The sequence below is a fragment of the Musca vetustissima genome, unplaced genomic scaffold, assembly GCF_032173495.1.
Source record: "Musca vetustissima isolate MV318-11 ecotype Yass unplaced genomic scaffold, APGP_CSIRO_Mvet_v1 utg327, whole genome shotgun sequence".
NCBI classification, from domain to species: Eukaryota; Metazoa; Arthropoda; class Insecta; order Diptera; family Muscidae; genus Musca; species Musca vetustissima.
In genome coordinates, this window is record NW_026882053.1 from 228,852 (window position 1) to 373,030 (window position 144,179).

The window sequence follows — 144,179 nt, forward strand, 5'->3', positions numbered from 1 at the left end:
CTTAATCCGGATTAAGCCATAATCCTGGGTCTATGACCCTTACTCCGGATTAAGTGTCCTTTAATCCTTATTAAGTGTCCCTTAATCCGGATTAAGCCGTGGTCAAGTACCCTTAAATCGGATTAAGCCTTAATCCTGGGTCAAGGAACCTTAATCCGGATTAAGTGGCCCTTAATCCTGGGTCAAGGGCCCTTAATCCGGATTAAGGCTTAATCCTGCGTCAAGGACCCTAAACCGGATTAAGGGACACTTAATCCGGATTAAGGAACACTTAACCCGGATTAAGGTTCTTTGACCCTGGATTAAGCCTTAATCCGGATTAAGGGCCCTTGATCCAGGATTAAGGGCCACTTAATCCGGATTAAGGTTCCTTGACCCAGGATTAAGGTTTAATCCGATTTAAGGGTACTTGACCCCGGCTTAATCCGGATTAAGAGACACTTAACCCGGATTAAGGTTCCTTGACCCAGGATTAAGGCTTAAGGTTAAGGTTCCTTGACCCAGGATTAAGCCTTAATCCGGATTAAGGGCCCTTGACCCAGGATTAAGGGCCACTTAATCCGGATTAAGGTTCCTTGACCCAGGATTAAGGTTTAATCCGATTTAAGGGTACTTGACCCCGGCTTAATCCGGATTAAGGATTAATCGGATTGGTACTATTTGCATTAAGTTCAGCGTAAAAATATTGAATTCTTAAAAATAGAATTAGGAATACTATTGGAGTACAGGATTGAGGTACTTATGTGTACTAAAATGGCCATCATTTAACCCGAATTAAAGGTCATTGACCCCGAAATAAGCGTAGACAAAGGGGAAGAGCTAGAATTCTAAAATTCCGGATTAAGAGACACTTAACTCGGACTAAGGTTCCTTGACCCAGGATTAAGGCTTAATCCGATTTAAGGGTCCTTAACCCCGGCTTAATCCGGATTAAGGGATACTTAATCCGGATTAACCCTTAATCCTGAGTCAAGGACCCATAATCCAGGGTCAAGGACCCTTAATCCGGATTAAATGTCCCTTAATCCGGATTAAGTGGCCCTTAATCCATGTGGTTCAATTAAGCGTGGAAATCAATTAACCGTAGGGTCAATTAACCGAAAAATACTGTAGTACCAAATTTAGTACTTTTCATACACATAACTTTCCATCAGTGAACCACACCCAAAATTTCAAAATTCTAGCTCTTCCGGAGTAAGGGTCATAGACCCAGGATTAAGGCTTAATCCGGATTAAGGGTCCTTGACCCAGGATTAAGGGACACATAATCCGGATTAAGGGCCACTTAATGTCTCTTAATCCGGATTAATTGGCCCTTAATCCGGATTATGTGTCTCTTAATCCGGATTAAGCCTTAATCCGCGGTGAAGGACCCTTAACCCGGATTAAGTGACCCTTAATCCGGATTAAGCCTTAATCCGGATTAAATGTCCCTTAATCCTGGGTCAAGGACCCTTAATCCTTATTAAGCCTTAATCCTGGATTAAGGTTACCTAATCCTGGATTAAGGTAAGGGTCATAGACCCAGGATTAAGGCTTAATAAGGATTAAGGGTCCTTGACCCAGGATTAAGGGACATTTAATCCGGATTAGGGGCCACTTAATCCGGATTAAGTGTCCTTCACCGCGAATTAAGGCTTAATCCGGATTAAGCCTTAATCCGGATTAAGCCTTAATCCGGATTAAGAGACACATAATCCGGATTAAGGGCCAATTAATCCGGATTAAGAGACATTAAGCGGCCCTTAATCCGGATTATGTGTCCCTTAATCCTGGGTCAAGGACCCTTAATCCGGATTAAGCCTTAATCCTGGGTCTATGACCCTTACTCCGGAAGAGCTAGAATTTTGAAATTTTGGGTGTGGTTCACTGATGGAAAGTTATGTGTATGAAAAGTACTAAATTTGGTACTACAGTATTTTTCGGTTAATTGACCCTACGGTTAATTGATTTCCACGCTTAATTGAACCACATGGATTAAGGGCCACTTAATCCGGATTAAGGGACATTTAATCCGGATTAAGGGTCCTTGACCCTGGATTATGGGTCCTTGACTCAGGATTAAGGGTTAATCCGGATAAGTATCCCTTAATCCAGATTAAGCCGGGGTTAAGGACCCTTAAATCGGATTAAGCCTTAATCCGGATTAAGCCTTAATCCTGGGTCAAGGAACCTTAGTCCGAGTTAAGTGTCTCTTAATCCGGAATTTTAGAATTCTAGCTCTTCCCCTTTGTCTACGCCTATTTCGGTTCAATGACCTTTAATTCGGGTTAAATGATGGCCATTTTAGTACACATAAGTACCTCAATCCTGTACTCCAATAGTATTCCTAATTCTATTTTTAAGAATTCAATCTTTTTACGCTGAACTTAATGCAAATAGTACCAATCCGATTAATCCTTAATCCGGATTAAGTGTCCCTTAATCCGGATTAAGCCGGGGTGAAGTGGCCCTTAATCCGGATTAAGCCTTAATACTGGGTCATGGACCCTAAACCGGATTAAGGGAGACTTAATTCGGATTAAGGAACACTTAATCCGGATTAAGGGCACTTGACCCCGGCTTAATCCGGATTAAGAGACACTTAACCCGGATTAAGGTTCCTTGACCCAGGATTAAGGCTTTTAACCCGAATTAAAGGTCATTGACCCCGAAATAAGCGTAGACGAAGGGGAAGAGCTAGAATTCTAAAATTCCGGATTAAAGGACACTTAATCCGGAGTAAGGTCATAGACCCAGGATTAAGGCTTAATCCTGATTAATGGTCCTTGACCCAGGATTAAGGAACATTAAATCCGGATTAAGGCTTAAGGCTCCGGATTAAGGGCCACTTAATCCGGATTAAGGGCCACTTAATCCAGATTAAGGGTTACTTAATTCGGATTAAGCCGGGGTCAAGTGGCCCTTAATCCGGATTAAGCCTTAATCTTGGGTCAAGGAACCTTAATTCGGGTTAAGTGTCTCTTAATCCGGATTAAGCCGGGGTCAAGTACCCTTAATCCGGATTAAGTGTTCCTTAATCCGGTTTACGGTCCTTTAACCAGGATTAATGCTTAATCCGGATTAAGGGCCCTTGACCCAGGATTAAGGATTAATCCGGATTAAGTGTCTCTTAATTCGGCAAATAGTACCAATCCGATTAATCCTTAATCCGGATTAAGGGCCACTTAAGCCGGGGTCAAGTACCCTTAAATCGGATTAAGTCTTAATTCGGATTAAGAGACACATAATCCGGATTAAGGGCCAATTAATCCGGATTAAGGGCTACTTAATGTCCGGATTAATTGGCCCTTAATCCGGATTAAGTGGCTTAATAGTTCCAATCCGATTAATCCTTAATCCGGATTAAGTGTCCCTTAATCCGGATTAAGCCGGGGTCAAGTGCCCTTAATCCGGATTAAGCCTTAATCCTGGGTCAAGGGCCCTAAATCCGGATTAAGGGTCCTTCACCGCGGATTAAGACTTAATCTGGATTAAGAGACACATAATCCGGATTAAGGGCCAATTAATCCGGATTAAGGGCTACTTAATGTCCGGATTAATTGGCCCTTAATCCGGATTAAGTGGCTTAATAGTACCAATCCGATTAATCCTTAATCCGGATTAAGTGTCCCTTAATCCGGATTAAGCCGGGGTCAAGTGCCCTTAATCCGGATTAAGCCTTAATCCTGGGTCAAGGGCCCTTAATCCGGATTAAGCCTTAATCCTGGGCAAAGGACGCTAAACCGGATTAAGGGACACTTAATCCGGATTAAGGGTACTTGACCCCGGCTTAATCCGGATTAAGAGACACTTAACCCGGATTAAGGTTCCTTGACCCAGGATTAAGGCTTAATCCGATTTAAGGGTCCTTGACCCCGGCTTAATCCGGATTAAGGGACACTTAATCCGGATTAATCCTTAATCCTGGGTCAAGGACCCATAATCCAGGGTCAAGGACCCTTAATCCGGATTAAGTGGCCCTTAATCCATGTGGTTCAATTAAGCGTGGAAATCAATTAACCGTAGGGTCAATTAACCGAAAAATATTGTAGTACCATATTTAGTACTTTTCATACACATAAGTACGAATTTCTAAAATGGAGCATCTACATCCTTCTAACTTTCCATCAGGATTAAGTGTCCCTTAATCCGGATTAAGCTGGGTCAAGGGCCCTTAATCCGGATTAAGCCTTAATCCTGGGTCAAGGACCCTTAATCCGGATTAAGCCTTAATCCTGGGTCAAGGACCCTAAACCGGATTAAGGGACACTTAATCCGTATTAAGGGTAATTGACCCGGGCTTAATCCGGATTAAGAGACACTTAACCCGGATTAAGGTTTAATCCGGGTTAAGGGTCATTTAATCTCGTATTAAGACTTACTCCAAATTTAGGGTCATTGACTCCGGATTAAAGGCCATCATTTAACCTGAATTAAAGGTCTTTGACCCCGAATTAAGGGTAGACAAAGGGGAAGAGCTAGAATTTTGAAATTTTGGGTGTGGTTCACTGATGGAAAGTTAGAAGGATGTAGATGCTCCATTTTAGAAATTGGTACTTATGTGTATGAAAAGTACTAAATTTGGTATACAGTATTTTTCGGTTAATTGACCCTACTTGATTGATTTCCACGCTTAATTGAACCACATGATGGGGCAAAAAATATTTCATAGGAAAATACATGTAAATTTTCTCGTATAATTAAACCCTGTTAATTGATTCAAATTAATTGATTGATTGGTTCAAAATTCATGTCATCAAAAATAAAGTTCCTTTTACTTTTCACCGGTTAATTGCACAATAATAATTGAAAAATAATCTGCCATTTTTTTACATACATATTTGACATAATTTGTGAAAAAGACTAGGTGGCATCTTTACTAATTCAAAACATATGTTTATTGCTAAGGAAAAACCTCGAGAAAGCGTAATTTGTATTTGACATTGGCTTTTTTTAAATCATTAGCAGTGTTGGGGCCACTCACCCAGCTCACTAAGGCTGACCACCACGGATATCGAGTCCCTGGTCAACCTGATTTGCCTGCACCTTCTGGGTCAATTTTCAATACCCTCGCTCGTACCTGCTTTTGTTAATGCCTTTTGAGGCAACCAATGCTCCACAATAATACACTTTAATATTGATTGAAACTCCAAAGGAGACAAGTTTATTAATTACTGCAATCAGATAATTTTAAGTATACAAAAAACTTTAACTTCTGCTCTTCTTGCACTTTAATTATGGTGTCGCTCAGTTTTAACAATGCAGATGGTTTTGCGACCGTGCTCAACCATTTGCCAAATACCGGTTTTGATCTTACAAAATACTGGACAAAAATGGAAGAGAGAGCAAGAATGGGAGAAAGAGCAAGAATTAGAAAAATATTAAACTAAGCCGGCATACTCAAGTTTATCGCCGCTATTGATGAGGAGTGGACGACGGCTATGCAAGTGCTACCCACTTATCGTTTTCTTGCATAGACATCCTCCTCCCCTTGGGACTATAATAATAAATAATAAAAATATATTTAATTAATAAAGGGAAAACAGATGAAACTAAAAATATACATTTTGAATTCAGGATTTTATAAATATTAGACTTATTAAATATGTGAGGTCCAGCCTTGTTTTTGGGGGATACTATTGACCACGAGCTAACGATGAGTCACAAATAAATGTTGGTTCAGAAGTTGTTTAGTGGAACTTCTCCAAAGAATGTCCATCCAAAAATAGTTTTTTGGGCATAGGGTAAATTTGGCCTGGACACTGGAAGCGCCATATATATGCCTTCAGAAGCATCTTTCCCCAAAACTATACTTATATCTCCAGGCCGATATAATTTTGGATCAGCGACATCTTTTTTCGGATATAGGCCCCTGAGGCAACGTAGATCGAGAGGAAGACTGGGCGAAGTATATGGTCCTTTCTTCGACCTCTTTATTTTGGCAGTGTATGTCAGTACTTGGTTCTGCATAGAAGTCAACATCACAAAGACGGAAGTCCCGAAGTAAGGTTTATATACGGGGAGTGGAGCACCGAAATGGATTCGACTTGTGGCTTGTAGTGGGTTCATCTCCACTCTGACCTTTATCGGTTCTTCTATTAGGCCTGGTATTTGTATCCAGACTTGTGCCGTCATCCTCATCCAATAATTATCTTCGCCTAGAGAATGTAGAGCAGTGTGGTGGGGCATTTTTTATTTTCTGCAACCTTCAATCAAAGGGCAATCCTCGACTTGGTGTGACATGCCCAAACAATTGACACAATACTGCCTGATCGAGACAAAAATGGCTTTCTCGTTGGGTGGCATCTGGAGAAAAGTGCGACAGTGCCTCAAACAATGGCGAGTGTAAAGAAATTACAACAATTTAGATGATCATGCACTGAGACATACGCTCGGGTCATGTAATGAGACAATATTGGCTGGACTGTATTTAGACGTCTATTCGGAACGGGGAAGAACCAATTTATGGATAGGACGGGAAATTACCCCATTTTGAGTCTTTAGACTTACGACACGGTCATCCTGACCTCGGCGTAGTTATATAACCCGACCAAGCCGCCACTCATACTGACTCATTGAGTCACAATTAATCACCACCAGATCATTAATTTGCATTAAGAGAAAGAAGCGGGCTGCCAGATTCTAATTTTCGTCTTCTCAAGAGGCAATTATATTCCACGGGAAAGTAGATTCTCTGAGACAAAGGCATCAAACGATACCGAGCGAAGCTAAGTTCCTCTGCCGAGAGAGTTATGCTCTCAAAGTGAGCCAGTTTCTTTGTTTCAGAATGAGTCTTACGAATAAAACGAATACTAATTTCCTCAATTCCATTCGTATTCGAGACAAAATTTGTCCATACAAGGAGAGTAAGTGGTTCCAACGGATCATCCCATCCAATTTCCTCGAGCCATAATTGCTGCATAAAATTTTTTGCTGTCACAACGATTGGAGAAAGCCATCCCATAGGGTCAACAATTTTCGCTATAATTGACAAAACTTGCCTCTTTGTGTAAGTACTTCTCTCCTCCAACTTTTCGACTACAAAGTAAAAGCTGTCTGAGGAGGCGTTCCAGCGAATACCCAAAGTCTTCGCTGAACTTTTGTCGCCAAATTCAAGAAATTCCTTGTTCAACAGATGACTACGGTCTATACCATTTAAAATGTCTTTAGAGTTAGACGTCCATTTCCGCAGGTCAAATCCTGCGGATTCGAGTATTCCAACCAGCTCTTTTCTTGCGGTCAAACTTTCAGAGACTGTGTGACATCCAACTAGCGCGTCATCTACATACATATTGTTTCGCAATATGTTTGCGCCAACAGGAAAACGATGTTCCTCATCATCCGCCAATCTCAAAAGCGTTCTAAGAGCCAAATAAAGGGCGCAGTGGACGCCAAATGTCACAGTTTTCAACTGACAATCAACAACTTCATTTTCTGGTGAAGACCTAAACAATATGCGCTGATATTTATAATGATTAGGATTTATCCGAATTTGGCGATACATTTTGGATATATCACAATTAAAAACATATCTGTAGAAGCGCCAATTCAGCACCAACGAGACAATGTCCTTTTGAAGAGTAGGGCCCACATATAGTGCATCATTTAAACTGTTTCCACCAACTGATGGACAGGAAGCATTAAGTAATACTCTTAACTTCGTAGTGGCGCTATCAGGCTTAAAAACACCATGATGTGGCAAATAATAACAGTCCTGATATTTTGTGAATCCTTCAACTTCTTCCATGTGACCCAGAGACAAATATTCTAATATAACAACATCATAGTCCGATTTTCGAATTGGATCTCGCATAAGAGACTTCTCGTTGCGTAAGAATTGAGTAAGAGCTATATATCGACTCGAATTGGATGAAAATGAAAAGAGCAAATCAGATCGAAAAGGCAAGTCAACGGTGTACCTTCCATCAGGACCCCTGTTTGTTGTGGATACGAATATTTCTTCACATTTTTTATCATCGAAAGATACAACTGGTATCTTGGGCACTTCCTCAATTTCCCAGAATTTTGCCAACTGGTCTTGTACTGACACTCTAGTGCAATGGGAAACTCTCAGTGTATCTGAGTGAGCTATATTTGTTGTTGGTCCTGTCAAGATCCACACAAAAACTGTTTCTTGGGCTAAAAGAGAGCCAAGCACATTCTTTCTAACTCCATTGAGTAAAATTACAGGATAAATGTTCCCACCGAGTAATATATCTATTGGCCCGTTTTGATAAAATGTAGGATCAGCAAAATCTAGATCAGGGAGTTTATCAACACAAATTTTATCGATAGGCTGTGTGGGAATATCTCCAGTTATTTCTGGTACAATAAAGGCTTCGATATTCAAAGAGAACGAAGTATATTTTATTGATCCAATTGTCAACACAGCTAATTTTGTACATTTCGTCAAAGGTTCACCACCTAAGCCAGAAATATCCGCAGAGACAGAACTGGTTGGTAACTTTAGTGCTTTCTGTATCCTTGTTGAAATGAAGGTATCATCCGAGCAAGGATCTATTAAAGCTCGAATGTTATATTTACCCCCATTTTTACACACATTTACCCATGCCATTGCAAGCATCGTCTTACTAGAGACAGTAGTATGTCCGAGGGTTTGAGACAACTGTTGGATCATCAAGAGGTCGTTGATTATTTGATGTCGAGGCATGTGAATAATTTGAAGAATCCTGTGCATCATTCCCATTATTTTGAGCCAATTTGTCTTTATGAAGCAAAATGTTATGCATTGATCCACATATGGAACAGCTTACGATTTACAATCAACCGATTTATGGCCACGAACCAAACAATTTATGCATCGGTTTTCCCGTTTAACTACATTTAATCTATTTCTAAATTCCATACTTAGAATTTTTGGACAAGATTTCAACTGATGCATTCCCTTACACAAGTTGCATTTACTAGCATTCACTTTAGTGTGATGAACTTTGAAATGTTTAGATTTATCAAATTGATTGTATCTATTGCGAGCATTTTGATTTGATTGCGCTCCATTTGAGCCAGTTATGTCTGAAACGCTTTCCAAGGCCTGATATCTCTCCGTGAGAAATTTATTTAAGTCCTCCCATCGAGGCATTTCCCTTTTACTAACCAAAGACTGCTCCCAAAGAGACAAAGTAAGTTTAGGCATTTTCGTGGAACATTGATATACAAAGCTGGGGTCCCAGGATTTGACATCTATCTTGTACAATTCCAGATCGGAAATACAATTTGTGACATCTCGCTGTAATTTCTTTAGGCCACTAGAAGACTCTTGGCCACAATGAGCCAAATTAAATAAATTCCTAAGTTGAGTATTTATTAATATTCTTTTATTTTCATACTGGTTTTTTGTCCCATGCAATCGTGAAACCTTCAGCAGTCAAAGGAATGTTACGATTTATTTCCCTTGCTTCCCCACTCGTTTTTTGAAAAAGATGGTAGAGCTTCTCTACAGAGCTAAGTTTTTTATTATTTATGTATATGGCTGTGAATAAATTACGAAAACTTGGCCATAATACATAATCTCCCTGAAACACTTCAGTGTCGCACGGAGGAACCACTATTGAAGAAGTAGTTTTTTAGTTTGGTGCGATCGGAATAACCTTTGTTTTTTCCATCCATTCCCCCAGGATATTGATGCATCGTATATAACTCTGATGAGCAAGGTTTTTTTCGTCTTCAGTACTTCTTTATTCTTTTTATTGCATTCGGGATCGTTTGTGCAGCTTTTGTGGGCTTCCTTCCACTCTGTCCATAAATGTTGAATCTCAGCCTTTTCAGCTTCAATTGCTGACTCATTATAGTTGGGGCCATCCGATTCTTGAAGATTTTCTTCAAAGGAAGTAACTTCCTCGCATTGAATCAAAAATTCTTCCAAATTTTCAATTTTTCTAAAATGGCCCTAGGTTATATTGACCGTGGGTATAAACGTCAAAGAGACAAAATATGTTTGTAGCACTTCCAAATATTTGACCAAGAGTCAATTGGGAAAAAAAAAGTACTTGAGGAAGTATTTAATATCAAATTGTATTAATCTGAGTAAGTTTGCCAACTAATCGAATATATTGTCCTAAAGCAAATTCCTCAAAAGGACATTTAAGGGACATTTAATCCGGATTAAGGCTTAATCCGGATTAAGGGTCATTGACCCTGGATTAAGGCTCCTTGACCCAGGATTAAGGGTTAATCCGGATTAAGTGTCTCTTAATCCGGATTAAGTGTCTCTTAATCCGGATTAAGTGTCCCTTAATCCGGTTTAGGGTCCTTGACCCAGGATTAAAGCTTAATCCGGATTAAGGGTCCTTGACCCGGAGTAACAGTACGTTTACATTTAACCGGATTTCGTTAACCCAGTGGGTTTCAATTGTCATTTCCTTTGCATATATGCCAAATAAATCCTCATAAAGTAGGTTAACCCGGTAAAAAGTTCTAATGTACAAGGAGTTTAAGGGTCATAGACCCGGATTTACGGGAACTTTTTACCTTAACCCAGGATTTAAGGCATATATTCAAAGGAACTGAAAATTTAAACCCACTGGGTTAACCAAATCCGGTTCAATGTAAACGACCTTTAAGGCTTAATCCGGATTAAGGGGTATTTGACCCAGGATTAAGGGACATTGCACATCAAAATTTGCACACATTTTCGTTCAATTAACCGAGGAACCAACTATCCGAACCCGCTTAATTGAATAGTTTGTTAAATTACAGTAATCGCGTATAATTGGAACTGCTAATGATTTACAAAAATCCAATGTCAAATACAAATTACGCTTTCTCGAAGTTTTTCCTTTGCAATAAACATATGTTTTGAATTAGTAAAGATGCCACCTAGTCTTTTTCACAAATTATGTCAAATATGTATGTAAAAAAATGGCAGATTATTTTTCAATTATTACTGTGCAATTAACCGGTGAAAAGTAAAAGGAAATTTATTTTTGATGACATGAATTTTGAACCAATTAAGCGGGAAAATCAATTAACAGGGTTTAATTATCCGAGCAAATTTCCATGTATTTTCCTATGAAATATTTTTTGCCCCATCATGTGGTTCAATTAAGCGTGGAAATCAATTAACCGTAGGGTCAATTAACCGAAAAATACTGTACTCTTCATAGATATAAGCACTATTTTCTGAAATCTCTTTCTAATTTCCATTACACAGATTTAGAATAGATCAGAATTTACGTACAGGTTACACATTTAGTTCCATTTAGTACTTTTCGAACACATCGGTTTCCAGCTCTCTCTCCGTCTCTCTCCAAATCTAAATTTAGTGCGCTGTCTATTCTGTTTACTATTCGTACACATAAATTCGAATTTCAAAGTTGTCTCCATAGCTCAATACTATACTTCAAGAGTCATCTAAATTCCAAATCTCAGGATTCAACCAAATCCAAATTGTTCAAAATTTAGCACCAACTACAACAATCCAACACTCTAACAATAATCTTAATTCCACCAAAGTTCAAATTGTACCAATCTTAGTACTTTTTGAACTCATAAGTACAAATTTCCTGATTTTAAATAGTAATCGTAAGTTGTTGGTTGGGTTTTAATGAACATACAGAGCTGTATGTTCAATAAAAACCAACTTGTACAAGATTTAGTACCATTCTGTACTTTTCGTACCCATATTCCAAACCTATATCAATCTAACCATAAGTACGAATTTCCAAAACTTCCTCAGTCCAGCACTATCTGTTCACCAACTTTTCGTAGACGTAAGTACGAGTTTCTAAAACTTCCTCAATTCCACATATTTGTGTACCATTTAGTACTTTTCGTACTTATGAGTTCGAATTTCCAACACTGTTTCAATTCTGTACTTTAACAGTAATTATACCCTTTACCACACTGTGGTACAGGGTATTATGTCTTTGTGCATTGTTTGTAACAGGAACAAGGAAACGAGATATACCCATGGTTCCATTTGAGAATATGCATAGAATCACTTTATGAGTCGATTTACTCATGTCAGTCTGTCCGTTTCTCCGTCCATGTATTTTTATGAACAATGTACAGGTCGCATTTATGATCCGATTTGGATGAAATTTGGCACAGTTCACTTATTTGGCCCAAGGACGAACCCTATTGAAATTAGGGAAAATCGGTTCAGATTTAGATATAGCTCCCATATATAGTTTCATCCGATTTTTTGTGAATGATGCACCAAATTCCCAATATTTATTTTATATTTCATATAGCCCATTCCACCCAATATTTGTCGGATTGAGACAAAATTTAGCACGAAGTACTCAATTAGGTCCAGACTTATGTCTGCGAAGTTTTGTTAAAATCGGTTCAGATCAGCAACGTACACAGGATTTCATTTCGGGGGGGGCCCGGTAGTACAAAATGAAAAAATTCGCTGTTGCAAACATAAATTTACTGTGAAAAAAATTCATTTCGGGGGGGGGGGGGGGGGGGGCCCGCTGCGATTTTTTGATATAGCTCCCATATATAGTTTCGTGCGATTTTTTGTGAATGATGCACCAAGCTCCCAATATTTATTTATTTAACAGACTGATGTCTGTTAAAATCGGTTCAGGTTTAGATATTGCTCCCATATATAGTTTCGTCCGATGTTTTGTCAATGATACAACAAACTCCCAAATTCTTGTCTGGTTGGGACAAAATTTTGCACGGAGTACTGAATTAGGTCCAGACTGATGTCTTTTAAAATCGGTTCAGATTTAGATATAGCTCTCACATATAGTTTCGTCCGATTTTTTGTGAATGATGCACCAAACTCCCAATATTTGTCCGATTGAGACAAAAGTTTGCACGGAGTACTGAGTTAGGTCCAGACTGATGTTTGTTAAAATCGGTTCAGATTTATATATAGCCCCAATATATAATTTCCTTCGATTTTTTGTCAATGATACAACAAACTCCCAATTCTTGTCTGATTGGGACAAAATTTTGCACGGAGTACTGAATTAGGTCCAGACTGATGTCTGTTAAAATCAATGATACAACAAACTCCCAATTCTTGTTCGATTGGGACAATCACTCTAGCGTCTAAACAAATTGAGATAGAACGCTAAAATTTAGCATAGAGTCGTCTTTTGTCTGCAGGCAGGTCAAGTTCGATGATGGACTATATCGGTCCACGTTTAGGCATAGCTCCCATATAAGGGTACCCCCCATTTTTCGGTATTTTTGGGTTCTTGAGCGCGGTTTTCAACTGAATTCGCTGAAATTTTGCATATTGGGTTCTTATTGGGTACAAAATTTCCCCACTAAAAATTATAAATATAGGTCCACTTTTTCTGGTAGCCCCCATATAAGGGTACCTCTCAATTTTCAGTTTTTGGGGGGTTTTGACCGGATTTTTTTTTTACCGAATTGGTTGTATTTCAGTAATTTGAGTTCTTATTGGGTAGCAAATCTCTCCACAAAAAATTATAAATATAGGTCAATTTTTTCGGGTACCCCCCATATAAGGGTACCCCCCAATTTTCGGTATTTTAGGGTTCTTGATTGCGGGTTTCAACCGAATTCGCTGAATTTTGGTACATTGGGTTCTTATTGGGTACCAAATTGACCCATTAAAAATTATAATTATAGGTCCACTTTTTCTGGTAGCCCCCATATAAGGGTACCTCTCAATTTTCAGTTTTTGGTGGGTTTTGACCGGATTTTTTTTTACCGAATTGGCTGTAATTCAGTAATTTGAGTTCTTATTGGGTAGCAAATCTCCCCACAAAAAATTATAAATATAGGTCAATTTTTTCGGGTAGCCCCCATATAAGGGTACCCCCCAATTTTCGGTATTTTAGGATTCTTGATTGCGGGTTTCAACCGAATTTGCTGAATTTTGGTACATTGGGTTCTTATTGGGTACCAAATTGACCCACTAAAATTATAATTATAGGTCCACTTTTTCTGGTAGCCCCCATATAAGGGTACCTCCCAATTTCCAGTTTTTCGGGGGGTTTTGACCGGATTTTTTCACCGAATTGGCTGTAATTTAGTAATTTGAGTTTTTATTGGGTAGCAAATCTCTCCACAAAATATTATAGATATAGGTCAATTTTTTTCGGGTAGCCCCCATATAAGGGCACCCCCAATTTCCGATATTTTGGGGTTCTTGAGCGCGTTTTTCAACCGAATTCGCTGAAATTTGGTATTTTGTAGTCGTATATGGTAACAAATCTCCTCACCAAAAATTATTAATATTTACCCCTTTTTAGGGGTAGTCCCCATATAACCCCATTTTTTATATTAAAATAGTTATCTGATTTGTTTCGTATGTTGCGGTTGGGTAGTCGTTGCGGGGAATAGTCAATTTTTACCCTACAAAGACTATTAAGCCATCTGTTGTAAGCACTCCGCTTTCTAAAGATATTGCGACAAAAAAACTCAAACGTGACGATAATGAAATCGGCAGACATTTAGGCATCTCCTCATTATAGTGATACCTCCCGAAGGAAAGAATTGAGATAAACAATCAAAATATTGGGTTCAAAATTGGCATATAACGGTCATTAATTAGGCATAGCCCTCGTATGATATCCCCAAATATTCACTGTAATGTAATCAATATTGGTCCCCCTTTAGGCATAGCCTCATATAACTTTGTAATCTAAATTACAGTAGTTTGCGGATTTTATACTCTACCATGCGTTATCAGTATCAGTCCACTTTTTGGATCTTACAGATTTTATGAAAAATCCCCATTAAAATTTAAAAATTTTGGTATGTTCCCTATATTTTCATTGCATGTATCTGTCAGCATAACTATGGTGGAGGGTATCCAAAGTTCGGCTCGGCCGAACTTAATGCTTTTTCACTTGTTTTTTATAATCTTAGTATCTATAATTTGGTATTTTGTTTTCATAGAAAATAGAAACCTATTGACAAACAATTAAAATGATATAACCTCCATATAAATGTCATGACTAATTTTTTGTTTACTTGTTACACCTGGTGAAGCCAATAAAAGTTCGACCGGTACGAACTTAACATTTTCAGAAGTCATTCTTTTTAATTTCATTTTTCATTCGCCTGCAACGCAACCACTAACAATCGCAACAACATGCAACATGTTTAGCAACATCATACTAAACTAGGACAATGCCAAAGTTTCTGTGAAAAACAAAAACAACTACAACACAACAACACAGCTGACTATGAAAGTCCGAACCTTTGCCAAGCAAACAAACAATCAACCCAACTCAAACATTCATGCACCATCCAGCATGGCAATCAGCTGTCTGGTGTAAACATTGCGAACTCTTGCATCATCCAATTTCATGTATTGGCCCCCTAGCAGAAGCAACAACAGTAACAACACAACATACAAACTCTCTACAATATCTGAGCGAACAAAAAAAACCGCCCGGCAACAGTAGCTGCGTATAGAAGTATCAACAGCCATTACAATAACAAAGTCCGAAGCATGACGCCCTCATCGGAATACAACAAGCGCACAGATTGTTGGCTGCTATGCGTTGCTTGTACGAATATCTAATGTTGGGGTTTTTTTGTGGGGCACAACAACAAAAACTTAGACGGATTGTGGGGCTTACCTATGTTATTTTTTTTTTTGTTATATTGGGGCCATGTCTCCGATATCTACTGAAAGCCCCAAATAGCCAATACATACACATTTATTATGTGTGTGAATGTATTAGTGTGTGCGGCCACACACATTATTTTGACTCGTGTCATTATCTGCAATTGTTTGTTTTGGACCCCCTGTAAGTGATTCATTCATTCTCTTTTTGTCGTGACAATTTTTTCTTTTGATTATCACCCTTTAGGTTTTGTGCGCCACAATTTATATTTAACCTCAAATTAATCTCTGTTGTTTAAATCGATGGCGGAAACACAATGATTTAGCACAAAATGTGTGCAAGTCAACAAGACATAATGTAATTGTGTACATTGGGGTGTAACGTAAAAATAACAAGTGAAAAAGCGTTAAGTTCGGCCGGGCCGAACTTTGGATACCCTCCACCATATATATACTGACAGGTACTAGAAATGAAAATATAGGGAACATATCAAAAAGTGGACCTATACCAACATTTCTAAAAACGGATTATGTATACCTTAATACAAATTGCAGAAACTTATTTATAATGGATAATTATACCCTCAGCATTATGGCTAATGAGGGTGTATACACTTTAACACGGTGAAAATGTGCCTGAATGTGGTTCCAGACCCCATGTTTCTTTGGACCAAATCCGTTTCAGAAAATTTAGATTTCATCCAAACTTTGCCCATCTTATTATTTCTCCAAACTTAGTTCAAATTCGAGGACTAGGTCTAAATGCGGCTATAGTTCATTATCGAACCTTACGTTCTAATTTTTTTCTCGCTATCCTCCGCGGGTGAAATGATTAGAACAGAGCCTTAGAACCAAACTCAAAATGCGGAACAAATCAGATAACTATTTTAATATAAACCAGTGAGCGGAGCAGTATAGTCGGACGGTGCCGACCATACGATACCCTACACAACTTCCATTAAAATCTAACTTTCTGTGGTACTATATTCTGAGATTGGGCAATATTTCGCGATATTTGCACACTTTTGAATGGCTAGTGGTCAGTAAATGTTACTAATAATCAGTACAGCCCCTCTAATTACTTGTCCAGATTCCCTTCACCGTGGGTTGTGTTGTGATGTTCGGCTTTCGACTCGAAAAACACAAATAATTAAGTTTTCTATAAACTTTATTCGAAAAATTATTATCTGATCATCACCTAACATTTTAGGCGCTGTCCTTGACCATACCTGGATCCTCATGGAAAATTTCAAAGCGATCAGCTCTATATTTCCGCCCTCTAGTGTGGTAATAGGTTACTAAGTAATATATAAACAAGTAATCACCTGTAAATATTTAAGTGTAACTCCCGCATCCGAGTACCTACGGCAATATAACTGGTATCAATTCAAAGGTTAACCACTACTCTTGGATATACTATCAAATTCTCGGGTCTATGTCCTTCAGTGGTAAATATATACGCTATAGAATACAAATTGTGTCATTTTGTCACACAAAAGTTAGGATCTATTTGACCCGCTAAATATTGACCGACCTTTATCAAAACAGTCACGCTTATTCTTTGGCCCAATCCCCTTCTCCATGCAAAAAATAGCGGTATTTGGGCCATAATTGCGGCCCCTGGAGCGACCAGAAAACCCGACAAAAATAAAGTTTTTGGTCCATTTCATCCCCTAAATATTAACCGATCTTTTCCAAAATCAATAGGAGTCTTCATTGGCCAGAACCCATCCTACTTGCAAAATTTCGTGAAGATTGGTCCGTGTTTACAAATTATAATGGACAGACGGATGGACGGACACTCATGTCTAAATCGGCTCAGTTAGTTGAGATATGACGATCGGTATACTTAAAGGTGGGCGTTACAAATATGTGGGCCTGCACAAAGCTATAATAGCCTGACAACATAGTTGTGTAGGGTATAAAAAGGGGGTTATATGGGGGGCGAATATTAAAAATTTTTGGTAGGGAGATTTGTTACCATATACGACTACAAAATACCAAATTGCAGCGAATTCGGTTGAAAAACGCGCTCAAGAACCCCAAAATACCGAAAATTGGGGGTACCCTTATATGGGGGCTATCCGAAAAAATTGACCTATACTTATAATTTTCTGTGGAGAGGTTTGCTACGCAATAAGAACTCAAAGTACCAAATTTCAGCGAATTCGGTTGAAAAACGCGCCCAAGAACCCTAAAATACCGAAAATTGGGGGGTACCCTTATATGGGGGCTACCCGAAAAAATTGACCTATATTTATAATTTTTTGTGGAGAGATTTGCTAACCAATAAGAACTCAAAGTACCGAATTTCAGCGAATTTTGTCGAAAAATGCGATCAAACCCCCCAAAATACCGCAAAATTAGTGTTACCCTTATATGGGAGCTATGCCTAAACGTGGACCGATAAAGCCCATCATCGAACTTGACCTGCCTGCAGACAAAAGACGACTCTATGCAAAATTTTGGCGATCTATCTCAATTCGTTTAGACGCTAGAGTGATTACAACAGACAGACAGACGGACATGGCTATATCGTCATAGAATTTTACGCCGATCAAGAATATATATACTTTATAGGGTCGGAAATGATTATTTCGATGAGTTACAAATGGAAAAACAAAATTAATATACCCTCCATACTATGGGTATAATAAAAAGGAACATTGTTTCCTCTCCAACTAAACATACCAAGGCAAACAGAGGCCGAAAACCGTTTTTATGCTCTTTTTCACAAAAAAAATACTCTCAAAGGGAGCAAGTGTGTTTTGCCCGATGCGGTACCAAGATATAAAGAACTTATACCGATCCTATATTAGGCCAATGATGATCAACCAACAAACACTTCACAACCAAATTCATTTGTCCCACCCAGTCGATATGTCATTTGTAAAATCATTGACGTTTCAACCTAATACACACACAGTGTATCAAAAATCCATACATATCTATATTACCGCTCACCTAAAGTGGAATCAAGTTCAAGAATAATGTTCGTTCAGACAGACAGTCGGAGTACAACAACAAATCAATATTCGATTTTTAGCAACATTTTTTTGCTTTTGCCCGAAAGATAAAAACGAGCATGACAGAGAAATAAAAAGCCATTTACGCTAAATAAGCTTTTTCTCATCAAAAAAACTCTCACATTGTTTGCACTTTGGGTTTTTGTTGGAGAGTAAAGTACCCTGTGGCAAAAAACCCCAATGGTAATTTTTAATAAATTCTGACGCAATTAACGAAATGATCGGTAGGAATGAAAACTCGTAAAATTTAAGAACAATAAATTCTGAAATCTGGAATTTCATAAAATTGCAAAAATTTCTTAAAAATCGTTGTATGAAAATTGTATAATTATTGATGACACTACATTTTATAATGTTATAATTATTTTTTTCCAGAAATCGGCTTTGCAATTGGAATTAATTGCAAAATCCGTCCAAATATGGGACAAATAATGTGGTTCTATAAAAAGATTCGGAGTTCGAACTCATTACATTTGTACTGTACTTTTGGGTAACAACCCTTCTTGGCGCTGCAACCTCCATTTTGTCGTATAGCATTCAACTAACAAACTACTAAATGCATATGATCATATGCTTGGCAATGCCCAGATTAATCGTCTGAAGAAACTGAAACAAGTGTAGGGTGTAACTTCCAAATTGTAGCAAATATACTTCGAATTTCTCGAAGTTTAATTTGAAAAGTGAGAGGAACAAGGAATCTATACTGCAGAAGGGAATTTTGATCTAATAATTGCCTGCACTCCATTATAATTTCCTGGCGTGTTAGATGCGCCGCACAGTGTCACGACCGCGGCCAAAAATGGTCAAAACCAAGTACCACGGAGGACAAATTTTTTTGATGAGGATTGATAGAAAACACTCCAAATAGAATAAATTTGAAATTTTATATCGATATGTCAAGTAGTTTTGTCTCTACAAAGGTTCAAATCTGATAATTATTTATAAACTGATTTTTTACCATATTTTCGAAAAATGAGTGTGTTTTTCTGATGCTCAAATATTTGAATATTCAAATTAACGGTTATTATAAAAGTGTTTATTTTGGTTGCTGTGGATGTAAAAACTAGGATTCGCTTTAGTTTGTATGTATATAGATATCATATGGTGTATACAGTCGTCCACACTTGTAGTACTTAGTTCATCAAATTTTTAAAACAAATTTTGAAATTAGTGGAGCAGAAAAAAAAGTTTAAAAAAGGTTAGCTGTAATTTTTTTTATTTGAGTGGTGAAAAGTGTGTTATTTAAGGAATAAAAAAATTAGCTGCGGAGTCCTGCGGTCCTAAGAGTTATTTAACTTTTTTGATGACAACCTTATTAAAAAATATGGCATATTCATGAAATGGTTAGAAGTGAATGGTCAAATATGTTATGTATACAATTAAATAAGTTATTGAGGGTCAAATAGGAAGGAGAATATGTATTCAGAACATAGAAATAATACAATATTTTACATACAATTTGCAATTAAGTGGTAAAAACGTTATTCGAAGCGAAGATATGGGAGAATTGGTTTTAAAATAAAGCTTTTAAATAAATTTTCAGTCAGCTTGAATATTATACTTATTTATCAGATCATTTGAGACATAATCTTATAATCTAAATTTAGATGTCGCACATGAATTACTTTTGTGGAAAGTTCATACAGAAAAATATTAGTTCATGGCATGGGATATGCAAAGTGCAGTACAATACCTTTTGAGGGACTTTCACACGCTGCTAACAAGTCATGCCAACAAATAATTAGTAGCAGCCGAACTTTTGTTAAAGCCGAGTTAAATAAGGATATTTAGAATTTTATATTACAATCCGACCTTCTAATATCCTTAAACAGCCATAAAGTAAAGGCCCGAGATTATAACGTGGATAATACTAAATCGTACATTTGGGAAGACAATATTTTATATATATCTCTGATGTGTGTTTTGAAAATTTGAAATTGATAAAAAAGTAATTTATTAGTAACTCAAGTATATCAAATATTTTATTATAATAAAAATAACAAAAATATTACTGCTATACTTAATTTAGCTGCATATAACGATTTTATAGTACAGAAAGTTACATTTTTAGGGACTTTTGGTATGGTAGGTACCTGAAATATGGGCCAACAACTGAATTACAGCACCTATTACTTTCTTCGCCCAAATTTGATGTAATTTGGAAGAAGACATGAAAATTTTCCTGCAATTTGGATGAATATAAAAAATGTATAGGTCCAAAAAGCGGATTTTTCAAGACCCTTCGTATGGGAGGTATATCAAATCTTAGCCCAATCTACCCAGTTTTTGGTCCGTTGCTTTATAGGCATAAGTAAATGTAAATTGCCAATTTTCATTGAATTTGGTTTAATATTAAAGATTATATAGCCCAAAATAGTAAAATTTTCAAGACCCTTTGTATGGGAGGTATATCAAATCTTGGTCCGATCTACCCAGTTTTTGGTCAGTTGCTTTAGAGGCCTAATTAAATGTAAATTGCCAATTTTCATTGAATTTGTTTGAATATTAAAGATTTTATAGGCCCAAAAGGGTGACATTCTCAAGACCCATTGTATGGGAGGTATACGAAATCTTGGTCCGATCTATCCAATTTTTTGTCAGTTGCTCTTTAGGCCAATAATAAACACATGTACCAAATTTCATTAACTTACGATAACTCCTTCTATTTTTGGCCGCTGTTTATATGAACTCGCGACATGGTGCGCCGTCATATCGTTGATCTCTCAAAAAAGTTGGATCCAAATCCAACCCAAAACGGAAACCGATCGAACCTTTCTATTTGAAATGCATTCTTTTTTCCGTTTCCGTTTCTTTTTTTATGCAGAGAGTGGAGCCCATGTATTCAAACACAGTTTTTTAAGTCGTCCGAAATGGCGGTTTTAAGGTATTTCACTCCGAACATTGGTCATCACAATTAGAAAACCCCCTCTGATTTGAGCCAGATATAGCGCTCGGTCAAATCCCGTCTATTAAGGTAGTTTTAGATTGGCCATTTAATCAGTGTTGGGCAAAACTAAATTGCGAGCAGGTGTGTGCGAGCTTAACTAAGAATTCATTATTCATCAGTAAGGAAAGTAGTAAAGTCGGACTGGGCCGATTACATGATACTCTTCATCACTTTGGATATATTCTACATATTGCTCATTTGCTGCAAGGCAGGCATAACTCAAAAAAAAAAAAACGATTTTGCAGAAAATGTGTTTTAAGTTTTCAATTTACTCACACTTTATATGGGAGCACTGGTACAAAATGAAAAAAAACTAAAATGTTTGCTTCCTTAAATATAATGGGAGTAATGGCCCGGGCGCCCCCTGCATCTATATCCGAGCCGATTTCAAGGAAACTTCATCTTTAGTGCATCATTTACTTAAAATCGAACGAAAATATATATACAGTGAGCAGCAAACGTCATGGTACCCCATACAAATCAACAAATATTCAGTAATTCCTCAAAAAGTAATTCACAAAATTTCAAATATATATTTTTATTTCATGTATTCATTACCTATACTACAACAAATTTAAGTAATATTTCATTTTTTTTATTAAAACCTAATCGACATAGTGCCAATTCCATAAGTCTTGGTACCCCTAGACAAAAATAATGAATTATTTAATATTACTTAATTTTTATATGTAATTAAATTGATTTACCTAATATTTGGTAGGATATCCCTTGAGTTTTAAAACGTCATTCAATCGTTCGGGCATTGAGTATACAACTTTTTTAGTGTAGTCCGACGATGTTTTACTCCATTCTGTCAGAAGTATTTCTTTGAGCTGGGCCTTATTGGAAATTGTATGATTTCGGATTCGTTTATCTAGATGATCCCATAGGTGCTCAATCGGATTTAAATCGGGGCTTTGTGGAGGTGTTATCAGCATGTGTGGTGTATTGTATACGATCCAATTTTTAACGTCAAAAGCGGTGTGTTTTGGATCATTGTCCTGTTGGAAGTAATAATTATCACGAATGTTGAGTTTTTCAGCACTTTGATTCAATTATTGTTTCAAAATATTCATGTGAACTGTTTTATTCATTACTTCCTCAATGAATACCAAATTGCCAACACCAGTTGCTGACATGCATCCCCATACCATTACTCCATCTCCTCCGTGCTTTACTGTGTTCCGAGTATTCTTTGGATTGAGCTCTTCGCCTTTTTTCCACCACACCAAAGAACGTCCATCCGACCCAAATATGTTAAATAACTTTTGCCCAGAATTCATTTGTCTTGATTATAAACATTTGCAAAATCGACAAGCTTCTTTCTGTTTGTTTTGTTTACAAATGGTTTTTTGCGGGCAGTGCGAGCATTGAATTCACACTTCTTAGCCCACATAATTCTAGATCTAGTTCTGGGACTTTGGTGCACCATTTACCTAAAATCGACGAAACTATATACGGGAGCTATACTAAAGCTGAACCGATTTACGAAACTCAGTACGCTATATCAAATTTCGTGTAAATCGAAAGATATATAGGGACTTTGGTGCACCATTTACATTAAATCTGAACCGATTTTTCCCAATTTCAATAGGGCTCGTCCTTGGACCAAATAAATAAGCTGTACCAAATTTCATTCAAATCGGATTATAAATGCGTCCTAACTTTGTTTACAATTTAACATCAAGTGAAGTGATTCCATGGATATTTTCAAACGGAACTATGGGTCGAACTCGATTTCTTTTGCCTGTTACAAACATATGCACAAAGATACCCTGTACCACAGCGTGATAAAGGGTATAAACATACTATTGTAGTTACGTCCGTTTGAATTTCTTTAATTAGATTGCTGGTTTTGACGTTAGATGTCCAAAATTTATGTGTGAACATGTAGTTTGATTAAAGAAAAAATAATCAAACAAAAAGTCAATTTAGAAATTTTCTGTAGTTACGTCCGTTTGCATTTATGATGACTAGTGTGTGCAAAAATTCGCTCGCGAATGAATTAAAATACATTCTTTTCGTTTTGTGCTCATTTTACGAATGAATTTATGGCGGTAAATTCTTTACCAAACGAGCATTCGCCAAAGAATGTTCGCACACACATAACAGACGAGGTCGAGCACTCAACAGCGATCGTTCGTTTCGTTTGGTGGTTGAAATTCTTTCTGACATTCTCTCACGAATGAAAACAAACATTCTCGCAAATACTCAAAACAGCAACAACAATAACAACAAACGTCCTTGAACTCATTAGTTGTTGGACATGTGTTTTGTCATTCCACACATTTTGCAGGGTTTTACACTGTTGGTGATTGGTATTGGTCATGAGAGTTTTTTTCTCTCTCTCTCATTGGTAAATAGAGTTGGAAAACATTGCCACAGGTAGGAACAAAAAAGTACGAAAAGGTACCTAAAATTTATTTCAAATGATAATATATCATAATTATCGAGAAATATTGGCCAATATTTATACCAGTTTGTACCTTGTTTGAACAAAAAGTACGCTTGTTACAAAATTAAAAATAGCGCAACTCTAATTGCTCTCAATTTACCAATGAGAGAAAAAAACTCTCATGACCAATAGCAATCACCAACAGTGGTGATATTTTTGTTTGTTGTTGTTTTTAACAGTGCTCGCGAGTATTCGCGAACATTTGTTTTTTGAGTTTTTCAAAAGTATTTTCTTCAGCAACAAATGCTCGCGATCGAATCGACGACGCTTGTAGCGAAATTTTATCGTTCGTGAATTTTTCGTACAATTCGAACATTCGCTAGAGATTGCAAATGCTTGCTCATTCATTGTAACTTTATCATTCGCGATAAATTGAAAACATTGGAATTCTCGCAGTGAGCATTCGTGAGAAAGAACGTATTTTAATCATTCTTCGCACCCTATTGATGACGATATATACATTCTATGGTCATCGGTGAATATTTTGTTTCTTGTTGCAAATGGAATGACAAATTTAATATACACTCCACCTAATGGTGTAGGATATACAAATAGGGAATTTTTTAGCCAGAAAGTCTAAAGATCCCGACATTGAGTAATTGCACAGCTTTTTCATAAAAGCTGCTGTTTTTTCACCACTGGGTATACCAAATGTTATAAAATACTCTCTCGCTGTCACTTTTTTTCACAATGGCAAATAAATGACGTCAAGCAAAAAACAACAAGACAAAGAGTAAATGACTGACTGACTGCCTACAGCTTGCTGCTAAGCTAAAAAATAACAAAGATACGGCAATTTTTTTTCGCACAACACACACACTCACCTTTAGTGAATATACAAACGGAAACTTTTTATATTTTTTGTATTCTGTATGAATGGAATTGAAGAGCGTGAACCGAACTGCTGCTACCCCGATTTCGTTGGCAAATTATTTGAACAAAAATTCCTCGTTCACATCACAGCTCTCAGTTTTAACGTAAACTTCCATTGAAGACAACACGCCAAACAAATTCAAATACTAATTTTCGTCAATCTCGAAAAAGATAAAGGTGATAGATAACAAGTGAATTAAAAAAATAAAATTTATGTTTTTTGTGTAAACAAAATAAAAATGCGAGAATAATTATAAAAATATCTGCGAAATAATTAAAGAAAATTCCGTGAAAAAAAAAATTAAAAATTTTAAAATAATTTTTATTTTTGTGTGACAACCAACCCCATTGTCCAGAGTACTTTGAAAAATTCAGTTACAATAACAACAAATACAAGTTGTGTGAAAAGTGGAAAAAGCTGCTGATGAAATTGAATCACTTGATGAAATTTCGTTTTTTCTTATAAATCTGCAAAATCAAATTATCCTAAATGGCTTTCAGTGCTCGTGAAGAACCCTTCAAAGATTTTTTATTCAGTGAACGTCTGTAAATTTTTTTTAAATTGATTTTTTTGGTGAAAAGAAATTACAAAAAAAAAAGAAAGTTTCTAGAAAAAAATCATAAGTGATAATTAAATAATTAAAAAACTAATTAACAATTATTCATATAGATTGCGAATAAACGCTCAATCTATTCTATTTGTGAAGCATACTTTAAGGCATATTTAACTTAAAAACAAAATCAATCACGTGCAATTGTCCCTACGTCGCCACAGACAGCATCGCTTTAAGCGTCACACGTGTAACCGTTATTCGTACTACTATTATGTTGGCTGACCGCTTATTTCCATATATGCCAGTCTCAGCCACAACTGCAATCACAACCTTTGCTACCTCGCCAAGAAAAACTTTGTTGTCAAACCACAACACGTCGCCTTTGCAACATTTTCGCTGTGGTGCTGCTATGCATCAGCATTCTTTGCAACAACAAACATTGCACGAAGCAAATCCTTTGCATTACCACCGCCACCATCAACATCGTAACGTCTCGGTTCGTTGGCAACCCCATTGCAACTTCACTACAAACAATTCCGAATTTATGTTTCGCGATCGCTGTTGCCGAAAATCATCGGTTGCGGTATTGTGTAAAAACTTTATTTGTATTAAACGTGTCGATCAGAGAAGTCTTATTGGCGGATTTAAAGGTAGCGGCGGCCATCGCCATCTATCGAAGCGTATTCCAATGAAATTGTATATGACGATGTCATCAATGTTCGACAACATGATGCTCGGTAAGTTAAACATTTTACTTTATTTTAACTTTTAGAGATAAGAAATCGATAAAAATTATGGAACTAATAGATCTAACATCAAGGGGTCTCAATTCACAGAGAATTTATAGAAAATTTCTTGATTTCCGATTAGAAGGTCCTTAGATTTCCTATAGAAATGATATTTAGTATCAGATATGAATAAGTTTTAACCTCCGATCGGAAGTCCTTTTAATATGCAATAGTGTCCACTTTTGGTCTCCGATTGTAGGGCTTCTTGATATCCAATAGGAAGGCCTTTTGGTCTGCAATAAGAAGGTTTTTTGGTCACCAGAAAGGAGGCTTTTCGTTTTGCAATAGGAAGGGTCTTTGGTCTCAAACATGAATTATTTTAGACCTTTTGGTCTCCTATAGGAAGCTGTTTGGTCTTAAATGGAAATCATTTTTGGTTCAAATAGAATGGTATTTTGGTCTACGATACGAAGGAGTTTTAGTCGCGAATAGGAAGTCCTGTAGTCTCCAATATAAATACCGGTTGATCTCTAATATAGACATCTGTGACAGGAAAGCATTTTGATATCACATCGGTCTCCAATAGAAAGGATTTTTTGTTCCAATAGAAAACCTTTTTATTCTGCAATAGGAACATCTTTTGGTCTCCGATAAGAACCCTTTTGGTATTTGATAGGAAGGACTTTGGTCTCAGATAAGAAAACTTTTTGGTCTCCGATATGAAGCGGTTTTGGTCTCTGATTGAAAGGCCTTTCGATATCCAGCTTTTTGGTCTTTAATAGGAAGGACGTTCAGAATTTTATAAACCCTCCTAAAGGAGGGATATTTGGTCTCCAAAAGGAAGGATTTTGTATCTCCAATTGGAAGACCTTTTGGTCTCCGATATGAAGAACTTTTGGTATTCGAAATGTAGATATTTGGAATCCAATAGGGAGGCCCAATATGAAAGACCTTGATCATTTATAAAGGATTTTTGCCATCCGATAAGAAGATCTTTTGGTCTCTGATTTAAGGTATTTAAGGTATATTAACAAACCATCTTTCAGAAAACAAACCATATTTTCTCCTCCAAAAAATCATCTCCCGCTTTGTCGGAGGCATATTTTACGACCAGTCCAACGTTCTTCGTGAAGGTATGAAGCTTACCCTATGTTTCTCGAAACCAGACAGAGGTCGACATGCCGCACAGGATCTTATCAACAGCTACACTGTCCAATCCAAAGACGAGGTGAAAACTTGCCAATTAATACGAGTGCTAGTAGTTACCCTTCCAGGGGGTTTCAAGGTCATTTACTGCTTTTATACGGAAGTCAAGAGCTTTCTTATTCTTACCTTGATACACCAGGGTAATTCTACAAAACATATTTGACTCTCACTGATACACCCGTCGGTATCACCCTTGTACACGACAACTACTCGTTTGTGATATTCATCTATCTGCCGATTAGTCGATTTAAACGCCTTGGAGTTACCGGTCGGTACTTTCGTATTCTCGATGAGCTTCTTGACCACAATAGATGCAATGACACCAGTTTTTCGCGATACTTTATCTACTTCGCTCAGCTTTTTTAGATCCTAGGCAAATTGGGGTTTCAAACTTTGAACCATATCTGATAACGATCACACCATCCTCACATGATTTTCATTAAAATGCAATTTTAGAAATGGGTTTTTTCGATGCAATCGTGAGTCAAAGAAAACATCCGGACTATGTATAAATATTATTAAAAAAAATTCTACATATTTAAGAAATTATTTTCAATATTGTTTCAAACCACATCCGATAATTATAAATTATAGATTATTTTCTAAAAATATATTTATGAGACCGATACATACTAGGCTGTTAACGCTACTCTATGTTCAGTTAGTAGTCAGAGCTCATAGCGAAAAGGAGAACAAAGAATACAGATATAAATATTTTAAACGCCCAGATCTGAACCATAAATTTTGTTCAGATCTGGGCGTTTTCGTCAGAAGTTTAAAGTTTTTTTTAAGAGTGGAGGCTTTGGAGAGATAGAAGTGGTTAGCTATGATTGGTAAGTAATTTATTTGCTTTATTTTATGTGATTTTTCTTAAGGCACAATCCGAAACTCAGGATGTCGCTTTTTTAAATGTGAGGTATTCCGATGTGATCGGTAGAAATTCAAAATAGAACGGGCAGGTGTATTCACGTTTTTAAGGTAATAGCCCTGCAGTTTCACAAGTAGTGGCTGGCAACTTTTCTTCGACTACATCGACGATGAATTTTCGACTGCATCACCGGTTATATTAATGCTAATGCTGGTAATTTGTAAAGTAGTGTCTCGAACCTTATAAATTTCATAGTCAAATTTTCAACATTTAACTTCGATTACCGTTACTGCAGGGAGGTTATTCTAACAGATATTGTGATGAAAAGCGAAGGCTTTGCCTGTTGGGCGCCAGATTTCACCTTCTAACTGATTTGATCCAAAAGATTCTTCCCACATACCGTTGGTGTGTAGAAACCTAAAATCAGCTACACACCACAGGCATTCGGGAAGAAACTTTTGAAGCAATCCAGTGCAAATATAAATGGTCTGTTCCAGAACCCGCAATAATGTACAATTTTTTACTACGATAAAATTTTTGTCCTTCCAAAAGCTTCTAGTATCAAATAGTGGCGATGAAGAAGATACCCCAGAACCAATAAGAGATGATGGTATAGAGTGTATACCACCTAGCCAAGATGAGGTCATAAAAGCAATTAATCGGCTCAAGAACAACAAAGCAGCAGGAGCCGATGGATTACCAGCCGAACTATTCAAGACTGGTGGCCAGATACTGGTCAGGAGCATGCACCAGCTGATTAGCACAATTTGGCTAGATGAATGCATGCCCAATGATTGGAACCTCAGCATCCTGTGTCCCGTGCACAAAAAAGGAGACAAGACGATATGTGCCAACTATAGAGGAATAAGTCTTCTTCCCGTCGCATATAAAGTGCTATCCAGTGTGCTGTGTGAACGATTGAAAACTCACGAAAAACACATCGACTCGGACCAACTGTGGAACTTGAGAACTACAGCTTCGAGGTAGTTAAAGACTTTATATACCTTGGTACCGCCATAAATAAAACGAATGACATCAGTTTTGAAATTCGGAGAAGGATTGTGATGGCCAACAAATGCTACTATGGTCTAACTAAGCAGTTTAGAAACAAGGCCACCTCCCGCCAGACCATACTCACACTTTGCAAGACGCTGATACTACCCGTGCTATTGTATGGATCAGAAGCATGGGTACTTGCGCAAGCAGATGAGGCAGCTCTTGGGGTGTTTGAGAGAAAAATTCTCTGAAAGATATACAGGCCGATCTGCGTCGACGGTGAATATCGGCGTCGAATGAACCACGAGCTTTACAATTTATACGCGGACATCGACATAGTCAGTCGTATTGAGCTGCAGCGACTACGGTGGCTAGGCCATGTTGTGCGGATGAATGAAAATGTCCCAGCTCAAAAGGCATATAAAAATGAGCCTACTGATGGTTCCCGTAGAAGGGGAAGGCCATGAATTAGATGGTAAGACCAAGTAGAAAACCACATCTTGGAACGTGGTCTGGTGGTTGGTGGATTTGCGCACAAGACCGATGCGCTTGGAAATCTTTTTTAAGCTCGGCTTATGGAACAACCGTTCTGAAACAAGCCAGCTAAGTAAGTAACAATTTTTCCTTTATGATATCGAAGAAAATAGTAAAAATTAGTAGATTCTTGCAGTAAGGGAACAGACCAAAAATGTGGCACCCAAGAGGAAGACTGGAAAAAATATATTTAACTATACAACTGAAATATATTCCATCCTTTCTGTTCCTTGGATTGAAGGTAATACAATTGTGCTCTGCTCGTTTATTAAAAACGAAGTATTTACAGCTTAAATGTTAACACGTTTACATTCGATTGCTAAGTTCTTGGGTTTGGCTTCTCCCCGGGTGTACGGTTTTTTATTCCCGATACTCTGTATCAAATAAAACACGGATCCTCGTAGATTACGATTACTACAATGCTTTATAACTTTGTTTTACAGCATTACGTTACATTTTTACGTTACTGACGATTACTCTGCGTTGTAAAGATCGTATCGTAGAAATTCAGTAGTTCGAGCAGCTTCAAATTTGCCTCAGAATATACTTGTGGTTTTCAGAAGCTATCGGCAATATGTTGTCACGTATTCTCGTTCTTTAAGTTCAACATGAGGATCAAATAGATTAATGCAATTTCCAATTCACGTAGCAGATCGTCCACTTGTTTCTTTCAATAATATATTACGTAACGCTAAACTCTGCAATTCTTGGTTATTAGCAAATAGTTGTCAGATTTCATTATATTCTTGACGTGGATCCAAAAAAATTGAACTTTTCGACCTTAGATTAAAATATGAAGAATAAAATTGTATTTCTCCCAATTAATATTTAAATTTGCAGCAATCCAAAAGCCTTTGATACTTTTGTGTCATACCAGATACTACCATTTTCGCATTTCGTTGGCAGATTTCATCATCCCCACCAGCTTATCTTAGGTCAAACAGAAATGTCTTTCAATGATACTCAGAAAAACAAACGCAAATTTTCATATGAGGTAGGTCGACTGGCGACTGGTACAATGATGGCCAACAGATCATTACCGAGCACTTTTCCTACCTCGGTCAACTGGCTCTTAAAGAAATCAAATCTTGCCACATCAAATCCGAAGCCGTCCTCAAGTGTACATCAGCTCTGGAAGAACTTAACCATAGCTACCGGTTGCGTTGGGTACCAGGACATTGTGACATCTTGGGTAATGAAAGAGCAGACGAACTCGCTAGACGAGGATATCAATCCACCGATCTAGAAACTGATGACTTTTCTATAGGAATTTTGAGGCATTCTTTGACGAAACAGCCTGCGAACTTTGGCATAACGAACCTGGGCGCAACATGTCAAGATCAATTTGGCCGACTCTGCTTACCAAAAAAACGCACTCACTATTGAACCTGAGCAAAGCTGAAATTAGAGTGATGACAGGAATCATCACTGGTCACTGCAACATCAGGGCTTTTACTAGTAAATGGGATCTTGATGCAACTGATTACTGTAGACTCTGTGTTGACGAGGAGGAGACGGAGACAATTGAGCATCTCCTGTGTCATTGCCCAGCCCTGGCTTACAGGCGACACAGACTAATGGGTGCTAATTTTCTACCGAGTCTCAGCTTCTTCTCAACAACCGAACCTGCTCTAATATACAGCATAATTAGAAACAGGAAGTGGTTAGGAGCATACAACCTTGGCACGTAACACTTTTTCTGTCTGACTCATAGGGCCATCGACCTTCATTCATTCTTCACTCGTTTAATTTACTAATCTTCTCTCCCCTACAGATCTGTCTTTGGTCTCTTCTCTTCGCTGTATCCCTTCATGTGGATGATCACAACGGACCTAACCGGTCTCAGAGTGTTGCAGTCACACATGTGACTGCACATCCCCTAACCTGTCTCTATTTTTTTTCCTAAGACCATAATCAGTTAATATGGGGTATGAATTTTTCACACTCCAGGAATCGTTGTTGTACTCGAACAAGTTCTCGATACTGTACAAATAACTAATCGATGCAACGACACACAGTCTAATAAAAATTCATAGATTTTAACGTTAGGTTTCAGCTGCTTGAATAAGGGCACAATTCGTACTTCTCGGATAATATCTGAGAACAAAGAACACATATTTGCAATGACGCGTCTAATAAGAATTCCAGGGTCTGACTGGAAGCTTTCCAATCGCCTGGCTTGAAAATCTTAATGGGTCAGCCACGTGCCACGTGAATAGATGGATAAACTGTAGTCTACAATACATAAATATCAGTGACAATGTGGGACAAGGAACACCGCATGGAGCTATTTTATCATCACTGCTGTGGGTTATCACTATCAATAGTCTCTTAAGGAACTTAACTGAGAAGGGGTTTGAAACCGTCTTTTATGCTGATGACGTTGTAAGACTTCTCAGGGGAAGAAATCTTAATTTGTTGTGCAGAAAGAATGAAACCTTGTTAAACATCGCTTATAAATGGGCGAGGTCAAAGGGCCTTAACGTGAATCCGAGCAAGACGAAGATATGTATCTTCACTAGAAAGAACCTACCTTTCAAAACAAAGTAATAACAATATCGAATGAAATTAAATATCTGCGGGGACATCCTAGACAGAAAACCTAAATGGAAAACCCACAACGGGAAGACAAAGCCCACAGATGCTGATCCTTCTGGTTGACAGCAATGAAAAGACAATGTAATGTAAAATCATTACAGAAAGTCCAGATGTGGCATTATGAGGAAAATGTCAACTAGAACTTTGTAGACTACAGTAAACCCCGCTTAATTACCTCAGTGAAAATTTCAATATTTTTGATTAATTATCCGTGGAAGGTAATTATGTGTGCACGGTTAATTACCTCGCTAGGGTACTTATCCGTAGACCCCGGTTAATTACACAGCAAGGGTAAATATCGGTGGACACTGGTGTTTTGTGTTATCTTTCTTTATTGCTTGATATATTAACTGGAGCTTTAGTTTGATAGACAAATGTGTATTTCTGGGAGACATTTCACAAAAACTTTCAAAACAATAGATTTTATGTACACATGTGCAAATGTAAGCCATTTTAAGTGAAGTTGCCAGATGTAAAAAAATACATTGGGTAATTACATAGGACAGATTTAATGATACGGTTATTTTGGGGCAAATAAATTAAACGGGTAATTAAAAGGGGGTAATTAAACGTGCAATTTTGCAAGGGAATGTAATGAAAATAAATCGGATTAATTAACCGTGGAATTAAGCGTGGAGGTAATTAAGCGGGGGATACTGTATATTGATATCCAAATAAAATATGAAGCGGCTATGGCAGCTTTAAGACTTGAAGCTATGAATTAGTGGATAGACACCGTACACAATCGAATCCTCAATTATTAGTTTTGAGTCGGACCGAATACATGAAATAATAGTGGTCACAACATGTGGAACTATGATACTAGACTGGGATTCATGGGATAGCGGAACACTAACCCTTTGGTAACTGTTGTTACACAGATGTCTCAGGACTGGGATTATCTATTGAAAAATTTAAAACCGTCATCCAAAGATGACTTCTTCACTTACTATTATTGCACATGTGGTGGTTTAGACTACACCTCATATTCACTTTACTTCAGAGTCTCCTGGGCCCATAACTTGTTTACACAATCGATCTTTTTTCATTCATGCGGCGTTTCTTTAACTCATTTACAACTTACACACGAGACAACAAAACTTAACACTTCGAATATTTACAGTTTTTATGAATAGGTCACACTAAGAGATCTCATCGCAATTACTTCACGAATGTATTCAAATCTTCAAACATTTGGAACACTCCGAAATCCGAAATTGTATTTCCGTAGTTATGTTTTTAAGGAAATGTGTTCATAAATTTCATCTCTCCGATCATTGGCAACACTTTTCGAACACCTATCAACTGTTAGACTCTCACATCGAGTTCATTTGTTGTAATTGGTAAAATATACTGCATTTTTCATACTCAAAGTTTTCACATGCCGTGTCAAAAAAAAAAAAAAAAAAATTCAACAGGTTTTCTTCATTTAAATTAAAATATATAAGTTTTCAATTTCATTTCGCCTTCTCAACTTATGTGTTCAACTAACATTGGGCCACGTATGTTTGGCCAAAGTGTAGCCAACTACTAAGAACAAGCACATGATGATGATATTGCAAAACTCGTGATACAAAAAAGAAAATGTCACACAATATTACAAAAAAAAAAAAAAACACAAAGAGCAACCAAAGAGGTTTTCTGATGACTCACCGAACAAAATATTTACAATATGCATAACGGTATATACTATAATTTTATATTTTTGTTTGTTCCAATGTGTCATGTGCTTTACTACCATTGGTCAAAAGCCACAAACAAACCTCCAACCAACTGCAACTGTAAATGACTGTGAGTGAATCGTAACCTAAAACTGCATCAATCGGGTGAATCTCTTGGACGCATCTTTATTAGTTGGCTATCGAGCCTCAATAAATAAACAACTGTGGTGGAGAATGTGTGAATAAGTTTTATTAAGAAGTGAGTAGAATTGGTTTTAAATTTTTATTTTTTCCTACTCAAAGTCAATGACTATTTCAACAAGGCCTATGGTCAGGTCAACCAGGAACATCACCTGTGTCTTATGTTTGCAGATTTTCTTTCTCGAAGTGGACAAATTTCTTCGAAAGACTATACAATTATATCCGTTAAATTGTTTACATTCCTGTCTATATTATCAGGGTTTAGGCTATCATAGTTATATTTGAAACTATATTTTATTTGCCTTCCGATTTTTTTATTTCAGTTAGTCATAGACTTGTTTCGGAAGAATATTGGTTTTGGCGGTGGTCGTGAAATTTTAAACCTAATATATTATATATATTATGGTCAGAGAAAGAATACTCCCGTAAGTAACTTGAACCTCGTCTATTAAGTTTTCTGAACATATGGTTATGTCTAATACCTCCTCTCTAATTCTATAAATACCTCCCATGCTATGGCGACCAGGGATCTTTTGTTAGTATCAGTACTACCCCACGCATTATGATGTGAGTTAGTGTCGCTGTCGATTAGTACTTCGTTACCTCTTGTCTTCAATTTTCTCACCAGTCGCTGTAGTTCTGCCTTTGGTGGTTGTATCGGCGAGTCGAACGGAAGGTAAACTGATGCTAGGCAAATGTTGTCATTTCTTTGCTTCTGCGCCCGATGTTGACAGGTTTTAAGTCGGGGACCTGTGTTTGCATAAAACAATTGGTAGTTTATGTGATTTAACCCAGAGGTCTCGTTTTTAACAGTCCATGATTCTTGTATTAATCCAATGTGTGTATTACCTTGAATTATTCCTTCCATCAGAGCCAGTGTTGCCAACTCACTCCGTGGGAGGTTTACCTAGATGACTTCCCTCATTTGTCCTCCAGTAAACAGTCTCCTTTGGAGACGGTTAAATTTTCCTTCGCTCCCTCCCTTTTGTTGCTAGGTGTCTTTTCCTCGCCACACTTCCTCTTCAATCCTTACCTTTGCAATCTTAAAGAATACTGCGTCGGACACGCAGCGCGCCTTGCCTTCGTTTTTTATCAGACTTGCCATCGAAGAACTGTCTAGGGGCCTAGACAATAGACTTTCCATTTCTTCACCATTTGAGCATGCATTCTCTCGCGAACTCGCTACCCTGACTAAAACTGTTACGCCTTGTAATTGGTCTTCATCAGACTTGCCATTGAAGAACTGTATAGGCCCATTACAAATAGAGTTCCATATTCTTTCTCCTCCCTGTGGTAGACCATTTCTTCACCAGCAGTGACCTGTTTTGTAGACCAAAGACTTGGAGCATGTGTTCTATCGCGAACTCATTGCCCCATCCTCAGACGAAAACCGTTGAGGAAGGTCCTGTTTCCTTCCAACTCACCGCAGCTTGATTGTCTCATCGGGTCAATATCTGTCACTAGATTTATCAGGGTTTCTCCAATCCTTACTTTCCTAATTTTTATGAAGAGTGTGTTAACACCTAGTGCGCCTTGACCTTAGTCTTGATCAGGAATGTCTTAGACCACCACAAGTAGAGTTCCATCGTCTTTCTCTTCCCTGTGGAAAACTTCCCATTTTCGTAGTTTGGGAGGGTCCTGTTTCCTCGCCAGTTTATGTTAGATTGTAACACTAGTTTTCTAAGGACTTTTTTGCTCTTTTATAACTCAATGAGGTATCTATTTGCAGGAGGTTCTCCATTATCTCATTGTTGACCACATCCTTCATCTCCTTATGGTCTTCTTTTTTCATAATATGGCGGCTCCTTACCATCTATTGCCGTTGTCTTCCTCTTTCGTGAATTTCGTTCGTTTGACTTGCCGGGCTTCACGGAAGATTCGGATTCAGTGCTCGTCTTCTTTATATTAGAGTCGGCATTGCCACCTTCAGTCGATGGATTTCCTTGCCAATTTCCTTCAACTTAGACGACGGAAAGCCGTTTTCTTTTTGTAGTTGAGGAAAGTCATGTTTCCTCACCAGCTTAAGTTGGATTGTGTCATTTATCAGGACAATATCTGCCACTAGTTTTCCCAGCGATTCTATGCTCTTTTATGATCCAAACTCTAGCATTAGATAGTCCCCCTTGAAATTGCAGCTATCCAGATCAATGGGATGCCTTGTAGCAAGTTCTCCATGATTTTATTGTTGACCGCATCCTTCACCTCCTTATGGGTCTCTTTTTTCAGTTTTTCAGACGTGCCGTTTTCGTCGATCAGTGCATAGCAGAGTTCGTCTTTCATCACATGGCAAGCTTTGCATAATATGGTGGCTACTTACCATATATTGCCGCTTTCTTCCCCTTTGGTGAATTCCGTTTAGTCATTTGTGACTTGCAGGGCTTCACGGAAGATTCGGATGCAGTGCTCGTATTCTTCTTGATATTAGAGTCGGCATCATCACCTTCATTCGATGGATTTGCGTGCCAATTTCCATTAACTTAGGGTAGTCTATCCCTTCCCTTGCTCCCAGACGATGGAGCACAGCTCTTCTATGCCATTTCTGATCCAAACTCTAGCATTAAATAGTCCCTCTTGAAATTGCAGCTATCCAGATCAATGGGATCCCTCCATTGGAGCAGGTTCTCCATGATCTTATTGTTGACAGCATCCTTCACGTACTTATAAGTCTCTTTCCAGACGAGCTATTTTCGTCGATCACTGCATTCGATTCTCGATTCTTTGGCCTCCTTTTTTAGTTTTCCAGACGAGCTATTTTCGTCGATCACTGCATATCAGAGCTCGTCTCTTTCGCGCTAACTGGCAACCTTTGCATAAGATGGCGGTTCCTTTTTTTCTTTGTATTCTTCTTTCGTGAATTCCGCTTTGCCATTTTTTTCATTTTTCCGGGCTTCACGGAAGATTCGGCTGCAGTACAGTAGACCACGGATATAAGAACATCAAAAAAATCGAGAAATTTGTTCTTATAAGCGGGGTTTTCTTATATGAATGTATTTTATATAACAAACTGTTTTCATTTATGAGTGAAACATTTTCTTATATCCGTGTTTTTCTTATATAAGATGTTCTTATATCCGTGGTCTACTGTACTCGTCTTCTCGATTTTAGAGTCGACATGGCCAACTTCAGTCAATGGATTTTCATGCCAATCTCCTTTGACTTCGGTTAGGCTATGCCTTATCTTGCAGGCGTTCGTCTGCTCATCCGGAGACCTAATCTTTTTCGCCACTTCCGCGGAAATGAAGGGATCGTCAGGATTATCCTTCTAAGGATTAGATTCAATTTTGTTCTTTCGCTTCATTCTGGCAATTTTTCGATTTTGCGTTCTTGTCTTGAACTTGGCGATTTCCTGGCTCACTTCATTAACCATTTTATTAGCTTCTGTGTTTCTTTGGCATTCTAAGATGGTTGTATGTGTCATGTATTCATGTTCAGACTGCAAATTTTTGGGATTAATTGTTTTGGGCATAAAAAGCCTCATGTAATTGAAAATAAAATGATTTTCTTTTGACGCTCAGAGTAAATATTGTAAATTGCTCATCCGTCGATCTACTGTATTTTGCTTTTGTTTCGATTATTTTTTTTTTAGATTATGTCTGGGGTTTTCCTCTTATCATTGAATCAGTATTAAAAAAAATTCAATTGTCAACCACAAGATTTGATATATTAATAAATTATATTATTAAAGTGAAACAAACAACACCAATATTGCTAATTATAGAGATAGCATTTTTATACCCTCCACCATAGTATGGAGGGTATATTAGTTTTGTTTTTCCGTTTGTAACGCATCGAAATAACCATTTCCGACCCTATAAAGTATATATATTCTTGATCAGCGTAAAATTCTATGACGATCTAAGCATGTCCGTCTGTCCGTCTGTCTGTTGTAATCACTCTAGCGTCTAAACGAATTGAGATAGAGCCCCAAAATTTTGCATAGAGTCGTCTTTTGTCTGCAGGCAGGTCAAGTTCGATGATGGGCTATATCGGTCCACGTTTAGGCATAGCTCCCATATAAGGGTACCTCCCATTTTTCGGTATTTTGAAGTTCTTAAGCGTGTTTTTCAACCGAATTCGCTGAAATTTGGTACATTGGGTTCTTATTGGGTACTAAATGCCTCCACAAAAAATTATTAGTGTAGGTCCACTTTTTCTGGTAGCCCCCATATAACGCTACCTCCTAATTTTCGGTATTTTGAGGTTCTTGAGCGCGTTTTTCAACCGAATTCGCTGAAATTTGGTACATTGGGTTCTTATTGGGTACCAAATGTCCCTACTAAAAATTATATATATAGGTCCACTTTTTCTGGTAGCCCCCATATAAGGGTACCTCCCCATATCCAGTTTTTGGGGGGTTCTGACCGTCTATTTTTTCACCGAATTGGCTGAAATTCGGTACTTTGAGTTCTTATTGGGTAGCAAATCTTTGTACTAAAAATTATAAATATAGGTCAATTTTTTCGGGTAGCCCCCATATAAGGGTACCCCCCAATATTCGGTATTTTAGGGATCTTGAGCGCGGTTTTCAACCGAATTCGCTGAAATTTGGTAATTTGTAGTCGTATATGGTAACAAAAATTATTAATATTCACCGCTTTTTAGGGGTAGTCCCCATATAACCCCCTTTTTTATATTAAATAGTTTACTGATTTGTTCCGTGTGTTGCGGTTGGTTAGTCGTTACCGGGAATAGTCAATTTTTACCCTACAAAGACTATTTAGCCATCTGTTGTAAGCATTCCGCCTTCTAAAGATATTGTGATAAAAAAAAACTCAAACATGATGATAATGAAATATATCGGCAGACATTTAGGCATATCCCCAATATCGTGATACCTCCTGAAGGAAATAATTGAGATAAACAATTAAAATATTTGGTTCAAAATTGGCATATACCGGTCATTAATTAGTCATAGCCCTCATATGATGATATCCCCAAATATTCACTATTTCCTACACTATGTAATCAATATTGGTCCCTCTTTAGGCATAGCCTCATATAACTTTGTAATCTAAATTACAGTAGTTTGAGGATTTCATACTCTACAATGCGTTATAAATATCAGTCCACTTTTTGGATCATACAGATTTTAGGAAAAATCCCCATTAAAAATTGCTGAAGTTTGTATTTAATGTACATAATGGTTTACATAAATCGGTATTATCGGTATGTGCCCACTTTTTGGTATGTTCCTTATATTTTCATTGCATGTATCTGTCAGTATAACTATGGTGGAGGGTATCCAAAGTTCGGCCCGGCCGAACTTAACGCTTTTTCACTTGTTTTTAATTATTATTGTAGTGATAACAAGCAACAATAATAATAGCAAAGATAATCTAGTGCATTTTGTGCATTATTAAAAAAATATTTTTTTTTAATTGCACACACCACTAAGCCCTTTATCTAACAAAAAAAAAATAAAGAAAACCTTGACCTAATGTGTTTTTATTATTTTATTTATTTTCAACGTCTTCAGAACACAATCAAACATCACCTTATTTTGTTGAAGCGAAAACAAACATCTAAAATATAAAAATATTCTATATATTTTATTATTTCATTCAATTTATTTTAGACGATCATAGAAATCTCATTTCAATTTTTTTGCCTAGTCATTGTCGTGTGCAAAGCCAAAGCAAACAACAACAAAGAAAAACAACCCATTCGCGAACAAATTACCCAGCCACCACTCACCTCCCTTTGCCATCCCATGTTGACAGTAGCCAAACACTTGTCGTCGCGTCATTCGCAATTGAATGCAAAAACAAACGCCATATTGGATCACGACGTTTTAATTTATTTCTTCATCTATTTTTAGTTGTAGTCTAATAGTTCATTGTTGTTGTTTTTTATTTGTTTTTGTATGTTGTTGTTGTATTCGGGGATTTTTTGCAAAAGAGAAAATTTTGAAAAATCGAAAAATACAAATCATGCTAAGAATTCGTAACAAAAAAAAAAAAATAATTGGTGTGTGGATGTGTTTGTTTCAGTAGTATGTGTGGTTTATGTCCAGTTTTTTCTATGCGAATCCGGACTTCAGACTCTGAAGTGTGATTGGTACCTGGCAGTACCACTTTTCGAGATCGATTGTATGTACATATGTATGTATATAATTATTATTTCATGCTTTCTAAGCCAATAACTAAACATAGACACACATTTTGATGACAGTTCATCGCGTTGTCTGGTTGTAGTTGAATCTGTTTTTGTTTATATTAACGTTCTTCTTTGTATGTATCTACAATATATCAGACATTGACGTGTTAAACTAAGCAAAACAAAACATGATCACTTGATTGCCAAGCGCAGGGTTACCAAGCTGTTAAATTAAATAAATACATACAGTATGTCAAGGATGACTTTACACATTGACATTTTCAAAGATGAAAGATCCAAATAACACTAATTTTATTATATTTGATATTTATTTGTTACTAGCGGACCCGGCGAACCCCGCAAATATAATAAAATAATTAAATGTTTAATTTCAATGCAAAATATTTGAATGTAATCCAAATCAATGATGATCAATATTATAATCGATGTTTTTTGTATTTGAAAAACAGGTAATTTCGAGATTAATCCCACAATGTAATCCATGAGTTCTCTGATCTTTTGTTCGAATATTCGTGCAGTAATGTCATGCCGATCGCTGGGAGTTGGACTGTCTGCAAAAGATTTTAAATGTCAGTCCATTTCGGATTGCAAGTGAACGTGATAAATTAATCCGGGCGCCAATAATTCCGTACGTATGTCATCACGTCTTGAGTGTAGTCAAGCATTTGACGTGGGCTTCTAATATAAGTAGTTGGGAGGATGGTTAAACACCCGATGTTGGATGCATTTCCTTCTGTAGCATTAGTGGGAGCATGGCCCCCAGCGGGTCTTTTTTCTGCTCCAATAATGAGTTTGAGGTCGCTCATGCAGACATTTTTGCAATTGTTAGATTATTTCACGTTTAGTAGCAGTGAAAATTGCACAACGTTAGTGGGGGTAGAGCGGGTGCTATAGTGAATTTGCCCTTGAATCCAATTGTTTTGAAGATTGAAGTAATTGGTAAATGTGAAAATAAAGAGGCGCCATTACATAATAACTCCGATTGTAGCCGGGTTGATCGACAACATCGGCTCCAAATGACGTCATTTGGAAACATCCATTATATTTTTTTAATTTTAGACAGAAAGTGTTTTACCTGCATTGTATTACCATAGAGCAAGGAATACAATGGGTCAGGATGAGCCAATGGAGGCAATTTTACCTTGTCACCAGCGCAGCATAAGTCGGGAGTTTCGCATTGGATTTTCAATGCATTACAATGCTGGCACATCACATATAATGAATCGATATCAACGCAGCGAACGTCTTTGTAGATGATTGTTAACTCGTATTCAAATTCTGCGCGACTCAAGTCCATATTTACTACTGGTCTTCTTCTATAAATATTCCGTCGGATTTGATCTGGTGATTATGCAGCATGAACCTTTGCAATATTGACACGTCTCCAATCATTTCTTTCTGCACATTCCTCTTACGATTGAGAGTTACGGATATGTTGATCGACTATTGCACGAAGTGTACGTCGCCCAAGATTTGACCGTCTAATAGAAGGCATTATCCCAACAAATAACTCTCCTAAAACCTACAAATACATCATAATTCATGATATTCAACAGAATGATCTATCCAAAAGGCAACTTACGTTATTAATGAGCGCAACCGAATCGAGTAATTTTAATTTGTTTTAATTTTTTACTCAATATTAAATAACAATACAGAAGGAACATGACAAATTTATGACAGCCAAAGACAACATACAACTTGAAGCAATATATTAAGTTGTGGCATCCATTCAGCATAGAACCATCAGCTACCAGGAGCACTTAATAAGCCTCGGGAGCTTTGGAGTTCATCGAGTTTACTATGGATAAATACGCATATCTTAATATTTTAAAGGCAAATTTTAAGCGGAGCGCAGAGAAATTGGGTCTGGAGAATGACTACTACTTCCAGCAGAATAATGACCCCAAACATACTGCTGAGTTATGCTTTGGATACTCTATAATCTCTAAATAAAAATCTAAATATCATTTCAACATCAATGTTTGTCTAGGACCAATATTTCGCAGCGTTACAAACTCTTGAGGCTGCACAAAGCTATTATACCCTGACATCATAGTTGTGTAGCTAGAGATGTTATGGCTTCTAATATTTTTCATTAAAATACTCCATAAGTTCTCTATAGGATTCATATAGGGGACTGAGGAGGTTTTCAAATCACTTTTGAAAAAATTATAAAGCATCCGTTCTCGAACGATCTGTGACTTGTATTTGGGGGGTCATTATCTTGATAAAATTGAATAATACCTTCAATAAAAACGAGATTTCCTACTACGGCAGCACTCATACTGTCCCATACCATTACAGAGCCTCTGTTGTGTTTTACGGTCGGAATTGTGTGCTTAGGGTCCAAGGCGTTATTCGCCCTGTGCCATACCTTACTTGGTCCATCCAACCCAAAAGTAAAATTTGCTTTAATCAGCAAAAATAACAGATTCCCAAAATCGAATACAGTAGACCACGGATATAACAACATCTTATATAAAAACCAGGACTTAAGAACATTTTTCAACAATATCTGAAAATAGTTTATAATATAAAATACATTCATATAGGAAAACCCGGCGTATAAGAAGAAAATTCTCGATTTTTTGGGTGTCTCACAAATACTCAACTTAGAACGATCGGTGGTGTCATTACTTCTTATGCAGATGACCTGCGGCTACCTGTAAAATTTCATACGTGGTCTACTGTATACTTTTTTCGTGTTCCTCAACGAACTGCAATCGGATTTGGAATTTATTAATGGCATTTTCAGTGCAACTCTACCATTACCATTCTACAATGCTCACGCAAAATTCTTCGAATTGCTTCTGGGTTTATATTCTTTTCCAGATATTTCTCTGCGATTTCAGCTTTGGATTATCGGCCACTTGCCGTAGCAAACACTTTTCGTCTCTTATATAGAATATTTTTCCTCGATGATTTTCGGCTTTTTGTAAATAGGGATAAGTAAATCGACTAATCGATTAATCGACTTTTTGTATTGAAAAGTCGAAGTCGACTTCTGATCTTTGAGGAAATCGCAAAGTCGTCGCAATTCTTATAAAAATTTAAATTTTTAGTCGACTTTGCTATAGTTCGAAAAAGTCGAAAATCGATTTTGAACGGGGTTGACAAAATGGATGGATCGAAAAGTCGACCTTTTCTCAGTTTTGTGCCTCAATATAATTTTTTGGTCAGCAGATCGAGTAATATTGAGTATTTTCCGTTGAGATCTTCCTAGTTCAGCAACATGGTGAAGAACTAATTTTCTCTGATGCAATATTTAACTATTACTAAGTTGTAAATAATACCGGTGGATACTTTGAGGTTGCAATCGCTTTTGTTTAACGATAATTATTTTTATACCCTTCACCACACTGAGGTACAAGGTATTATATGTTTGTGCATATGTTTGTAACAGGCAAAAGGAAACGAGATAGACACATGGTTCCTTTTGCGAACATGCATAGAATCTCTTTCTGAATCACTACAGGTCGCATTTATGATCCGATTTGGATGAAATTTGGCATAGGTCACTTATTTGGTCCAAGGACGAACCCTATTGAAATTGAGAAAAATCGGTTCAGATTTAGATATAGCTCCCATATATATTTTCGTCCGATTTCATGTAAATGGTGCACCAAAGTCCCTATATATCTTTCGAGTTGTACGAAATTTGGCATAGCGTAATTAATTAGGTATAGAATGATGTGTGTTAAGTTTCCTGAAAATCGGTTCAGATGTAGATATAGCTTCCATATATATTTTCGTCCGATTTAATGTAAATGGTCCACCAAAGTCCCTATATATCTTTCGATTTGCACGAAATTTGGCACAGCGTAATGAATTAGGCCTGGAATGATGTGTGTTAAGTTTCCTGAACATCGGTTCAGATTTAGATATAGCTCCCATATATATATTCGTCCGATTTTAGGTAAATAGTGCACCAAAGTCCCTATATATCTTTCGATTTTCACGAAATTTGGCACAGCGTAATGAATTAGGTCTAGAATGATGTGTGTTAAGTTTCGTGAAAATCGGTTGAGATTTAGATATAGCTCCCATATATATTTTCGTCCAATTTAATGTAAATGGAGCACCAAAGTCCCTATATATCATTCGATTTGCACGAAATTTGGCACAGTGTAATGAATTAGGTCTAGAATGATGTGTGTTAAGTTTCGTGAAAATCGGTTGAGATTTAGATATAGCTCCCATATATATTTTCGCCCGATTTTATGTAAATGGTGTACCAAAGTCCCTTAATATCTTTCAGTTTGCACGAAATTTTGCACAGGGTAATGAATTAGGTCTAGAATGATGTGTGTTAAGTTTCCTGAAATCGGTTCAGATTTAGATATAACTTCTATATCTGACCAAATAAAAAATTTAGTACAGTAGATATCGGATATAAACACATCTCATATAAGAAAGATTATCAGAAACATCGAGCTTATACTTTCTTATATCCGATAATTACATATAAGAAAAAAAAAACGCATATAAGAAAGAAATCTCCGTTTTTTTTTTTTTGAGTTTTTTATATCCCATATCTACTGTATAGATTGCAGAATGACATGTTTATGGATCCAATTTCATTTTACTGGTCCTTTAAAAATGCGACGTCTGTTAGGATTCATCTGTTGAATTTACCCAAAGTGGTATTCGGCCCGTCCGACTTTACTACTTTCCTTACTGGTTTATATTGAATTTATATAAATATTGGCTATTTTATTTTATTAATTTTAGGATGTTCATGTTCACATATAAAAAATTATAAAATTTTATACATGTCAAATAAATCCTCAAAGAGCAGGGGTTAGCCCGACAAAAGGTTCTAATGTATATGCCGGCATTTTGACGATTTTTCACTCTAAAAATGGAAAATGCCGATTTTCCGATTTTTGCCTCAAAATTGCCGATATTTCAACAATCGACAAAAATTGTCTAACTTTTTAATTTAATATGGCGTTACCATACAAACATATAAAATTGGCAGCTTTAAATCATTATAACTATCGACGACTCGCCGCAGCCGTTTTCAATGGCTTAGAAATCTGCATTGTTTGACAGCATTGTACTCTGTCTAGTTTACATTTTACATCGAATGAGGCAAATCTTTAGACTCCGAGTTTAGGAAGTTAAACTTTCTGAATTTTGAAGAAATTTTTGAAAATGCAGAATATAATTTAAAAAGTTTTTGGAAAAAAATTTCCGACTCCAATTTAGCTTTTCCAGTTTTGTCTAAATTTGTACAAAGAATTATGGTTCTTCCACAGATCTACATTTTTTGTAGATAAATGAATCTTTTATGTTATTTTTTTATACAGAATTGAAATTGTTATCTTTTTTTTTAGTGTAATAAAAAAACATTGATTTGTTATAAACCAAAAAAATATGAATTTACTTATAAATTATATGCTTCCGATTTTTTGCCGATTTTTTAAAATACAAATGCCGATTATGCCGATTTTTTTCTGAAAAATTGACGATTTTTCATGAAATTTATCTGGCAGCACTGCACTCCAACTCTATTTACTCACAAGAGAATGCAATTGGTTCTCACCCTTCGCCCCGTTAAATGTATTGTTTATTATTATTGGCATTTATCTTCCCTTCATTCGCTTGTTTTGTCTTGTTCATTTGCTTCAAACATCTGCCCTGGTGCAAGCCGGTAAGATTTCGATTGAGCATGCTCAATCATGACATCCAAAACAACAAACATTCACACAAATCCCATACATTTCTTTTGTTATCAACTACGTGGCAGACAGTCGGCATACAAATGAACTAGAGGAAGAAGAAGCAGAAGAAAACATTGCCTCTCGCTCTTGTTCATACAACACTTGTCTTATGACGATGATGTACAATTAAACGGTGTGTTGTTATTATGGTTGTTGTTGTTGTGGCAGTGGTTTACTGTATGTAGGTTGGTCGTTTGTTCGTCCGCATGGTATTTACATTCTTCGTACAAACGACTAAAACTTGTTGATGACTCACTCATTGTGTGTGTGCTGTTGTTGTTGTTTTTGCAAAAAAAACAAATCAAAATAAAAACAAAGCTAGCACAACACCGGTCACAGTGTGTGGGGGCATTGCTGGGAGTAAATAACACGAGAGAGGAGATAGAGAGAGAGCGAGACGAAGAGGGCAAATGTCTTTAATGAAAGTACTGTGGTTGCTGTTGTTATTGTTTTTATTATATAAAAAAACACGAAGAAGCATCACAACAAATGCCATTAAGAAAATACTGAAGAAGAAATAAAAAAAACAATAACAACAAAAAACAAAACAATCACCCATCCGACAAAAATGTAAAGCTTTTCTGGCAATTCCAAGAATCGTACAAAAACAAAAAAAGAACAACTTTCTTGTTTGGTAATCACAAATTTGTTTGTACTTAAATTGTGTTGGTATTAGTTGGTATTAGCGTGTTTACATTTGCAAATGTGTGGTCGATCTCATAGATACGCGCATTTTGTGTTCACTTGTTGGGGAACTTTTTTTTGTTGTTATTGCTTTTTGTTAAGATAGGTAGATTGTTTATCTTTGCCATTTTTTTGTTTGATTTTCGTAAAAAAGTTGCCAATAAAGTGAATTTTGTGTTCACTTGTTTGGCAACTTTTTTGTTAAGATAGGTAGATTGTATAGATAAGATGAAATTCATCTGAGACCTTTAACAACAGACAGTTATAAATATAAATAAAAAGGCTATGAATGTAAGGCATTACGCACATTATAGAATTATCGGCAGATTCTTGGTCTAGAGACAATTTTTGAACGAAATATGTGGGAAGAAAAATCGGAAAAATTGCAAATCAGAACTGTCGTTAAGAATTGTAAGCTGGCAGAATTTATAAAAAATAAAATAAAAATAAAAAAAAAATTAAAATTTCGAAACTTTAAAGATACCTTCAAAAATATTATTCACCCTACAAAACCCCAAATTTCAAATTACAGTCTCTTCGATGGTGAAGTTCGGATAAAATCGTGAAAATTTGATTATTTAGCGGAGTCCTTATAAGGGACCTTTATGAAAATATATTTTTCACCCTCCCTAGCTTCGTGGGAGGGTGAACAACAACTTAGGTTGGAAAAAAAGCGACTAAAACATTTACAATACCGAAACTGGAGCGGACCTTCACATGGTGGCTATATCAAAACATCAACTTGTATTAACAATTTCCTGGGAAGATCTTTTTCACCCACCCAGAGTCCGAAATCGTTCAGAAAATTTGGCTAAATGATCAAAAATAACGAAAAAATGGTCAGGACCAAAAAAATGGACCTATATTGATAAGATAATAAGATGGACCTATGCCGAAATTTGCCTGCAAAGCTGTTTCACATCCTCCAAGAAGTAGTAATGCCAATTTATCCTTGTAATTTGACATTCCTACTTCTCGATTGCAAAATGATGCCGAAACCTTCAAAATAACGAAAATCGGTCGGAACCGAAAGTGGACTCATGTCGATTATTTTCTGAAAATATGTTTTACACCTCCCAAGAACTCAGTATGCTAATTTACAGCCAAATCGGTTGAAAAACGTGCTCGAAATACCGAATATTTGGCGGTAACGTTATATATGGGGCTATTCTAAAAATTGGACCAATATTGATAATTTTTGATAGGGATATTTGCTACTCTATGAGAACCTAAAATACCAAATTAAAGCCAATACAGTTGAAGTTTATGCTAAAAATATAGAAAATTGGAGGGTTCCGCTACGTAGTGACCTAACGTAAAAGGTGGACCAATAGTGAGAAATTTTTGTAGATAGCTTTGTCACCTACTGAGAACCTAAAATACCAAATTACAGCCAATTCAGTTGAAAAATGTCCACAAAATTCAGAAAATTTCATGATTCCGCTATGTGGGGGCTTTTTTTAAAAATTTGACAAATGTTGGCAATTTTTTTACGGAAGATTTGCAAGTCAATGTAACCCAATGCTGCCAAATTACAGTCAATTCGGTTGGAAAACATGGTCAAACTCCTTAAAATTCCGAAATTTAGGAGGTATTCTTATATGGGGGCTACCCTAAAAAGTCGACCATTATTGATAAATTTTGGTAGGAAGATTTCCTAACCAATGAGAATCAAAAATACTAAATATTATTCAATTTGATTGGAAAACATGACCAAACTCCTTAAAATACTGAAATTTGAGAGTTACCCTTATATGAGAGCTACCCTAAAAAGTAGACCAATATTGATCATGTTTTGTGGAGAGATTTGTTAACCTTTGAGAAACCCAAATATGCCATGCTATTGTAAATTTGGTTGGTCAAACTTCCTTAAATACCGAAAATTGTGAGGTACCCTTATATGGAGGCTACCCTGAAAAGTGAACCAATATTGATCATTTTTGGTAGGAAGATTTGCTAACCAAAGAGAACCAAAAATACCCAATTTTAATCAATTTGATTGAAAAACATGGCTGAACTCTCTAAAAATCCGAAAATTGTGAGGTACCCTTATATGGGGGCTACCCTAAAAAGTGGACCAATTTTTATCATTTTTGTTAGGAAGCAAACCAATGAGAAAACCAAATATGCCATATTATAGTAAAATTGGTTGGAAAACATGGCCAAAATTCTGACATATGGGAGGTACCCTTATATGGGGACTACCCTAAAAAGTAGACCAATATTGGTGATTTTTTGTAGGAAGATTTGCTAACGAAAGAGAACAAGAAATAACATATTTTAATCAATTTGGTTGGAAAACATAGCCAAACTCCTTTAAATATTTTAATTCGATTTGCACGAAATTAGATATACCGTACTGAATTAGGTCAAGAATCATGTGCGCTGAGTTTTGTGAAAATCAGTTCAGATTTCGATGTAGCTCCCATTTATATTTTCGTCCGATTTAATGTAAATAGTGCAGTCCCTGTATATCTTTCGATTTGCACGAAATTGGGCATAGCGTACTAAATTGAGACTAGAATGATATGTCTTAAGTTTCAAGAAAATCGGTTCAGATTTCGATATAGTTCTCATACATATTAGGTTGGGGAAAAGAAAATCCATTATTTTTATAGGAAATTTAAAAAATTTTTGCAATGCAAGAAAAAGATGATAATCGCTTGGTGCAAAGTCCGGACTGTAAGGCGGATCCACCCGTTTAAGAAATGGCTCTATCTCATTCCGTTTGACTAAGGCTTCGCAGAAGGAAATTCGATCCATCCTATATTTTCTGCTAATTGTTGTGCGGCCAAAAACATCGAGCTTCTTTTTGAATCCAGCCTTGTGTAAATGGTTTAAAACAGTTTTATATTCGATTTTTAGCTCCTGGGCGATGTTACGACTGCTAACATGCCGGTCAACTACGATAATTTCTCCAACTTCATCGAAATTTTCATTATGAATTTGTTTTTCCCCAACCAAATATATAAATACTCGGCAGGGGCTTTCCATAAGGAATTTTCCACGCCTCAGACCATGAGCTCCATTTTGTTGCATAGTGTTATTTATTAGCTTAAATACATATATTTTTTCGCTCATTTTATTATTTTTGATTTAAAACGTAAATAAACAATTTCTGTACACGTCAATTTCCCAAAAAAAAACTGGTACAGAAAATAACCGGTTGCCCCTTTGGCAAATGAAGGAAAAGAGTACACTTTGCACTAAAAATCAAAATACAGCAAAAAAGAGCATGCCATCTCTGGTGGTCATCTACCGCACACTCTCTCCCTCTCACACACTCATTCCCTCTTTATTTTTTTCTCATCGTTTAAAAAAGATACAGATAAAATCCACAACTTTTGTTTGGTTCTTATGTAGTAGTCAAAGCTTTCAAAAACACACACAGATACTTTCACACACACATGCACACCACCATCTGCATGAGTCGGCATTTCAAGCAAAACTTTTGAAAATGAATTTCACAACGAAACTAAATTCGAAGCAAATTGAACGTGTTTTACGTTTGGTCGTCTGTCAGCCGCGTAAGAGAACACAACTGTTTTTTCTTTGTGAAGAAAACAGAAAGAATAATAAAAATCCTAGAATAGTTTTACAAAAAGAAAACACAAATATTTTTATGTGAAAAAAACAACAACAACAAATTTAACTTCCTCGTGTGAATTTCTTTAAAGGAGGAAGTCAAAGAAATTGGATTTTTGTTGAACAGAAAAAAGTGATTATTTTTTGCCTGGCAATTGGGGCAAAGTTAAACAAAAAGTTAAGACGTAATAAAAGTTAATACGTCCAAGTGCGAACTGGAAGAAATTTAAACAACTTCGTTTTTAATTAAAGGAGGAAATTTAATTAAATTTCCTCAGCAAGAAGTAGCAGCCAGCAGCAAAAAAAAAAAAAAAAAACAGCTGCCAAGTGAGCGCTGTTTTTATAGAGATTTTTGTGACGGGTCCCATAACCCCCCCGCACCAACAAGCTATAAGCAGTTTGATAAGCAAACACTTGTAAGTAGAGTGATTTGAAAAATTAGTATTTTAATTACAGTGAAATCTATTGGCAAGTGTTAGTGGTTATGTGGAAAATCCGCAATCATTTGGTATTTTTTATAAAAAGTGTGTTCACATATGGCAAGTGTGATCACACCTGTGTGGCTGTCACATTTATATGGCTTTTACAGTTAATTGTTGTTTTTTTTTAATATTCATTATTATTATTAACTAATAGTGTCACACTTCTTTTTTTTTGTGTCGAACAAGTGTGTGAAGAATTCCGAGAAATGTCGCCATGTAGAGATAATAATAATAATGTTGTATTGTATTGAATTTATATATGCATGTATAGACATGGCAAATTGTCAACACTATAGGGTGTAACGTACAACTTTATCTTAGATTAGAAAAGGTGATAATTTTTTTTTGGCAATGTGTGCAAACGTGTGGCCGCATAGATTTGAAAATTGAAAAAAAAAATGTGACAAGTGATTACCTATGCAAATAAGATTTCGGATTTTAGAGAATCGAGATTATTTTTATAGTAATAAATATTTATTTTTATCTGAAAAAAGTATTTTTTTGTTTTGGAAACAAAGGAAGCCAATCTCTTAACTAATAAAAACCATAATGTCAAATTTTATTCAATCTAATTGAAATAATGTCTCGAGATGATTCCGAACATAGAATGTCAAAAAGTGAACCTATTCTGAAAAATGCTTCGCGTGAATATGTTCTTATCATTAGAAATCACAAATCCCAAAATTAAATATTTGTAAATGTAACTGCATTTGTTTAATTAAAAAAAATATTTTTTTAACCAATTACTAATTAAAAATCTCTTTAAAAATTTTTTTTTTCTTCTTATTTTAAAAAATTAAAAGAAGAAAAATTAAAAAAAAATTAATTTTGAAAAAATCATACATACTAAGGATTACATACTAAGGGTTTTTTTGAACTTATTAAATTTTTTTAGATTTTTTTATTAACCCAAACATTAATATAGTGTAAAATTTAAAATATTGCTATATTTTATTTTTGATCAAATCTCATAAAATGACATTAGAATTTAAAAGAAAATTATTGCAGATTTTACTTTTAAATGCTAACATACATTAAATAATGTTTTCCTCATTTTTTTAAACAAAAAATTTATATATTTTTTTAATTGTGGAAAAAAAAATAATTTAAAATTATTTACTATTAATTTTTTTTTAAATATCAAAACCAATTTTTAAAAAAGAAAAAAAAAAATTACGTAATTTCGCTTTTTGAAAAAATTCCATACCTATATTTTGCAAAACCCATACATACATATACATTTTTAGAAATCTTATTTATTTTTTTAAATGTTGATTTTAGATGATTATGAAACCAAAATTTTTTTAAAAATTAATTAGCAAAATTAAAAATATTACTATTTTTAATTTTTTGTAAAAATCTCATATTACATTAAGATTTTTTTCAAAAAATTAAAAAAACATTATTTTCAACATTATTATTTTTTCACAACATAATATTCATAATAATAAATAATAATTATAAAATATTTTTTTCTAATTTTTGGAATAATAATAACATTTTTTTTATATATTTTTGGAGAAAAAAACGTAACTTAAAATTGTTTAAATAATGATTTTATTATTATTTATTTATTTTAAAAAATATATCATTTTTTAAGAAGAAAAATTTACCAAATTTAGATTTTAGCAAAAACTTTTATCTATATTTTTTTAGATTTTTTCTAGAAGTAAAAAAAATTTTAAAAATTATTTTGCCAAATTAAAATATTGTTTTCATTTTTTAGAAAAATTTCATAAAATGGCATTAAGAATTTTTTAAAAAATTAACAAACTGTTCAATGATTTTATTTTTCAAAATAAAGGATTTCTAATTTTAAATATCAAGTTAGAATAAAATCAGATTTTTTGAAATAATATTTAATTTTTTAAGATTTTTTCATAAAGTCAAAAGATTTTTAAAAATTATTTTGCCAAATTTAAAATACTGTTTTCATTTTTTGGAAATATCTCATAAAATGACATCAAGAATTTTTTCAAAAAAATTAACAAAATATATATTTATTGAAGATTTTATTTTTAAAAGCTATGTAAAGTTAATAAAACATTTTTCCTAATATTTTGAGAATTGTTGTAATTAGTATTCCGAATATTTTAAAAATAGTATTAAAATTTTCCGCATTAAAAAACGTTTTAAAAATTGTAATATATGATTAATAACAATTGCAAATAATAATATTTATTTTTTTTTTTTTTTCGAAAATAGTCGTAATCGAAATGTTTTTTTTTTTTTTTTTTAAAAAAAAAATCCAATAAAAATATTATTTAAATTCTTTAAATTTTTTTAAAACCGCATTGAAAAAATTTTATTTATACCATAGACAGACGACAGCCTTAATTTGCATTAAAAAGTTCTTAATTTGAATTAATATTTACCCCTGACAGACGAGAGTTTCTGCATTTACGAAACAGTTTTTTGCTTCAAAACAATTGTTTGTCTGTGTGTAGTATGAAATTTTTTACATTTGTTTCGATATTTTTCGGGATTACATCTTTAGGAAATAGATACATGACATAAAGAAGGAATAGCAACTATGATCTTAGGAAAGCAGCTCCCAATTCAAAAATTTATTGAAATTTGCCTTCATTTCTTATTTTTATTTTCATAAATATAAATAAATTTGACAACAAACAATTAATTTTCGACAGCATTGCCATATTGAAATTGCCTAATTCAGTATAAATTCAGTTTGATTTTGTGCATTAACAACACATAAAAATGAGGATAATGTACAAGTTAATTTGAATTAAGGCTGTTAATGCAAATTAAGGCTGTCGTCTGTCTAGGCTATTAGATTTTATTATAATCGACTAATGCTATAAAATTTCACGTCATATTTATTGTTTCCATTATTATTATTTCCAGTTAAAAGAATTTCTAAAAAAATTATCATTCAACAAAAATTAGTCAAAATAATTATGCCTACGGCTATTTTTCTTTGGGCCCATATGTCTAATTAACATCTCTTTAGGTCTAGTTTACCTATCTTCTAACATCGGTGAATGTCATTGACCTCAAATGAATCATCATTGAGATGGTTTTTCTAACATTCTATAAATATATCCAAATGACTAATAGACTCACCACGTCAACTGATATTACAGCCTTAGCATTATAATTCATACGGAATTTATTTGCAGATCACAATTTTATAATTATACCAATAATGATTTTTATATTGCACTTCAAATTATTTTCATTGCAACCTAATACACTCAATTGATGGCCAACAATACTTTAATCCATGTAAAAAGAAAACAACCACAACAAAAAAAGAAAACGAAACAATTATCAACGTCATATGACTTACTTTTATTTGCTCCCGTTCTCCCCACCTCTCAAGAGAAAACAAACAGCAATTTTATGCATGCATTTTTGTGCATTAGAAATTCCTACAACAGCACAACGCCCACTAATTCGTTATTACGTACGTACAAAACACAACAATAAAAAAATCTCTCCCTTTCCCCAAACTACTCACCTTTAAATTGACAGACATTTAATCTTCCACTCATATACAAAAAAAAACAACAACATTCGTAAAAAGAAAAAATGACCTTCTCTTCAAAAGGGGAGAGATTATTGGAATTGCAACAACAACAATGAAAGTTAACGGTGTCACAGTGCATTCATTGCTGGCATATAAATATTTTTGTTGTTATTGTTGTTCTTTTTTGCAATGTCAATTTTAAGTACATAGCCTCAATTGATGGTTGTCGGCGCCAATAAGGTGGGTGAGAGATAGAGAGAGACCGGGAGGGAGAGATATGACATACACAGAGTGTGTAATGAGTTCGTTAAGGAAATGGCGACTTTGTTGACATTCAAAAGGTCCCCATAGTGGTAATTTTTTATTCATTAGATGGTGTTTTTTTTTTGTTTTTGTTATTGTAATTTCCTTTACATTTAATGATTGCGTGCTTTTCCCCAACACAATAGTTTTTTTTAATTATTATTAGTTTTTTGTTTTAATTCTACCAACGATTATAAAAATTCATTTGTGTAATTAAAAAAAAAACGATATTTAACTGCTGATGACCAACTATATTTTGTTCAATTGCAAAAAAACTTAGCAGAACAGAAAATAGTTAAATGTTATTTGAAATAGTTTCGTGTTAGAAATTAGTTTTTTTTGGTTTGCATTATATTTTTTTTATTATAAAAAACTGTAATTGAGCGGGGAATTTCCCATTGAAAAATAAAATATAATCAGAAAGAAAGCTTTTTTATCTACGATGAATAAATGGCGAATATTTTTTTTTTGTTGTAGTGGTTGTAAAGCAGAAGCTTTCGTTCTTTGTTATTTGTTGTTGTTGATAAAAATCTGCAGCCATATTGGCCATTTTGTGTTGTTATCTTATTTTTTGTGTAGTATCCCGCCATTTTATTGTTAATAACTAATAGCATTTACCTGTTACCAAGTTAATTAAATGATGTTATCATAATATTGTAGATTAAAAATAAATGCATTATTAGATAATTACACAGGTTTACAAATATTCTGTTTTCGCAATAAAAAAGCATATTAAAAAATACAAGTTTATTAACAAAAACAAGATTAAAAAAGCGCCATAAAACGCATTATTACTGAATACACCCCATAAATGTATGTAGTAAAAATTAAAAAGGGTTCTAAAACACCAAAAATATTAAATCAATACTAGGCATACCCAATGATTAGCATTGTAAGTCGTATTACTGAACATACTATATTGTCACTGAACGTACTACATATCAAAAAAGCAAATAATAGAAAATGAATAATGCAATGAAAAATACTCATTGTCTTCTCAATGCCACTGAACATACCCTATATAAAGTATGTAAGAGTCACGACTTTTCTATTGCCGAATAAATGTAAAAATATATTTTTTTGGAAAAAATAACTATCAGAATAAATTTTTAATCCGATTTGCTAATATTTTACAAAAATGTTATTAGCAGTGATGCTTTTAATGCAGGGCTGTCCACACTAATACATGCAAATGTTTCTTATTGTATTTGTTTCAAATACACAATTTTCAAATTTATGTTTCTCTCTTGTTAAACTGTGAGAAAAATTGTAAAAACTTGTATTTCAAATTTTAAGACAGAAGAACATTTTGTATTCAATGCAAATATGCTTGTTAATGATATATTTTCCTATATAAAGATAGATTTGCTTCTTTTTCGCCAATCCCCATTGTATTGGTCACATATTTCGATATTTTTCTGAACTAATTTTTGCCAAAAATTTCCTAATTTGTTCGTTCAGTGTATGAAAACAAAAAGCAAATTTGAAAATATTTTTTTTATTTTCAAATGTTTTTATTTTTATCATTGTGTGTGAGAGAGTTTTGACACACACCGACAGCCCATGGGACCTATTTTGGGCACACCTGTTTTAATGCCACTGCACATACCCCATCGATAATTTCTTCACCAATTTCCAATAAAATTTCACATCAAAAATATTGCTAACTTTATAAAATATCACTGAACATACCCTATAACTGAAAGGCAATAATGTCCATTGCGATAATTTTAACTAATACGGCCTTTGAACATTTTATTTATTTTTAAATATTGCTCATTGTTTTCTCAATACCACTGAACATACCGTATATACAGTATGTAAAAATATCGACTCCTCTGTTGCCGAATAATAAAATTTACATTAAACACTGTATATGTAAATAATACATTAACCAGTGTTAGAATTGTAAACCACATTACTGAACATACCCTAAATGTAAAATGAAAAAATATATATTTTTAGAAAAAATAACTATCAAAATAAATTTTATTCCGATTTGCTAATATTTCACAAAAAAATTTGACAGTGTTCCTTTTAATGCCACTGAACATACCCCATATACAAATGAAAGTATATCTTTAATTTCTCACCAATTTGCAATCCAATTTCTCATCAAAAACATTGCTAATATTATAAAATATCACTGAACATACCCTATAACTAAAATGGAACAAAGGAAAATTACAAAAAAAAAAAATTATTAAAATAGTGAAATAATTTGCCCTTAGTATTTTCTTAGATATTGCTTATTTTCTTCTTAATGCCACTGAACACACCCAATATACATCAATTAATTAATTAATCAATTAATTTTTTTTCTAAAAATTGAACCTAGATCTCTTGTATTAGACAATATGTTGACAGAAGTATTTTAAGACAACATACTGAACATACCCCACAAATGTCCCAAATGTTGAGGCAGGATAGAAATGTATACACATTTTGTTTTTTTGTAGGAAATGAGGCCAATAGATGTCCACCAATAAGGTCCTTGAAGGATAATATGTTCTATCAAATTGTTGATAAGTTTTTTTAGTATATTCACTGAACATACCCAACATGCTAAATGTGACAAGATAAGAATAATTTAAATGATTTTCGAATTTTAGAACAACGAAAGAAGGAGTGAAAGATCGTCTTGAGGGTTAATATATTAAAAAAAATTATGGAATTACTAGTCAATATTCTGAACATAATAAGTTCTACACTAATGTTCAGCAGTATATTTTCATAGTAAATTTACTGAACATACCCCGCACCTAAAATGAAAGATTCACGATATTTTCAATGTGTAAACGGAATAAAAATATGGAAAACAAATTTTTGAAGAGGGATAATATATTCGAAAAAATATTTATTAGTATTTGTTCAGTAAATTTGGTAAACACACCCCAGATCTAAAATGCAAGAATCAATATGAAAGCCTCTACTATTGGGTCCTAAAGGTTATATATTCAACAAAAGTGTTGATCAGAATTCAAATTCTCTATAAAAAATAAAAATGTATGAGAAAAAAGTTGTTTGAAAAAATATAGGGTTAATATGTTCTAAAAAATATTTATCAGCATGTTCTCAAAAAAAAAAAAAACTAAACATTTCTCACTGTAACTTAGCTAAACATACCCCATTTCTAAAGTGCGCACATCACAAGATTGTCAATGTCAGAAGAACCCCTTGTTATTAGTAACTGAAGATACCCTTCGAGATGGGATGGATTTAATTAGTGCAAAAATTAATAATTTTTTTGAAAATATTTTGACAAAAATATACCGCATAGTCACATACAATGAGTGCTTAGAGAATTAATAGGTTCCACAAAAATGTTCACCAGAATGATCTCCATAAAATTACTGAACATACCCCACCTCTAAAATACCAAAAACAACGAGATTTTCTATGCCGAAAGCACACATTCAACAAAAATTATTGTTATATGTTCAGTTACTAACAAACCTATAGTTACTAACTGAACATACCCTTAGATGTGGGGTGTGTTTCGTTAGTGCAAGAAATATACATTTATTTGTTGTTTCCTTGTAGAATAACAGTACGTTTACATTTAACCGGATTTCGTTAACCCAGTGGGTTTAAATTGTCAATTCCTTTGCATATATGTCAAATAAATCCTCATAAAGTAGGTTAACCCGGTAAAAAGTTCTAATGTATATGCCGTTTAAGTTATGTTATTTCTAATTTTAATTGATTTTTTTTTATATATTTACTAATCGTTTTCTTTTTCGCTTTTCTTTACAGTTTGAGGGAAAGCTGTGTCTAAGACTCTTTAAAGAGCAAGTTTAGAGGTTCCCTTACAATTTCATTGTTTCTTTCCAACGGTGAATTAAAAGTGAGTATACATTTTAATATTCAATTAAACCCTCATAACAATATTTGTTGAACAAAAAACCCAAAAAAATACAGAAATTTATTAAATTATTTTATGAAAATTTTTTATAAATAATTTATTTATAAAAATTCAGTCCATATTGCACACACACATTTAGTTTGTATGGCACACTTTACAGATTACAAAAAAAAAGAAATGAAGTGGAATAAATGTGTAAAAAAAATATTGAAAAAAGTAAAAATATTAAAAAAAGAAAAAAATATGAAAAAAGAAAAAATATGAAAAAAGAAAAAAATATGAAAAAAGAAAAAAATATTGAAAAAGAAAAAAAAAATAAAAAAAATAAAAGTATTGAAAAAAAATAATGAAAAAAATAAACAAAAAAGAAAAAATAAAAAAAAATATTGAAAAAATGAAAAAAGATATTGAAAAAATGAAAAAAGATATTGAAAAAATGAAAAAAAAATTGAAAAATTAAACAAAAAATGAAAAAATATAAAAAAAAATGAAAAATACAAAAAAGAAAAATATAGAAAAAAAAACAAACCAAAAAATTATGAAAAAATAACAACAAAAATACAAAGGAAAAAATATAACAAAACGAAAAAAATAAAAAACCACAAAAGGAAAAAATAAAAAAATGCACATTCGTTACAGCTTTACAAAGGTGATATCAAGCGTAGCCACTATATATTCGAATTTCTCGCATTCGAATAAAATTTTGGATTCGGATGTGTTCCGAATATTTTCAATTATGTATTCTATATCTGTTATTTCAAATGGTACGCATTGCACTTGATATCACTACTAGGCTGTATTCGAACAAAAAGAAAAAAAAATGATCTGCAATCTGCCCAGTCTGCCCCACCCACCCTTAAGTCTCATTTTCAATCACCTAACCAGAATTCCAAAATTGTATATATCAAAAAAAATTGTTTTACAAATATTTGTCATTGTTGTTGTTTCTCTCTATGTATTGGACTGAAACTACCTTAAGTTTTTGGTCACAAGGACATTTTAATAATATCATGTTTTTTGTTTACTTTTTTTTCTTCCACGTCGTTATTGCTCCACTCTTTATATCAACTGTAACTTTCTTTGACCCCCCTCTCTGTCTGTCTAATAACCAAAACCAAAAAAAAAAACCTAATAATAATTCTCATATGCGAATTATAACAATACCTGTCAACCTGAAAAATATTGCCGCCACTAAAAACGAACTTGACGCTATAAAAAATCGAAATTGGATACTGTATTGTGTTGTTGTTGTTTTTGATAATTGAAAAAAAACAATTTTTCCTTGGGGGTAATACAAAAATAAAATTGAATTCTGTCCGTTGTAAAAATGAAAATCTGGTTTCATAAAATAGCCAAGATCAAAATGGCATTCAGCGTCGAAGTCCAATCTAGCCAATCACGGCCACAAGCCCACAACAACACAACCACCAACAACAAATCAAATCAATCACCTTACATCAACAAGGTCCTACTCCCCATCTACCATTATACTGAAGCGGGGGTCCAATCCGTTGTCCCAGTGTCCAAGAACAGTGCAAACGATTACGATAACCACAAGCTCAGAAAGTCCCGAAAGTATCATCTTGATGATACAGGAACCAACCATAGCTCACCACCCACAGAGCCGACAATACCAAACGACGACAACAACGGATCTAATCAAGGAACCAAGAACGGCAACAACAACAACGGTAGTGTCCCCGGATCCCACACTGATGCAAACGAATACGGACAAGTCTTGTGTGATTCCGAATACAACCGAGAAAACTGCAACAACAACAACCGTTCTGAAAATTCCCAAACAATCTTCGAAACCAAGAATATTTTTGCTTACCAGGCCTGCAAAGTTGCCACTGGTTCGGAAGATTATACCCCAAACAGTGGAAGCCCACCAGAACGGGTTGAATCCGGAGTTACCCCACCCCCTAGAAACGACGAAGAAGAAACCCCAAGAAATAAAAATAATCAAAATCGAGAAGGTGCATCATCAGCCTCACCAACCCTTGAAGCTGGAAAGTATTCGGAAATTACCAGAGAACCTGGTTGCGATCCGCCAGCAGCAGCAACAGCACCAACAACATATATTGAACTCATACAAGAGCAAGTCTCAAGATTCTTCAGTACTCCTAGAGGAGAACCAGAAGTCTATAATACAATCACTACCGCGTCAAAGCGTCAAGTCTACGACAGCAACAACAACAACAAGAATACAAGAAAACAATACAGTCCAACAAGCCGCCTATTTGAACAAGTCGGCCGCCCAAACGAATCGACAAGTGGTAATCGGCAAGAAGCCATCGACATTGGCATCGATGGCCGGCATAGAGTTGACAGGTGCCGATATGTCCCCTACAGCAGCGGATATGAGTGGAGCAATGCCGCCTACTGCTACAGTTGAAGAGATAAATGTTCCGGTATTCATAGATGGTGAGTACTGTGTATGTACATGGCTGAACGGTAACCCCCCAAATGTCACATTTGACCCAGCGAGAGAGTGAGAAATCTGCGGAGGACCTATTGGTGATAACTCTCGATGGAACTCAAATGTTGACAAAACGGGTTCAATGTTCTGGCCATGGTTATGTGTAAACTTAAAACAAAATGTGTTTTGTCCGCAAAGCACAACATTGATACTCATACTACCCATAAACTTGGACTCAGACGGACCGGATCTGACCTGACGCACCTACATAAATTTTTTATGACTCCAACAAATACGCCTACGTTACCCATAAACCATATCCCGCATATAAACCTTTCGTCCACGAAAAGGTCACAATCACATAAAAAATCACAGTGCAATGACCCATTGATAAAGTGAAAACCCACGGAACAGATATCGTAAACCCATTTGTTCCACAAAAAAACAAATGGTGTTTAACGATACCGGATGAAGTGGTCGTTTGCACCTTGAGAGAGAGAAGAAAGATGAAGATAAGCATGTATCTGGTGCCAAGGTAACGAAAACAAAACAACGCCACGAAAGCAACCGTACCAAATGCAGTAGTGTGAGGAAGACTGTATCCTTCCCATCCTCTAAGGGGAGGGTGAGGATCAGAACTTCTAATCACGGCAAAAAGGCAAATAAGTGTTTTACTCATCATTCCGCATTGCATTGCATTTGTAATGTTATTAACAAAAACTACATATATATTTAATATTATATACTTGTATACATATATATTTATTATATACATACATATATTTCATATACATTTTAATTATTCATATACCATTTCTATTTCAGCTCATTTATATATGAACAAGTTGTATTTAATTATACATCTTGACAAATATTCTGCATATCGAATAACTTAGTTATATCTGAATTTTACAACAATTACTTAGATGAAAATAATTCCGCAAATATCGCAAACAATGTTAGGTTATATCTAATATATGGATATGAGTTTTACTATAGCCGATTTTTACAAATATATATATTTTTTTTTTTTTTTTTCGTTCGTTCCCACGCCTCTCACACCCGCCCCTGCCGACCGAGGGGGCTACCTCCCTATACGCAGGGAGCACGTACACACCAAAGACCGGACTAAGGCGGGTTAGTAGTGGTTTAACAATACCGGCTACATATAGATCATCAGCCGGCAATTAGTAATAATACAACAAATATAAATTAGAATTAGATACATTAAACAGACATTACATAAATAATAAAACAAATCAAAGAAATGGCAAAAATAATTTGTGCAAGGTTCCACTTCGACATGGAGAATTTATTGGGAGCATGTGCTAAAATATTAGATATGTCCGAAAACGATCTATTAGATTCGCTGATAGAAACAAAATTAGAATCATTAGATGAAGACTGGCATTATGTACGTACTGCCTATGAAAACGTCTACCTTGCCGATGACAAACTTCTTACAAAGAGATCAACATTTTAAGAACTTAGAACTACATTAAAATATATAACTTGAGCTGACTATCAGCAAGATTTTCCTTACAAATATCCTTTCTTTCACAGGAAGAAGAGAAATTGAAGTCAGCTTCAAATGGATGGAACTACGGTTGACACATGCATACATGTTGAGGAGCGAAACATTAGAATTTCGTTGAGTTGTCTACATGTTTCCGTTCAGTTGACGATATGGTCTCTCCTCTTACTCCTCTTCTAAGTGCACCTCAACTAAGTGCAGTTCTCCTTCCGGACAAATCTACTTAAGCAAGTAAGGTTCCGATCGCTTTCAAGTGCCATACTGAAATTTAAATCATTAATGACTTTATAGGCAGTATGTGCTTCCAGTTTTCTGTCATCCCATACTCATACAAATCAGCCTGATGTAGGCTTCTGAGACCTTCTAATTTTGACAGCATGTTGGTTATCTATTGAGAGAGAAGGCAAATATCTTCCGCATAATCTATGTTTTTGAGAAGCACCTTCTCTTAGAACACTTCTTTTTAGATCGCTTCAAGAGCAAATCTTCTTAAACAACTAAGAATCCGATCATCTTCAAGTACCCTACTGAAATCTCATTGCCTACTTATTAAATCTGTAGTGACAGCATTCAGTTAGTATATGCTTCCAGTCCTCTGTCATTCCACAGCCATATATATCTCTTTGAGAGGTCTTTCAATTTTGACTGCATGATGCGAACACAAATCTACTTAAACAATTAAATTTCCGATCGTCTTCAAGTACCCTACTGAAATCTCATTCCGTACTTATTAAGCCTGTAGTGACAGATAAGGTTCCGATCGTATTCAAGTACCCTATCCACTCTAACTCTCCATTCGTTATACCTACTTAATATTTTATTATCATTCTAGTTACAAGGTTTTGTATATACTACCAGTATTCTGCTGTCCCATCCACACCCATGTAAATCTGTCTAATACAGGCCCTCCTAGTTTTCTACGTCATTTTGGTTATATTAATAGAAAGAAGACAAAAATCATGACTATGTACGAAGAATTCCTCAACCTATGTACATTTATCCTCCTATGCGCTTCACAAACAAATCTGCTTAAATAACAAAGGATCCGATCGTCTTCAAGTACCATGCCGAAATCCCATACCTCCCCTCTTTATACAACATTTACTAAATCTGTAATGTTATTCTGGTAACATCATTTAATCAGAATATGCTTTCAGACTTTGGTCATCCCGTCTTCTAATTTTTACTGCATATTGGATATAATGTGTGACATAAATAGTCGAGTTATCTTCCTTCAGGATGACTAAGATCGAATACTGTCTCCTAAATACAGTTCTTCTCCAGAGTGCTTCACAAGCAAATCTACTTAAACAACCGATCGTCTTTAAGTGCTATACTGAAATTCTACTTCAATCCTCCATTTGTTACACCAATACTTATGACATCTGCATTGTTCTATAATGAATTTTACGGCATGTATGGTCTACACAGCTTCTGTTTGGTCTGAAGCTAGCTTGAACATCTACCTGCTGCTAGAAATGTGTATTATTACAGTCTTTCAAATCGTCATGTACGTTTGGAGCCCAATTTTATGTGTAGCCAACACCGAATCTTCCTACTGTAACAAGTTTCTCATACATCCGTCTGAGAATCTGCAGTTAATTTCTGTCCATGTAGACAATTAGGAAAAAATCATTGAATCAGTATTTAACCGGTATTCAATAGATCGGAACCCATCTGGCCCATATATTATTTGCAATTTACTACAATTTATTACTACTACGGATGTTATATAAAGTCCGAAAATGCAGCTATTCTGATCATTTCAGGTTTTAAAGGGGTCTATCAAAAACTTTGATTTTTCTTCTCGGAATGCATATAGCTTCTCAGAAAGCACACAGCACATAACCATAGAGTAGCTAATCTCTAAAATGCGATGCAGCCAAGAAAGAAAATGCATTTAAATGTAAGTTGACATCTTCCTCTTTCGCTAATCCTTTTGTGATTCTCAGTCTTTACGGAAGATTTCGATGCAGCGTTCGTCTTCTGGACACTAGAGCCAGTTTTGGCGCCTCAGTCAATGAATTTTCGTGAGATTCGCCTTTAATTTCGGATTAACTCAGGCGATCTGAAGATCTTTCTAATCTAACCTAATCTGTTTCGTCGCTACCGATGAAATGAAGACAAGTTCAGGCTTATCCTGGTGTTCGCTTTTATTTCTCCGGTAATCTTGGCCCATTTCCTCATAATCATTGAAATGCAAAGCCATGAAACGCTATGCAACCAAGAAAGACTGATGGCTTAGGAAGTACATTTTAATCTTATGGAAAGTCGGTGCTCTCACCTTTATCTTTCACGGTCCTTTGGGGATTCCCAGTCTTTACGGACGATTTCGTTGCAACGCTCGTAGATAATAGAGCTGGCGCCTTTAACTTTGCGTTGACTCTTTTTCTATCAGCTGACGAGAAGCTCTTTTATTTTGCGGGTTTGGCATTCGTCTACTCTTCTGGAGACATATCATCTTCGCAGCTACCGAGAAAATGAAGGGATGATCAGGCTTATCCTTTTGCATATTCTTCTTCTGTTCGCTCTTGTTTCTTCGGTTAATGCTGTCCGCATAATCATAGAAAATAAACCCCAAAAAGCCGTACAATCTGGTTAGTTTATTTAAGATTCTCAATCTTAACGGACGATTTTGTAGTCTTTTGGATACTAGAGCCTCACTCAGTCAATGAATATTCGTGATAGAATCCTTAATCTTTGGGTTGGCTTAGCATTCTATTTTAACAGCCGATGGGAAGCTCTTGTTCTTCCTTTATGGTAGTGACATTTGTCTGCTTTTCGAGAGACCTAATTCTAAAGAACTCTCCTCTCTCGGTAGGAGACTGATAACGCCCTGGGGTCCATCCTTAGTAAATCTCTAATGTCATTATAGCAAGAGCATTCGATCAGTATATGCTTTCAGCCTTCTGTCATCCCTCATCCACAAAAATCCGTCTGAGACAGTTCACTTTTATGAAAAAAATGCATTCACAGAACTATGACACGTCAGTAGGTACTTATTAGGGATAAGTATATCGACTAATCGACTTTTTGTATTGAAAAGTCTAAAAGTCGAAGTCGACTTTTGATCTATGAGACATTCTGTCTTCCCTCATCCACAAAAATCCGTCTGAGGCAGTTCACTTTTATGAAAAAAAAATGCATTCACAGAACTATGACACGTCGGTAGGTAATTATTAGGGATAAGTATATCTTTCGACTAATCGATTAATCGGCTTTTTGAAAAGTCTAAAAGTCGAAGTCGACTTTTGATCTATGAGACATTTGTAAAGTTGACTTTTCATGATCGACTTTCGATTTTCTTCACAAATACTGGGTTTTTTATCACAAGGTCAAATTGTCAAAAAATTGCACATTCCGGAACTTTACTGTATCTGTTCACAGAAATTCATATAAAAAATCAAATTTTTAGTCGATATTGCAGAAGTCAGTAAATGTCGAAAATCGATTTTGAACAGTTTTGACAAAATCGAAAGATTGAAAAGTCGACTTTTTAGTCAAAGGCAAAAATCGAAAAGTTTAAAAGTCGACTTTTGCGCTCGACTACGTATCCCTAGTACTACAGTAGTTTTCGCTTATAGTCCACAAATATAGTTGCACAATTTTTGTGGCGAAGTGGACTTAAGAACAAATAATTTGTATGAATTTAGAAAAAAATTGTCAGTAAATAGTACTGTTTTCGATTACATTCGTTTTTGGCCTTTAAGCGCAATGAAATATAAACGAAATATACTGTAATGCTAATGTGAAAGTCTGCCTGGCCGTTATCAATTATTACGTCAGCCATGTCGTCTTTTACGGCCAAGTATGTTGAGCCTGCTAGAAGTGTGCTCACTAACTGTTATGTTTTCACCCACATACACACGTCACCTGAACCACTTCCACATAATGATTTGCATTTTTTCAAACACACATTTGTAGTTTTCACATTGTTTAGTGCAATTTTTAGTTTTGATATCCAACGCAATTTCTTATCAGAATACATTTTTTTTTTCAAAAAAAAATCTAAAAAATTTTAACAATCACCTCAAAATTGCAAATAAATATTTTTCTGACACTTTGCACTTCACTCCATTTTTCCTGGGCAATCATGATTTTTGCAATAAAATTTCTTATTAGAATTTTTAAATATTTTATAATAATTTTATCAATCACCTTTAAATTACAATAAATGTATTTTTTTCGCACACAAATTTGCACTTCAAATAAATTATAACAAAATTTCTACGTCATATCGCCAATTAGTTGTGAAATTCTAAAATTCACACACAAACACACCCACACACTGTAACACTGCTGCTGAACATCAGCGAGTTCATCACACTTACGCACAAACACCTCTCTTTCTTGGCCCGAAACAAATCGGACATCCAAAAGCCGAAATAAACAAAGAAAACGAAACTAACACTTTTCGTCTCTGTTTAGCCGAATAACATCTTCCCCTCCTCGCTCGTTCTTCGTATCAATGAGAGGGCCCGATTACCATGCATGCACACACTTGTTTGATATGTAAAACAAATGTTTGTTTTCAATGTCTTTGCCATGCAAACAGCTGTTTCTCTGCTGTACGACCATCAGAAATCGTTTTGTTTTGTTCGCTCTCTCTCTCTCTTCATCTCTTTTAGATGAAATGGTTGCCAGCAGTGTACTGTTGTTGTGTCCTCTTTCCCCATTTGATGTACTGTTTGGGGAACGTAATGAGAACTCACGTTTTCCGTTCTCCCTCTCTCTCTGTTTTTGTGTGTGCTGTTATGAGAGAGAGAAAGAGATACACATTATGTTAAAACAGCTGTAATTACGGGAATTCACCGGCAATTTCATGCAATTCAAATTGCATAAATACCACAAAACTCTTATCCTCTCTTTTTATGTGTTGTTGTTTTACTTATCGCTGTTCTCATCAAATGAACAGAATGAAGTGTCAAGTCAATACAAGTTCATGGATTCTCTCTGTTTATATATTGTGCGTGTGTGCTGTTGTTAACTGTTAAAATTTACCCGCCAATTGAATGACAATTGGAATTGCATACATGCCACCACACAACCCATAACTCCCCCTTCTCTCACATGTAATGTGGGTCAGTTTTATTTTTATTATTTTTAAAGTTTGTTTCATTTCACTTTTCAACTAATCAATAACATTATTCTTTGTCTAAAATTGCATACTCTTCGAAGAGTAGATTCTTCTCTTGCATTAGGGGATAATAGAGCATGGTGTTATTTTAAATTTTAAAGTGAATTATTATTGTCTTCATAAATCAGGTGACATTTTACTCCGCGTATGATCACGTAGATCTAAAGTATTAATGATTCATATAGATCAATTGAAAATTCGTTAAAACGCAATTTCATTACAATAGTAGTTATGTTTGTATAACGTCCGACAACTCTGTGGCAGACTTCGTTGTTGTCAAGGCATATGAAGAAAATGTGGAATATTCTAGACATCTAATGTTGCCGATTAGACTGTCGGGTTTTGATCCTTTAAGAATATTTGTAATAAAAGTATTTTATGTGGACATTTTCTCTAAGATATTTACAATAATTTTGACAGCGGATGGTATATGAAGTGTATCGGAATTAAATATGAGAAAAAATAGTTTTTGTGAAAAAGTTATTGTTAAAAGTTGTGGAAAAGATATTATATGTAAATAATAAAAATTGTAAAATAAATTAAAAACATTTGTCGTGTGAAACTTTAAATAAGGAATGTTTTCGGATTAACCTATATAGAAGACGAACGTATAAAGTGAAGGTGCTCTGGAAAATAGTGAAGATTTTGTGTAGCTTTTTTTTTTTTGAAGATTTTTGGATCTAAAAATGTAACAAAAATTCCTTTTCCCATGAAAGATCCATCAAATTTTAATAAAAATTTTATTTATTGTGTGGCTTCGGAAAATTTAATTTTAGTTCAAATACCGTACGTTCTTACATAGTTGGCGATAAAACAATTTTTTTTTTTTTTGTATTTAGAGAAAGACCTTATCCTGTTAACGCAGTAATTATTATTATAATAATGAAAAAATATATATATTTTTTAATCTCAAAATGGCAGGGGCTTAAATATTAAGCTCCACATAACATGACATAGGCCTGAAATTAAAAAAAAACGGATAGCTTTCCAGTCCATAGAAATGACAGATTAGACCAAATTGGTGTTTTAATTGATGTATACAACTCAAATTCGTCTGAAATTATTCGGGCCGAACTTTTTACACCCGGACCATCTCAAAAAAAATCTTCCTAAAATCGATCGAAATATTTATGTAGGGTCTATGTAATGATCAATTTTTGACAACCTATAAAATTTGGAGAAAATCTGTTAAAGAATATGCTCAAAATCCCTACAATACCTAACCCGAATGCTGTGGTAATTCGATTTTCTATCGAAAATCTATTCTATTTAAGGGTACATCCTCCTTAATTATGACCTACCCTAACAAGTAGACCAATATTTATTATTTTTTGTTGGAATATTTACTGTCGCATGAAGAGCCAAAATACCAGCTTACAATCAATTCGATTGAAAATCGTCCACCAAACAAGAAGTTTGGGGTAGTACTTATCGAATCATTTATAGTCCAGACATCAATGACACACTCCCAGAGTTCATATAGGTTTTATAGGTGTTTTTATAGCAAAAATCGTACCTTTTTCAAGTCTGGTTAGTTGGGGAGGTCAATCTTTATCAGGTCAAGATTAATTAAAAAAGTGCAATGAAAGACATTTATACGCCACATTCTATTAATTTTTGTCTCATCAGACCACATCAGACCCGCATCAGCCAACGTATTTTTTCTATTTTTATTACAAAATCCAAACGCTTCTTGTTGTTGTTGTAGCAGACCTATTGCTTTCACACAATGGGCTGACGAGACAGTCGTTGGCCGAGAAAGACTCGGGTCGTTTCGGATCGTAGACCCCTCTGCCGTGGAAACGAACAAACGCTTCTTGTGGTTATTTTCGCTTAAAACTGGGTTTCTGGCCTGCTATTCCGCTGAGTGTTCAACATTTTGCAAATATTTTGATGTCAATATGAAATGCCCTATTGGCTGTTCCAATAATAATTATTCGTTTAACATCTCGAAAATCGGTTGGCGAAAGTTTTTTTACGACCTTTTTTATTTCTTGAGATGTGTGTACTACTTTGTTTCATTATTTTGTATGTGATATATATTTTTTACAATCATGCGATATGAGACTCGTTCTTTAATTTGGAGGAAATGTCCTTGTAAGTTATCAGCCTTATTTTTTTTTCTCGGGAAGATATGCATTTCATTTTTCACCATATTCCAATCATTTACACGGGCTTTCGTTTTAAAACACCTGTAAAATATTTCGAAATTTATTCAGATACATCACATAGTATATATCATCATAATACTCACACGTGATATGATTGCAAATCAGAATTTATTTATTTTATTTTATTCGAAGGCTTTGGCCCCAAGACTTGTTAATAATTTTGAGTCAAGAAATAATTAGCCACTTTCTATTTCTTATTACTCCAATTATTTTTACCGAATCTCAATTTTGTTTATATGCTTTTTCCACCAAAATGAGCTAATGTGTGCTTTTGCTTTGCTATATGATATCCCTATTAGTCATTTCATGTTTTCCTCCACTTAAACCTCATACTCTGTTTGAAACATCTGTAAAAATATTTCAACACGAAAACAATTAGTTGCATTTAATTAACGCAAATCCTTACCAGAATTTCCATTTTTATTTTATTCAAATTTTTCTTTACGCCCATCTTCTTTGTAAAATCAATTAATTTATTTGCGTTGCTCATCCAAACACCTTCATTTTGTTATTATTTAATTTCACAATGTCTTCTTCTTCCCCCTCGCTCCATTTACAATTTAAGTTCATACATTTCCTCGTTTTGTGTCGTGCTCCCCACAAACACACACGCACACACAAATCAACTGATAACAGCATGATCTCTTTTCTCCCCTTGTCATCTGTTAAGAGACTGACCTTACTTTTAAATATTTTCAACAATTAATTGACCAATTGGTTAATATATCTAACTCTTTTTAATATATAACATGAATGCAAAAAAAAAACAAATCTCTTCCTGTCTATGTTAAATGACCATTCCATTACATTTCCTTTAAATTCCTTCGTGTGAAATAAAAACATTTACTGTTATTATTATTGCGGGCACGAGCTGACACACGCACGCACATACACACCCTTAACATATGTTATTCACGTGCGTAACAAGAGCGATCTCCGTCTTTGACACTTGTCATCTTCTAAAACCACAACGGTAATAAGTATATCTCTTTTACACATTTCCCCTTTTGTTAATGCGCCTAGACATTGATGGCACACTTGTGCTTTGTTTTGAATTTCTTGTTCCGTTCTCCCAGAAAGAGATCACCAGAGTGTATTTTTCTTGTTTTGTTTTGTGGTAACAGAAGCATGCAAAACTCATTGATCCCCCCATACAAACAACAAACAAAAATCATATGGTAGGTTGTCGTTGCAAAATACCAAACAACTACTCTCTCTCTCTCTTTTGCCATATTGGCCTACTCATTCTCTCGGTTGTTTATATTTTTCTCCCTCTACTCGAAGAGTTCTGTGTGTGTTTGGTTGAGCCATGTCTTCGCCTGTTATATTATCATTGGCATACTGTTATTGAGTATTAGTAGTGAGTTAGCCGTCTTCCGGTTAAGTTCGTTTGTTTCGCTGAAGAGTTTAAGGTAAAAAAGAAAACGTTTTTACATTGTTTTTCTTGTTACAACGAAATAATAACAAAAAACAACATGATCAATTTAATTTGAAAAAAATTAATGATTTTTAAATGTAATATTGATTTTTTTTTTTGAAAAAAAAACATGTTACAAATGAAATTCCATGCAAAAAAGAAATATGTTGATATTGTTGAAAAAAAAAATGATTTATTCAAAAAAAACCTAAATGAAAATTATTTTATTTAATTTTACAATTTATTTTTTTTTTGCCCTTATAGAAAATTGTTAGTCCTTGAACCGTTTGTTTTACCAAAAAAAAATCATAATTGTGCATGCCTGTCTGCTGGCTGGCTGAAATTGTATTTCTGAGATACAATTCAAACGCACACACACACTTAAATGCATTTTTACTGAGTTCTAGAGAAGATATCTTCTTCTTGTTGTTGTTGCTATTGGTATCTCTTTCATTAGCCTAAATTTCAACGTTTTTAAGTCTCTCTCGCTCTCCCTCTGTCTCTTTCTCTATTTTTTTGCAATTTATGAATCATCTGAAATGAAAATTGCTTTGAATTGTTCTGCTACTGCAGCAGAAACATCATCTATGAGAGCAATTTTGCCGGTCTAACGTGCAGTGCCGTGCCATTCAACAATAAAATGCAGTCGAATTTATTGTTGCATTATTTTTAATAATAAAACAAAAAGCAATTCTTTTGATAGTTAATATTTTCCAAGAAAATTTTAGCATACATACTTGAACCGAGAACGTAGTGAATTTTTTTCAAATATAAATTTTTCTATTAATTTTTTAAATCAAAAAAATATAAACAGAAAAAAATATTTTTCTATTAATTTTTTAAATCAAAAAAATATAAACAAAAAAAAATAATTTGTTAATAATTTTTTCTATCGGAAAAATTTAACCAGAAATTTTTTTTCTCCCAACAAAAAAAATTATGTTCCAAAAAATTTTACTTTTTTAATTCATCGAATTTTTTGTTTAATTTTTCTTCCATACATAATTTTTTCTTTTGATTTTCTTCTTAAAAAAATATTGTATTCCAATGCAAAAACAAATCAAATCTCTTCTTGTCTATGTTAAATGGCCGTTCCATTAAGTTCATACATTTCGTCGTTTTGTGGCGTGCTCCCCCACAAACACACACGCACACACAAATCAACTGATAACAGCATGATCTCTTTTCTCCCCTTGCCAACTGTTAAGAGCCGGACCTTATTTGTTTTAAACATTCTTCAACAATTAATTGACCGATTGGTTAATATATCTAACTCTTTTTAATATACCATGAATGCAAAAAACAAGTCAAATCTCTTTTTGTCTATGTTAAATGACCATTCCATTCCATTTCCTTTAAATTCCTCCGTGTGAAATCAAAACATTTACTGTTATTATTGTTAGGGGCACGAGCTGACACACGCTCGCACATACACACCCTTAACATATGTTATTCACGTGCGAATAAGAGCGATCTCCGTCTTTGACACTTGTCATCTTCTAACCGCAACGGTAATAAGTATATCTCTTTTACACACTTCCCCTATTGAAAATGCACCTAGCCATTGAGGCACACTTGTTTTTAATTTTAATTTGTTCCGTTCCCCCCAGAAAGAGATCACCAGAGTTTATTTTTCTTGTTTTGTTTTGTCCTAACAGAAGCATGCAAAACTTATTGATCTCCCCCCATACAAACGACAAACAAAAATCATATGTTAGGTTGTCGTTGCAAAATACGAAGCAACTACTCTCTTTTTCCATATAGGCCTACTCATTCTCTCTATTGTTTATATTTTTCTCCTTCTACTCGAAGAGTTCTGTGTGTGTTTGGTTTATGCATGCCTTCGTCTGTTATATTATCATTGACAAACTGTTATTGAGTATTAGTAGTGTGTTAGCCGTCTTCCGGTTAAGTTCGTTTGTTTCGCTGAAGCGCTTAAGGTAAAAAAGAAAACGTTTTTACATTGTTTTTCTTGTTACAACGAAATAATAACAAAAAACGACATGATCAATTTAATTTGGAACAAATTAATGGGTTTTAAATGTAATGTTGATTTTTTTAAATAAAAAAAACATGTTACAAATGAAATTCCATCCAAAAATGGAATATGTTGTTATTGTTTAAAAAATTGATTTATTCAAAAAAAAAACCTAAATGAAAATGATTTAATTTTACAATTAATTTATTTTTTTATGCCCTTGTAGAAATTTGTTAGTCCTCAAAACGTTTGTTTTACCAAAAAATCATGATTGTGCATGCTTGCCTGCTGGCTGGCTGGAATTTGTATTTTTGAGATACAATTCCAGCGCACATACACAACTGCATATTTTCTGAGTTCTAGAAAAGATATCTTCTTCTTGTTGTTGCTATTGGTATCTCTTTCATTTGCCTCAATTCAACGTTTTTAAGTCTCTCTCGCTCTCCCTCTGTCTCTCTCTATTTTTTGCAATTTATGAATCATCTGAAATGAAAATTGCTTTGAATCGCTCTGCTACTGCAGCAGAAACATCAGCTATGAGAACAATTTTGCCGGTCTAACGTGCCGTGCCGTGTCATTCAACAATAAAATGCAGTCGAAGTTATTATTGCATTATTTTAATAACAAAACAAAAATTAATTTTTTTCATAGTTAATATTTCCCAAGAAAATGTTAGCCGAGAACATAGAAAATTCAGTAATTTTTTTTTCAAGTAGAAAATTTTCTATTAATTTTTTAAATTGAAAAAATATAAACAAAAAAAATAGTTTTCTATTAATTTTTTTGATCGTAAAAATATAAACAAAAAATATTTTTCTATTATTTTTTTTATCGAAAAAATATAAACAACAATTATTTTTTCCTTCAAAAAATAATAATAATAATGTTCCAAAAAAATTACTTTTTTTAATTCATTGATTTTTTTTTAATTTTTCTTCCATACATAATTTTATCTCTTAATTTTCTTTTTTAAAAAATAATGCATTCCACTCAACAAAAACAACCAAAAAATGATTCCAAAAAAACTTCATTAGTTCTTTCAATAAATTTTTTTTAATTTTTCCTACTTTGTTTTTTTTCTATATTTCTTTTTTTTTAATTTATTATTTTTTGTTAATTTTTCTATAAAAAATATTTTAGTCTGTTGTGAATAAATTCTTCCCGATCTGAATTTCACAACATTTTTTGTTTTGTTCTGTTATTCCTCTTCATTTACTTTTTCTTGCTTTGTAAAAGACTTCTTTTCACAGTAGTTGTCTCACTCGTTTACTTTAGCGCCTAAAAGTATGCTCTGATTTTTGTGTGCTTAATTTCTTTACCGTACAGAGATGCTTTGAGTGCATAATAAGATTATTTATTTGTTATAAAAATAAAATTTAAAAGGTCGTTTACAGTTAACCGGATTTGGTTAACCCAGTGAGTTTAAATTTTCAATTCCTTTGAATATATGCCAAATAAATCCTCATAAAGTAGGTTAACCCGGTAAAAAGTTATAATGTAAATGCCGTATAAATTATTGTTGAATTTAAAAAAAAAATAATATTATTTTGAGAAATTAGGGAAATAATAAAAAATAAATATTACCACTAGGAAGTAGAGATGCTTTCAAATGAAAATTAAATAATTTCTTTGGTATATAAAAATTTGCCAAACAATTTTCCACCACAAAAACCGTCATTGCACTTAACCGGACATATATTTTTTTCAAATTTAAATTGTGGCCCTAATGGCAGTTACATACACAAACATACATTTTACGCATACATAAAACATTAATCACAATATTAATTTAAATTACTTTTTTATTGTTATATTAAAAATATTTATTTATATATCATTATACTAATCCCAATATTTTGTAATATTCCCCTATTAGAATACCTACAAGAAGCCGCAATATCGAATTTGTCTGCAACATCAGGAACATCAGTTACAACGCAAAATATTAATAACAACAGCAACAACAACTATAATAACTATCACAACAACAACAACGGTGTTGATGAACCCTTTGATGGACAGTTTGAATTCAATATTGAACTGTTGACGGAAACTACAAACAAGGATCAGGATAAAGAGAATTTGTTGGGGCAGGCTTGTCAGGAGCCAGCACCACAATCACAACAACAACCAGAACAACAACAACATCAAGATATGTCATTAAGTCTCTTATATAACAATACAACAAGTGGCGAAGAGAATCACATTAACAACAACAACCAGAAGAAACAACGAGAAGAAGAAGAGCTACAAAAACAACAGTTACAAATTATATTGGATCAACTATTATTTGGCAGCAATCAAAGTTGCAATAACAACAACAACATTACCACTAATAATAACAACAACAACTCTATTACAATGGCATCCAATGATTTAACTGACTTTTACAACAACAATAACTGCGACGGAGAAAATCCCATCTTCAATTTCGCCCCAAATAGTCAAAATTTAAATTATGATGAATTCGATATGATGGATCCCATCGATCCAATAATGGACAATGCCATCGATATACCGCTATTCAATAATGAGGAATGTACCCTGCTAGAGGATCTTTCACAAAATGCTGCTGCAAACAACAGCCAATCAATTTTCAATTTTGACGATCCTATGTTCTCCAATGCCTCTTCGGTCTTCACATCATCTCAACCTTTCCAACTGGCCAGAAGTTCTTCTTCAATTGCCGAAGAAATTAAGAAAGCCGAACCGTATGTATCACCACCACCCAACCCAAATGAATATTGGATATTGGAAACACCGGCAACATCATCGTCGTCGGCAATGGCCGCCGCCAATGAAACTAATTCGTCGGCCTATATATTCCTTGACGATGCCGATTTGGGCAGTATGATGCAGGAGAACAGTCTGAAACGTCCACAGAGCTCACAAACACAACAACACATGCGGGAGAAACGGGAAAAATTACATTTGGATACGAAACGTCGCAGAGAGTCAGCTGCCGAGGATATGGTGCTGGATACGCCAGGCGTTGTCAAACTACTTGATGATGTAGGTATTTGAAATAACAAAAAGAAAATAAATACTTCAAAATCTTCTTTAGCACATTACACAGATCATCTTAAGTCTTCTGTTTTTTTTTTTTTTTTTTTTTGTTTATGTTCCTTTGTTTTGAATTTCAGTACTTCTTCTCATATCTTTACAATTTTAAAAATATTTTGAATTTACTAATCCATTCATTTTCTCTCTTCTCTTTGCAGATGGCCATTCCAGTATGCCTTAAGACCGAAGAAACATCTAAAGATATTTTCAACAACCTAATTGCCTGCTCTCCCCACGATTCATCGTCATCCTCCTCCAATATCATAGATAACATTAAAACTGAAATAAATTTGGATTACAATTCCAATGACATTACACCACCCTACACCCCGTATAGCGTCAATTCTTCCAATTCAAATCACACCAACTTCTCCGGCATTATTAATATCCTACAACAGCCACATTCTCCTGCCCTTTCGGTTGCTACAACAAGTACCACCACCACCAAACGTGGACGTGGTCGTCCAGCTAAGGTACACAGTGATATGCCCGACCTATCGCAATTGGCACGACTGCCCGAAAGTGAACAGAAGAAGATATTGGAGCGGGCCAAAAACAATGAGGCCAGCCGTAAGTCACGTCTTAAGAACAAGGAACGTGAAGAGGCCCTTGAAAGGGAGGAACGTGTATTGATGCAGCGCCACCACCAATTGAATGAGGAATTGCAGGAATTGCTGTGTATGGAAAAGAAATTCAAAAGGGCTTGCAAACGTAATCGGAAATAAGCCACCATCCATACATACTCACAAACAACTCAGTATCTCTTCAAAAAAGCTATCGGTTCATCGTATCGTATGGGATATATAATCGATCAGTTACAGTCAGTACCTAAAAACAGAATCACCACACACACACAAAATTGCTGCATTAAATAATTAATTCCAAAAATGCAGTAGCCATTGGAATATATTTTTAAGTTTATTTAGTTGTTGTTAAATGGTAATTAATTATAACATTAAGAATAATAAATATACATATATACATACATAAGAGAAGCAAAGCTTTTATCTAAGAAGAAAAAACAACAAATATATACCTACATATATCTTCAAGAATAACAACACAAAAAACCCAATAACAATAATTTTTTAAACCCCACATTTATATATTTGTAATAATTTTTAAGCAACAACTTTTATTGCTCTAATTGTTTTATTATTATTTTTTTAACAAATCCTCTTTATTTTTTATTTGTAGAGGATATACACTGAAAAAAATAAATAAATCTATTATGTGTCGATATTTGAGAGAAAAGGAAAAAAATGTTAAAAAAAAAAAAATTCAATCAATATCTACTTATATTTTTGTAATCTTTTTTTATTTTTTTTTTTATTTTTTTTTTTTTTTTGTTAAAAAAATTGTTTGGAATATAATTTCATCTTTTTTTATATATATGTTTTATAAAAATATAATATACTTGTTTAATTTTTTTATGAAAAAAAAAAAAAAAACAAAAAAAAATACAAAAAATACTGAAAAATACCCTCATATATTATTATTATAATTGTAGAACATTTTATGTATTTCAACAAGAAAATTGTAACAAAACAACAGAAAACAACAAAAAAAATTAATTAAATAAAATATATACACATATTATTATTGAGGCATGTAATGGAGTCGTGCCATTAAAAACACAAATGATTGTCTTTTATTGAATTGAGAAGAAGGTCAAGAGGTCAATAATGTGGAATTCTAAATGTGTTAATTCCCGACAAGAGACATGGATTTTTTAAAGAATATTTTCCCCAGAATTATTTAGGCCTGGAGACGTGGATTTTTTAAAGAATATTTTCCCCAGAATTATTTAGGCCTGGAGACGTGGATTTTTTAAAGAATATTTTCTGAAGAATTAGGCCTAAATTAAGGCCAGAAATAAATAAAAAAATTCTTTTTATTCCGAAATCTATGCTAAAAGAGGTATCTAGTATTGCTAGAGAAATATTTGGCCTATGACCCTTAGTGAAATTTTATGGAGAATAATTTTCCCATTGACGGCAACCTTCGTAAATGATGTGTTGTGTGAAATATTGAGCAAAATTGAAGGAAAGCCCAGAAATAAATAAGGAAATAATTTCTTATTTATATTCAGAAATAAAAGCTGATTTTTAAGTTATATATTGTATAGCTAGAGAAATCTCGTGGTCGATGATCTATAGTGAAATTTTACGCAGAATATTTTTTGGATTGACTCCAACCCTCTAAAATTAAGTCTTGTGGGAAATATTGCTCAAAATTGAAAATAGGTCAGAACTCATATACAAAATAATTTCTTATTTATATTCCGAAATCTAAGCTAATTTTTAAGGGGTATCTAGTATAGCTAGACCTATGACCCTTAGTGAAATTTGATGGAGAATAAATTTTCCTTTGACTCCAACCCTCGTAAATGAAGTGTTGTTGGAAATATTGAGCTAAATTGAAAGAAGGAAATAATTACTTATATATATTCCGAAAAAATCTGATTTTTAAGTTATATATTGTATAGCTAGCGAAATCTTTTGGTCGATGACCTATAGTGAAATTTTACGCAGAATATTTATTGAATTGACTCCAATCCTCTAAAATTAAGTCTTGTGGGAAATATTGCTCATAATTGAAAATAGGTCAGAACTCATATACAAAATAATTTATTATTTATATTCCGAAATCTAAGCTAATTTTAAGGGCTATATAGAATAGCTAGAGAAATCTCTTGGCCCATGACCCTTAGTGAAATTTGATGGAGAATAATTTCTCCTTTGACTTCAACCCTCGTATACTGTCTTGTGAGAAATATTGGGCAAAATTGAAAACATTCTACCCTTCCTCAATTTCGAGGCTCTAAAAGGTTGACCCAAATACAAATTGTACCAAATTTTTTACCACATAGTAAACATAAATATAATTTCCATCCACCTCAATAATTCAATAGAAATCATATTTCCCAAATTTCAGGATTCCTCCCGGATCGGTTCACCCTAAACCAAATTTAGTACACATTAGTAAATATTTTCAAAAACTTCCTACACCCCAAACAGGGATCTTAACTAAAAATTTCAAGATTCAAGCTTTATTGGTTCACCCAACTTGTCCCAAATATAGTACCATTTAGTACTTTTGGTGCACATAAGTACAATAGTGAGCTTAACTGCAAAATTTCAAGGTTCCAGCCCTATCGGTTCATCCAAATTGTACCAAATTTAGTACTCGTGAGTACGAATTCCCAAAACTTCCTACATACCCAAATCCAACACTCCAACAGCGATCTTATTATCAAATTTCAGTGTTAGAGCTCGATCGGTTCACCCAAATTGTACCAAATTTAGTACTTTTCGTACAGATAAGTACAAATTTCCAAAACTACATAGCCCAATTCCACAATCCAACAGTGAGTTTAACTGCAAAATTTCAATTTTCCAGCTCTATCGGTTCACCCAAATCCAAATTGTACCCAACTTAGTACCATTTAGTACGATTTTTTCAAAAACTTCCTACATACTCTAATCCCACACTCCAGCAGCGATCTTATTATCAAATGTTCGTGTTAGAGCTCGATCGCAACACTTGGGTACCAAAAACCACCATCAAGAAACCCATGGTACGATCAGAAGTGTCTTAATGCTACCGATATGAAAACGTAGCGTATAGGGCAACCCTGCAGATAATAGCAACACGCAGTGCAATGGAGAATTATCGGGAGAAAAGGAGAGAGGAGAAACGTATTTTCAGAAGAACAAGAAAAACGAGAGCGTGAGCAAATCGAGATGTACAGGAAGGATTCAGAATGAATTCCGGAAATTTTACCAACGAGTAAAACACCAAATCGATGGCTTTGGTGCCACAGGCACATCCTCCTGATGCAGATGAGGCAGCTCTTGGAGTGTTCGGGAGAAAAATTCTCCGAAAGATCTAAGGGTCGATCTGCGTTGACTGTGATTATCGCCATCGAATGAACAATGAGCTGTACCACCTATTCTCGGACATCGGCATTGTTAGACGTATTGAGCTGCAGCGACTGCGTTGGCTAGGTCATGTTGTGAGAATGGATGAAGATGCCCCAGCCCAAAAGGCATATAAAAGCGAACCAGCTGATGGCTCACGCAGAAGGGGAAGGCCACGAATTAGATGGAAAGACCAAGTGGAAGACAACATTGCCGAATATGATCTTTCAAACTGAAAAAACTGCACAAAAGACCGACGCGCCTGGAAATCTTGTTTAAGCTTGGCTTATGGAAGGAAAGTTGAGTCACAAGCCAGCTAAGAAAGTAAGTAATTTCTTATTTATATTTCGAAATAAAAGCTGATCTTTAAGTTATATATTGTGTAGCTAGAGAAATCTTGTGGTCGATGACCTATAGTGAAATTTTACGCAGAATATTTTTAACATTGACTCCAACCCTCTAAAATTAAGTCTTGTGGGGAATATTGCTTATAATTGAAAAAAGGGTCAGAAATTAATATAGTAAATAATCTCATATTTATATCCCGAAATATATGCTAATTTTTGAGAGCTATATAGTATTGCTAGAGAAATGTTGTGGTCGATGACCTTTGTGCAATTTTATGGCGAATAATTTTCCCATTGACCACAACCCTCAAAACTGAAGTCATGGGGTTAATATTGATTGAAATTAAAAGAAGGTCAAAAATAAATATACAAAAAATTCTAGTTTATTATGGAAATGATTAATATTTTATTTTTATTATATAAAAAAATGTTATGTTATAAAAATTTTATATATATTTTGTCATGTATTTCGTTTTTTTTTTCTTATCAAATTAACAACAGACCTTATAACAAAAAAGAACGGAATTTCAATTTAAAAAAAATTGTATAAAAATAAAAAAAAGTAATTTGGCACTAAATGGTGTCCTAACTTCCAGCTATTACTGTTTATTGCCCTTAGCCGAGCCCTCTTCACTCTTTCGATATTCCGTATAGTCAACGTAGCCATCTTTGTTGAGATCCATGGTAGTCAGGACATAATCAATAATATCGGCTAGATTATCATCGGTATAGGTAGTGCCATCCTTTTCACCAGTTCCGGATTTCTTTTCTTTTTCCTTTTCCTGTTTGGCTTCATCAGCTAAAAATCAAATAAATAAATTCAGATGCATGGGGGGAGGGTTAATAAATGGTATTATGTCCACTTTTAAGGGGAAGACAAAAAACAAGCTAATGTGTTTACCACAACCGTACAATTAAAATATTAAAATTAAAAAAATGCCATAATATTATTTTTGTTGTTGTTTTTCTTTTTTGTTTTCATTAAAATGTCATTTATTGTTGTATTATTCCTTTTTTCATCATCTTGTTATTCGTGTTCATATAATTTCTTTTGTTCGCTTTGCAATTCTGTTGCAGGTGTGTGTGAGTGTTCTTTTTTTTACAAATTTCTTCTTAAACTGAGCTTGGTTTTTGTTGTTGTTGTAATCAGTCATTTTGTTTTAACAATTGTTCTCTTACGCAAAAAGGGAATTGGAAGTACTATAACTTTTTTAAAATTCTATAGTAAAAATAAATGAATTATAAAAGAAAGAAACAATAATATTTTTTTAAATAGAAAAAATGAAGATGCCAATTTGGAATTGCGTTTTTGTCAACATATATAGAGATAGGGAATAAACTCTTTTTTTTTTCTTGGAGATTCTTAAGAAGGATGGGGAGAAAAAAACAAATCATAATATAGTACATGACAAATAATAGCCTAAAAGAAAAAAATTTCTTAAAAAAAAAATTAAATAAAAATATTTAAAAAATTAAAAAAAAAAACAACACTAATGGCCACCAGATTGTGCTTGTTGCTGCTGCTGTTGTTGTTGTTGCTGTTGTGATTTCTGTTGGGCCCTCATAAACTCTGGGTAATCTATGTAACCATCTTTCGACGAATCATCCATTTGTAAGATGGGATCAATTAAAGCTACCAGTTCTTCATCTGTGAAAATTTTCTCCTCCACATGAGGCTGTTGGCCATCATGTCCTTCCTTGCTTCCTTGTTCTGTGGCAGCATGTTGGTGGTGTTATTGCAGTTGTTGTTGTTAATGATGAGTAGTAGTTTTGTAATCCACCGTTAACCATTTTGTTTATATTTAACCAAATACCATTTTAAAGATGAGCAGGCGCATAGGCACACACACATATATAAGCATTATGCGTGAAAATTGTTGATGAATTAAAAGTAGTGATGATGATGCATTTTAATGCGTAGTGGAATTATATGAAAGTAAAAAAAGAAGACCACAACAATTACGTATTACAAAATGTTTAGGGTTTTTTCTAAACTTAAATAAAATGGTATTTTTGTAGCTCTTTGCTTGGAATGACATTCGAACAGAACAAAGTGCAAACATATATTGGAAATTTTCGAAATGTGATTTTTTTAAAATTTGTATTTTAAAAAATTTTATTTTGTTTTTAAATATATAAAGCCGACTCTGAAAAATTATTTAAAAAAATCCTAATGTATATTTTTATTTGTATCCCACTTTTCAAAACAGGATAGGCTTGCAATAAAAACAATACTTTTTTAGAAAAAGTGAATCATTTCAGGTCGCTAAAAAATGGCTATCTCTTAAATATTGGCATATAAAACGTATTGCATTAGGTCATCAGCCGTTATGAAACTACATCGTTCTCAGATATCAGTGTTTTCTATAATTTTGTTTCAACCGATAATTCTCTAATTTGAATTCCTGATATTAATTCTGCATTGCAAAAAAAAAATCACATTTCGAAAAAAAAATCGAACACATAATACCAAATCCAAAAAAAAGTATATCTTACCATGCCAATGAATAAGGGATTTAATTAATTCACAACCATCCAATTTATTATTATTATCGGAATCGTGCATTTTGAAATAATGGAATTGTAATTCAGCTTCGGACATTTTGCTAGTATCGATAGGTACGTGCAAATGTTCTTGAATGTGTCTGAAAAGAAAAAGAAACAATAATGAGAACATCATAATAAAATAAATTTTCTAAATTAAGTTGAAATCAATTTTTAACCAGTAAGGAAAGTAGTAAAGTCGGACTGGGCCAACTATATTATATCCTCCTCCACTATGGGTATATCCCACATACGTATTCTAACAGAAGTCGCCTTTTCGAAGGCGAAACTGAAACTGAAAGTAGAGGCTTTGGTGCTCCATTAACATAAAATCGGGCAAAAATATCTAACTATATCTAAATCTGAACCAATTTTCACGAAACTCTCCTCACATCATTCTAGACTCAATTCAGTACGCTATGCCAAATTTCGTGCAAATCAAAAGAAATATAGAGGCTTTAGTGCTCCATTAACATAAAACCGGACGAAAAAATATATGGGAGCTATATCTAAATCTGAACGGATTTTCACGAAACTTAACACACATCATTCTAGACTTTATTCAGTACGCTATGCCAAATTTCGTGCAAATCAAAAGATATGTAGGGACTTTGGTGCTCCATTAACATAAAATCGGACGAAAATATATATGGAAGCTATATATAAATTTGAACCAATTTTCAGGAAACTTAACACACATCATCCTATATGTTAGTCAGTACGCTATGCAAAACTGAGTGCAAATCAAAATATATGTAGGGACCTTGGTACACAATTTACCTTAAAACGGATGAAAATATATATGGGAGCTATATCTAAATCTGAACCGATTTTCACTAAACTTAACACGCATCATTTTAGACCTAATTCATTAAGTTGTGCCAAATTTCGTGCAAATCAAAAGAAATATAGAGGCTTTAGTGCTCCACTGACATAAAATCGGACGAAAAAATATATGGGAGCTATATGTAAATCTGAACCGATTTTTAGACCTAATTCATTACGTTGTGCCAAATTTCGTGCAAATCGTATAGGGACTTTGGTGGACCATTTACCTTAAATCGGACGAAAATACATAGGGGAGCTATATCTAAATCTGAACCGATAGGTAGGGTTCGTCCTTGGGCCAAATAAATGATCTATTCCAAATCGAAATCGGATGATAAATGCGACATGTTCTTTGTTTACAATTTAACATCAACAGACAGACGGATGGACGGACATGCATAAATGGACTCAGAAAGTGATTCTATGAATATACTCAAAATATATCGATTCTTTTTGCCTGTTACAAACATATGTACCAATACATAATACCCTTAACCACAGTGTGGTGAAGGGTATAAAAATATTTCTAAAAAATTCTAACAAGTATTCCAATTTGAAAAAATATTTAGAAAAACTACCGCTTACTGATGAATTTGAATAATTTTAATAAATTAAAAAAAATGTATATTCCCTTAAAAGCCTAAACTGATTATTTTGAGGAGTTTCAAAAGAAATGAAAACATAAACGAGGATATAAAAACGATTAAATAGATACAAATTCAAATGAAGTAGCCACGCTTGGCTTAAAAACTATTTTTGCCACCAAAACTAACTATAAATAATAATAATAAGACATAATGCCGTTTGGCACCGTGTGTGTCTCAGGTAAAGTAATACGTATGCCCAACTATTTTAATAATATAAATAATTTAATAACATAATTTGGTCATTTTAAATGTCAACTTGTAGTTGGTGGTCATTTCAAGAAATGAGAAAGACATTTCCTGTTTGTGTATTTTGTTTATTGTAATGGTCAATGGCACCGATTATATTGGCCACAAATAGTGATGTGTTATTGTCATATACATAGCTTATCTATTTTGCTTGATAAGAAGGAATATTTTTTATTAATAATATGTTATTGATAAACGTATGGCGTTGTATTGGTATTTGTGTACTTGGACAAATTGTTATCTATCTGCAAAATCACATAGATTTGTTTGTAAAAAACATATATTTTAGTGGGACTAAATATTAGCGTTTTTTCGACAGGTTTAAATTCTAGATGAATTCCAAATGAATACGATATTTCAATTCCAGAAAGGTTCACGATAACTAGTTATTAATTTTTTAATTATTCCTAATTTATATTTGGAATAATTAAAATGTCTTTGTCTCAATTCTGGAGTTTATGGATGAGGGAGACAATATTTAACCTGTCTCACACACAGTCTGACAACTGCGCAAGTAATATTGTCGATTCAATTAGGTTCTTAGGAATTCCTATTTTACGTAAGATTCTCATCGTATATTTCTTAATTCCACATTCAATATGGTAAAAATTCCCGTCGCCTGGTTAATGGACTTACTCTTTTTCATGTTGAATATTAGCAGCATTTAAAACTTGTCCATGATTAGCGTGATGACCACCATGGCCTTGAGGAACTTGTTGGTGTTGTACAGGCACTTGTTGTTGTTGCACTGGAACTTGTTGAACTGGTACTTGCTGAACGGGTACTTGTTGAACAGGTTGTTGCATATGGACTTGTTGTTGCTGTTGTACCGGTACCTGTTGGTATTGGACTTGCTGCTGCTGTTGATGTTGCTAAATCAAAGAAAAATCATAATTATGGACCAATTACAATCAAAATTTAAGACATTCCACTTACATATTGTTGTGGATTAACACCTGGTGGTAAATGATTGGGATGTACTTGTTGTTGTTGATATTGTGGTGGATGCTGTGGGTGTTGTTGTTGATGCTGCACAGGTTGTTGCTAAACGCATTTAAAAAATATATAATTAATATAATTTAACACATGTTTGAAAAAAACATTAATATTTTTCAAATCTTCACATCCATTGTTTCTTACATAGTGCTGTGGATTAACACCGGGAACAACACGCTGGGCATTAACACTAGCCCCAGCCAACAAACACAGGGCTATAATAATCTTTAACATAATTACAATATTTATCGTAGAGATTATATTAAAAATATTTTTTTAAAAATACAGTAGCGGATTTCTTTGGCACAATCTGCTATTCTATAAAAAATATACTACTGACACGTCAAACTAAGAAAATCCACACGAATACAAAAACAAATAAAACAAACAAACACGTCTACACAGGTGGGTATGTTCAGTTAGAAATGAATTTGTTGAAATTAGTGCTAAGCATGGATTAAGTAACGCATGTAACGTAACGGATAAGCACTGCAATGGTATGTCATTGTCAAGGCACAATACTGCGTTTACATACGTATATTGTGCAAGGTTAACCATAACGTGGCTTCAAAAATAAATAATAATAAATATTTCATGACGTATTTCTTTTATTATAAAGTTTAAACGTTTACGTTATGTAAATAACCTCCTGCAGATTTTGAGGCAATTTTCAACTACTTTTTGACACATATTGGGCAAAAACTTGCCGAATGTTGACATAGTAACAATGTTGAGGACATAGTAACATAGAAGGGAATGAGATAGCCGACGAGCTTGCTCTCTCAATCGTCCAATATTCCGATTGAGAGATCTGTGCAACCATCCATTGGCTATTTCATTGGCAAAATCCGCGTTTTCTACTGCGAGGTAGGTGGTAACAGATGGTCGAGAGAACCTGGTTGAAGAATCTCTATCTGGCCTGAATTCTCTCGCCGAAGAACTTAATAATAAGAGAGATTAAAATCATTGTGGGGATCAAAACACGTCACTGCAGGATTAAATCTTTCATTTAGAAATCGGACTCTAGCGGAGAGGATTACTGTCGTCTATATGAGCTAGAAACAATTGAATATATCCTCTGTAGATGTCCATGGCTGAGCGGCAGAAAACATAAACAGTTTGAAAGGTATGAAATTGATAATCTAGCTATCTTCTCTAAAATAGATCCCAATCAGATGCTAGGCTTTGTCAAAAATCTGGCATGGCTAAAATAACCATCTCTAGGCTCTCCTCTCTTCCACTCTGACTTTTTTCCCGTTTTCTTTTCAGGTATAAAGGATGATCACAATGGACAATAGTCTCCGAGTGGACGGTTGTTACTAAAGCATTATCTCCATAAATTTCGCTTAGACCGATAAAAACAGCCTATTGGTGCCAAATAGCATGTTCTTGGTGACCAATTAATATCGCCACGATGAGAAATTACTTGGCCAAGAAATGTCTCCTGCAATATAGCCGTATTCGATCAAGCTGTGTGGCATGTGGCAATGATGCATTTGCACGGTCTGAAGCCGCATTGGTATGATCCAATAATGTCATTGATCATCGATCAGTCGTTCACAGATCCCGCTGGATAGCACTTTATAATCACTGGGAAGGAGATTATTCCTCTATAGTTGGCACATATCGTCTTGTCTCTTTTTTTGTGCACGGGACACAGGATGCTGAGGTTCCAATTATTGAGCATGCATTCCTCCAGACAAATTGTACTAATCAGCTGGTATATGCTCCTGACCAGCATCTGCTCACTAGTATTGAATATTTCAGTTGGTAACCCATTGGAAATGACAACATAAATTACGATTAGATGGTGATTTAATGTAAATTTCTCCAAAATTTCCTACAAATCTCCTGTACTTAAATACACGTTACAGCAACGTACCAACTTGTCATGCTATACGTTTTCTACTAATTAAGAATATGATAGTGTTTGTTTTTTCATGTTCTCCTATTATGGGGTCACACTGAACATACTCATTTGAAAATTATAGTTGACAGTTGTTTTTCTTTTACCGTGTATAATTTTTATTTAATTTTCTTTCGTTTACTTACAAATTATTAGTTTTCTTTTTTATTTATTAAACAAATATTGAATTTTCTTTAAAAATATAAAAGAATGGTGAGTGATTGTTATTTGGATAATGTAGAAAAACAAATTCCTCTGCAGATTCTTATCTATTCTGTCGATGAAATCATTGACTAAATGCAACAGATAATAGTTATTATCATAAAAATAATTGTTTTTGTTTGTCGTTTTAGGCTCGCTACTTCAAGGAACAAGATATCGATGGTAAGTTATAGAAAAAGTTTTCAAATTGTTTTAACAATAACAATGATGACACAGTATACCAAATAGGAAAATTGAATATGGTTGTTAGGTGAAAGTTAGTGACATTGCGACATTATTGTGTGCCACCACCAACAATCACCACCTGTTTGTTTATTATGCTTACATATTGTATACATTTTAAACTAATTTGATTTTTCTCTATTGTCTGTTTTAGAATTCCGTGAATGCTTCTATTTGTTTGCTCGTTCCGGTCAAATTACAACATTGGATGAGTTGACCGTTATTATGAGATCGTTGGGTTTATCGCCCACCATACAAGAGCTGGTTGGCTATTTGAAAAAGAAAAATGGTAAAATGAGTTTTGCCGATTTCCTGGAAATCATGCATCAACACACCAAAGTGGAGAATTTACCTGACGAAGTAATTGCCGCCTTTAAGGCATCAGATACACACAATACTGGTTTAATTCCAGCACGTCAATTGCGTAATTTATTACAAACATGGGGTGAAGGTTTATCGGTTAGAGAGGTATGTTGTGTGTATAGTTACCATTAATATGTGCTACAAAATTATTTTATATTTCTCTTTAAAGGTTGATAACATCTTCCGTGAGGCTAATGTTGGCAACAACAGCATGGTACGTTATACGGATTTTGTTAAGATCGCATGTGCTCCAGTTCCCGATTACTATTGAATGCACAAAATGATCTGTAATCTACTGTCCAATATTATATACATTCCAAGTTCAAGCAGCTTTTTATTTTTTAAAAAAAAGTATATAAAAAAGTATATAGCTTTTAATTTATACCGTATATATTCAAGTATTTATATTCATTTTGAGAAGTTTTACTATTTATTTAAAGTATTTTTCTTCTAGATATTTATATTCAGATATTTTCAAATAACATATTTAAAAAAATATATTTAAAAATAATTGGATTTTTTTATTTCAAATTTAAGAATCGTCTATACCCAGTAAATATGTAATTATTTCGCAATCTGTGAAGAAATCTCGGACGAGTTCAATGAAGTCGAAGTAAAATTTTTTATTTTTTGAACAAGCCCGAGTTTTAAAGAAACATTTTAAGCAGGATGTTATATTTCAAAGTTGTATAGACGTGGTCATCTATAGAAATTAGAATGTTTGCTAAAAAATCAGAACGATATTCTCTTTAGAACTTTCAGATAAATTCGGTACGAATTCAAAAGAAAATTTTCCTGATAGTCCTAATTCGGAGAAAATTTTCGATATCCTTTTTGGAAGACCTCCTATTCATAGAAGATCTTTAGGAGGCCCTCCATTCCATAGAAAACATTTATAAGGTCCCCTATTCCATAGAAGATCCTAAGAGGGTCCTCCAATCCAAAGAAGACATTTAGAATCCAAAGAATATTTGGAAGGTCTTCTATCCATAGAAGACCCTTGGAAGGTCTTCTATCCATAGAAGACCCTTGGAAAGTCTTGTATCCATAGAAGACCCTTGGAATGTCGTCTATCCATAGAAGGTCTTCTATTCATAGAAAACCCTTGGAAGGTCTTCTATTCATAGAAGACCCTTGCAAAGTCTTCCATTCACAGATGTCTTTTTGAAGATTGTCTTCTATCTACAGATCTTTAGGTCATCTATCCATTGAAGACCTTTAAAAGGACTCCTATCCACTGAAGACTTAGCGGGTCTTACATCCACAAAAGACTACCAAGACATTCGATAGAAGACCTTTGGAAGATCTTCTATCTATAGAAGACCCTTCTATTTATGGAAGACCTTTGGAAGGTCTTCTATCCATAGAAGACACTTGGAAGGTCTTCTATCCATAGAAGACCCTTGGAAGGTCTTCTATCCACTTTTTTCTATCTCAAAAAGTTTTACATGTCTCTTTTCGCCAGAAGGTTCTTTATTCCTTCCAGAGAATCTTTCCTAATGATCTTCAAATGAAAAAAATGTGTTTTTAAATTTTAGTCATCTTTTTTTATTAAAAAAGAATAAGCTTGTATCATACATCGATAAACGTGATGTACTTTGGGTGTTTAGTTGGCAATGGTGACCTCAACTTCTACGCCAGGTTCAATGTTGATGGAGGTGATCTTCTTGACGATCTCAGAGGGAGAATGCAAATCGATGATACGCTTGTGGATTCTCATCTACAAATCAAAAAAGAAGAAAAAACATTTGTTAACATACGCCATCAAAAGAAAAATATTTAGAAACAAATTTGAAGTTGCAATTGTAAAACTCTGAGAGCCATAAGGAAGTTGGCAATCTTCCAAAGGGACTATGAGAGTTCGTTTGATCTAAGCAAATCACATAGATACTGGCCAAAGGAAAAAATAGCAGGCCCCAAAAGGACTTGTACACTAAAGCCGATATCAGATTTGCCAAACAAATTTGGCTTTTCTAAAAATATATATATGTTGATAACTTACCTGGAAACGATCCCAAGTCTTGGAACCTTCACCACAAGGAGTCTTACGGGTGGTGATGCGCAAAGTTTTGGTTGGCATGCGTACGGGACCCTAGAAAAATAAGAAATATGATTATTTTAAAACTTTCACACTAGAGCATATCTTAGCATTTCAATTAGTCTTTTGTTGTTGTAACTTGAATCATAAAAATACTTCCAATCCGTAAAAAAATTAAACTGGAATTAATGTCCAATTCAAGTTAAGGTTTTCTATAGCATTTAATATGACTAGATTAAGTTTTTTAAAGAAACAAAACCTCCAGGTAAATGCATACTCTACATACAACTACACATATCCCAACAACTTACCTTGACACGCAAGTTTTGGTTCTTGGCGCCATTGATCAAATCACGGCACACATTTTCCAAGGAGCGAACATTCCTGGAGGTCAAAGTGATACGGATGCGATGAACCGAGGAGGAATCAGCACCTTGGGGTTTCTCAATATCTTTGCCAGTAGCAGCCTATAAATAATCGACAAAAAAGAAAAAAAAAAAGTGAGGTTAGGTATTATTGTACACGTGTGTATAGGAATCAGACATAAAAAACACGAATCATATTTACCCATTGGGAGAAATATATATTCTCACGTTGGATTGTGTATTAATTGGATTTCTGGGATATTGATAATTACCATTTTATGTAGAAATCTGGTCGAGGTATTCAAATCTTCCAATTATTTTGAGCAGCGCTGAACCAGAGTTCTAGCCAGTGATACAGTAAAAAAAGAAATGGACGAGTTTTTCGTTTAGGGATAAGTAAGTCGATTTTCGACTAATCGATTTATCAGCTTTTTGTATTGAAAAATCGATATCGACTTTTGATCTATGAGAAAATCGCAAAGTGAACTTTTCTTTATAGTACGTTTACATTATACCAGATTTCGTTAACCCAGTGAGTTTGAATTATCAATTCCATTGTATATATGTCAAATAAATCCTGATAAAGTAGTTTAAGCCGGTAAAAAAATTCTAATTATTATTTACTTACTTAGCTGGCTTGTGACAGAACTTTCGTTCCATAAGCCGAATTTAAAAAAGATTTCCAGGCGTCTCGGTCTTTTGCGCAGTTTTTCCCTTTTGAAAGATCATATTCAGCAATGTTGTCTTCCACTTGATGTTTCCATCTTATTCGTGGCCTTCTCCGTGAACCATCAGCTGGTTCGCTTCTATATGCCTTTTGGGCCGGGGCATCTTCATCCATTCTCCCAACATGACATAGCCAACGTAGTCGCTGCAGCTCAATACGTCTAACAATGTCGATGTCCAAGAATAGATGGTATAGCCCATGGTTCATTCGACGGCGATAATCACCATCGACGCATATCGCCAATAGATCTTCCGGAGAATTTTTCTCTCAAACACTACAAGAGCTGTCTACTCTGCTTGCGCAAGTATCCATGCTTCAGATCCATACAACATCAAGGGTAAAATCAGCGTCCTGTAGAGTGTGAGTTTGGTCTGGCGATAGGTGGCCTTACTTTTGAGTTGCTTTCTCAGACCATAGTAGCATCTGTTGGCCAACACTATTCTCCTCCGTATATCAAAGCTGATGTTGTTCGACCCTTAATCCTGCAAATTCTTACTGAGTAAATATTACTGGGAAAGTAAACGAACGAACCTAACATCAAGGGTAATATCAGCGCCTGTAGAGTGTGAGTTTGGTCTGGCGATAGGTGGCCTTGCTTTTGAGTTGCTTTCTCAGACCATAGTAGCATCTGTTGGCCAACATTATTCTCCTCCGTATTTCAAAGCTGATGTTGTTCGACCCTTAATCCGAAATCGTTGGTGCTCCGAGAGGTCCTTTCCTACTTTAACTGCTGACAGTTAAAGTTATCCTGCATAGCCCTATTAATTTTGCAGGTATGCGAAACGCAGACATGGCGTTAAACACCTCTTAACCGATAGGGCTGTCGAATGCGGTTCAGAGGTGGGTTTTTTCCAGGATCTGGCGCAGAGTTTAAAGTTTCTGGCACAGCCTTAGCCTTTTTGATAAGCAAGACCAGATTTTAAATATTGGCCAAGCTGTAAAATTTTACTTTCATTGAGGCATACATAGGTTAAGTGGGCGTTAATTTTGGATAAATATTGCCATGTTCAATAGATTTTAAGGGTCCAGAGGCCCCAACGATTCTTTATTCTTGTGCCAGGAAGTGCCAGCCAAAGCTTTCATAACTTTATTCCCAGCTTTAGCCTTTTGGTTGATGTAGTTTGAATGCGAGGAGAAATAAAGGAGGTTATCGAAGACCACCTCATGGATTTTCGGATTATGGACGGTGGGAATGCGCCTACTCGCGTACAGGAAGTGAAAAGTGATACTGTAGACTTTGCAGTGGATAATTTTATATTGTGCTCCCCGAAGAATTGTTAATGGTGGCTAAATAGTTGTAATTTTTTGCAATTTTTGGCAACTGAAGTATTTAATAACTATAAAAAATATATAGGTATTTTATTCGCATTTATAAAGTCCGAAATTACAAAAAATAGAACAATAAACTTTAAATATAATAATAAACATATCTTCATCTTCAAAAACATTTACTTCTTGACGAAGATTTACTACGATCATTTCGGGAATTTTCACTTTCATCACAACCCATTACAGTTTCATCCACACTAACATCATCATCGGGTATTTCCTCATCACTATCATGGCTGCTGGCCGTTCGCATCGAGGCAGACTGAAAATAGACACGAGAACAGAACAGTTATTTTATATGTTCGCAAGTAATTTATATTGATCTGAACTACACATACCGGTGTTACCAAATCATCGCCATGTATATCCTTGTTTTTCAAATTACCCATTGTAAAGACAGAAGCACATTTATTAGCCGTCAATAACGCCTTGACACGAAAAACATAATTTTCAACAGTTTCCCGCAAAAATGGTATTTGACTGACAATGGCTGTGTTTTTAATGGCCTAAAGAAAGGACGAAATAAGAGATTTAGTAGACGAGAGGTTTCATTATAAAAAATATTATAGAACCTTACTTTTGAGTGGCAACATAAATGATGTAAATATCTGGTTGTTGTTTGCATTGTCTTAATCAAATCACAAACACGATCTGGATTTTGTCGTAAATATTTTTCAAACACCGGCAAACCATGTTGTAAGACAAGTTTTAAATACAAGTGGGAATACTGGGAATATAAAAAGTGGTTTAGAATTTTTTAAATAAAACAGATAAATAAAAAATCTTGTAATTTACCTTAACAAATATTTGGAAATTTCTCGGAATATCCAAACCTTGTACAATTTCCAATAACATATTTAATAACTTGCAACTGGATTCCCATAATTCAAGTTTGTCATTTGATTTTAGGGCATTGGCGGTAATTCTATCATTCATCGAGGTAATGAGAATTTCACATAAACCACGGAAGAACAAGGGGAAATTGGCTCTTCAAAAAACATAAATAAAATTATGACCTTTTCACATTTTTATACTACACATACTTTTTGAAATTTGGAAAGGATTTAAGAGATGTATCCTTGCCATTTAGATGTTTTGATTCCTCACTAACGGCACGTAATATTTCCCGTTGGCGCTTGAAATCGGAGTCACGCAGGAAACCTTTAACTAATTCATCCAAATAGATATTACACTGGGCACCTTTTTCCAATAAACCCTCATAGTTAAACCATTTGCGGCACAACAAAGTGCGACATAGGGAACCTAATAAAAATAAACAAATAATTAAATTGCAATACCAAAATTAAGATTTCTGTACTTACGTATTTCATGCAATTGCTTATCTTTGGCATCTTTGTTGGAGAGTATATTAAGATTGATCATCAATTGATAGAGATAAACAGCCGATTTTAAATCTACCACTGATTTTTCATAATTTATAAAAGTGCTGAAAACTTCCGCCGTTATAATGCCAACCGATTTTGTTTTTAAACTTTGGGCTTTTTTACGATCCAAACACACCAAAAGGGATTCTAGTGGGAATAAAGAATTTAAAAATTTAATTCGCTATTATTTTTTTTGTATTAGAATTATTATACCTTTCAATTTATTGATACGTTGTTCACTAACAAACCACTCGGACCAGGAAAAATATGCTACCAATAATCGTAAACATAGACCGAAACAAACCTTTAAGAGATTAAATTCTTCGGTAAACAAATCAGCATGGCTGTAAACTCGTTGAACTTCCTCTAATTTGGTATTGATGGCATCTGAAAGCTGTAAGGAAAAAATATTTGGAAAGCAAAATTGTCTTTAAAAACCAACGATTGTATTTAGTCATTAAAAAAGTATTTTGAAAATTAAAAAAAATTTGTAAAAATGTACGCGCTTTATTTAGTCGTGAAAAAATATTTTTTAAAAATCCACGGTTGTATTAAGCCATGATAAAATATTTTTAAAAAATCCACGCTTGTATTTAGATACGAAACTATTTTCCTCAAAATTTGGTGGCTGCTGCATATATAGGGGAGACTGGGGCACCTTCGGCACTTTTTTTTTAGAGCTCTATATCTCAGTACTTATTCAACATATATAACAACTTTATGGCTGATTGTTGTCCTCTGACACTTAATTATAAAAAATAGTACCAAAAAGATATAAAAAAATAGTATTAGTTAAAAAATTTTACAGTTTTGTAAAAAAAGTCAAATTCGCCGAATGTGCCCCAACCCGGGGTAGCTTCGGCATTTGATGGGGCACATTCGGCACCATAGTCATAGCCGGGTAATTGTCATCGCTATCAGTCTGTTTGAAATTCTGATCCTCTAAAAGCTCTATTTGGTTTTAATACGCCACACAATGTTTGAATTATAGGGCTTTATTTTCTAGTGGCGGACGTTTTCATCTCAAGGTCGCACACACCATCAGAAATAGGGGTTTTCTATCGCATTTTAGTCAATACAAGCACGTATGAACTTATATATGCAATTTCGAACCATATTAAATGATTAGTTTTAAAGACAAACTCAAAAACATTCTATGGAAATAATATTGCACAATCTGTATATGGCCGAATGTGCCCCACATTAAAATGCCGAATGTACCCCGAATGTACTTTTTATAGTTTTTTTCAGAAACATCTATAAAAATACAAAAACCCATGTATCTAAATAAGGTTATTAACTAGAAATTTCAAACTTTGTGTCAGTTATTTATTTCGATATTCGATACCTATGTATCGAAACTAGTGATGTACGGTGAGAGCTTATTATCGAAAACGCGATTGCCGAAGGTGCCCCAGTCTCCCCTACATCATCATGGAGTTCACTGTTCAAATATGCAGTACTGACATCGATTTGATGTAACAACATTGCTTCTTTCACAACCAGAGCCAATAAAATTGGAATTGTTGAGTAGCGAACGACAGGTGAAAATATCTTGTTGAAATCTATTCCGTATCGTTGGTGAAAGCCTTTGGCTACTAGGCGCGCCTTATACCTCTCAATTTCACCATTTACATTCTTCTTTATGGCATAGAACCACATACATGGAAGAGCTTTTTGTCCTCTTGGAAGATCCACCATCGACCAAGTCTTATTCTTGCAAAGAGCACGATATTCACATTCCACTGCCTTTGCCTTAGCTGTCGATGAATATCCAACCATTATAAATCGCCTGCCTTTAGCATCGAATTTGGATTTATTCCCAGACTTATCTAAGGCCACAGCACATGCTCCAAAGATCATGAATTGTTGAACGCTAGGCTTTCTTCCACACAATTCTTCATCCGGCGTTTTGTTTTCCAGCTTGCTTGGTAGGACACCTATTTCTAATATAAACGGCGGTATTTATTGCCTCTGCCCACAAAAATGGGTTCACATTCGCATACACCATAATGGATCTGGCCATTTCCACACGGCACGGTTGGCCATCTCGGTTACCCAGCTTTTTCCAGGCTTTATGCGACGTTTTCGCTTTCCTTGTAAGCCACATGTGTTGGTTTAACATCCAGGAAAGTAGACGCGAGGGCCTATTCGTCTTCGGTTTCCCATTTGGATATTGCCGCTTTATTAACCTCCTTCTTTGTTTTTCAGCATCTGGACTGACCACAGGTCATAACTGCTATCGTCCAACTTATCTATTTGAAGAACTGATGCACTCATTTTTCTCTCCTTTCATTTAACATTTAATTTTCAATAAAAAAGCTTGTAATTAGTCGTTAAAAATGTATATTTAAAAATGGGTGGTATTTTGCCGTTAAAAATATTTTTAAAAAATCATAGTCTTTAAAAGAAAATATTTTTAAAAATCGAAGCATGTAGGCAGTGTTTGATAAAATGCTTTTAAAGCATTCACGTTCTAATTTGTTTTTAAAAATTCACACTTCACCAACTTGCATAAATAGTCTTTGAGAAATATTTTTTACAAATTCACACTTTCAGATAGTCCTTGGGAAACATTAAAAAAATCACGGTTGTAGATCGCGATGGAAAAATATTTTTTTTTATCTAAAAAAATCCATGTCTTGACCAAATATTTTTACAAAAATCATTCTTAAAATAATTGGGAAAATATTTAAGTAAAATCTACGTACATAATAGAGAAGGTATTACTACTTACAATTTCCAAATCCTTGCTAATTATGTAAATAAATTCCGCAAGATCACACATAAAATGACCAGGTTTAGCAATGTATTGTAGAGATTGTTCAGATTGGAATTTTTGTATACCAACGACAGACTCCAATTTGCTAACAATATCCGTAAGAATAAATCGTAACTCTAGGAGACCCATTTCATTGCCCAGACATTCCACGGGCAGGGGATATTTAATATTGAATTTTTCTTTTAATACCAATATTATGTTGGTATCCATTTGCCTATGAAAAAAATTAAATAATTTTTAAAATTTACTCTAAAATAAATATTTTTGTGTATTACCTATAAATTTCCTTGGGCCCATAGAGATTTTCAAAATTGTTTTTAAACGATGTTTTAGTTTTATTAGCTCCCGCCAATTTACTGGTTATATCAGCTGGCCTTGTTGTTGTATCATTGATATTTGTATCATCCAAATTCATTGTTTCATTTTCGGTGATTTTAGTTTTATTTGTTGCTTTTCTGTTAGCGGCACCCGTTGTTGCTGCGGCCGGCCGACCTCTGCCTGTGGCACCACTTATTGGTTTATTACATGAATTTAAACTATCACTTATGAAATGACATTGTGGTGGTATATAATCACGTGGAGCCTTCTGCAATAGATGTCTTATTTTTTCTTCAATACTAATCAGATCGGCTAAACGCTGAAGGACTTTTTTACGTATCATTTCTTCACGTTGTGTTGCAAATGAACTGACGGTTTCACGTATCCAATTGACACAATGAAAATACATATCAAGAATTTTCTTTTGCATCGGCTCATCATAATCATAGAATATGGCATCCAAATTGGGATCATCAAAGAAACTGGGTAGGATAATGGCACAACCCAAAAGGGCATTGATAATTTCTAAACTTCCCTCATAGCGTTGCATATGTAGGACACGTACTAAATTGAATAGGGGTGATAAAACCAGTATCGATGATATTGCTCTAGAAAATGAAGATTTTTATTTTAAAGTCAATTTTGAATCTTGTGTCACTCACTCATTGCTTGGCTTCAAAACCAATTCAGCAATGTTTATGGCAATTTGTGGCAATTCACTTTCTTCGGTATTTGCATCCTGAGGGGTATTTATACATTTCATATAAACCAGATTGATACCCCTATAAATAGTAAGAAATAATAGAAAAATCTATAAAATTTATTGGTTATAATATGTATCATTCTTACTGTATTGGTTCAGGATTGTGTTCAGCCACAAAACTATTTTGAAAATAATAGGTCATTAGCTCGCATAACCATATTACAAATGGTATATCTAAAAGTAAACCATTTGCCCGATCATCTCCGCCTGCGGAGCATACATTTGCCAATTCATCATAGAATAAAGCCAAACATTCGGGTGAATTCATGGTCGAGGATTGTATACGAACTAAATATATATTGAATAAAAAAATGATAAAAATTACAATTTATAGGAATAATAAAAAATATTATTATATAAATATTATATAAAAATATATTATATAAAAATATTTATTTTTTTTGGACCCGTTTGGCTATGGTTTTTCATTTTCAATTTTTAATATTTATTGTTTCAATATTTATTTGGATTCTCTATTCTTTAATTCCCTGGTGATGATTGGGGAATCCAATCGAAATATTGTACACAATAAATATATAAACAATTTTTACACCATTCACCAGGGTACAGGGTATTATGTCTTTGTGCATATGTTTGTAACAGGCAAAAGGAAACGAGATAGACACATGGTTCCTTTTGAGAATATGCATAGAATCACTTTCTAAGTCGATTTATGCATGTCCGTCTGTCTGTCCATGTTAAATTGTAAACAAAGTACAGGTCGCATTAATGATTCGAATTTGATGAAATTTGGCACAGCTCATTTATTTGGCCCAAGGACTAACCCTATTGAAATTGGGAAAAATCGGTTGAGATATAGCTCCCATATATATTTTCGTCCGATTTAAGGTAAATGGTGCACCAAAGTTCATAAATATGCTTCGATTTACACGAAATTTAGCACAGCGTACTGAATTAAGCCTAGAATAATGTGTGCAAAGTTTCATGAAAATCGGTTCAGATTTAGATATAGCTTCCATATATATTTTCGTCCGATTTAAGGTAAATGGTGCAACAAAGTACCTATATATCTTTCGATTTGCACGTACTGAATAAAGTCTAGAAAGATGTGTGAAAATCGGTTCAAATTTACATATAGCTCCCACATATAAAAGTCTTTATATCTTTCGGTTTGCACGAAATTTGGAACAGCGTAATGAATTAGGTCTAGAATGATGTGTGTTAATTTTCCTGAAAATCGGTTCAGATTTATATCTAGCTCCCATATATATTTTCGTCCGATTTAAGGTTAATGGTGGGCCAAACTCCCTAAATAACTTTCGATTTACACGAAATTTGGTTTAGCACATTAAATTAAGTCTATAATGATGTGTGCTAAGTGAAGATCCGTTCAGATTTAGATATAGCTCCCATATATAATATTTGTCCGATTAACACGAAATTTTGCACAACGTATCAAATTGAGACTTGAATGACGTTATTCGGTTTTGTTGAAATTGGTGCACATGCAGCCATAGCTTCCATATGTATTTCGAACGGTTGTCTGATGGAAATTAAATTTTTTACAGTCCGGCGTGTCGAATTGCTAGAAATCGTTTTCCATAAATTTGTCCCATGGTACGCAGACGACTCTAAATCTGCCCGAATGAAATTAAATTTATCATAGGTTACAGAAAGACATGAGTATGTTCCTTCGAGTGGTGAAGGGTATCATATAGTCGTCCCAGTCCGACTTTACTAATTTCCTTACTGGTTTTTATTTACAAGAACCCTATAGACAAATGATTCCAAAAAATATTAAAAATTAAAAATACATACCCATATAATTTGCAGCAATTTTTCCTCTACCATCTGGTAAATCACTAACCGTATTAAATGTTGTTTCGAAATCGTCAGCCTGTATTACAGACTGTTCTACACGTGCTATACAATCGATTAATTGTACAGCACTTATTATACCTTGTTTTTTAACACTAAAATTCATTTTTTTTTTAAAGAAAATAAAACAAAATTTAAAAATAAAATAAAAAATAGTACTTACGAACTATTACGATTAATTATTTGCTTCTTAATTAACATATCTATTTGATCTTGCAGTGTTGTACATTCATCCAATGTAGGTGCAGGAAATGCTATAGACGACAATAATTCCATAACAATACGAGTCTGAGATAATGACATTTCATGAATGTGATCTAAAAAGGGCTAGATAATAGATTTGGATTATATGAAAATGAGTTACAAATTTAATATAGTTTAAACTTTTATTTTTTACCAATAATAACATGCCCCAGTTGTGTATAATTTTAGGATATAATTGCCATAAATCACGTAACATTCTTAGTGCAAAATTTGTGGTATTTTGATTCGATTTTTCACAAGTTAATTCCAATAACTTTTTCAGGATAAGTTTTTGTACAGATTCGGATATGTCAAAGAATGAGCTGTGAATAAAAAGAAAAATAAAAACTAATTATAAATATTTCGACCCAAATCGATTATAACGACGATCAAAGAACCGGCAAAATTAGTCACTATGAGGAATATGTCGTTATATACGATAACACATAAAGGGTAGAAACATTCTGGGGACTTTGGATATAGTCGTTACAACCGATATGTAGTTATAACAATTTTTTGACTGTAAATTAAAATATTGTGTTTTCAAACTTACCCACACGCAACTCGGGCAAAATCAACAACGGATTTATGTTTATCTCTCAGAAATCCATTTATAATTTGCATTAGAATATGCCAGTGATGTTCCAATACTGGTGCATATCTATTACGTATATCTTGTACCATAGATGTTGATATTTGACGGACATGTTTTCGTAACTTGGAAGGTAATAAATGTTGTTGTTATTTTTTGTTAATGAGGAAATTGCGATTTTACTTACAATATTTTCAATATACAATGAATTGTCTTCTCTTATGTGTATTAATAGCAAAACTATAATAAAATCGATTGCCCTATAAAAATTAGATTTAAATTATAAATACATATTAAAAAAAACACTACGATTTCTACTTACTTAAAATTTGATGATTTTATGGAAGCTATAGTTTTCTGCCATATGCCATAGAATTTTTTGGAACGTGTAAAACCCTGTTCTATATAACTAAATAATTCTAATTGTAATTGTTTATCGTTGGCCAATGCTGTTACATCGTTCTCATTCCAATTAAGAATTTCACGTAGTGTAGTGACGAGCTGTATAAACAATATTAAATTGAAATAATATATTTTTGTGATTTCTATGTCGTTAACTCTCACCTCTTTCATGTTATCCTCATTGTCTTCTGCAAGAATTTTCAATAGAAATTTGACCAAAAGGGGGAGAGTCTGTATAAATAAACAGTTTTTGCATAAATTTCATATTCTAAAATGGAGAGATTCATTATAATGCACCAACCTTTTTAGGGCACTGCCCATCCTTTATATATGCCAATATCTTTGCTCTCAACTTTTCTTGCAAGTATGAAGATAGACTTAAATTGGTCAGTGTTTGGATATTTACACTTTTAAATAACTCCGAACTATTTGGCATGTTATCACTGAAATGAATAATAATATAGTTGTGACTATACAATATTTTCGAAAAAAGTTCCTATTTTTTAAATTTTACATCTAGAAATTATTTCGATTATTTTCCGCTATTTAGTATAATTCTCCTGCATTGCACTTACATTAACATTTGTGCAAATTCATCATGTTTATTTGGTGCAATTATTATTTCAGCACTTGATATAATATCCCATTTAGATTGATCCAAACATTTTTCAAATATTTTCTTAATACGATCATAGATGATATTACTATGTGTACAGGCAACATATTGCAATTGTGCCAACATAAGTGGCAGCAGTGGAACATTTATATTTGACGTGAATGTCGGTTTTTCACATGCAGTTTTCTCGATTTTATCCAATAGTAGATCTAATACACGATCACGTAAACCATCAATCATAAAAAAGTTCACAATCATACTATGTTGCGATTGATAAATACTCTCCTCGCCTGGTATACTTATTGTGCAACCTGTTAATAGCTTCAAGGCAAATTTTGTCCACGAATCGCGTAGACCATTGCGGAACATCTCGTAGTTGTCTTTGAAATTTTGATTTCTATCCAGTAGATCACGTAATTTGCTAACAAAAGCAACATGATCACAAGCTGTAAAGGCAATTTTTTTTTATAAAAATTAATTCTCTAATCAAATTAATTTTCATATTACTTACCCAAAACAAAATTATCTCCCTCATCCAGTTGTACACCGGCCTTCATTAGCACAAGCTCAAAATATGTATTTGGTGGTCTCTGGGAACTGTTCAGACGTGACTGGGTCCTACCCAATGTAGCTGCTATAGTGCTGCGTTGTGATAAATATCTCTGAGTGGGCTCCTGCGATGCTGGAATATTCTCTTCACTGCTATACATTTCTTCAACATTTTGTACGTTACTATTATCATTTGTTTTATCATTATCATCCAGTAGACGCTGTAATGGAGGCATATCATGATGAAATTTGAATAAAATTGAGGGGGCTTGCGCGCCTTTCTTGAATTGCCTCACTTACCGGTATTTTAATTGTGGAATTTTCGTCAATTGTGTTAAGAGCTCGTTTGCCATCATTCGAGTCTGTACTTTTGGTCCTTGCCGCTTTTCCAAATTTACGATTTCGATACATTTTTATGCTGTATTAATTTCAGAAGCTAAAATAAAAACGACGACTGAAAAAATTGAAAAACGTTCCACCTGCTAACGAATGGGAGGAGAAGACAAAATGGCCGATAAAGATGAACTCAAAATGGTATAACCGAAAGTTTACGAATGAGGTGGGATAGAGACTAAATGGAAACCGTGTTGTTTACGAATGAGACGAATGAGGTTTAGGCAAATTATGATTAGGGATTAGTAAATCGACTTTCGACTAATCGATAAAGTCTAAAAGTTCTAAAAGTCACAATGTCGACTTTTCAACCTGTGTGAAGTTAGCGACATCGCTAACTTTCGATAACAAAATTTTTATCGAAATTACAGGGTGACACAGAACATCACAATTTCACATTTAACACTATTTTTATCAACAGTGCTTTCCAACAGAGATAGCGCAGAATATTATAAAATAATATTTTTTAAAATTATTAATAAAAATGTTAACATAATTCAGTAGAAATGAAAAATAATAAAAAATACGAAAATGTTGAAACATATTTTATTATAATCTAAATTTTTGTTATTTGAATTTTGCCTTGTAAGGGCAGTGATCATTTGAAAGTAATTTTTAAGTGGTTATTTATACTCTTTCGAGTCGAGCTTGATGATCTAAGTTTTGCAATGAAAAGGAAAGCCAGGAGAAGAACCTACGTACCCACCATTATGCGACGCGTTTCGCCGTTGGTTAAGCGGCTCATCAGGCATATTGGGCTATGTGGCTTTACAAATGTCGTACGTTGATAACTTGTATTTATTCACCCTGATGCGAAACTTGGATATGCGAATTAAATTCAAATTTGTCAAAGTTCGACATTTGTCTTCATTCTAGGAACAGTCCTTTTCAAAGCAGATTTTTGTTGTAGCGATGGATAATTAATCCACACACCTACAATTGCTTCCTGGTATACACATGTTTTTGTGCAACCGTTTTGGAAGTGTTGATGGCTCAGAACGTTAAGCGGTCCTTGGCAACATTTGTGTTGCTCTGAGTTAATTGACCCTACGGTTAAGGTTCGCTTAATTGAACCCTAGTCAAAAATATTTCATTTCATAGTAAGCCGTGCTCGGCTGAAATTAACTTTTGTTATTTGAATTTTGCCTTTTAAGGGCAGTGATCATTTGAAAGTAATTTTTAAGTGGTTATTTATTCTCTTTCGAGTCGAGCTTGATGATCTAAGTTTTGCAATCTAAAATTTAAGTATTACTAAATCACAAACATTTTAATCCAGTGAATCAGGAGAGATGTCCGCCTCTGGAAGCCTCCCTATACAAACCTCGAACATAGTGATGGTACCAAATGAAAGAGGGAGTCTCTGCGAGTATTTTGGTATGCACCATATGTTCAGATTCAGTTTTTTGTAGAACAAAGTTGCTGAATTTCCGATTTCCAACTGGTGGTCAGGACACCAAAATGGCTCTGGAAGCCTCCGTATACAAACCTCGAACAAAGTAAGGGTATCAAACGAAAGAGGGAGTCTCTGCGAGTATTTTGGTATGCACCATATGTTCAGATTCAGTTTTTTGTAGAACAAAGTTGCTGAATTTCCGATTTCCAACTGGTGGTCAGGACACCAAAATGGCTCTGGAAGCCTCCGTATACAAACCTCGAACAAAGTAAGGGTATCAAACGAAAGAGGGAGTCTCCAAGAGTAGTTTGGTATGCACCATATGTTCAGATTCAGTTTTTTGTAGAACAAAGTTGCTGAATTCCTGATTTCCAACTGGTGGTCAGGACACCAAAATGGCTCTGGAAGCCTCCGTATAGAAACCTCGAACAAAGTAAGGGTATCAAACGAAAGAGGGAGTCTCTGCGAGTATTTTGGTATGCACCATATGTTCAGATTCAGTTTTTTGTAGAACAAAGTTGCTGAATTCCTGATTTCCAACTGGTGGTCAGGACACCAAAATGGCTCTGGAAGCCTCCGTATAGAAACCTCGAACAAAGTAAGGGTATCAAACGAAAGAGGGAGTCTCTGCGAGTATTTTGGTATGCACCATATGTTCAGATTCAGTTTTTTGTAGAACAAAGTTGCTGAATTTCCGATTTCCAACTGGTGGTCAGGACACCAAAATGGCTCTGGAAGCCTCCGTATACAAACCTCGAACAAAGTAAGGGTATCAAACGAAAGAGGGAGTCTCCAAGAGTATTTTGGTATGCACCATATGTTCAGATTCAGTTTTTTGTAGAACAAAGTTGCTGAATTTCCGATTTCCAACTGGTGGTCAGGACACCAAAATGGCTCTGGAAGCCTCCGTATACAAACCTCGAACAAAGTAAGGGTATCAAACGAAAGAGGGAGTCTCCAAGAGTAGTTTGGTATGCACCATATGTTCAGATTCAGTTTTTTGTAGAACAAAGTTGCTGAATTTCCGATTTCCAACTGGTGGTCAGGACACCAAAATGGCTCTGGAAGCCTCCGTATACAAACCTCGAACAAAGTAAGGGTATCAAACGAAAGAGGGAGTCTCCAAGAGTAGTTTGGTATGCACCATATGTTCAGATTCAGTTTTTTGTAGAACAAAGTTGCTGAATTTCCGATTTCCAACTGGTGGTCAGGACACCAAAATGGCTCTGGAAGCCTCCGTATACAAACCTCGAACAAAGTAAGGGTATCAAACGAAAGAGGGAGTCTCCAAGAGTAGTTTGGTATGCACCATATGTTCAGATTCAGTTTTTTGTAGAACAAAGTTGCTGAATTTCCGATTTCCAACTGGTGGTCAGGACACCAAAATGGCTCTGGAAGCCTCCGTATACAAACCTCGAACAAAGTAAGGGTATCAAACGAAAGAGGGAGTCTCTGCGAGTATTTTAGTATGCACCATATGTTCAGATTCAGTTTTTTGTAGAACAAAGTTGCTGAATTTCCGATTTCCAACTGGTGGTCAGGACACCAAAATGGCTCTGGAAAATCAAAAATTTATATGGTGCAAAATACATCTAATTTCGTAATCTTATTATCCCATTTGAAATTTTTGAGAAATCGAAGCCAAAAGTCAAAAACTCAGTTTTTTACTATGTTCAAAGGTGTCCCACCTGTGGTATTTTACGGAAATTTATAATAACTTTTTTTGTAGTAAATATATACGAAAGAAAATATATTAGACATGTTTGAAATGATTGTTGGAATGTTTATCGAAAGAAAACTATCACTGAATTCTTCCTGCGCCCTTACAACCAAAAAATGAAAAGTTTACAATTGCAGTGCGAAAACATAGTCACTCATGTAAATTTTGTCGACCACTGAAAAAGCTAGCCAAAATGGCTTACGCAGATAAAGAACAAGATTGGCACATAAAAAATTTAGGTTGCGGGTCGGGAAAATTTTAAATCCCCCTTATTTCTTACCCCATTTAATATTAATTTTGTGTATTTTAGGAAAATTTGTAATCTTTTAAAACTATATCGATGTCTTTGCCCAAGCTAACTTTGTTCATTTTTTAATTCAATATATTTAAAAAATGTTGAAAATTGCCTTAGTTTTTAAAAGATACAAAGGGAAGACTTACAGCCTGTTTTTGTAAATGTAAAATGTCCATTCGTTCGTCGAAAAAACGAACGATTACTCATTTTGGTTTTCGCAAACAAATTACCGGTTGTAGTGAGTGAGAAATAGGAAAGAGCTTTTGGTATTCGTATTTTTTTGGTTTTTGTTATACAAAACGGTGCGTTATTTACGAACAAAAATGTCAAAAACAAACGAAGAGAAAATACCATTCGTTTAAAAAATAATAATAAAGAAAACTATTTGTTCATTACAATTTGTGTGTTGTTAGTGAAAAGAACGTAACAAATATGGAAAATTCTGATGAAATATATAAGAAGAAATGGTTTGTAAAAAATTATATATACCTATGAAATGTAAAAAATTATATTGAATTGTTTGAACCCCTAGCAACAAAAGGACAACGATTGCCCAATTCCAAAAATTGGTTGATCTCATGGAACTTTACCCACAATTAGCAACTGGCCGTTCTGTTTTCGGATCCAATAAATTTGAAGTGGATAACAAGTGGAATAATGTTGCTGTATCATTAAATGCCATAGGTATTCTCCTTTGGGGAATATTTTGCTTTTCTTTATAATTAAAATTAATTGCAATCGTACCAAACATTTTGAATTTTCTATTTTGACACTTTTTATGTAAAAAAAAAACTGTTTGTAAACAATAAACAGAGTTACCCTCATTTTGCAATAATTCTATTGGAAAATTAGCAACAAGATACCAAAAGAAACACTTTGGCACTAATGGTTAAAAACGAATGAAAAAGCTCAATCGTTTCTAGACGAAAGCTTTTACAATTATTACAAAAACCAAATTTTCGACGTATACGTTTTAATACGAACGATACGTGTGACTGCCGGAACAAATTACAAAAACAGGCTGTTAATCGCACGACTCTGAATTTTAGGTATGTGATCATAACATGATGATAACATTTGTAGATGCAAGAAACCCAGGGGCCAATCACGATGCATTTATTTGGAAAAACAGTACTGCAGAACAATACTATAAAAATCAATTTTTGAATGGCAAAATAAATACTTGGCTTTTAGGTGAGTGTGTACAACTTTTGCTTGACTATACATATTTGCATCATAATAATATATGTTTTGTACAATAGGGGATTCCGGCTACAAACTAATGCCTTACATGATGATTCCATACACAAATCCTACCGAGAGACACGAAGCTAAATTTAATGAAAGACATGCCAAATTACGGAACGTTATTTAGCGTTGTTTTGGCGTCTTGAAAAATTGTTTTAGGTGCATTATTGGCTCCCGAGGATTATTCTACAGCCCGCGGAAAACGACCAAAATTGTCAACGCTGTTTGTGCACTTCATAACATGTGCATTTATTTTAAACATTCCTGGGAGGCAGATCCAAATATGGATTGATCAGATAACAGTAATCCTATTGTTGTCGATCCATTGAACTCGGAATCAAATGAGTTATCGCTAAATGCAATATCAATTAGAGAGCAAATTGCTTTCAACTTACGTTAATAAAGCGGAGTAAAATTTGTTTACGCATTTGTTATGGGTTTATAATGCTAAAAATTGGTGTGTATGTTTGTAAACAGTTGTAGATGTGAAAATATAATTTAATTTAGTACAATATTTAGTGGGTGAATGCAAAAAGATAAATTCTTGAAATTAAATATTTCTCTTAAGGGTCGAGGCAAGAAGTAGGGTTTTAAATTAAACTTGAACTTTGGTATAGGGTATATATGTTTGAGATAAGATGATAAATGTTTAGTATTAAATACAAAAAATTCTCAAGTTTACTAAATGTTGTACACACATAAGTTGGTGCATGAATTGCGCTAAATTATTATTTAGTTATTGGGCAAAAGTATAACTAAAATGTATTATTTTAAAAATAATTCAGTATCAATCTTTCTTTTACAATGCAAAATAGAATTATACAAAAAACGCATTTACCGACGTTTACTGTAAATTATGACAAATAGTTTCGATTGTTTTTGCAATAACGTTAACAGATTCTACTAAATTCCGTAAAATTTTGTTCTGGGCTTTGATTGAGTCTGCGATGACTTTGGACGATTCAGCTTGAATATTAATAGCTTGTAATATCTGCTCCTGTGATTCTACCTGCTCACGCAAGAGTTTCATTTGGTTATCTTCTTTGTTGTCATGCTTCTTCGAATCACTAAAACATCTTTTTCGGCTCGACTTTCTTGTTGTTTTCACTTCTTTGGTAAAAGATTGTTCAGAAGATTTGTGATTCATATGTGTTTGAGCTACATCAATTGATCCATTGGTATCAGATAATGGACTGAAGCACTCAATAATTTCTCCATCCATTTCACATAATAATTCATCTGGATTTGCGGTTTCGATACCAAACACATTACCATCCGGAGCTGCAGCAGTCGATAACTGACAGACTTTATCTACTTGTAGTTCCAGAGGAGACAATGTTTTAAGGCGGCATGGTCCACCACCGGTTCCCTTAAGACACTTTTTATTTTCAGCAATGTTCTGCTTAGTGCGGCTTTTTAGGTCTGCCCAAGTCTGTAAAATGAAGTTTATTGTAATCTTATGTTGTCTTCTAAAATGCTTTATATGACCCTTTAATTACTTTTCTCCACTCAGAGCATGTTCTCTCTGGTGGACCTATGGCATTTAATGATACAGCTACATTATTCCACTTGTTATCCACTTCAAATTTATTGGATCCGAAAACAGGACGGCCAGTTGCTAATTGTGGGTAAAGTTCCATGAGATCAACCAATTTTTGGAATTGGGCAATCGTTGTCCTTTTGTTGCTAGGGGTTCAAACAATTCAATATAATTTTTTACATTTCATAGAGATATATAATTTTTTACAAACCATTTCTTCTTATATATTTCATCAGAATTTTCCATATTTGTTACGTTCTTTTCACTAACAACACACAAATTGTAATGAACAAATAGTTTTCTTTATTATTATTTTTTAAACGAATGGTATTTTCTCTTCGTTTGTTTTTGACATTTTTGTTCGTAAATAACGCACCGTTTTGTATAACAAAAACCAAAAAAATACGAATACCAAAAGCTCTTTCCTATTTCTCACTCACTACAACCGGTAATTTGTTTGCGAAAACCAAAATGAGTAATCGTTCGTTTTTTCGACGAACGAATAGACATTTTACATTTACAAAAACAGGCTGTAAAAGTTATACCAGTTCTGTAAATAGTAATATTTCTATAACCTCTACCATCACAAATATATTTGTAATAGAGAATGTACTTCAGATATACATGTATCACGTAGGTACAAAGGTTCTTATGAACACTATGATTGCAGAGGTTATTACAATGACCACTACTTACTGCCATAACATTTATACTGTAAAACCCCTTGTAATTGTAATATAAATGTTTAACTGTCTCTCCTGGTGACTTTATGCGGACATGCGTTCCGTCTACACATCCTATGACACCGGGTATGCCGCCTCTGCTGTAAAATTGCTCTTTTATTCGGAACTCTTCCTGTTCAGTGGTTGGTAGCTTTATCCATTTCGAGCATAAATGTCTTTCAAATATGTCAAGACATTCCGATATAATCACTGATACTTTAGATTTTGAAACTGCGAAGAGCTCTTCTTTTCCAATAGAAAATTGATACCCACCCGTGGCAAGGAATGATAGGAATATAGCCAATCTCGTTTGGGCAGGAATATGGGTGTCTCAGCGTGCCTTTCCCATTTTGGCACCCATTTCATCCAATAAATACAGGAAAATTTCTTTATTGACCCGAAAACTGGCAACAAATCTGAAAAAAACACTCACTGACTATGGTAATTATACATGTATAAAATGGTTGCTTCTTACCTCTCTTCTGGAATTTCAAGGATATTTTCGGCATCGTGTATTCTCCTTTGGGGAATATTTTGCTTTTCTTTATAATTAAAATTAATTGCAATCGTACCAAACATTTTGAAATTTCTATTTTGACACTTTTTATGTAAAAAAAACTGTTTGTAAACAATAAACAGAGTTACCCTCATTTTGCAATAATTCTATTGGAAAATTTGCAACAAGACACCAAAAGAAACACTTTGGCACTAATGGTTAATAACGAATGAAAAAGCTCAATCGTTTCTAGACGAAAGCTTTTACAATTATTACAAAAACCAAATTTTCGACGTATACGTTTTAATACGAACGATACGTGTGACTGCCGGAACAAATTACAAAAACAGGCTGTTAAGCATAAAATAGTATGTACATTAGAACAATTTAGATCTACTGCATTTACTAAATCTAGTACAGTGTAAATGTAGTATTAGGCATGAATTTACCCCCTGTAGACCTTATTAATAGTCCATGCTTGTTGTGTGTCTATACGTGCATGCTTGTCGTTTTTATTTCAATCAACGACGCTTGTATGAGCGACACAACGAAATGAAAGTAAATTTTTGTGCAAATGGTCATGATCCAAGTACAGGCGTTGTTTCGGGGGGATCATGATGACAAGGAATTTCATACCATCGAGTCCACCACAAACTAAGTTAAAAAATAAGTAAGATCTTCACCGATTGGCTTTATCCTAGTTCATACACTCACAGAAAACATCCCAAATTTTGAAATCGATTGGATTATTAGTTTTTGAGTTATCGTGTCCGCCATCAAAAATAAGGACTTTTCTTTGATCCCAAACAAAAACAACAAACAATTTTTGTAATTTATTTTTCTTCCTTTTTAAATCTTCAAATATATACACCTTAGTCTGTTTTTACACGGTAGTTTGGTTCCAGCAGAAGCCGTGTAAAAAAGGGAATTCCCCTAAATTAGTGCTATTCACATTTGCTTTGACCAGTAAAAATTGTTGTTTAGGTGTATGTGCAAAGTTACAAATATTAACAAGCATTGGTATTCATTTACCAGGCAATTTAAAATCTTAATAATAAAAAATTGGAACAACTCTAGTTTAGTAAAAACGATCAGATTTTTCTGAAAAATTTTCCCGGTTATTTGACCCGGATGTTCGGGTTCGGGTACCCGGTTATATCGGGTTCAACGGATCCTGTTAATATAAAATGGGTATCACCACTCAATTGAAAGGTATTTTTATAACCTTTAAAATGATGATAAATGGGTTAAAAAATAAAGGGGAGAGGGGGCACCTTCGAACAACGCTCATAAAATCTTTTTCAGTGGTCGACAAAATTTACATGAGTGACTATGTTTTCGCACTGCAATTGTAAACTTTTCATTTTTTGGTTGTAAGGGCGCAGGAAGAATTCAGTGATAGTTTTCTTTCGATAAACAATTTGTTTGCATTCCAACAATCATTTCAAACATATCTAAAATTATTTTCTTTCATATATATTTACTACAAAAAAAGTTATTATAAATTTCCGTAAAATACCACAGGTGGGACACCTTTGAACATACCCAGTAAACTCCAGTAAAAAACGGAGTTTTTGACTTTTGGCTTCGATTTCTCAAAAATTTCAAATGGGATAATAAGATTACGAAATTAGATGTATTTTGCACCATATAAATTTTTGATTTTGGCATAATTACAAAACCATATGATTCCAATTTTTTTCATAAATTTAATTTGCTAATACAGTTTTTAAATTTTATGGTTTCCCCCTTTAAAATGCATGGGTGAATTGTGTTATATGGCCATGAAAACTCCCTCTTTTGTTTGATAATAAAGGTTTGTATACGGATCCAGAGCCATTTTGGTGTCCTGACCACCAGTTGGAAATCGGAAATTTTGCAACTTTGTTCTACAAAAAACTGAATCTGAACATATGGTGCATACCAAACTACTCGGGGAGACTCCCTCTTTCGTTTGATACCCTTACTTTGTTCGAGGTTTGTATACGGAGGCTTCCAGAGCCATTTTGGTGTCCTGACCACCAGTTGGAAATCGGAAATTCAGCAACTTTGTTCTACAAAAAACTGAATCTGAACATATGGTGCATACCAAAATACTCTTTGAGACTCCCTCTTTTGTTTGATACCCTTACTTTGTTCGAGGTTTGTAGACGGAGGCTTCCAGAGCCATTTTGGTGTCCTGACCACCAGTTGGAAATCGGAAATTCAGCAACTTTGTTCTACAAAAAACTGAATCTGAACATATGGTGCATACCAAACTACTCTTGGAGACTCCCTCTTTCGTTTGATACCCTTACTTTGTTCGAGGTTTGTATACGGAGGCTTCCAGAGCCATTTTGGTGTCCTGACCACCAGTTGGAAATCGGAAATTCAGCAACTTTGTTCTACAAAAAACTGAATCTGAACATATGGTGCATACCAAAATACTCTTGGAGACTCCCTCTTTCGTTTGATACCCTTACTTTGTTCGAGGTTTGTATACGGAGGCTTCCAGAGCCATTTTGGTGTCCTGACCACCAGTTGGAAATCAGAAATTCAGCAACTTTGTTCTACAAAAAACTGAATCTGAACATATGGTGCATACCAAAATACTTGTAGAGACTCCCTCTTTCATTTGGTACCATCACTTTGTTCGAGGTTTGTATACGGAGGCTTCCAGAGCCATTTTGGTGTCCTGACCACCAGTTGGAAATCAGAAATTCAGCAACTTTGTTCTACAAAAAACTGAATCTGAACATATTGTGCATACCAAAATACTCTTGGAGACTCCCTCTTTCGTTTGATACCCTTACTTTGTTCGAGGTTTGTATACGGAGGCTTCCAGAGCCATTTTGGTGTCCTGACCACCAGTTGGAAATCGGAAATTCAGCAACTTTGTTCTACAAAAAACTGAATCTGAACATATGGTGCATACCAAAATACTCTTGGAGACTCCCTCTTTCGTTTGATACCCTTACTTTGTTCGAGGTTTGTATACGGAGGCTTCCAGAGCCATTTTGGTGTCCTGACCACCAGTTGGAAATCAGAAATTCAGCAACTTTGTTCTACAAAAAACTGAATCTGAACATGTGGTGCATACCAAAATACTCGTAGAGACTACCTCTTTTGTTTGATACCCTTACTTTGTTCGAGGTTTGTATACGGAGGCTTCCAGAGCCATTTTGGTGTCCTGACCACCAGTTGGAAATCGGAAATTCAGCAACTTTGTTCTACAAAAAACTGAATCTGAACATATGGTGCATACCAAACTACTTTTGGAGACTCCCTCTTTCGTTTGATACCCTTACTTTGTTCGAGGTTTGTATACGGAGGCTTCCAGAGCCATTTTGGTGTCCTGACCACCAGTTGGAAATCGGAAATTCAGCAACTTTGTTCTACAAAAAACTGAATCTGAACATATGGTGCATACCAAAATACACGCAGAGACTCCCTCTTTCGTTTGATACCCTTACTTTGTTCGAGGTTTGTATACGGAGGCTTCCAGAGCCATTTTGGTGTCCTGACCACCAGTTGGAAATCAGAAATTCAGCAACTTTGTTCTGCAAAAAACTGAATCTGAACATGTGGTGCATACCAAAATACTCGTAGAGACTACCTCTTTCGTTTGATACCCTTACTTTGTTCGAGGTTTGTATACGGAGGCTTCCATAGCCATTTTGGTGTTCTGACCACCAGTTGGAAATCGGAAATTCAGCAACTTTGTTCTACAAAAAACTACCAAACTACTCTTGGAGACTCCCTCTTTCGTTTGATACCCTTACTTTGTTCGAGGTTTGTATACGGAGGCTTCCAGAGCAATTTTGGTGTCCTGACCACCAGTTGAAAATCGGAAATTCAGCAACTTTGTTCTACAAAAAACTGAATCTGAACATATGGTGCATACCAAAATACTCTTGGAGACTCCCTCTTTCGTTTGATACCCTTACTTTGTTCGAGGTTTGTATTCGGAGGCTTCCAGAGCCATTTTGGTGTCGTGACCACCAGTTGGAAATAAGAAATTCAGCAACTTTGTTCTACAAAAAACTGAATCTGAACATATGGTGCATACTAAAATACTCGTAGAGACTCCCTCTTTCATTTGGTACCATCACTATGTTCGAGGTTTGTATAGGGAGGCTTCCAGAGGCGGACATCTCTCCTGATTCACTGGATTAAAATGTTTGTGATTTAGTAATACTTTAGTTTTAGATTATAATAAAATATGTTTCAACATTTTCGTATTGTTTATTATTTTTCATTTCTACTGAATTATGTTAACCTTTTTAATTAATAATTTTAAAAAAATATTATTTTATAATATTCTGCGCTATCTCTGTTGGAAAGCACTGTTGATAAAAATAGTGTTAAATGTGAAAGTGTGATGTTCTGTGTCACCCTGTAATTTCGATAAAAATGTTGTTATCGAAAGTTAGCGATGTCGCTAACTTCACGCAGGTTAGAAATTACCCACTTTGACATTTAATCGAAACACCATTTTGCACATTTTTGCCAATTGTACAGGTCATGCTAAAATTATATAGCCCATTTTATATGAAATGGATTTACGAAATCGTGAAACGAAATTAAGTTTATTTACACTGGCTTTGACTGTCAGCTGGTATTTGTTTTCATATACACGTACACACTTGTTTACAAAAAGAAAAAAATGTTACCACGTATTTAATAATAAAAAATGAGATTTTAACTTAGATTTTTATAGAATTTTTTTATTTCCACAAATATGCATTTTCGGTTTTCTCTTGAATGAAAAACATCTAAAAGAGACATAATCATTTCAGCCCCTCAGTGCACATATTGAATAACTCCATAAAATGAAAAGTAGAGATCTGATGATATATAATGAAGAAAGCATAATGGCCATAATCTTAATTATACAGAAAAACAAATTTTAAGCGTGGTACAATTATACAAGGTATACACAAATATACATCTACCTTATTGGCAATAATGTCAGAATAAATGAAAACAAATGGAATAAGCCGTTCTGTTCATTTGGTATATTTTTAACATTTTACCAAACCCGCGAAATATGAATGGAATGTCAGGTTTTCCTTTCAAAATCGAGTTGGGTATATGATTTACATGGTGTTTCATTGACAAATCATATATTTCTTCTTACAAATGTTTAAAACTCATCTTCAAACAAATCGATTTTCAACTATATTTTGTTATCATTTTCAAAACACATGCAGTCAAACATTTTGTATATGACATTGGCATAACAAGCCACAGTATGAAAAAATTGTAATTTAAAAGTTTCTACCTACCTTCAAAAATTGTACCATGATTATAAGTCATGACACAACAAATAAGATACAATCGTGTTCATACCATGGTATAATAATAGAAGGTAACAGCAAGTGTTGTTGTACAACAATCGATACAACAACCACATGGAAATTTGCTGTTGTAAGTTTTACTAGTGTCAGTGTCTTTTGACAGAAAAATGTAAACAAACAAATTATCAACAAATTATATTTATTTTGAAAATGAAATATTTTGAATCCTCACAATAAAATTTGAAAAACATGAATGAAAATCCATCAAATTTATATTTCTATCGCTTCCATATCTTTCCTATAATTGAGCCATTGCCATATATATGTGTAACACATATGAAAATGCAGGGAATTGAATGTTATTCCATGAAGAAAGATTTGCTTCCTCAAACTTTCCCAGTAGGCAGATTGAGTAAATTGAATACGGGAGCACATTTAATAAAGAACAATTTCAAATTGTATGCGTTCCCAATTTTCCTGTTGGGTGATTTTTAAAAACATAATTTGTCAAATTCATATTGACACTGTATTACGTTGGAATCAAATCAGCTGGGAATTGCTGTTACCTTTTATAATTATACCATTGTCAAAATAGTTTTGACACAACCTATAGGTGTAAATAATAAATACACACACATACAAAAATCCCTGTCAATTAAAAAAAAATTGAATTCTTGAAAACCAAATTTTAAACAAATTTTTAATATTGAAAACGTTATAAACATTGGAATAAAACTCCTTGTACATTAGAACTTTTTACCGGGTTAACCTACTTTATGAGGATTTATTTGACATATATGCAAAGGAAATGACAATTGAAACCCACTGGGTTAACGAAATCCAGTTAAATGTAAACGTACTGTAATAAGGACAATATGAAATTCATCAAATTTAGGAGTAGGAAAGAATGGACTTGGTCTTCAAAACGAAATTGTGCCCTAGATCGAGACCAATTATTGTTAATAAACATTCTTGTCTAGTAGATCAGCTGAAGGTCTTCTAATAGTTAAAGCCCCTTTTATGGGAAAACGAAATTTCGCGGTTTAGAAAAATCAAAAAAGAGAACTAAAAGGCATTAAAGCCTTCTTGATATTAAGGCGATAAAATAAAAATGAAAGACAGAAGAACTCTTCAGTTTTGTATATATTAACTGCTGGAGCCTCCTCTTCTTTTAAAATAGCTGAAGTTCTTCTCTTTCTAGATTTACACTCCTGTGCATTTACAAAGATATTTTTCCATCATTGTCCATTCGGAATAAGCCATGTTTATTGTCCGGTCGCTAAACATTTTTAATTTTGTACTATATGTATTCCTAGAGACCCAAACGAACTTTGGATGGTGTTATCAGATACCACGGATTCCGACAGAAAAATATATCGATGAAATCAGGGCCTTTAGATCTACCTATTGCCATTTAAAATCGTTGGCCGGTTCATAATCTTGTCTAAATTAGCTCACTTTTCTTTTCTGTAATAAAATTACAAAAAGTAAATAAACAAAATATTTTACGATGACAACAACAATTTTTTACTACGATAACAATTTTTCCTTTATGACATCGAAGAAAATAGTAAAATCTAGTAGATTCTTGCTGTACGGGAACAGACCATTTAATTGTTGGCATACATGGTTGTAAATATTTGACAGGCTCAAGTACAAAAATTGCATAGTTGTATTTGGATTTTTGAAATGAGACAACCTTTATTATTTTGCCATGATTTTAAGTAAAAAATCTGCTCTTAAAGCACGAGCAGCGAAACATTATCATCAATGTCTGACTTGCAACTGAAAAAATTGTTTAATAACTATTAGTCTGTCGTATTACAGTCCGTACTTTTGAAACTAACACTGTAGAACAACATAAAGCTTTGATGTCACCCTGTTTTTGTTGTAAAACACAAAATAACTCAAATGACCTATTCTACTTTGGCCTTCACTATATTTTTCTGTTAACAAATTACGGGAACAAGACACATATCCACCTAAAATGTCACATTAAATCGATTTATCGATTAGAGTCAATATCGATAATGGCAATCCCTTTCATTAGAGATTCTTCCCGCGCACTTCGTTCTGTTGACATTAAAAAAATCGTGGAGTTCTCTGAAAAAAAAAGTTCCAAAACTATACTTGTTGAATTATTTCAAGAAATCTAGTCGTGTGGTGCTTTGAATAATTTCTCTAAAACAACAGAAACAAAGCAATACATTTTTCTATTAAAAAATGAATAATAAATTAACAAAATCAAAGGAAAACAACGAAAATTTGTGTCCAACAACGAGGTAAGAAAATTAAAGAAAAAACCCAAGTCGCAATAAAAGAAAACACACACAGAGTTTATTCTCTTGAAACGTGTCATGTTAAGAGAGCAGTAGAGAAGACATTTCAATTCCCTCCCTCCGCATGGAGAAGAGAATTTCTGAGAGTGAAATTATACGACGAATGAGAGTAGCAAACAAACAAAAAAATGCAATGTCAATTTGTGAGTTGTGTTGCTGCAACAGTGTTGGTTAAAAAAAGTTAATTTATTAACAAAACAAATGATATTTTTTTGCAAAAAAATAGTTAAGTGCCAAAAGCCATCAGTGTGAAATTATTAAAAACAACATAAATATGTTGTTGCTGTGAAGAAGAAACAATATTGAAGACAATTTACCATTAACTGCTGCTGGCCGTGTTATTCGTGGCGAAATAAATAAAAAGTTTGCTTTGCTGCTGCACGACGTATGTATTTATGTACAGTATCTCTCATGACTTGTTTTAATAACTAATACACAATGTTTTATTTTTTAATTAAAAGTGTAAAGTAATTTCTCCATTCATTCGCTGTTTGTTCAACATATTTTTCGAGAGATGTGTCATCTCGAAAAAAAAAAGAAAACTTATTAGTTGGCTTCATCATGATATGGGGTCAACAAACGTGCATACATACTCTATGTATGCACTTGTTAGCGGTTTTGACATATGTGTAGAATGGGCGTGGATTGGGGGTTTCTATTACGTTCTTCTTACACCCACATTGTTCCTGGGTCGGTCATTGCCTTATTCATGTCTTCCAAATGGTATTGTCAAAATGAAATGTAAACATCTTTGTTATATTTTGATGTACCAAATAAACACACACATACACGTATATGCATTGAAATGTGTAAACATTTTTATAACCTAGAAAACAACAACGAAAAACATCTACAGATTTTTTCCAATGGTTTTGGATGGTCAATTTATAAATTATATCCGGAAGATATGTACACATTAAAGGGCAAAAATTTAATGGTTTTAATTGTTTCTTATACTTCCTTTCGGAAAGTTTGACCATACGTAGTTTTAGGGGCCTTTATTATTACGATAAACTTTTTTATAGAGGCAATCCTACCTCCAAAGTTCCGCAGCGACCATTGTTGTAGTTTTAAAATTGGGTTAAGTTAAGTTGGGAATAGGAATTTCGGAACTTCAGAGGTCCACATCTCGGGAAGTATGGACTTCCACCATGAAAGTCATATATTTTCGTGAGAAAAATCCGAAGGTTCTGTCGCGCAGTCGGTGTTGGTATCTGTCCATAGGATAAAGCATTAAATTCCCAGCGAAAGTGCGGCCACCCACAAAACATTTTTTATTTAAAAAAAAATTCTGTCTAGTAGCCGGTGTTAAAATTTTTACATTGCAAAACAAAAAAAATATTCTATCTAAAAATAGATTATGTCATGTATCCAATGTTAACAATTGACTAAATAAACAACTATCCTATTTAAAAGAAAACAAATATAAATAAAACATAGAAATAAAAATATTATTTCTATGTTTATTTATATATATTTGGGGGTTATAGTTATATGCCGAATTAATGACGGACATATGTTAATTTCGAACCCAATATTTGTTTGTTTGGTGTCTCAATTCTATCCTTCAGAAGGTATAATAATATTATGGGGGAGATGCTTAAATGCTGACCGATATATTTCATTATCGTCAGGCTCGAGTTTTTTTATCACCATTTCCTTAGAAAGCGGTATAATTACAACCGATGGCTAAATCGTTTTAGAATTCCATAATTTGTAGGGTAAAACTGAATATTTTTAATAACGACTATTCCATATACTGTGGTATAATACGCCTATATGGGGATAACCCCTGCACACGGAACTAATCACATAATTATTTTAATATAAGAAGGGGGTTATATGAGAACTACCCCTAAAAGGGGCGAATATTAATAATTCTTGGTAGGAAGATTTGGTACCATATGCGACTACAAAATACCAAATTACTGCGAATTCGGTTAGCGATCTATCTCAATGCCTGAGATAAGATAGCGTGATTACAACAGACGGACGGACATGGCTAGATCGTCTTAGAATTTTATCCTGATCAAGAATATATATACTTCATGGGGTTGGAAATGAATATTTCGATGAGTTACAAACGGAATGACAAAATTAATATACCCTCCATACTATGGTGAAGGGTATAAAAATCTGACGCATGACTAGTGTTGGAATCTGTCCATAGTAGAAAGTCTTAAATCACCGACCAAAGAACTGCCACCCTCAAAAAAACAAATATATTTTTAAATAGAATTTCCTAGTCAATTTTCACATCTTTCTCCAAGAGAAAGTCTACGTAAGTTTCCAGTAGAATTTTAAAAGTATAAACTTAATTTCTTGTAAATAAATAAAAAACTGTATTAAGAATGTTATTTGAAAATCCTCTTAAATCGTTATTTTCCAACTATGATTTGATTCATTCATTTTATTTGGCATTTATTGATCTACACTTTTTGAATTTGATAATCATTCTGCAAAGTATTTCAGTTTATTTCCACATTTATTATCAACTTAGACTTTTTGACTAGGTGTTTTTTTTTAATATTGTCAGCATATTACACAACTCAACCCAAATTAAATTAACTTTCTCTATTTTCTGTTTGCTTTTTCTCTGTTATAGAAAACGTTTACCTAGCAAAAGTGCGACACAAACACCAACGTGGAAATTGGCCAAACTTGAAAGTACTTCATCGCCGTCTGCGCTTACAAACGACTATTTAGAAGAAATGGGTATTGGTATGTTAGATTCGGAGGAAAGTTCCTCATCGGCGGCATCGGCCATTGCCTTAGCGGTTGCCAGTGCCGATGAAAATTCCAATGAGGCCACACCCAATTTGGATGCACCGAAATTTTGCCACCAACAAAGGCAAATCTATCTTAACATGGATACATCATTGCTGGATACAACAAACGATAATGCCAGTAATCACAGTTTTTTAGATCCCAATGACACCTCGACCTCCATACAAAGTGGAAAATCCATACATGGTGGGCAATCATTGAAACCACATCCCTTGAGCATCAACAACAATTCAAATTCATCATCATCGTTTGACATTTACACAGATGAACAGGGACAACAAACAATACAGAAGACGACAAATAAGATCAATGACAAATTTCCCATGCCAAATAATACGGCGCCGCTTGTTACCACCCATCAACAGAAGAAAATTGCCATTTTAGGAATGGGTGCCGGGAATGTGGTTTCCGGCTCCATTGCATCTGGTAATAGTAATTCACCATCTTCGGCTGGAAAAAATACCAGAAGTCCATTGGCCACAGTGGCATGTAATAGTTTTCTCAGAAATGCCCAATTACAACAGCAGCTTTTACTACAACAACAACAACAGCAGCAATTGCAATTACAACAGGTATGTTGTTAATACAATATTGAGAACAGGACTTAAATTTAAATTATTATTTAATTTTTTTCCCCCAAAGAATACTTTCAACAATTCCATACAGCAAAGATCACATTCACCATCAATGATGCCATCTACAAGTCAACAGGCAGCTATATTAAAACACCAACAACAGCAACAATTACAAAAACAATACCTTCAGCAGCAGCATCAACAACAACAGCAACAACAATTGCAACATACCGCCCATATTGTGGCACAGACACCTCGATTCGCCCCCTCCGACACATTCTTTTTGTTTCGCAATCAAACGATGCGTGAACGTAATCCCGATGGCAAAGATCATTTCAATACCCTATCAGATGAGATCATTTTACAAATATTCAAATGGTTACCCAAGAAAACACTGTTACGTTGCGGCTATGTGTGTCGTCGTTTCAATCGCTGTGCCAGCGATGAATCCCTGTGGACTCGATTAGATCTGGGAGGTCGTTCGATTAAAGCCGGTGCAATGGAAAATATTCTAAAGAGGGGTGTGGTCATATTGCGATTAGCTCAAGCCGAGGTAGTTTAAGGCTTTTAAATACCATCAATTGTGATAATTAAAATTTTCCCATTACAGCTCAATCATCCCGTTTTTGAACCACGTTTTCTAGAAGCTGAACCGAATTTCGAATCGAAATTACAGTATTTAGATCTTAGCATGATAACCATAACAAAACCATCACTTAAAATGTTACTTACACGCTGTCGCCAACTAAAGAAACTAAGTCTGGAACATGTTGCCCTCAACGATGAGATATGTAATGAAATTGCCAAAAATACCGGTTTGGAGGCCTTAAACTTAGCCATGTGTTCCGGTTTGGAAGCCTGGAGTGTAAGGAAAATTATGGAATCATTGAAACAGTTAAACAGTTTAAATATATCATGGACAAATTTATCGGTTGATGCGGTTACATCTCTGGTAACAAATGTAACACCAAATTTAATGAGACTCAATGTGGCTGGGTGCCGCAAAACCATGTTTGACTCACGTAATAAACCCCAACTATTGTTTACCCCCTCATACATTTATTTATAAAAATGTGTTTGCATTTTTACAGATTTAGCAAGCTTAGCCAAACGTTGTACACAACTGCTGGAATTAGATTTATCCGATTGTACTGGATTAACTGGAAATGCCATAAGTATTATATGTAAATTTAAGATGCTCGAATACTTATCATTATCAAGGTGTTATCTAATACCTGCCTCTGCATATATGTACGTTTTTTTGGTATCCCCAAAATATATATCTGGTGTCAATTTTTCAATTTTCATTTTTTTTGTTACAGTGAATTGCGCAACATGCCTACACTAACATATCTGGATATATTTGGAATGCTAACAGATTCAGCATTGGAAATGCTGGAGCATACCTTTTCAAAAATTGGCATTAATAAATTTATACACAGTTCTGTGGCACGTCCCACTGTTGGTACCCGACGAACATCAATTTGGGGTCTACGTACAAGAGATTAGTTTTATAATCTTTTGTATAACTAACAGGGAATAAATACTAAAACTTTCTTATTAAATTTTTCATTAGTAATATTTTTTTAAATCGAAATATTAATTAAATCTTGAAATTTATATTTTCCACCAATTCCTAGTAATTCTTTTACAAGAATTTGTAATAAATTTTTCTTCACAATGATTTATTAAAAAAAATACATTTTTAGCATTACGGAATTTTGTGGAAATTTAAAAATTTTTTATTATTATTAAATACCGAAATGGTTTTTTTATACAAACATAAATGCTATAGTACTAATGAAACCTACAGAAATATACGGCTTAGCTCTAAAGAACTGTAATTCTTTATTTGTGAATGAAATCAAATTTTAATTTTAAGTATTGTGTAAATAAAGCAAGTTATCAAAGAAGAGTTTTGTGTATAGTGTTTGCAATTTTGAGGATATATATTTAATGAGAGAGATGTCAACATGGGTGTGGATTTTTTAAAGAATATTTTTTCAAGGGTCAACATAGATAGATACCAAGCAACGACTCTGATTGGCTTTAACATGGCCAAGTCCAGGCTTATCTTGGTCCCTCTTTCATCTCAATTGTGGACACTGATGATGAAAATAGCTACCCCAGGTGGCACCACGGGGAGTGCGAATATCGATTCAGACCATTACCTTGTAGCAGCCACGGTTCGCACCCGTCCTAATGTAGCAGCAAAGGTGCGATCTAATGTAACACAGAAACTCGACGTCGAAAAGATGCAAACACAAGTAACAGAGGCCTACTCCGCTCAACTTACCCACCTGCATGACGAAAGCACTTCTTGCCGCGATAATAGTATAGAAGCACAATGGCAAAGAATTGCCCATTTCCTACAAACTGCAGCAAAAGCAACACTTGTATACCAAAAACCATCACCAAGAAACCCATGGTATGATCAGGAGTGTCGAGTGTGTTAATGCTACTGATGTGAAAAACGCAGCGTATAGGGCAACCCTGTAGACAGTAGCAACACGTAACGTGATGGAGAATTATCGGGAGAAAAGGAGAGAAGAGAAACGTAATTTCTGAAAAAAGAAGAAGAAAAACGTAAGCGTCAGCAAATCGAAGATATACAGGAGTCAGAATGAAGTCCGAAAATTCTACCAACGGTGGTGCAGGCACATCCTCCTGTAGATATGAAGAAGGAAACCTGGTGACAGATACAGACAGCGTGCTGAGGATCTGGAAGGAGCATTTTTAAAAACTTCTGGTATCAAATAGTAGCGGTGAAGAGGATACCCAAGAACCAATAATAGATGACGGTATAGAGTGTATACCACCTAGCCAAGATGAAGTCAGAATAGCAATCAATCTGCTGAAGAATAATATAGCAGCAGGTGAATATGGGTTACAAGCCGAACTATTCAAGATTGATGGTCAGATGCTGGTAAGGAGCATGCACCAGCTGATTAGTACAATTTGGCTATAGGAATGCATGCACAATGATTGGAACCTAAGCATCCTATGTCCCGTGCACAAAAAGGGAGACAAGACGATATGTGCCAACTATAGAGAAATTAGCCTTCTTCCCATTGCATATAAATTGCTATCCAGCGTGCTGAGTAAACTACTGCAGCCAATGGTCAATGACATTATTGGACCATACCAATGCGCCTTCAGACCTGGCAAATCCATCATCGACCAGATTTTCACTCTGCGCCAAATCCTGGAAAAACCCCACGAAAACACATCGACACATTCCATCTATTTGTCGACTATAAAGCCGGATTCGGCAGCCCTATCCGTTCAGAGGTGTATAAAGCCATGTCGGCGTTTGGCATTCCTGCAAAATTAATACGGCTATGCAGGATAACTTTAACTGGCACAAGATCAGCAGTTAAAGTCGGAAAGGACCTCTCGGAGCCATTTAATACCGAACGAGAATTCAAACAAGGTGACGGTCTGTAGTGTAACCTTTTTAACATCGTGCTGGAAAAGGTCATACGAGAGGCAAAGGGGGACAGAAATGGCACTCTGTACACCAAACAACACATGTTACTCGCCTACGCCGATAACATCGACATAATGTTAATGAACATTGAGAACAGCCACCTTGGAACAAATTGTGGAGCCTGCCAAAGTGTGTCTGGCAGTAAACGGTGAGATGACCAAGCTGGTGATATCAACGCGCAAGACGTCTAGTAGACGCGGACCAACTGTGGAACTTGAAAACTACAGCTTCGAGTTAGTAAACGATTTTAGATACCTCGGTGCCGACAAAAACAAAACTAATTACATCATCTTTGAAATTCGGAGAAGGATAGTGTTGGACAACAGATACTACTATGGTCTGAGTAAGCAACTCAAAAGCAAGGTCACCTCCCACCAGACCAAACTCACATAGTATTGGCCAACAGATGCTGCTATGGTCTGAGTAAGCAACTCAAAAGCAAGGCCACCTCCCGCCAGACCAAACTCACACTCTACAAGACGCTGATACTACCCGTGCTATTATATGGATCTGAAGCACGGGTACTTACGCAAGCAGATGATGCAGCACTTGGAGTGTTTGAGAGAAAAATTCTCCGAAAGATCTATGAGCCGATCTGCGTTAACGGTGAATATCGCCGTCAAATGAACCATGAGGTGTACCAGCTATTCTCGGACATCGATATTGTTAGACGATTTGAGCTGCAGCGACTACGTTGGCTAGGCCATGTTGTGAGAATGGATGAAGATATTGCCGAATATGATCTTTCAAACTGGAAAAACTGCGCAAAAGACCGACGCGCCTGGAAATCTTTTTAAAGCTCGGCTTATGGAACGAAAGTTCTGTCACAAGCCAGCAAAGTATGTAAGTAAATTGGTGTGGACTTTTTTAAGAATAGTTTTTCAAATGTTTATATAGGTGTGGATCTTTAAAAGAATATTTTTTTCGAGGATCAACATAGGGGTGGGTTTTTTAAAAAATATTTTTTCAACGGTCAATATAGTCGTGGATTTTTTTAAAGATTTTTTTTTATGTTTTAACATCGACGTGGATTTTTTAAAAAATATTTTTTCAGTGGGTTTTTAAAGAATATTTTTTTTTATCGGATTCAAATGAAACAAATGTTTAATTTTTATTTATCATATAAATTTTTTTATTATTTGTGTTTTCACTTCTTTTTAGTTCATTGTTAATATATTACAAAGTCTTATTTAAATTCTTTTTTTAATTAAATTTTTAAAATTTTCTTTCCATGATTTTTATTAATTTTTGTTTTTTTTTTATTTTGAAAAAAATCTATAATAAAGTTGTTTTTTTTTTGTTATTGTAATATAATTAAAACGTAACTATATAAATGTATTATTTGTAATCTTTCCAAAAATTGTATTTTATTGGCTTTTTTAAATTGTATTTGTTTTAAATAAAACAAATTGTTTGCAATTTAATTTAATTATGTAAGTAATAAATGGATTGAAATTGTATTAGGAAATTTCTTATTAAAACCCATAATAAATTCAAATATATAGAGTATGGGAAATAAGAGATTTATTTAAATAGAATTAAATAAAAAAACGAATTAAAATAAGTACATGTAAACAAATTGCAAATCCATTGAGTGATGTTAAAAATTAAAATTAATTTGTTTAATAACAAATTTCAATCCATTTATTTATAATTAAAATAAATAATTTATTTGCTGGCTGGTTTGGAATATTTCTTCGTTTTTTTTTCTTCTTTCATTTTATTCTGTTCTGTACCGTTGGCTTAAACTAATTATAATTTGAAAATTTGTTTCTTTTTTTTTGTTTGTTTGTTTGATAATAACTACAATACGAAGAAGAAGAAAAAAAGCATTTTATTTTTTATATATTTACATATCAGTTTCATTTTTTTCTTTTTTTGGTTTTGGCTTTTAATCAATAATAACAAAATATTAATAAATATTATTAATTGAAAAAAAGTAAAATAAATATTTGTTCGTTTGTTGCGAGTTTTTTTAACGGAAGTTCGTCTTACACATTCAGTTGTGTTTTCTTTAGTTTTTTCTTATTTTTTGGTTAATTAAAATAATTGTCTTTTTTGTTAATAATGTTGGTTGTTTTATTTTAATAAAGATATGGCTGTTCTACATTAGTACACTCGATTCGACGTTTTTTGTTTTGTATTTTCGGGAAGATTTTATAGTAACGAAATTCATTTAAAAGTTTTTCCTTGTATGTTTGGAATTGTTTTGTGTGTTTCTTTGTTTTTTTTTCTTATGTAGGTAGGAAGAAGTTTGGTTTTCAAGTATTTTTTTTTTTTTGTAATATAAATGCTGGTTATCTACTTAATAATGGAAGTATTGTGCAAAGCTCATCTATTTGTATTACACTATGCATCATGATGTTTTTTGTTTTGTTTTTTTTTTTTAGAAAGGTTGTATGAATAAAAATTTGGCATTTTTTTTGGCATAAATAAAATAAAGAAAACTTTATTAACACAATTTCTGAATATTATTAAATGGTGCAGCTGGGAAATGTTTGGGTCATTTATTTATTAACTTTACAATTAAAAAAATGGAACAACTCCGGTTTAGTAAAAACGATCAGATTTTTCTGAAATTTTTTCCAGAGGTTGGTATTTTTACCCTAATTATGGGGATATATTTTTTTCTTGGGGGACGTACCCGGTCCCGGAAGTTCGGGTACCCGGTTATATCCGGTTATACGGATCCTGTTAATATAATAAGGGTATAATTTTAAAGGTTATAAAAATACCTTTCTATTGAGTGGTAATACCTTTGGTCCACAACAGATACAGCCACATATCGCACCATTTTGGAAAGGGCAAATTGTGATCTATCATTTGAGTCTGGGTTGGAGAGGGACTGTAATGGACCCAAGTTCGACTTTTTCAAAAAAATCGGGGACCAAAACCCAGTTTTTTTACAATATCTCCAAAATGGTTTGAGATAACCCCATCATATTACCACTTAATGAAAAGGTATTTTTATAACCCATATGATACTCATACCGGATCCGTAGAACCAGATATAACCGGGTACCCGCACCCGAACTTCCGGGTCAAATAACCGGGCAACCGGGTACGTCCCCCAAGAAAAAAATATATCCCCATAATTAGGGTAAAAATACCAACCTCTGGAAAAAATTTCAGAAAAATCTGATCGTTTTTACTAAATTAGAGTTAAGCCAAAAAATATATTTTTGGAAAGCATATTCACTCAATGTTTTAAGACATGGATAGAAATTTTAGGACGTCGACAGCCCGCTTGAAAACAACCTCACAGAAATATATATATATAGTACATCATTCTGAAACATCGTCCCGCCTTATCTCTACTCACATATCCTTAGCACATAAATTTGGAATTTTACGAAAAGTTGTATATTTCCCAACAAAGTTATATAATATACCATGACATAACTATACAAGGTAGCCTCATGCAGTCATATTTTTAAAATTTTTTCATAAATTTGCTTTTGACAACATTCAGCTTTCAAAATTTAAACGAAAATACCTTCCTTTGAAATTTGAAATGATATATGATTTTATTTGAAATATGATATATGAATAACGAAATCCGGTACAATGTAAACGTACTATAAGTAAATCATGTGTCCAATGGCAAACATTTTTGGATCATTTATATTTATTAATATTTTTAAGTTCCCTACCTATAAATATAAATTGCAACATTCTTAGTTAAATCTTGAGAATAATGTGGGGCTTTAGAAAAAGTTTTTTTTTAATTTGTTGAAAATTTGTCAATCGCCATGCACAAGATTTTATGGAATTTATTTTTCATTTTATTTGAAATTGATATATGAATTCCAAATTAAGAAGGGTTGCCATTATCAATTTCTCAAATGAAACTACCTTGTATTGTTATGCCATTATAATATACCAAATATCATATTCGAACATTTGATCCAGAAAGTTCAGATCTTAAGGTTATTTAATATCTAAAAATGTGTTTAGACTATCAGAATTGTTTTCACTAGTGCTATTTCTCCCTAGCGAATATTGAGAATAAGGCTGTATCATATATAGTAATAATCAGCCTTATTCACGAATCTTTTTTCAATCACCATTTTCGAAAATTCGAATTCGCACCTCGGACTTTTTTCTCTCTATTCAATTTCAATTTATTTCATAAACTAGAATCTAGCCCTAAGGTCCAAGAGCAATTCAAAAAACAACATACAGAATAAGGCGAGAATGAGCAAGCGAAACATTTTTCACAAGCGATTTCTCTCCCTAGCAGATATCCAGAATAAGGCTGATTAAGAACCGGAAAACCCATTACAGCCGATTCGGAAGAAAAACGTGTGCAACAGTCCGAAAATACTAAAATAATTTTTATTGTTCAGGTCTAATAAGTTTAGTTAGAAAGGTTTGCTATAAACATGGAAGTCAAAACACCAAATTGAAACCAATGCGTCTAAGAAAATGTTCACAACCACCCTAAAATACGGAACATTAAGGGGTGCAGTTGTATGGGGTCTACTCCTAAACTTGGGTCAATAATGTATATATATATATAATAATATGGGTCAAAATATATATATGGGAAATTAAAAAAATCTTTTAAATTCCTTGAAACTGAGGTTTGCAAGCTTATAACTCGCGAAATATAAACATATTGCATATAATTTAAATTCATTTCTATAAAATGAAGTGTTCTTGTCAAAATCTTAAAATATTGGTAATAAATAATAAGTTGGGTGGAAGCTGTGATCGTGGTAATGTAGAAAAATGGGTAAAAAAGGTTTGAAGCCAACGAGTTTTTTTTTATTTGATGGCTAAACTACACAACGCACGCACATGTGATCAGTGACTAAGTTGAAGAATATTCCATAGACAATATGGTTCTAATGTATGATTTTTCTAAATAATCACTGCATCCAGCCAAAGCGGATGCTGGCATTTTGAAGCCGAATTTTCAGTGTTTTTTTAATTTGTCTTATAAACAGGACGCGCATCCTGATAATGGACTAAACTGATTATAGGATTGTAATTGGATTGATTGGATCGTTTAGTGTATATCTCATGAATGTGCTCACCGAAGGTTATTTGCAATTGGGTTCCAAAGACGAAAATTTGGTTCCTATATTTTTATTGAGTCTAAATATTATATATTTTTTGAGTCTAAATTTAAGAAAGTCCATTTAAATGCCGTGGAAGCCAGTGTGATTTAGTTTTTTTCCGTGTCGGAGCCATGTTCAATTCCGCCCAATAAAACGGCGGATATAGGTACAGTAGTTATCGGATATAAGAAACTCAAAAAAAGCCAGATCTTTCTTTCTTTCTTATATGCGTTTTTTTCTTATATTGAATTATCGGATATAAGAAAGTTGTTTCTACAGATTTTTGCAAATAGAGAGAAGGACTTCTATGACAGAGACATTATGAAGTTAAAATTGTCAACACATCCTACAACAAATCGGTGTATATTAATAATATTATTTTAAATAGAATTAAAATATATTTTATTTTTCTTTGGACTAGGGAGTTATCACGCTGGTGAAATAAAAACATGTTCAATGGTTAATAAATTGGCCAATAATTTTGCATATTTTCTTATATGAAACGTTTTCAAATACCTTTGTCAGCTTTGGTGTTTGACAAATATTTCTTATATCTGTGCTTTTCTTATTCGCGTTTTTCTAATATGAAGCAATATTTATACTGGGGAGATGTAAAAAGCCTCGATGTTTTTGATAATCTTTCTTATATGCGATTTTTTCTTATATGCTATCTACTGTACCTCGAATGTGGGAAAAACTGCAAAAACTTACTTTTAAAATTTCGCGTATATAATCGCGATTTTCTTCGAATTGCTTTTACATATATTCATGTTTGTATTATCATATTCGCAAATCTGTATGAAAATAGGTGAAAAATATATCGATACGCGAATAATATGCGTATTTTATCCAAAATTGATTGTGGCGGTTCTTAACCAATTCTTTTAAAATAGGTGTACTTTTGTGTATTTTCATTGGAGATTACTGAAATCGGATGCGCATAAAAATCGTATGGACGTTGCGTTATTTTTAGCCATTTTTAGGGTTTTCGCATAGTAAAGTGCATCGAACGGCACACTTTGGCCACTAAATGAAACTTCGAAAAATTCATAATTATTGGAACTGATGAACTGATTTCAACGAATACGCGAACTGTATGCTTTTTAATTTTGATCATTTTCATATACTGTAACTTCTAGATATTTGTTCATTTTTAAAGTGAAGAAATTCGCGAATTACCACAAATAGGAATTCATTTAATTTATATTTGAAATACAAGATTTAAAACGGCTATAACTTTTGTGCGCAGCATCCGAATTTGTGAACGTGAACAGATTTCGAATCAGCATATTTTCCTTAAGCTATGTACCAAAAATCATGAATGTGCTCGCAAAAAAATCAATTTTTTTTAAGGAATTTTCAAAGAATTTTATAATTTCCCATATATACTTTATGAGGTCTTTAATAGTTATTTCGAGATGTTGCAAACGGAATGGCAAATTTAATATATACTATTCCTTATGTTGGAGCGATGGTAAGAATAACTAATAATATTATTTAACTTGTATACTGAAACGAATTATTATTATTTTTTTTTAATTTTACAGATCAATGAAATGGGTAGACTATTTATTTAGATACTGAAAGTCTATGTCAAACCACGATGCTACAAGAATTTGTGGATTTGAAAGTAATTAAATCACACTTATCATTTTTCCCGGCTTCCAAAGCATCACCATCTTCCCATGTATGGTTATTTTGTCTTAAAGTACATTTACATATACGATTTTAAATCGACTCGATTAACGAAATCCAGAAATACACCCTAATGGTTTACACATGCATTTAATCATGATCAAAATACCGATCAGCTTATTTTTGTTAGTATACATACAAAATTATTAATTTGCGCCAAAAATATTTGTTTGCAATTCGATAATGAAAAGAAGATTACAACACTTTTGCAATGCTGTGATCGTTTGGAAAGTAAAAGGAAAACACCTAAAACACAAATATTCTGTAAATAATTTTTATTTTCCATTGATCTTTCATTTTGGTATTTTGTGAGAGTGTTGTATTTCTTCGTACAAAAACCGCGTTGCATCTCAGTAGTATCAGATATCGATCATGATTTAAAATAAACCCTGCCGCACGATGATTTAAAGTACATTTACATATAATATTTTAAATCGACTCGATTAACGAAATCCAGAAATACACCCTAATTGTTTATACATATCATTAATCATGATCTAAATGCCGATCAGCTGATGTTTGTTAGTATACATACAAAATTATTATTTTGCGCCAAAAATATTTGTTTGCAATTTGAAAAATGAATAGAAGAATTACCACAATGGAAATGTTTTTGCAATACTTTGATGCAAAAGTAAAAAAAAACTAAAAACACAAAAATTCTATAAATAATTTTTAGTTTTCTTTGATCCTTCATTTTTGCATTTGTCAACCGTTAAATTTAAAATAAACGGCATGTAAAAACAGTTGCAAATTTTGGTACTTTGTGAGAGAGTTGTATTTTTTCGTACAAAACCCGCGTTGTATCTCAGTAGTATCATGATTTCGATCATGATTTAAAATAAAACCTGCCGCACAATGATTTAAATTTGTATGATAAATCATGGTAAATTCAGCCTGATTAAGAAAATAAGCCCTGATTCAGTCTTTAATCATGATTAGGTGTTATAGGTAAAAACGCTTTTAGTTCTTGGGTAATTAATTATTCGTCGCCAGATATTTCTTGGTCGACCCAGGGTCCAAATCACCGAATTCGTCATCGTGTTCTGTTTCGTATAGAATAACATTTCGATCGTTATAAATTTTTGGATCTCCGCGTTCGATCGTAATTTATTTTGTGTACTATTTTTTTCGATTGCTGTAAACATATGGCAATAAGAAATTGGAAGCGAAGGAGAATGTCAAAATAAGTTTTTGTGATCAAAATATGTCATTTATTGTGTGCAAATATATTACACATTCTATTATGAAGTGAGTGCTTTTAACTAATAGTAGTTCCGTTCCAGAACCTGAAAGATTCTACTAATTTTAGCGGTTTTGCAACTTTTTACTCTAAACCCGCAAAACTAGTAAAATTTTCAAACCAATTTAAGAGAACACAAAACAAAATGGCGTTCTCTTTGTAAATTTTTTACATGAGAAATTTGGCCGAGTAAAAATGGTAAACAGAAATGCTTACTTCTGATTGGCTGTTGTGTTGATTTTGAAGTAATGCCAATTTTTAAATATTTACTAGATTTCCGTTCGGAGAGTGATTTTGACATTATTCCTTTTTACTAGATTTACTACAAAAAAAGAATTGGAACAGACCATATATACATACATCGATAACATACTACCTATGTACAACTTTGAGTAGAAACAATTCGATAACGACTGCAATGATCTACGTAAACTACATTACGATACCGAAGTACTCTATTTCGACTGCGGTGATTTGGCCCCAGGTCTCGTGATACATTAATCGGTGGAAGAATAAAAGTCGAGTGCTATGACCTATATATATTAAAGCCTGCAAAAACATGTCATCTCAATTAATCGGCTCAAGAACAACTAAGCAGCAGGAGCCGATGGGTTACCAGCCGAACTATTTAAGACTGGTGGTCAGATGCTTGTCAGGAGCATGCACCAGCTGGTTAGTAAATTTGGCAGTGGAATGCATGCCCGTGCTTAAAAAAGTAGACAAGACGATATGTGCCAACTATAGAGGAATTACCCTTCTTGCCATTGGACCATACCAATGCGGCTTCACACCTGGCAAATCCACCATTGACCAGATTTTCACTTTGTGCCAAATCCTAGAAAAGACCCACGAAAAACACATCTACACATACCACCTATTCGTCGACTATAAAGCCGCATTTGACAGCCCTATCCGTTCAGAGGTGTTTAATGCCATGTCTACTTTCGGCATTCCTGCAAAATTAATACGGCTATGCAGGATAACTTTAAGTGCCACAAGGTCAGCAGTTAAAGTCGGAAAGGACCTATCGCAGCCCTTCAATACCGAACGAGGATTCAGACCAGGTGGCAGTTTGTCGTGTGATCTTTTTAATCTGAAAAAGGTCATACGAGACGGAAAGGTGAACAGAAATGACACTCTGTACAAAAGACAACACATGTTACTCGCCTACGCCGATGACATCGATATAATGGGTCGAACAATGCGAGCGGTAACAGCGAACTTTGAACAAATTGAGAAAGAGTCTGCCCAAGTGGTTGTGGTAGTAAATGGAGAGAAGACCAAGCTGATGGTATCAACGAGCAAGACGTCCAGTAGACTCGGACTAACTGTGGAACTTGAGAACTACAGCTAAGAGGTAGTTAAAGATTTTATATACCTTGGTACTGTCATAAATAAAACGAACGAATTTTGAAATTCGGATAAGGATTATGATTGCCAACAGCTGCTACTATGGTCTAAGTAAGCAGTTTAGAAACAAGGCCACCTCCCGCCAGACCAAACTCACACTCTACAAGACGCTGATACTACCCGTACTGTTATATGGATCTGAAGCATGGGTACTTGCGCAAGCAAATGAGGCAGCTCTTGGGATGTTTGAGAGAAAAATTCTCCGAAAGATTTATGGGCCGATCTGCGCCGACGGTGAATATCGGCGTCGAATGAACCACGAACTTTACAATTTGTACACGGACATCGTATTGAGATGCAGCGACTACGGTGGCTAGGCCATGTTGTACGAATGAATGAGAATGTCCCAGCTCAAAAGGCATATAAAAGCGAGCCTACTGAAGGTTCCAGTAGAAGGGGAAGACCATGAACATAATGGAAAGACAAAGTAGAAAACAACCTCTTTGAACGTGGTCTTTAAAATTAGAAGATATGCGCACAAGACCGACGCGCTTGGAAATCTTTTTAAGCTCGGCTTATGGAACAACCGTTCTGTAACAAGCCAGCTAAGCAAGTAAAAACATGTCGGAAATCTAGTATTCTCTCTTAAATAAACTTCAATTGGATCAATATCACATTTAAGAAAAAACATAACATAATATAAATAAAACCAAATTCTTTCAATAGCATCGTGTAATAGACATTGTTACAATAAAATAATTATATGTGTGTATGTTTTTTGTCTTTTTTCCTTTAATTTGTCTATGTCCTTACATATTGCCATATTAGAATAAAAACTGTGTATTTGGGGATATTTGTTTTTGTTCACATCATAGGGAAATGGCAGTGGTTAAATTTATGTTTTGTTTGACAATAACCGAAATACACCAAAAACAGTATAATAATTAAAAAAAAAACTATAGCATATTAAATTCAACATTGCTTTAGATTTTGTAAGACTATTAAGAAAAAAAAAAAAATAAGCAATTTAACATTCAGCATAAATTTGTTATTTTTTTTTGTGTTTAGTTTTCAGTTGCTTTGTTTTATTTTTTTAAATTTTTTTACCTATAGAAAATAAAATAAAGTAATTTTGCAATTATGTATTAAGTATTCGAATGTTTTTCACTTTTTTTTTTGGTTTTTGTTCCCTTGTATACAGTTTCATTTGGATTTCTTTTTTTTTTTTTTTGTTTTAATAAATAGCTATGATTAAACCTTTTTTAGTTGAGGATGTGACAAAATTAATTATTAATAAAGTAAAATATAAAAATATAACTTATTTAAAAAAAATATTAAACACACTACAAATAATTAATTAATAAAATGAAAATTAGCAAAACTTATAGCTAATTAGTTTAAAAAAAATAGTTCTTTGTTTGTATATGTGTAACTTAAATATTATATTGAAACGATAATAATGATACATTTCGCTTAAGTAATTGCGGCTGAGAACACGTACTCGTATCGACGACATCAACGCCATCTAGTGGATGATTGAGGCTATGCGAATCATAGCCTAAATCTTGCATTGGAACAACTTCGGGTAATAGGTGTCGCATATGGGATGATGGAGAGCGTCGACCTTTCATTTGATGTCTAAATTAATTAGAAAAGGAAAAAATATTAATTAGCTGGAGTTGAAATTTTCAAAAATGGATTTTAAAAAAAGAGAATTTAAACAAAACTTACGTATTGTCTTGTAAGGAATTTAAAGAAGACTGTCGACTAGGTTGTCAAATTAATGGTGGAAAAAATTAAAGAGGAAAAATAATTAATAAGATTAATTAAAAATTAATATATATATAAAAAATAATTATTGGGTATAAGAGAATTCAAGAGACTTTCAAGAAAAATATAATATAATAAAATACAAACTTAAAACTAATAATAATGTAAATTTTTCTCGAAAATAAGCCGATATACCATCAATTTATTTTAAAGCCTGTTGAAACTAATCCTTCAAAATCGAATAATCAGCTGATATTTGTTTACTTATACATACAAATTTCATAAACTCTCCCTAAAAGGAATAATAATCTAAACACAACCAGAGACAGTACTTTTTCTCCGGCGTGAAAACTTAACGAAAGAGTTAGCGGGACAAAATGCCAGTTATTTGTTTTCATTTTCAATTTATTCAGGAGATTCCAAGTTATACAAAATGTCGTATTTCCTCGATCAATTTTTCTTCCATTTTATTATTAATTCCTTAAAAAAAACTTTCACAATCTTTCAAAATATTTGTTTCTTTTTTAACAGCACTGCCATCTGTTTTGATATAAATTTCAATCGAAATGTTGGTAGCACTACTGGTTTGTACCTAAAATATGGCAACTCACTTGAGAGCAAGAGAGAAAATTTGAGTATAATGCTGAGCAAAAATAAAATCTATTCTAGCGTCAGAGTCTAAACGCAACCAGAGAGTCACGAGTCAGCGTCATACTTTTTCGCCGGCGTGAAAACCAAACGAAAGAGTTAGCGTTAGAGTCTAAACGCAACCAGAGAGTCACGAGTCAGCGTCATACTTTTTCGCCGGCGTGAAAACCAAACGAAAGAGTTAGCGTTAGCGGCACAAAATGTCAATTATTTCTTTTCTTTTTCTGACAGAAAATTTTACGTTGTGCAAACCAAAATCAATTTATTATTTAATAAACAATAATGTCAAGGAATTTGGATTAAATTATTGAAAAAAATATTTTTCTTCCATTTTATTAATAATTCAATAAAAAACATCCACAATCTTTGAAAATATTTGTTTTTTTAACAGTACTGCCATATGTTTTGATATAAATTCTCATTGAAATTTGGTAGCACTGTTGATTTTTACCTAAAATATGGCAACTCAATTGAGAGCAAGAGAGAAATTTTGAGTATGACGCTGAGCAAAAATGAATAAAATCTATTCTAGCGTCATGCCGCTAGACGCGAACGTCAGCCGTCGCGATTTCCCGTTGCCTATAAGAAACACACGGCAAACGACTGTCGCTGACTCTAGACTCTATGATTGCGTTTAGACTCTTAGAGGCACAAAATGTCAATTATTTGTTTTCATTTTCTGACAGAAAATTTTACGTTGTGCAAAACAAAATCAATTTATTATTTAATAAACAATAATGTCAAGGAACTTGGATAAAATTATCGAAAACAAATATTTTTCTTCCATTTTATTATTAATTCGTTAAAAAACATCCACAATCATTGAAAATATTTGTTTTTTCAACAGCACTGCCATATGGTTTGATATAAATTCTCATTGAAATTTGGTAGCACTGTTGATTTTTACCTAAAGTATGGCAACTCAATTGAGAGCAAGAGAGAAATTTTGAGTATGACGCTGAGCAAAAATGAATAAAATCTATTCTAGCGTCATGCCCAAGGTATATTTAATAAGGTAGCCGCATCGGCCCAGCTGTTGGACAAATAAATGTCAAAAATGTTGTTGTAATGTTGAACCAAAAAAATTAAAAAACAAAATTATAAATGAAAATCTCCGAATTTCGAAGAGCTTTTTTGGCAATACTTTTATTAACATTTTTTACAAGAATTTGTGTAAAAAAATCTTGTCAATCTGTTTGTTTTGGCAAAATATTTTTGACATATCAAAATACAACAACCGATGTTTGTTGTAGAAATTCGCCGATGCGGCTACCTTGTATATCTACCTTGGTCATGCCGCTAGACGCGAACGTCAGCCGTCGCGATTTCCCGTTGCCAATATAAACACACGGCAAACGACTGTCGCTGACTCTAGACTCTATGGTTGCGTTTAGACTCTCATGCCGCGAACGTCAGCCGTCAGGATTTCCCGTTGCCAATAAGAAACACACGGTAAACGACCGTCGCTGACTCTATGGTTGTGTTTAGACTATAACTCTGTAATTTTGAGACGAGCATTCCTTCTGATTCCATTATTCCTAGCAAAAAGGAAATTTCAGTACATCATTGCAGCTGCAAGCGCTAGATTTATTGCTTCTGGTTGTATATCGGAGATTAGACCAAATTTCCCAGCAATTGCATTTGATCAAGGAAATGAGTGTGATGAGTTCCATCGATTTAATCCAGCAGATTAGTCGCGGAACATATGCGAAAGTTATTTAATCCACAGTCTGTCGAAAACCTCAGAACGAAAGAGATCGTCCAAGAACAACGGGAGAGTTCGGGAACATCATTGTAGCCGCTAGATTTAGATTTATTCCTACTGGTTGAATAACCAAGATGAGACTAAATTCCTAGCAAAATCAGTTGATCTAGCAAATGAGCTCCAACGATATTATCCAGCAGATCCCAGGGTTAGGTAACTCATGTTGGAGTTCAGCAGATTAGACGCGGAACATAAGTCGATAGAACAATGTTGATTGACACATCAAAAGCCTTTGCAGCCATCGAGAATACTTCCAATCGGTGATGTTTGAAACAGTGTATAATCAATTATATGTGTGGAAGCTAACCGCAGGTGTGTGTCCGATATAAAAAGTCCAAACTCCGTAGAGTGAAGATGGTATTGAGGTGGTAGCGTATGCAGATGATTGTGAAATTATCCGTCAAAATTCTCGAGGTCATATTCGATATCATATTTAAATCGGCCGCGCTAACCATACCCAATTCACTGGCGGGCAGTACTTCGGGTGCTGACCAGAAGACCTTGCTGAGTTCGCTTAAAACAAAAGGCCGGAGTCAGAGGAATATGGTCCTCTCTGTTCATCGATGTTCATTCATAATAAAATGTTGTCGATGCATCACATCAGGAGAGAAAGGCCCAAAAATATTGGGTGTAACGTTCAAAAGCCCTTTCAAATCTACGCGCAAGCCACCGTTATTTGCGCTAGGCTGAGAAATATGAAGAAGTTCCTCAAATCGCAGGCCGCTTTATAACCTCTTATAAATCAATATGCAGTTGACCATTTACACGAGGAGACGAAGATCCTTCCAAAATGTCAGCAAGTCAATATGCTTTCGCATGATCTAGGGAGAGATTCAACGTTTTATAATAGGGATCCTCTTGATCAAAATGGCTATGGGTAAGTTTGAATAGCACCGATTCAGCTGTCAACGTTCTAAATGAATATAAAGTGAATGCCGTCTTCGAAACTCACCCTCGCTGAATAACGTCATCGGCCTAGACAAATCAGAGTAGTTTTGATTCAATTACGTTTAGGATGGTACACCCATTTCAATTCCTATTGGCCACGGATTGATAACAACGTGAAGAATGTCTGCCAGAAATTTGTCTCTGACTAAAAACTCGTTTTTTCGATTTTTGACATTTACCAACCAATGCAAAATCGACCAAATTTTTTATTTTTTTATATGAATTCTTGTCATCAGAGGGAATAAAGTTTTGGAATATGTAATTTTTGGAAATTTTGGCTTTATGACAATAAACCAAGTAGTTATGAAGAAAGTCGATCTTGAAAAGACGGCTTGGCGATTTCCTCAATACAAAAAGTCGATTAACCAAAAGTCGATTTACTTATCCCTAGTTGTGTCTCTCATGCCATGTTCTGACGGGCATTCGAACAACGTAGTTCGCTCTCAGAATTACGTACATGAATTAACCCGTTCATACAACACTATTCTTAATTCATGTCATCAGAGTTTTTTATTTCAAACTTGTTGTTTCTTGTTTTACACCAAAATTGTAACATATTTGCGTGAATCACATATGGATCTAAATAGAAAAAATAATTCTCTTTCTCCTGACTATAATATCAACCCCTATCTCTTTACTTTTAATTCAAGTTTTCCATTTTTCCTGAAAATATTGTTGCTTTCAATACATTTTTAAATTTTCTCACCTCAAATGACACATTTAAAAAATTGGAGAATTTTTGTTTGGGTTTCCCCACTTTTGTCTCTCGTTTTGTACGCTAATTAGAATAAAGGGGAAAGAAATGCATATTGCATCATGTAGACAACAAAATTTACATCCTTCAGCATATATAAAAACTAGAATTTTGTTTACTTTTCATTCATCATTTTCAATTTTACTGAAAAAGTTTGAAAATTTTAAAAATTTTTTCATGCTGTCAAAATTAATTTATTTTCGATAAATTCTCTCAATTGTTGTCAATTGTTCTCAAGTCTAATGTCAAAAATTTCGACTTTGTTTACGTTTTCATAATGGAAGTCAATTCACATTAATGCATTTTGACAGCAAACTTGAGAGGTATCGATAATCAGATGGTCTCCCTTGGTGACCTTATTTATAAGCCATGGGTTCAACCATGGCACAATAAATAGGTAGCCCATTTAGAGCAGCTGATGTCTCGATTAACTGTCAAAGTGCGTAATTTCTACTTGAATTCGATGTGCAGTGTTGCCAACCATGTGAAATATTATAAGGAAAAAATTGACAGATAATCGAGACAAAAACAAAGGTTTTTGTTTTGATACATCACCTTATTATTGCATCATGGGTTCAACCATGGCACAAATCTGTCAATTTTTTTCATATAATATTTCACATGATTGACAATATTGCACATCGAATTCAAGTAGAAATTACGCACTTTGACAGTTAATCGAGTCATCAGCTGTGCTAAATGGAATACCTATATATTGTGCCTGTGTTCAACTCCAATTAATTCGAAAGTGGTGTCTAGAAAAAAGATTTTACCCCGTTTTAATAAATTTATTTATTATTTAGTCAATTTGCTTCGTTACACCTCAAAGGAATGTCGTATCTTTGTAAAATGCATAAAACGGCATTTACATTAGAACTTTTACCGGGTTAAGATTGAAGATTTATTTGACATATATACAATGGAGTTGGCAATTCAAACCCACTGGGTTAACGAAATCCGTTACAATGTAAACGTACTGTAATAAAGGTGCAGGTATGTAGGGTTCTTGTTTGTTTTGGAATAAAGGGGAAACACATACGATGATTTAGGCCTGACCTGTTAAGTTAGCATTGTATGAAATGTCAATTTATAAAGGAATATCAGAGTCAAACTAGAATTTGGACGCCGTTCTCCTTTATTCTTTTACAATAAAATATGCCAACTTAACATGCCAATCATGAAGTTTTCCCCTTAAGTTCAAAATTGAATAGTTGGATAGAATTAAATAATAATAAAAAAATGAGAATAGAAATTTCGCGGGTCTCTATTTCAAAACTTACCTTTTATGCCGTTTTGCACTAAAACATGCACAACGACATGAACACATTGATGATATATTGGAACCACTGAACGATTGTCCATCATGACCTTCGTAACCGCTCAGTATGGAACCATTTGCAGTGATAACATCGCCTTCCAGCTTAACAGAACCTTGGAGAGCCTGTATATCATTAGATTTTTTTAAAAAAATATATATATAATAATTTCCAATTAGTATATATGTATGTATGGAGGACATGCACATTAATATATAAACATAGAATTTTCATTTTGTGGAAATAATAACAGTAATAACACAAAGACAACATGAATTTGGCCGTAATTTTTTTTTTTTTTATTTTCATAGTCAAAAATGGTTTAAAATAGGAAACGGAAATATTTTAAATACTGTATTCTGATAGGCATACGTAGAGATATACTGGTAAAGAGAGAGAGAGAGAGGGAGACAGCGAAAGAGAGCGTGATATAGATAGACAGTTAAAAAATGGTACTTAAAAAATTGTGGTTTCTGTTAATTTATTGTTTTTCTTGTTCTGGTGTTGAAAGGTCTTTCTAAAGAAAATCAGGTCAGGTTTAGAAGGTGTTTGCTTGTAGGTGTTTTCAAAGTTTTTTTTAGAAATTAGAAAAATATATTGATTGTATAACAAAAACTCTAAAGCTCATAATAAAAAATTTTCAAATGTAAATGCATAACTCTACCTCGCTTGTCCAAAAATTGGACTTGGTCATAAACTAGTTTCGATTTGTTTGGTAATTGTTTTTTTTTTAATTTTATAAGGGTCCGATATTTTTTATATTTGTCAACGAGAGAAAAATAAGAAAAAATGACAACATATGATTATGAATTGTTTTAATTCGTTTCGTTAACTTAACCAACAGTTTTTTTTTGTGTTAAGTAATTATTCTTTTTGTAATATCTAATCTTGAATAAAAAGAAGAAAAACTAAAGTGCTCTGCGTAATGTAATGTGCTAAAGAAAACATTGAAGTTTGAAGAGAGAGAGAACAAATAAGCGTTTTCCTTTTATAGATATAAAGCAAATAAATCAGCAGTTAAGGGATATCAAAAGTGTAGAGTGTATTTTTTAATTAATTACAAAATAAAACTGTTGTCAAGGTATATTTAATAAGGTAGCCGCATCAGCCCAGCTGATGATGCAAATAAATGTCAAAAATGTTGTTGTAATGTAGAACCGAGTTTTGAAGAGCTTGTTTGGCATTACTTTTATTAACATTTTCTACAAGAATTTGTGTAAAAAAAAACTTATGAATCTGTTTGTTTTGGCAAAATATTTTTGATATATCAAAATACAACAACTGATGTTTGTTGTAGAAATTCGCCGATGCGGCTACCTTATATCTACCTTGACTGTTGTTATTTATCATGCAATCAATTGCTCCGTTCACGTACTTTTGATAGTAAAGCTAGTAAAAAAAATTGAAATGTAAATTATTAAGGGGGAATACATACGAGGATTCAGTCCTGGTCTGTTAATTTGACTTTGTGTGAAATGCCAATTTATAAAGGAATATCAGAGTCAAAGTTGATTTTCCATGCCGTTCTCCTTTATTCTCTTACAATAAAATAAGCCAACTTAACAGGCCAAGCCTGAAGTCCTCTTATGTGTTTCCCACTTTACTATCATGTACAAGATTTGTCCAAAAAGAGAACGAAAGATAGTAAAAACATGAAAATGCGTCAAAAATGCATGCTTTGGTCACGATAAACGGACTACAGAAACCTCAAATAGACGCCTAAGAGTCTAAACGCAACCAGAGAGTCTAGAGTCAGCGACGGTCGTTTACCGTATGTTTCTTAAGTGGGCCACACACGTCAAACATGTGTGTTCGATCGGTGTGAAGCTTCTAGTCCATACACGTCAAACGGATCCACCAAACTTCATTTCGTATTTATTTTTGAAGCGTGAAGATAGACCGCGATAGTGATGACGGAAAAAAGAACAAATATTTTTTTTAATATAAATGTATTAAATACTTTTATTTTATTTCGGGAAAAACTTTTTTATTTGCCACACAGTGGAATATGTGTAAAAAATATCAAAAAAATCTTCCAAATGCTGATCCGCACTCCACGAAATTTCGCAACAAATGAGAAAATATCCACACACCAGGCCACAGACGTCAAATATGTGCGCGTCGCACAACGAAAAATTAAAAATTTTTAATTTCTTTCGATCGGTGTGCGCACCGGCAAATCGGTGTGAACACCGTACCACACATGTCAAACATTGCTTCGATTCACACCCATCGAACGCACATGTTTGACGTGTGTGGGCCACTTTATTGGCAACGAGAAATCCCGACGGCTGACGTTCGCGTCTAGCGGCTTGACGCTAGAATAGATTTTATTCATTTTTGCTCAGCGTCATACTCAAATTTTCTCTCTTGCTCTCAATTGAGATGCCATATTTTAGGTAAAAATCAGCAGTGCTACCAACACTTCAATGGAAATTTACATCAAAACATATAACAATGCTGTTAAAAAATATATATTTTCCAAGATTGTGGACGATTTTTAACGACTTGGAAGCAAAATTGATCGTGGAAATAAAAAATACATCATTTTGTATAACTTGGGATCTCCTGATTGCAAAACCACAATCAAAAAGGAAAAAAAAATGGAAGAGCATTGCATTTTGTGCCGCTAGCCGCTAACTAGTATACCGCTGACTCCTGACACTCTGGTTGCGTTTAGCTCTAAAACAGCATAAAGGGAAGAACACATACGAGGATTCAGTTCGGACCTGTTAGTTTTGTATGAAATATCAATTTATAAAGGAATAACAGAGTAAAACTTTGTCAAATTTTGGACGCCCTATTTCTTTATTCTTTTACAATAAAATAAGCCAACCTAACATGCCAAGCCGAAAGTTCCCCTATGTACTTTCCCCTTAGAACAATTATTGATCGACTTAATTTGTTGGACACTACAAAGTTTATTTCTCACAAAAATTAAAAAAAAATGCGTGTTTGTCGAATCGATAGCACTGTGTAAATTCATAGTTTTAACTGCTCAATCATGGCATAACTGTACA

The 144,179-nt window shown here is 34.2% G+C and overlaps 7 protein-coding genes and 1 long non-coding RNA gene across 9 annotated transcripts; 4 read left to right on the forward strand and 4 right to left on the reverse strand.

Annotated features, from left to right (window-relative positions):
- Positions 1 to 25,998: 25,998 nt before the first annotated feature.
- On the forward strand, positions 25,999 to 60,011 carry LOC133328188 (uncharacterized). Its single transcript, XR_009754278.1, has 3 exons — positions 25,999 to 26,103; positions 58,305 to 58,395; positions 59,766 to 60,011. It is a non-coding gene; the product is annotated as an uncharacterized LOC133328188 (long non-coding RNA).
- Positions 60,012 to 60,128: 117 nt separating this feature from the next.
- On the forward strand, positions 60,129 to 76,860 carry LOC133328200 (probable serine/threonine-protein kinase MARK-A). Its single transcript, XM_061536755.1, has 4 exons — positions 60,129 to 60,840; positions 74,949 to 75,228; positions 75,517 to 76,084; positions 76,294 to 76,860. Exons 1-4 carry the CDS (start codon positions 60,129 to 60,131, stop codon positions 76,858 to 76,860), a joined length of 2,127 nt encoding a protein of 708 aa, XP_061392739.1.
- A 5,018-nt stretch (positions 76,861 to 81,878) lies between these two features.
- Positions 81,879 to 85,933, reverse strand: LOC133328181 (putative mediator of RNA polymerase II transcription subunit 12). The gene is made up of 5 exons (XM_061536737.1): positions 85,811 to 85,933; positions 85,607 to 85,714; positions 85,307 to 85,530; positions 82,902 to 83,050; positions 81,879 to 82,116 (listed from the first exon to the last, which is right to left on the reverse strand). The coding sequence occupies exons 1-5, from the start codon at positions 85,898 to 85,900 to the stop codon at positions 81,896 to 81,898; spliced, it is 792 nt and encodes a 263-aa protein (XP_061392721.1). The 5' UTR covers positions 85,901 to 85,933; the 3' UTR covers positions 81,879 to 81,895.
- A 1,147-nt stretch (positions 85,934 to 87,080) lies between these two features.
- LOC133328201 (calmodulin-like protein 4) lies at positions 87,081 to 88,665 on the forward strand. Its single transcript, XM_061536756.1, has 4 exons — positions 87,081 to 87,185; positions 87,926 to 87,956; positions 88,171 to 88,484; positions 88,549 to 88,665. Exons 1-4 carry the CDS (start codon positions 87,081 to 87,083, stop codon positions 88,648 to 88,650), a joined length of 552 nt encoding a protein of 183 aa, XP_061392740.1. The 3' UTR covers positions 88,651 to 88,665.
- A 1,319-nt stretch (positions 88,666 to 89,984) lies between these two features.
- LOC133328189 (small ribosomal subunit protein uS10) lies at positions 89,985 to 91,172 on the reverse strand. The gene is made up of 4 exons (XM_061536742.1): positions 91,055 to 91,172; positions 90,729 to 90,884; positions 90,382 to 90,471; positions 89,985 to 90,099 (listed from the first exon to the last, which is right to left on the reverse strand). The coding sequence occupies exons 1-4, from the start codon at positions 91,055 to 91,057 to the stop codon at positions 89,986 to 89,988; spliced, it is 363 nt and encodes a 120-aa protein (XP_061392726.1). The 5' UTR covers positions 91,058 to 91,172; the 3' UTR covers position 89,985.
- A 1,774-nt stretch (positions 91,173 to 92,946) lies between these two features.
- Positions 92,947 to 102,738, reverse strand: LOC133328182 (Fanconi anemia group D2 protein). The gene is made up of 22 exons (XM_061536738.1): positions 102,628 to 102,738; positions 102,290 to 102,548; positions 101,738 to 102,224; positions 101,464 to 101,605; positions 101,325 to 101,393; positions 101,083 to 101,261; positions 100,948 to 101,020; positions 100,722 to 100,885; positions 100,323 to 100,491; positions 100,089 to 100,252; positions 99,866 to 100,020; positions 98,173 to 98,374; positions 97,986 to 98,105; positions 97,281 to 97,931; positions 96,961 to 97,219; positions 94,437 to 94,617; positions 94,161 to 94,370; positions 93,882 to 94,101; positions 93,634 to 93,826; positions 93,416 to 93,565; positions 93,177 to 93,344; positions 92,947 to 93,100 (listed from the first exon to the last, which is right to left on the reverse strand). Exons 1-22 carry the CDS (start codon positions 102,736 to 102,738, stop codon positions 92,948 to 92,950), a joined length of 4,479 nt encoding a protein of 1,492 aa, XP_061392722.1. The 3' UTR covers position 92,947.
- Positions 102,739 to 117,606: 14,868 nt separating this feature from the next.
- Positions 117,607 to 122,647, forward strand: LOC133328202 (probable serine/threonine-protein kinase DDB_G0267686). Its single transcript, XM_061536757.1, has 6 exons — positions 117,607 to 117,695; positions 120,358 to 121,111; positions 121,182 to 121,667; positions 121,725 to 122,136; positions 122,206 to 122,365; positions 122,437 to 122,647. Exons 1-6 carry the CDS (start codon positions 117,637 to 117,639, stop codon positions 122,621 to 122,623), a joined length of 2,058 nt encoding a protein of 685 aa, XP_061392741.1. The 5' UTR covers positions 117,607 to 117,636; the 3' UTR covers positions 122,624 to 122,647.
- A 12,730-nt stretch (positions 122,648 to 135,377) lies between these two features.
- Positions 135,378 to 141,871, reverse strand: LOC133328190 (uncharacterized). Of its 2 annotated transcripts, XM_061536744.1 has the most exons (4): positions 141,824 to 141,871; positions 141,124 to 141,284; positions 135,690 to 135,725; positions 135,378 to 135,596 (listed from the first exon to the last, which is right to left on the reverse strand). In XM_061536744.1, the coding sequence occupies exons 1-4, from the start codon at positions 141,851 to 141,853 to the stop codon at positions 135,392 to 135,394; spliced, it is 432 nt and encodes a 143-aa protein (XP_061392728.1). In that variant the 5' UTR covers positions 141,854 to 141,871; the 3' UTR covers positions 135,378 to 135,391. The 2 variants fall into 2 exon arrangements, with proteins under 2 accessions (XP_061392728.1, XP_061392729.1); XM_061536745.1 differs by lacking the exon at positions 135,690 to 135,725.
- Between the last annotated feature and the right edge of the window lie 2,308 nt (positions 141,872 to 144,179).

Excerpts from the sequence above, each read along its gene's own strand:
- LOC133328200 (XM_061536755.1), top strand. The coding sequence starts at position 60,129 with ATGCAAACGAATACGGACAAGTCTTGTGTGATTCCGAATACAACCGAG. Across the intron at positions 60,841-74,948 it reads TGTTCCGGTATTCATAGATG|AATACCTACAAGAAGCCGCA; the intron begins GTGAGTACTGTG and ends TTCCCCTATTAG. Across the intron at positions 76,085-76,293 it reads TTGTCAAACTACTTGATGAT|ATGGCCATTCCAGTATGCCT; the intron begins GTAGGTATTTGA and ends TTCTCTTTGCAG.
- LOC133328181 (XM_061536737.1), bottom strand. The coding sequence starts at position 85,900 with ATGTTAAAGATTATTATAGCCCTGTGTTTGTTGGCTGGGGCTAGTGTT. Across the intron at positions 85,715-85,810 it reads GTGTTAATCCACAGCACTAT|CAACAACCTGTGCAGCATCA; the intron begins GTAAGAAACAAT and ends AAATGCGTTTAG. Across the intron at positions 83,051-85,306 it reads AATATTCAACATGAAAAAGA|ACACATTCAAGAACATTTGC; the intron begins GTAAGTCCATTA and ends TTTTCTTTTCAG.
- LOC133328201 (XM_061536756.1), top strand. The coding sequence starts at position 87,081 with ATGAGAAATTACTTGGCCAAGAAATGTCTCCTGCAATATAGCCGTATT. Across the intron at positions 87,186-87,925 it reads CACGGTCTGAAGCCGCATTG|GCTCGCTACTTCAAGGAACA; the intron begins GTATGATCCAAT and ends TTGTCGTTTTAG. Across the intron at positions 87,957-88,170 it reads CAAGGAACAAGATATCGATG|AATTCCGTGAATGCTTCTAT; the intron begins GTAAGTTATAGA and ends TGTCTGTTTTAG.
- LOC133328189 (XM_061536742.1), bottom strand. Across the intron at positions 90,472-90,728 it reads ACCAAAACTTGCGTGTCAAG|GGTCCCGTACGCATGCCAAC; the intron begins GTAAGTTGTTGG and ends TTATTTTTCTAG. Across the intron at positions 90,100-90,381 it reads AGACTTGGGATCGTTTCCAG|ATGAGAATCCACAAGCGTAT; the intron begins GTAAGTTATCAA and ends TTTGATTTGTAG.
- LOC133328182 (XM_061536738.1), bottom strand. The coding sequence starts at position 102,738 with ATGTATCGAAATCGTAAATTTGGAAAAGCGGCAAGGACCAAAAGTACA. Across the intron at positions 100,886-100,947 it reads CATTGTATATTGAAAATATT|TTACGAAAACATGTCCGTCA; the intron begins GTAAGTAAAATC and ends TTACCTTCCAAG. Across the intron at positions 93,345-93,415 it reads ATTTATGTTGCCACTCAAAA|GCCATTAAAAACACAGCCAT; the intron begins GTAAGGTTCTAT and ends TCCTTTCTTTAG.
- LOC133328202 (XM_061536757.1), top strand. The coding sequence starts at position 117,637 with ATGAATAATAAATTAACAAAATCAAAGGAAAACAACGAAAATTTGTGT. Across the intron at positions 117,696-120,357 it reads AATTTGTGTCCAACAACGAG|AAAACGTTTACCTAGCAAAA; the intron begins GTAAGAAAATTA and ends TCTCTGTTATAG. Across the intron at positions 121,112-121,181 it reads AGCAATTGCAATTACAACAG|AATACTTTCAACAATTCCAT; the intron begins GTATGTTGTTAA and ends TTTCCCCCAAAG.
- LOC133328190 (XM_061536744.1), bottom strand. The coding sequence starts at position 141,853 with ATGACCAAGTCCAATTTTTGGACAAGCGAG. Across the intron at positions 141,285-141,823 it reads CCAATTTTTGGACAAGCGAG|GCTCTCCAAGGTTCTGTTAA; the intron begins GTAGAGTTATGC and ends AATGATATACAG. Across the intron at positions 135,597-135,689 it reads AATTCCTTACAAGACAATAC|ACATCAAATGAAAGGTCGAC; the intron begins GTAAGTTTTGTT and ends TAATTAATTTAG.